The following is a 143,338-nucleotide window of genomic DNA, read 5'->3' on the forward strand; positions in this document are numbered from 1 at the left end:
GAGCTTGCACCTGAGACAGGGAGTTAGAAATAAAACCCAGGTGGACTCACGGAGCAGCTACTGATGGCCAGAAAAGCCAGGGCTGCTTTTGTAAACTGATGCAGATAAGCTGTAGGCAAGGCTAAACAGAAATCAGGAGGTTGTCACTGTGTTGTAGAATCATAGAATAGTTTGGGCTGGAAAGGACCTTCAGATCATTCAGTTCCAACCCCCTACCATGAGCGGGGACACCTCAGGTTATAACATGTTGCCCAAAGCTCTGTCCAGCCTGGCCTTGAACACTGCTGGGGATGGGGCATCTATCACTTCTTTGGCAGCCCGTTCCAGTGCCTCACTACCCTCACAGTCCTCAGCCTTGCTTCAAAGCTGGGGTTTTAAAGCATTTTCAAGTTTGAAGGAGAGATGCTTTTTTGCTGTGCCTTCAGGCCACTAAAGTCAGTTTTAGATAGCATTTGAACAAGCTCCAGTCCCGGTTCCACCTTCTCCCTGCAGCCCTCACTTTAAAAACATCTAGTTCCTAAATGGACAAAATCTGGGGAAGCTTCTCCTATTGTTTTGAAAGAAATCCGCAGGGAAAGGCCTTTCTCCAGATGTTTCTTACCTACACATTTACATTTCAGTGAAGAAACGAGTCTTGGCACCCGGACCATACACTGCAAACGAGGCTGCTGCTCTGAGTGTTCACTTGAAACCAAGCTTTGCTTTCAAGTTCGAGATGAGATGATTTTCTCTTCCTGCACACAGCTGCTGGCTGCTTCTTGAGCCATCTCAAGCACAACACATTTCCTTTGCTGGGAGAGGGCAATTTCCGCTTTTCAAAGCACTGAGACACTCCCTGCACCCCAGTGTCAGGGTTTAATCCCAGCCAGCAACTAAAAACCACACAGCCCCCCCCCCCCCATACAGCCTCTCAGAAGACCAAGAAATGTGCAATGCTAACTCATTGGGCCCCTCTGTATTTACTTGGGTGCTTTGTTCATTAACTGGAGGTGTCAAAACCTTCCTTTCCTCACCTGAGCAGGCAAGAGGACAGCACTAAACAGCAAACAGGAGCCCAGCTGCTGGTTTACTTCCCTCCTCGCTCCCCAGTTCTCAGTAAGTCAGCACCAGTGATTCCCACTGATTTTCCTCCGCTGCCATTAAGCCACAATGTATCATTAATATGGAATTAATAACTATGCAATTATGCACAACCATATAATTTATAATGATGGCATTTGTCATTAAAATGCCTTTTATTGTATATATGCAATAGAAGCACTTCAGAAATCTTAATAATGAGATTTCAGTCGCTAAAGGCAGCCATGAGCTTTTTCTGCAGCTCTGGAAAGTCCTTTGAAATCTATTCAAGGCAGTTAAAATCCAGTTTAGAGCTTCAGCACATTCAATGTGTAAAAATGCTGCCTATTAGCAAGCGCTTCCGGAAGCAACGTGTCTGAGCCTTATTGTTTCGCTCCTCAGACAGGAAAAGCATTGTGCTGCAGGCATCCTCAGCAGCTGCTCGAGCCAGCAAGATGCTGAGGTATGGCCTTCAGCAGCCCTGATTGCCCCAGGAATTTCTCCTAAGCTGCACTTGCTCTCCTAAATGCGAGTGAAAAGAAAGGAGGGGAGGGGCAAGAGAAAAAGAGAGGGGGGAAGGAAGGAAGGAAGAAAGGAAGAGAAGGGAAGAGAAGGAGGAAGAAAAGAGAAGGAGGAAGAAAGGAAGAGAATGGAAGAGAAAGAAGTAGAAAGGAAGAGAAGGGAAAAGAAGGGAAGAGGAAAAAAGGAAGAGGAGTAAAAAGAGAAGGGAAAAGAAGGGCAAAAATTAAAAAGAAGGAAAAAGAATAGAAGGGAAGAAAGGAAGAGAAGGGAAGACGAGGGAAAAGAATGGAAAAAGAAGGAAAGAAAAGGAACAAGAAGGGAAGGGAAGGGAAAGGAAGGGAAGGAAGAAAAAAAAGAAGAAAAGGGAAGAGAAGGAAAAAGAATGGAAAAGAAGGGAAGGGACAAGAAGAGAAGGGAAGAGAAGGAAAAAGAATGGAAAAGAAGGGACCAGAAGAGAAGGGAAATGAAGGGAAAGGAAAAGAAGGGAAAGGAATGGAAGGGAAGAGAGAAAAGGAAAAGCAGTTTAAGCTTTTAATTTTTATTTCATTACTTCTCCGCACATTTCTTCCCAGCTCTATCCCCTTGCACAGAAGCCCAACTTGCCTAATGTCTACACTAGTGGCAGAGGAGCAGAGCTGACCGCTGATGTTCAGCTCTTGGTACATTTCGGTTCATGTGGGGAGGAAAACAAACCCTCAGCCATTTCTGCTGCCTACATCTCATGCTCAGGGTGCAAGTGCTTGCTGGCCCAGCACAGCAGGGGACATCGGAGGGAAGAAGCAGCGCTGTGCCAGTCCCAGAGCAGCATCACTGCAGTGACACCACAAACGTAGACTCATTTCCAACCTGAGTTTCAGGGGCCTGGATTCAGGATCATCCATTTGGCCCTGGAAGCCTCCACAAGTGTAAAGAGATTTACTTTTGGTTTTAATGCAGCCTGTTACCTCTCTGTAGAAATAGCTTCTAGAGGTGTGCTCGAAGAAAACACTGCCCCAGGATCACTGTGAGCTGCCTCTGGTGTTCACCTTATGGTCTCAGTGGTTGGTTTCCTGTGGGATCATACAGATAGACAAGAAATGAGACAAGGCAGAGAGGAGAAACTACAGTGAATTATACGTGTTTTGCAGCTAGTTTATTCACAGCTGTAGGGCCTTACAGTCCAGTCTAGACAGCCTAGTCTATGATGTATTTGCTGTCTGGTGTGTATGGTACAGAACAAAGTAATTTTAAACTATTTGGGGTAAAATTAACAAACAGATGATTAAGAAAGAATCTTTTTTTTGGTATCAAGAATGAGACCTTCACCTAAATTGATGGAAGCTGGAGCCCTTTCTGTCATGCTGGAAACACAGGAGCATTAACCACATCCAATAGGACACCAAGGCTTTGGGCTACTCCACACCTCACTGGCACTGCTATAAGTTCACACTCCTTTGGAGTACGTATTTCAGCTGCTGTCGTGTATGCTTGATTATTACTGAGCTAGATACCAACAGCCCCCTCGCCTGTCTGCTTGCTGTGCTTACACTGAAGTCCTGCTGTGGTGACTGGCTCCCTGTGAACATTAGGTGCTACAGGCTGGGAGCTTCTTTTAGGGATACAACAGCCCACAGTGCTCACAGTGTTAAAAGCATACAGCCATTATCCTGGTTTATTCCCTTTCCCTCATTCAAAGTCCCTCCTCTTAGTTGTTCTCTTCTCTACTTAAGCCCACTGACAGGCGATGGATGATGCAGAGCACTTACATGTGTGATTGTTCTGTCCCTGTGAGCACATTATTGTGCTTCTTCCCCAAAGGATGTCAGGTACTGAACAACAACCACAGTTTTCACTTTATCAAGCCCTAGGACTCTGCAGAATCAGGTTGTTACAGGGCTTTTTCTAGACCAAGGGGAGTGCTTTGCAAGCCCAGACTGATGGGTCTGAACTGGGCATTCACTGGGCACAGGGGAGAATGTTGGTACCCAGGTGGGTGGGCATCTTCCCACTGCCACAACCTGTGCTTTCTGAAGCCCCCTTGGAAACCTTTCAGGGAGGCAAGAGGAAGAAGAACTCTTATGCCACAGTTTACTCATCCTGGAATGACAACCCCAGGAATTGTTGTGACTTAAAAAAAGAGCTTTGGTTAATCAGCTCTTAGAGGAAACAAAGCTCCCTTTAAATTTTGTCTGTTGAAATTGCAGTGGCACGTTCAGTCTATCACTGCTTCAGATTCCAGCTCTCCATCCAAAGAGCTTTCATGACTCATGCTTGCAGGAATGGCTATCACTGGGTAAACCCACACAATTCAGTGCAGAATTTACCATCTATCAGAACAGAATTAGATGACTGCATGACGTGTTTTTTGAACCCTGTATCTACTGCCCTCTCAACACATGTATTTCTTTCTTCTCTTCTTTGAGGAAACCATCTGAAATCCCTCAAGTGTAACTCGAGACAGACACACACACACAGGGGGGTGATATTGGTAAACCTCTTCTTCCACATTCTACCTGAAAATTAGGATTTATTTACTGTGCACATCTAATAAACTGATGTCTACAGCACTGGCATGAGTGCAGAAAGGTTGCCCTGTGCCAGTGTAATATATTACTACCTCTAGGATAGTACTTAGTGTTCAAACAGCCACACGGTTTGTTCTTTTAAAACATGTATCTGGGGACAAGAGATGAGCTCCAAGTGGGTTTGTGCCCAACCCCAGTGCTCCACAATAGCCTTCAGGTCACATGAAGCAGCAGGTTGGCAGAGGGGTGTGCAAGTGAACTCCCTCTTGGGCTCACTTGCTCACCAAGTGAGCTCCTGGGCTCACTCCCCTTGTTAAAAACCAGCTGAAACAGCATTTCATATGTACATAAACACAGCCAACCTGTAAACATCAGGGCTGGGGGAAGGGTTTTGCACCATTAGCAGCTCCCTGACACAGTATCACAAGGCACTGGGAGGGTTCAAGGTAAATGATGCTTTTCTCAGCAAAAGTCCTAAGCAGCACATCTCCACAGCAACCTCACATACAAAACCAGAGGATGATGCACTCAGAGCACAAGGGACCATTCACCAGTACCTGTTGTGCACATTAGAGCATGCACTGTGAACATGTGGTTTCCGGTTTGAGGTGCTGCAATTAGACCAGGGGAAGGCAAAGCAATGCATGTAGGCTCTGACCTCTCACTCTAGGTGTGTATTAAACAGATCACAGTTAGCATTCCAGTTATCTGTGAGTAAAATGGCCTGTAAGGCCTGTATCCCTGTCTTTTCCTGGTGGGAGGAGTACTTTCCATCAGCTTGCTGGACTTGGCCTGTATGTCACAGCATTCCACATTTCCCCCATTTTCAATGGAAGTGCAAGCTATTGCTACACGGATGTACAACTCTGAACAAAAGGCTTATTCAGTCTCCCGAGTTTTCCTTGGAGTCATTGGCAAATCACTAAGGTTCATCAGTGATACCCTCCCCACACCAGGCTCTCCACGGAGCATGCAAGTGCTCCCCTCTAGTGAAAACAGGGTTGTGGTACAGTGAGATTAGAACAGGGAGAGTGTGTGTGTGCAAGTGCAACCATGGACCAGAGGTTTGTGCCATTTTCCCTGCATCCAGCTGTGGCCTTGTCACGGCCTAGTTCAGATGTTATTCTTGGGCTTATGCTTTGCTTACCCATGTAAAACTGAGTCCAACAAACTAGGTGGTGGCCTTAAACATGCTGTGCAAAAGAAATCGTGAGGCTGGGGCACTTCTCATCACTGCTTTTTCTCCCTCCCCACCTTTGTTTGTGGGAAATAACTCACTCGCAGTGTAAAATCTGATGCCTCTAAGAGCAAAGACTGCATTTGCCATGGCACAGTGCTGCTGTGTTGTTAACTGTGTAACACTTCTTACGAGTTTGATAAACACTTGTGAGTTTAATAAACTGAAATGCAAAAATACTTCTCTACCCTTTAATATGAGTGATTTCAAGCTGTGGTAATACAAGGTCTCGGTTTTTATCTAATCTCAGCATTGAGAGATTTACTGTTGGCACATAGTCTAATTCCCAAGAGAGGCTGAGTAGCCTAGCAAAGATTGACTTTGTACTTATTGGATTCACCATTAACACAGAAAGCTGGGAAGGCTGTTTTGAAGGAACCAATTGGATACACACTTTGATAGGGAAACAGCATCCAGATCAGAGCACTGCGCTTTGAACAAGGAGCCGAATATTCATCTGCAGAGAGTTCAAAAACCCACCAACCCCTGGGACACCGAGGGAGCAGATCTCCTCAGAAGCTGCAGGTGATGCACAGAGAAGAAACTACAGTATAAACACACAAGCATACACTATTTGTGAAAGCCCAGGAGGCTCTGAGAGCCATGATGAGTAGGTTGTTGTGAACTCAATGCAATAAAGCCATCACAAAGCAACCTGGAGCCTGCTCTGACCTACATTGCTCTTATGAGCCCTGCTCCAGCTTCAGTCGTGTTCCGCAGGAGCGTACAGCCCTCGCCTCTCGCAGCAGCAGCAGCCGCCAAGGCGGCATCATTAGCAGGTTTGGCAGCCCACAGAGAAATAATTGCATGCATTATGAAGCAGCAACAGCAAAGACAAGCTCAGAAGGCAGCCCCATAATCGAATGTATAGATAAGAATGATAATAGCATACGGTGACTAGGAGGAAGATAACAAGCAGGTTATTGAAATGCGCTTTAAGGAGTAGAAGGTTCAACTCAGATAGGAGGGAATCGAACTGGCATCCCTTCTAATGCAAGTTCAGCCTCAGCTATAATCTGCACATTCAGGTTTAGGTCCAATTCAGACTACCAACAGGCACCCTTACACACAGCCATACCACCCCACTTTATGTGTGAAACTGAGCTGGATCACTTCAGATGTCAACCTCGTGAGACATACTTTAAATCTGAACTCATATAAAGTTCTGAAAATGCTCACAGCTGACTTTTTCTGAAGACCATTGTTTGTATTGCTGGGCAAAAGATGTAGGCATCATTCTGATTTAACCTTGGACCCAAGGGGCAGAATAAGAATGTTAAGTCTTGGTTACTGGGACATGTACTTTATAAGAGATTTTAGAAGTATTGATGGTCTTTGGAAAATGAAAAGTTTTAACATACTGGAAGTTACATATGAAAAGCCAGTAGCATCCCTTTAACATCATACCTGTGGCTTCATCCGCTGGATTTGGTAGCAAGTTGTGCATGTTTTGATTTTGGGGTGAGATACAGCATTTTGTGGTACATCCTGAAGCCCAATGGTTTTTGTTGTATCCCATTTACAATGGATATTTTTAGACAAGCATGTAGCAAACCAGCATCGACTTTCACAGTGCCTGCCTTAGAAAAGAAGAAAGGAAAATAGCAGTGTCTCTGTAGATGTTTTGGGTACAAATATGTCTATAGTCCTCTGTAGGTGTATGGTGATTTACTACTTGCTTTCCTCCTGTCCCCCAAAATAAGCAGCAAACACTTTGAATGTCATGTGTTTAATTCCAACAACCAGGGCAGGACCTTACCAGCAACAGGGCTTTTTCCCCTCCTCAGTATTGTGCAATTTAACAAATAAAATAAAATTTAAAAGATCTCTGGTTTGAGTTCAGTAAATTGGATAAAATCTAGATCCTCCCTTAGCAGCACATCTGGAAGCCATAGATGGAGTGTGGGACACTGGACATGTAGTAAATACACAACTAACCCTCATGTGGGCATGAGGGTTAACCCTCATCCAAGACTCCTACACTTATTCCTGCACCCAGGCTGCTGGGCTGGGTGAAGTCAGACCTTCTTCCACTGGACTTGGGTTAACAAGGACTTTACTACCAAAAGCAGAAGGCTTGGTGAATATGAAAACTGCCATTCAGGTTCAATGGGAGTTCACTCACCTAAGGCACTGGTTTAGGTTTCTGTGTGGAGCCAGACACAATGAGGAGTCAAGCCCTATTCAGAAGGAAAGGGATTTGCTGAGGAATTTGCTTTATTCAGCTGTTGCTCCCCCCTCAGGACAAGCTGGTGGCATCTGAAAGGTGGGGAGGAAATTGCTGGGGGGTGTGTGTTAGTTCCTTTATCTTGTGCTATGGCAGATAAAAGCCTTTGACAGGGCACATCACTTGCTGTCCCACAGCCTGGTTTCTGTGCTTCACATCTTTCCCTGCACACTGCCACAGCCCATTAACTTCACATGAGCACTGCAGTGGAGTGAGGGTTTTAAATAGTTGCAGTATGTTGTCAGGACTCAAACGATACAGCAAGAGTTAATATGTTGGATCATTTAGGTCAACATTACGATCTTTTGTGCCTTTTGCTATTCTGTTCTGAAACAGCCCACTGCAATATTCCCAAAGTGTAATACACTGTATCAGAGCATCAGTCCTGTTGAGTTGCCTCAATAAAACCCTCAGATTCTACTCAGGATCAAATTCTTCCTCTACTAAAATAGTCTGTGTTGTGCTGGGTTTATACTGTTGCAGCTCAGAAACACAACACGGACAAGTTTCATTTTTATAGCACCAAGATGATGTGCAATAGGTTTCACAAAGCTCCACCAGCTCTTTGCTGAATAGTTTCTCTATTGTTTCCTCCTGTAGAGAACAAGTTATGTGTAACTAATGGATCTTGCAGCTCCACAGATAAAAGGTAAATGGTATTTTTATGATGCCAATAGGTTCACTTGCCAAATTATTATGTGGTACAGCAGCAGGCCCAGCTACCTAACTTTGTCTTTCACTAATGTAATTGTAAAATAGATGTATATATTTTCTATGCTAATCTGAAGCACTGAACCCAAAGAGCATCTGTGCAAGTCTAGTATGCCAAGTTAAATTTTTCCCACTGGAAAAAGATGTCTTTCAGATTATCCCCTTTCTTCCCCCCCCCCCCCCCCCAATTGCTCAATTCTATGCAACACATTTAATGCCATTTTAGATAAAATACACAGCTTGAAACCAACCATCCAATCTGGGTCTTTAAAAGACATCAGTACCAAACTGCTTTCAATTACATGATAAAAGGAGCTATAAGGACTTTTAAGCTGCTAATACAACTGCTTCTCCTTTACCCCTGACATTGTGCACCAGGAGATAAGTTAACTGAATGGTCTTTTTACATTACCTCCGGAACAGTGAACCCCTTCTGTGTTTAAAAAGCAGATGTTGCTCCGTGTGAAATCAGATGACCCTGTATCTTCTCTGGTGGGGAGCTTTTAGGGAGAATAAAGGAGAGTTTTGCTTGTTTAGCTTAAATCACTGAACATTTGTCTAAAATGTAACTTCTTTCAGCAGTTAAAATAAGTGGAGACCCAACTGGTGAAATACAATTCCCTGCAATTGCACAGTATTTGATGGGTAATGTTAATTCCAGAGTGATTTGCATTACATCTGTTCTCTCTTCTAGCATCCTGTCAATGACTTAAATCAGCCTCCAAGAGGCTGCACATGTATGTATGAGCACAAGGGAAACATTTACATATGCAGATGGAAATGTGCTCAGTGTTTTGCTTGCACTGCTCCTTACTGAGAACATACTGCTTGCTTTGACAGCATCCCAGTGAAAAATACTGAGGTTACCTGGCCAGACTAGGCACACATATTTTTGTGGTTCAGCCACTTTTTGTCTGTGCCAGACCTCAAAGAAAGGCAACTTCAGTAGGGCTGAGATGTTCTAGGACTGACATTGATCTGAGGAAAGCAAATCCTTAAAGTAAATGAGGAAATCAAAATCAGTGAGTTTAGTCCATCATATTTAAAGCAAATAATTAAATTTATCAAGTAGATTACAGGGGAATTCCAGCAGAACAAACCCCAGGAGTGCCTCATCCAACCTCTGGCTCAAACCAGTGCCAGCTCTAAGGTCAAGTCTCTCACTCAGGGCTTTTAAATGTCCTTCATATGGCATTTTAAATAGCTCTATAAAACATGCTTTAGTGCCCAGCTAGCCCATCTATTGTCATTGAAAATGCTGCAGTTGTAAACCTTGCCAGCAGATGCCACTACAGTAAAGTCGTTACAAAATACAAAGAACCAAGATGAAGACCTTTTGTTCCTTGGTGCACCTTGGTCCCTTACCCAGCAGCTTCACAGAAACACTTAGTTCAGAAGCTGGTCATTGGAATAGAATCCCCCAAATCCTGCACCACCACCACCCAGGGGAATGAGTTTTCTTGGGGTTAGCACAGAAAGAAAGCCACAGCATTGAAAAGCATGATGCTTGATGCAAGCAGAAGGCTGAACATGGCAGATGCTGATCATGGCAGTTAACCCACCCTGGCAGATGCTGAGGCAGACAACGAGAGGCATGACAGAAACCTCAAGGAACAGCCACACTGCGAGCATCCTGCCTGCAGCTTGTGCTGCATGAATCCTTGGAGACCTGCCGATGATCATGCAGCCTGAAGCATCTCAGCTCCTTCATTACAGAAAGGCCTAGAAAAGGGCTCTGGTTTCAGTTTTGGATTTATGTTTTGTTTTTGTGATGTTTCACCATAAACTGCTGTTTGTTAATACAAGGAACATGGCTGTGCACAGGCATCAAAAAGCAGCAATCAGGAGGCACCAGAGCCACATCTTGGAATGTCAGGCTTCATCTCATCTAGAGTTATTTTCCTAGTCAGGTCTCTGCTTTGGCTCTCAGTCTCTGAACATCATTATGCTTTTCAGAGAAGAAAAGATCTGCACTAAGTAGTAATGGTAATAGACAATACATGTCTGTCCTTGAAGAGGCTGCGGAGAAGCGGTGGAAGAACCCATCTGCTTTTCTTGGCCTATGTCAGCTAGAGACAGTTCCTCAGTGATAGGGGAAGCCCAGCTGCAGAAACACTCCTGGCTGATGCCAGTTCAGCAGCCTGAGAAGCCTGATAAGGCTCAAAATGCTGTGCTGGGAATTGACAGTGGCAGCCTATGACTTATCCAAGAAGCAGGCTGGCACAGTGGCAGACATGCCACACCACACCCTGACCTCCCGCTGCTGTATGGGGATCTGGGCTGTTTGTTACATGAAACTGATGGTTACACAGGCGGCATAGAGAAGAGGGGAGAGAGACTGGGTAATGCTGTCTCATGTACTGGTAAGACAGGTTGAATGACACGGAGGCAAACCTTCAATTCACACAAGAGCAATTAAGGTATCACCACTTCTGAAGACAGCTCAGGTGAGCACAGAAAGGCAAGAAAATACATCTATAATGGCTTCATCTAGAAAGGGGGGCAGGAACAAAGGCAGACTTTTAAACAAAAAGCACAGCATCCACAAAGTGCCTGGACATCCTATAAGCTAAGGGAGCCCACCAGCTTCTGATAAAGATGGAGGGACACAGCAGGAAAGCATTCTCATCCCAGGAGAGACAGGGAAGTCTCCTCTGGGCTCTTGGGTTTCTCAGAAGGGAATTTCTCTGCTTAAGATGCCCCCAGGGAAAGAACCTTGTTTAATGAGTCTCTGCCTTTGTAATCTCACTGATCTTATGTTGGGTGATAGAAACCTACTTATGACAGCAGCCAAACCATCAGCTGTGCAGCAGTCAGGGAACTGGAGCAAACTTCTTTGGTGATAAGCCATACCCTAGGGGAATGAACCCTTCTTCTCCTGTTCCAAGTAGTGATTTCTTTCAGTCACACCTGGGAATAGAGGATGTCTCAGCACTGCTCCCGATGTACTCCTCTCTCTGTGGACAGAGCAGACTTGTAGGGAGATCATAGATGACATCTGTTCTGCAGCAGGGTGCTGAGGGTGCAGTAGCTCCCCAAAACACCCCGCTGTGTACCAGCACCAGTGTTCAGCTGAACGAATAGCATGAACCAGGCTCCCATCAGCAACTCTAACTTTACTAACTCCCAAAAGCCTTTTGCCCAACAAGCTTCACACTCCACCGGCCATGGGACAGTACCACTTGTACATCTTTATTCTGAACACATTGGTGAGATTAGCAGCTCTTCACAAGACCATTTTCTGTGAACTTAAATTACGTTTACAGCATATGAAGGTGTTGCCTCATGTCAGGAAATAACGTAATTCAGACCACAGAACCAAGATTTCCTTCTCCTTTTTTACTTGCAATTTTTAACAGCAGGTTTTTGGGTCTACTCTTTAAAATACAACAGTGTCAGTGTCAGGTTTGGGTTTTTTAGAAGGTAAAATGCCTTTTTTTACTGGTTGATTATTTGAAGGATGATTATTTTTGCCTTTCAAAAAATTCTACCTGAACATAACCCCAAGGCCTTTAAATAGAAACTTGTGTGTTTAGGAATAGGGACCTTATGCAGAAACACCTCCCAGTTGCCCATCTTGCTGAAGCTAGCGGAGCACAAACACAGGCACCCCCATTACAATTAATACCTCTGTTCCCACAGACCTTATTTTTTCCCCTTCATTGGCTCCAGCTATATTACATGTTTCCCATGACATAGCACAATATCGGGCATTGTATCCTGAGTGGAACCACCCTGTGATTTACTGCAGCTGCTGCCTTTGCTGGCTGATTTCACAGCAAATGGGTATTTCCTCATTAATATACAGCCATGTGAATAACACTCCAGTTTGGGCATTTTGAGGGTTATTTTATAGGTTTTTAGTTTTAAATTGCATTCTTGATTCTGGAATAAGTACTTGGAGGTTTGTACTACTGTGTCCTGAGGTTTGTCAGGTGTTTTTTCTACTTGTTTAGTAACAAAGAGCACTATGTCAAGCAGCCCAGTCCACATTGCCTGCTGCCTCCTCCACAACTGCAGACAGCTTTTCCATTCATTACAGCATCGCTGTTTTTGGATAGTAACTGAAGATGATCCTGATATGGCTGCAGGGAACCAACACACTAGTACATGATCACTAATAAAGCCTCAGTGAATTATGGTGAGGTGCAGACCTTCTAGAACCTAAACCTATTACTACCCACACCTCAGCAAAAGCTTGTGAAGTAGCTCAGATCTAGAGGCTCAGAACCACTCTTTGCATGAGGAAGCTCACCAGAAAACCCCTATCTCTGCTCTGTAGTGAGCAGAATGTGTCATCTGCTGCAGCCCTGAAAGCTCAGTAACTCCGAGATACTGAACTCTGGACTAGAGCACATAGAAACAAACAAATAAACAATCACTGGTTTCCCAAAGAAGTGGTAAATGCTCCATCCCTGGCAGTGCTTAAGGCCAGGTTGGGCAGAGCCTTGGGTGACATGGTCCAGTGTGAGGTGTCCCTGCCCATGGCAGGGTGGTTGGGACTAGATGATCTTAAGGTCCTTTCCAACCCAAACCATTCTAGGATTCTATGACTCTGAAGCTCTGGGGAGACCTTATACCAGTTTTCTAGGACCTAAAGGAGACTATAAGAAAGCTGGAGAGGGCTTTTTACAAGGGCATGTAGTGCCAAGACAAGGTGAATGGCTTTAAACTGACAGAAGGTAGGTTTGCCTTTTCTGAAGCTATTTTTAGAGTAAAAACACCCAAAGGAAGTTGCTTTTCAGTTTCTGAAGGGAACAATTCAATTAACAATTTAGTGATGCCTCAGCCACACTATAGGATATCCCCCCCAGAGGCTGAAACTATGATGAGTACCAAGCAAATCTATTTTGATTTTCATCACTGTTCTACACACAGAGTATTTACATCCTTTTGTTAAAAGCAAGCCATCACAGAGCAGAGACTTTTCTGGTTTCTGCCCTCTCTCAAGCACTTCCTTTACCTTTCTAAATCAATGTCCATTTCTAGAAAAAACCCTACACCTCTTACATTCATGCCAAATCATCAATATTTACTTCACAAAGAAAATGGGTATTTTGCTAACTCAAAATAGTGCCTCTTCTAATCAGGAAAGGATGGATGAGGAGGAAAAGTTAATCCATTATTCCCCAGAATATATTCCCTTGTAAGACAAGCTTCCTCCCTCCTCTCCCTTTCCAAAGCAACATACATTCAAGAGGAAAAACTGAAATTAGCAGGGGAAATCTATATGCAGTTCCTAAAGGACTATTTTTAAGTCACTGTTTGCAACACAGAATCTCATTCCAGCTGTGCTTCATCTTTACAGCACTGAGGTTTTCCTCTGGGAACACTAGTTTGGCAGTAACATCTAAAAAAAAAGGTACTCTGAGGTCACTCTAATTGGAGCATTTTCATTTATAGCCTTTTTAAAGCAGACATCAAGCCATTTCTGAATTTTAAGTGAGGAACTGCTCCATAGAAAGCTGTTTTCATTACCTATAGCCAATTTAGTTCTAACTGAACTCAGTAGCAGAGTTCAAATATCCCCCAACACTTGTATAGGCTGCAGCACCCTGTAACACTGGCTCCAGACTGCACCAGTTGATGATGCCAACTCCTTACTCAAAAAGGAGACCTTACTTGTCAGCAGTTGCTATTGATTTATTAAGGCTGTGTCTCAGTCATGTAACAAACTAATTTTAGTTTAGAAATATGGCCAAATGCCTTTTATTCTTTATTCTTTACTTTAGTAGCTATAATGTAGTCATATTACAATGTGCAATAACTATGTTACTAGGACACGGATAACAAGCACCACTGTACATTAAAAGCCATTCTAGCGCTTACAGATTGGAAGTAAGCAGTTAGAAATACTTTTGTCACGCTCTTGCACCCCTGACAGTGTTAGAAGCAGGATTCCCAATCTCCAGTAAAAACATTTCCTGTAATTCAAGTTGTATTTTACTGGTTACATATTTTTCATAGATGCATAAAAAGTGCTGGGCAGTATTTATTAGATTGTATAGTAACTGCTTTGTGGCAGTGACAGGTTCCCCTAGTTCCACATCCAGGAGACATTTATGAGCATGGCTGCACTCACCCTTTCCTCAGGGCTATGTGTCAGCTACTGGAGCTGGTTCTGCAGCATCTCAGGTGCTATGGAGGGTCAAACTGGTTTCACAGTACAGTACTGGGGAGAAAGTGCAAAATAGCAGATAATTTACCTTCAACACAGTAGTATTTCATTAGTTCTAGACATTTTCTTCCCTGCGGGCATCAGCCTACACTGTACACTTGAGAACTCCCTCACACCTTCTCTTCCTATGCTCACTTCCTTGCTAGCGCTTTATGTTTTTCTCTGCCTGTGTCAGCAGCTTGCGGACCAGCTCCTGGAGGCTCTGCAAAGGAAACCAGGATGCAGTTCAGCACGTTGAATGGTGTAGTTAGCATACATAACTTTATTGCTGAGTTGAGAGCTGTTCAGAGAGGAGGTAGGGACTTCAACTGGCTAATGGTAAAAAATTACACTTTAATTTAAGGTGGAAAATATGGGATGACGATGGGAGATCACTTCCAACTCTACCATGCTTGAACAGTTGAAGAGACCTGCAGTTGTGAACAGAAGGGAAAATGTCCCACCAACAGCAGCTCTAAAATAGGCTGGGAAGGGAGGAGAAGGTGGTCCAGAGAACTGAACAATGACAGGATGAAGCATCTCAACAGAGAAAACGATCAGCTTGCAGCTGAAAGATGCAGCAGGCAGAGCAGCAGTACAGCTGATCTGCAGTAGCTGCTCCCTGTCTTTGCCATTTAACAGTTTTATCAAGGTGGGACGCCAGAAAAATACCACTAAAATCCAGGACACCAAACTCTATAAAATAAACATTAGAAAATGCATTTATACAAATTATTTGAGAGCTCAACAGGGATCCATTTATAAAATGGAAGTAATTTTACAAAGCTTCTTGCCTTTCAGCATCATTGTGACAAACAGCTCCATGACGAACAGAGCTGCCGATTACCAGGCAACATGCAGACACTAGTGCTGTGACTTTACGGTTTTGCTGAGCTTTCCCAACATGCAGAAGTACACCTCTTCTTCCACACCTTGGACAATTAGGCTAAATTCTATTTCACATTTGTTTTAAGAATATAAAACTAAATCAACTTGATTACATTTCCTGATATAACAATTTCAACTGTCTTTAGTGACTACCTCCAAGGAATTAAATATGCATGTAACACCTGTCAGACCTTCATATGGGCTGACTTAAAGATACTTCTTTCGAGTATCTTTACATAAATTACATATGTCAAAATACATGTATTTATGTATTCTGACAGTTAATACTTCTCTCTCCATTAAGACTTTCCTAGATAGCATGTAACTGAACATCAAATAATCTTCAGTGCTTTCATACCCTTAAATGGCCCCCAGAGACAAGTGATTTCAGTGAACTTCAGTCCATTCTTCAAGTACTTTGCACTGGCCCCAGTTCCACTGAAACCACCAACTCCTTCCCTTTTCACCTGCTATCAACACCTCCCAGTGACAGCCTACACAGCCAGAATTTAATTCCCCAAGAACTATTAGTCTCAGGTAAAAAGCCAGTTTGGGAAACTTTCTCCTTGCTTCCCATCAGCCCGATCTTGTTCACCTATGGAAAACAGAGGGAATATTCTCTTGATTTTGCAAGCTTTGCATGATTAGTTGTAAGAGACACTCTGGCAAGTAATACTTAGCACTGGAACTGAGCCTCATGTTAAGTGCTGATAATCACCAGTTTGCTCAACTGCAGATCACTGTCCTGCTTTTGTAATTCTCCACTTTAAAAAGCAGGTGCATCTCTTGTCACTGATACAGCAGGGAAGTGCAGCTTTCACGATGCTAAATCAGGTACTCTCAATACTCTGCTGTAAGACAAATTAAGCAAGTCCTCAGTGCACAGAGAGCTATATTAATCTTTCATGGTAGTTTTTCTTTATTACCAATACTGAAAATGTCATGAACGTAAAAGCAGCAAAAGTTGGATTAACTGCAACTGGTTTTCCCCCCAGCCTTTTCCTCTCCCTCCCAAATTCTCTGCGGACAGAGACCAAAATGTATATGGTGTGAGAATATAAATCACGTCATACGTTTAAAATTGATTTTAATGTGCGTATAGCAGTTACCGTTCATAAATGTTACACAGTCCCTGCAATTACATCCGTTGTAAGGTAAGTCTTCACTTTAATGACTGCGATCATTCCTTACTCCTTGATCTCACTCCTCCTTTCTGGTTTTGCATCAGAAGATTCAGCAAAGATTTCAGGGATTCAAGCAGTAAACCTTAGAGAGTCTTCTACGGAGCTCCAGAAATAAATGGTGGCAACATGTATATATTGCAATTTTATTTCATTCGCTCAAACAAAACGTTAGCATGTAAGAAATTTAAAATGACACAATATGATAAAAATAGCAGAGAATGAACTGAGAAACTAAAAAGAAGGTAAACCTAAGTGTATGAAAAGTCAACATTCATTAGTGATCATCTTCAGTCTTTGATTGACACTTGGTGCTCGTTAACTTTCGAAAACAATGAACTGGAAATCATTATGACTATCGGAAGAGATTTCAGCACCAGCACTAAGAGTTTTACATTCAGTTGGTTTGCAGTTGACTTGGTAGCCACTTGTCTATAGTGCAGGTTTATCACAGGTCAGATCACAGTGTTGAGGAAAGCAACGCCTTCCTGGCATTAGAAAGGATCCCTTAAACTGCCCTCAGCTTAAGACATCCAGTGTACAAAAGCACAGAACCACCACAATATGGTTTTTAAAGAACTCAGCAGCAAGCAAAATAACCTCAGCTTCTGCAGTTCATTTTCAATACTGAAATCTCTGGAAACGGTGCAACTGTCAGTAGGACAGGAAATGTCTACAGTAATCTTTAATTCAATCCAATTTCCTGGAAAGAACCAATTCGGCGTTTGGGATTACAGAAAGTGTGTATGTAGAAGCAGCACGAAAGACATTATCTGTTCCTTTTTCTTTTAAACAGAAATCATGTTAATTGTAGACCAAGGCACAAAACGTTTAGTGCATAAGCCAGTTCCTTGCACAATCTAGTAGTTCAGCCTTTAGTTTTGGACCACTTTATACCCATTCACACTATTCCACTATGCTACTCCTGAACTCTCCTAGAAACAAATCAAACATGATTTCTGACAACGGTAAACATCCTCAATGCACAAAAAGTCCGCATAAAACAAAAACTTACATCAACAAAGATGAAAATGCCTCCTCTTGTTTTGAGAAAAACAGTACTTGACAAGCTTACTACAGAGTTGGTTTCTAATGCCTTCAATAAATGCATGCAGGAAAATGTTTTTGTCTATTTCCACTGGAGTCTTCTCTTAGAATTTGAACCTTCAGAAACAGGAAATGTTTGAATTGTAGAAAAATTTCTCATCAAAGCCTTTCCAAAGCTCTAAGTGCTGTTTTGCTTTGGTGTTCAGCACTTAAGACAGTATGTCACTGAAAGCATTGGTCTTATGAATGGAGCTGCATATAACTTTTAAGCTGAAACATTATTCTCCAAAAGTTGTAAATAAACTTCTCTTTTGGACCAGCACAGACCCCAAAGCAAACGTGGCACTGTTAACGGCTCAGGAAAACTGACAGTGCAAAGGAAAAAGGGAAGATTTTGATCCATGTTCTTTGTCTGAAGCACTACAGATCCAATTCATGGAATTTCTATTCCACTGAATTGTATCACATTAAAGAAATTAAAAAATTAAAGTTTACCAGCATAAAGTCTGAAAACCCTGTGAAACCAGAAGATACCATCTCCCCTAATAGCGATTCTCAAATTGCTGACTGAAACCAACAGCATACAGTTGCTATTTGTTTCAGAGGCTGGGTTGTGTGGAGCTGTGGGGTCTTTTGTTGGTTTTGGATTTTTTGGAAGGAGGGTGGCAGATAAATGAGGAGGAGAAGGGGACATTTGCTGTGACGTGATGCTCTGTCATTCTAAGGTAACTAACTGCTGCCCTGTTCCATTAAACACCCAAACGAGGATTCTCAGAAAAGAGTGAAGCAGAGGGTCATGGTAAAAAGGTAAAGGACAACGCACTTACACAGGGGCATCCTCAGTAAAGTCAGATGCTTACACATTTGTTCTCTCACCGAGAAATGAGTTCGGTTCACATGGGAGTTTAAGAACCATTATGGAAGTATTACTGAATTTCAAATAGAAAACTGAAAAAGATACAAAAGGATTAAGTACCTGGTTCCATTAACATGGTTACTGATAAAAGTAGTGTTTTCCCTCATTATTACACATGCATGTAAGATGAAGAAAAAGTGTAGAAAGTAATAAAAATGTGTCACCTTCCCCCTCCCTCATCCCACATCTTTCTGGGCATAAATTAAGCCTTACAAATGAAAAGGCTACTCTGTGACATGCAATTTTTCTTTTAATTAAAAAGCTGGCTGTGTTGTGTTACATTACAAAAATGTCCACATGCATAAATCTAAAAAAAGCCCCAAAATCTACCGTAAATCTACAACATACTAATGATTTACATTTGACTGCTGATTCGCATTATGTCGAAGTCTTAGATTTGGTAAAGCATCGTAACAATGTAGGAAGGCATCTACATCTTTAAACTCTGGACTGTATTTGCTTTTTTTCATTTTCCTATAAAACTGCATGAAGGCTAACTAGAGAGGCTTCCTATCATAAAATTCCCAAATCTTGATACGTCATCACTGTCTAGGTCATTCACTTACAAGTATTGCCCTTTAAAAGCACGCATTTCTAATTGTTCCATGTTTCGTGAACTGAACTTCTACACATCTGATCTTGTAAATTATGCATGGAAGTATCAGATATGATAGGAAGACAAACCTGAGATACATTTGAAACACAACAGTATAACTTGCTAACTCCTTCATTAACAAAGAAAACCTCTCTGAAAAGCCTTCCCATGCTTTTCCCTGTTTTTGTTTTTGTCTTAACAACAAATTCTGAAACATGTGCAACTTTATCTTGACATGAGTAGACTTCAAAGCACTGTGATCTTGTCTGATAGGTGTAGGAATTTCTGCATAATCATTACAGTAACGTTAAGAGTCTTTTCCACCCTGCTGTAAAGGTCAGAAAAAAGCTGCAAACTAGGAGGGGAATAGCATATCACCCGAGTGATGTGTCTGAAGCTTTCAGAATAGGTTGTTTTCTCCCTCCTTCCAAGTGTCTGTCTGTCTCCGTTTTCTTCTAACAGTTCACAAAACGTAGTCAGTTTTATACCAAGTTAAAGAGTCACATCGGCTTAGTACTAGTCTTTCTATGCAGTATTCGACTTGCTGAGTTCCTGCCTGATAGCTAAAGAGAGAGAGAGACAAGAGAGAGAAGTTAACACATCAAATATTCGAAATTAAAGCAGAAAGCCAGGGTACACAACTGACCTCTTAAAGAAAGCTCACCCCTCTCCAAAAGTCTTACAATGTGAATAACCTATATGTAAGATAGCTTCATGTGGCTTCAGACATCTGGTATTTTACCAGCAGTGGTATCAGTTTAATATCCCTTTTTCTTTTTCTCTTCAATACTTTTAGGACTTTCCACAAAGGAACCAAAAATGCTCACCAAGGCAGTAAGTCACACACAGAGTTTTATTTCCTTCTTCATTGGTGGACCTTCTAAGGTCATACTTTCTCAATGATATCTCTCAACTACAGAGGACTACTTACGAAAATACGTTCTGTTAAATTAAAAATGAAAATAGTGAGAATTCTTTGACTCTTATGTTACAGGCCAAAGAAAACTGGAAGCTGGAAGCACAATCCTAGTCTGAGTATCACCAGTTTTGAAATACGCACCTCAGAAGCTCTGGTTTATTTAAAACTAACCCACCTACCACTACATGATACTAAAGATAACTGCAAATCACTCGAAATATAGCACCCCTCCAACTGCTTTTAAAAGAAACTGGTATCAACGTTCTATTCAGACTCAACATGCAGGAGAGAAAATACAAAACAAAGTCAGTCAGAACTGGGCTGGCACAAAGTATGCCACCAGAAGAAGCACACAGCTACTTTTACCAGTACATTATTCTCAGGCTAGAAACACATTACACTGATGTTATTGTATACCTGTAGTTAATTACTCTAAGACTGAACACCAGCAGCAAACAGATGGATACCTACCATCAATGAGTTCTTCCTTTAATTTCGTTAACTCCTTCCTCATTTCATCTAGAATGTCCTATGGTGTCAGAACATAAATAGATCAGTTTTTCAACACAAACAGCCTAGTTTTGCCACCTGTCATTTTCAGCACAGACGAATATGAAATTATTCCAACCATTAATCCTTCTGAAATGCATTATCCACCCTTTAGCTTCCAAGTTAATCCCCAAAACCTAAAGCATCCCTAAAACACTCTTACTGCTGGTACAGCGAAAAAAAAACTTTCTGGAGAAGTCCTATAAATTGATTCCTCTACAACTTATATATACTGAGGTTAGACTTTTGCACTAATGTAAGTGCTAATAAAAGTAGGAAAAATAATAATTGGCACATCCCTTTAAAATAAAAGCTAGAACTGCTCCTGAGGGCTTGTTGTTTGCTAGTTTGCTTGGTTGTTTAGGTAGAAAGAGGACAAGGAAAGATTTTCCAGGCAAATCAGTTTCCTCGTTCTAGCTATAGTATCAACAGCATGATATCAGCACATTTGTGCGTGACATTGTAAAAGCAGGAATCAGCATCTGTGAGAAGGTGATGGGGCTGTGTAAGTCACCATCCTACAGTTACAGCTCCTAACAATACTGAAACATGTCTGGGGACAAATAATGACTAATAATTACTAAATCATTATTTAAGACTGGAACTAGTTAGCAAAACAGTTAAAAAGTGGTATTAGACAGCTACAAGTTCTTATACCCAAGTTCTCTATTCAAAACATTATATACATACCTGCTTCAATCTGTCATAATCTAGACCTTCTGTCTGTACTCCATTGGCACTGGGTTGCCCCGCTGGTGTAGATTTTGGTCTGCAGTACAAAAACACAACCTTGAATTACTTATCACTCTTTATTACAGGATACATAGGACTTCCTCATCAAACTTGCTAACATGTGTTCACCAAAACCATAGTAAAGAATCAGAATAAAAAATTCATGTTGGGAGTGGGAAGGTGGGAAAATCAAGCAGACCCAAAATACCACACAGAATAGAAAGCAACAACCAAGAATATTTTCCACACACTGGAACTAATACCATAAGAGTTATTAGTTCAAAACAAGAACTTTTCAAGTGGCAGACAGATTTCACTGACAGTGGTTTCTGATTTTTTTCATAATGGGCATGAAAAGCTGAATGCCTTCAAATGTCAAATACTTTCCCTTCTCCCTTTTCAGCTGCTTACTCATTTCAAAAGAGGCCCTCTCAAAGAAACACTCCCACTAATGACTACATGTTGGTGCTGGAACTGTATGAATGCTGTGGAATCATCCTGGCAGATTTTCAACATTTGACAAAACAGGGCTGAGCAACCTTATCTAACTCTCTTCCAACCTAAACTATTCCATCACTTGCTTTCTAAAGCTACTGAAGGCAAATACTGTAACAGCAAGCTTGTTTTATAAGATAATACTTGAGAAGTCACATTCAGTGTTTGCTTACATAAAACTCTCTTAAGACATCAAAAATGTGCTTAGCAAGATCAACTTGTATTTTTAACACACATTACAGAAGAAGCAGATTTCCTGTCTTCTCACTTCTCTTTTCTGAACCCCTCTCTTTATACACGGCGTAACTCAGACTCATGTACTTACTACACTTCCACAGGGCCTTGCATACCTATAGCTATTAGCAGAGACAGAATCTAGATGCTAACAGTAGAAATGGTTCTCCAAAGCAGGAGTGGGTGGGTGGACAGGTGGATGGATGGATGGAGTGGGACAAAGGGAGGAATGCTCTGCTATTCTTAACTGCTTTTTATATCTTGGTTAGCATTCTCTCTCCACTGCCCTGTAAAATGTTAAATAAAAAAGAAGCTGTTGATAAAAATTGCTGACTGCTCACGCCAGGAGGTTTCCCCAGTGTTTAGAATTATCACACTATGATAATGTTAAGGAAGGGAAATGTATTCGTAGGCTAAACTAGGTCCTATTTTCTTGTCCTCGTATGTGACATCACTGAACAAAAAGCCTGGCCTAAACTCAAGTGTCTCACTTCAAAATTCTTACATAGGAGGAATTCATTAGTGTATTTTCTGGATTTGTTACCTGAAAGTATAACCTAAATAATTACAATGGAAGGTGGCCAGGAACAAAAAAAGACAAATCAGCAGGAAAAGCACAGTTCTGTGCTTTATCTTTGCTCAAATATACAGTATGAAACAATCTTCTTTCAGAATAAAGCAGAGTGTATTAGGGACACAAGCAGCATACCCATTGCTTTAATATTTCCATTTATGTATTTTAATTTAGCTAACAAACTGTGCTCTCAGAAAAAAAAGGATAGTGAACCTATATATATAGAGAGGCTTCTTTTTACAAAATCACTACTTGCAACTTTCATGCATCTTCTCTTACAATACAGCAGCTCATCCATGGAGAAATTGTCCTATTACACTTTGTTCAGTACCAGGTAAATGAGCCTCATACTGGATTGTCTGGATGACTTTTAGGACTCCAAATGCAACTCCCAACAGAAAAGGGCATCCACACCAAAATGTCATTTTGCTACTAAAGAACCTGCTCAATTTTGTGCTTTCCATCAGGTACTTTTACATTTTATAGGTTCCCAGTGTGAAAAATGCTAAGAAACAACATGGGACACAAGAGTTGCCTATTTTGCCTCCCCCTAACCTATAACAACATATGCCTGTGTCACTGAAGAGCCTGTCACATTCAAAAGATTCATTAAATCCTTCATAGCTACCAAGTAATCCTGGTGACAGGACATTTTAAACTGGTACACCCGAGCCCGTTCATCTTTTCAAAAGGCAGTAACTCCAGTGTAGGTGGTAGAAACCTCTCGACGACCTTTTTAATGCTTCACGATTATTTTTGTGCTCTTGAGTCAGTTATGTCAAGCCTAGTGGCACCCACTTAGAAAAAAACTGTAGTTAACCACACAAAACAGTCAGCAAAAGGGATTGTATTAACTATCCCTTTGCTGCTGAGCTTTGCATCAAAGCAGAGAGGTACAGGAACATCCTGTGCTGTTCTACCAGCTCAGTTCTTCACCTGGGGTCAAAATACTCAATTGCTACAACTGTTTAGATGTAAGCTCCAAGAGAGAAATCACTAACATTATTATTGCTTGAAACACACCAAAGTGAAATACGTGATCTACTGAGGAAGACAGAAGGTGAAAGGTTCAGTAACTTGGACAGTGGAAGAAATCAGAAAATAGAATACACCTCACAACCACCAGAAACTCTACAGTGTGTGCTAATGCTATGAAGACAAACCACAGTTTAGGATCTTTTACAAAACTCTTTAGATATCATCAGAGCTTAGTTCATTATGAAAGAATTCCTTGCTCAAAAACATTCATCGAGATGAGGTCTTTGGCAATTGCTGCTGCATCATGTGTCTCATATTAAAAGTGTTACTTGCAGTTTACCCCTCAAACTGAACACTGACTCCAAGCAGAATGGCATGAGTTCTTCCACTTCTCCGTATATAGTTCCTGATCATTTGCATTGACTATCGTTTCATTCCTGTACATGATGATATTACAGCATTTACCCAACAAGACCAAAAAAAAGAATCAGTGAACTCCCAAATGCAACCCCTGGCAACTGAAAACAGGCACCTACTACTTGCCTTAATGGGAAGAACCCAAACAAGAATATACTTCAGTATTGTAATAAAATTACTTATGACTTTAATATTTTAATGAGATGACTTTAAAGAAAAGGTCTCCACAGACAGAGTGCTTAAAAACACCTCAAATGTTTCTTTCGCTTCACGTCTTTAGAATAAAAAGACAGCTCTACCAATCATACACTACATATTCCTGCTACCTGTTAAAAATCTCAACTGGAAAGTCTCTTCATAAACTCTATGATTCAGTCTTAAGAATGCATTCCATTTTTGCTTTCCAAAATGCAAGACATTCTTCATTCAAATATGAAAGGCCATCATTTGTAAACTAGATAATTTCTAATCTCAGGCAAATGTAGCTGTCATCCCCCAAGAATTATCCTATTTTTCCTTCTTCAATTTGCTCAGAAGAAAGATCAATGGTGAATGCATTTGCTGATATGGAAAACATTAACTATTGAAATTTAGTGAGTAAAACACCCCAACCATTTGATGCTAAGATGGCTAAAGAGCTCTCCCTTGTGGTTTTTCATAGCATTGCCTAACAGGACAGTAAGGCAACCTCCACAGTCCAGAAAACACCTTATATCAAGCATGCAAGATAAGATTTTTATTCATGCCAACATGCAGAATACACCACCCAAGATAAGTAGCTAAAGGGGAACTTTTCATACAAAAGATTAAGTAGTCACCACAATGAGTGCCTTCATGGAAAACAAAGCTGGAATTTGACTCAGTAATTCTGAGGAGCTCCAACACATTTACCTGTGGAAAGCTCTTAAAACCTGAAGGCTTTTAAGACTGCCACTACAGACAGTGAGATAGAGATCCACAGCTTAAAATACACACAATGTTAATCCTAACTTGTGGATATATTCCCAGCAGAAACACTTGATTTCCCTTTTCAATTATTTTGGGTTTTTTTCCCCCATGTTTATCTTTACTTAATTTGTGAAAAGCAGATGTGAAAACCCACCTGGAAATATATTTGCTATTCCTGTGAATGGTTCACTGAATCCTGGAATATTGAACAGGATTATGCATTTTTTGCAGGTGGCAACTGCCAGAAAACCAGTAGCTACTATAAATTCACAGCTAGTTCCTAATCCATCTCAATTTGCCTTTGACATAATCTGCTTTTAACCAGTCCAAAAATGGGCTCAACTGGACAAACAAAACGTGATGAGGAACCTGGTGGTGCATGTGGTGATTACCAATCCATGTAGAAAAAGTCCAACCCTGAACTGGTCAAAATAGTTATTACAAAGTCCCAAATCCCAACAGGATGATACCTGTTTAATGAATCATAGAACCTGTTTTCAGAAGCAAGCAGATTTTTCCACGGAGATTCCCGTCTATGAAGGGGAGAAACACTACCTTAACAAGCTATAATAGGTCTTAATTTGGTTCAGTTCTAGCACCTTAAATGCCATGGAGTTTCACCAGTTGTGTTCCAAGAATGTTTCAGGAAATACTAAGAGCACATCGCTTAAGTCTTTTCAAAGTCTGCTCCAAGAAAAAGGCCTGATTTTAAACATGACACTAACTTATAAATACTCAGAACATTCATTCTGAATAACAACTCCTTCATTGTCTACCTGTTTGGAAGCTCTGAAAAGTTTGCTTATTCACCAGTTTCTGAGGTATGCTTTGTTTAATCCCTGTAAATGACTCACTCTGTAGAGGTCAGAAGTAAGTTTTTGAGCCTTACCAGGCGAAAGATATCCCCTTCTGGGGAAGAAGGTATTATTAGTGTTTCAAACAGCTGCACCCTTTGATTAACTCACTGAAACAAAGCCACTTAAACAAGCTGCTTGCCGAGATAAACATGGTAACTGTGGAAAATTAACTAAAATGCAAGGATATTCAAGAGAAACTTCCACTAATACATTTTCTTCCTCCCTCTATGAAACATTCCTCATCCTGGCAAACTACCAACACTAACTAGAAAACTGTACCAGCAGTCGTAGAATACATGCTATGGGACCTTCCTGTATGTTGTGACAGCACTGGAAAATAATACTGATATTCAATAAACATGGAATTCTTATTTTGGAAGTACTTTTAGAGTATACACCCAGTGAGGCTCTCCTCAAGCTGAATTCTATCAGTATCTTCCATTGGATGACTGAAGATAAAAGTTTAATGGAGAGATCATCTCAATACATCAAGAGAAGTCTCCAAACTCCTCTGTACTCCTGTTCTCTTCTAGGTCAGAAAACATATTTAAATGGACCATAGTGACCTCTGAATTTCACCAGCTGAAACAAGATCAATGAAATGGGATGCATAAAAGAGTTGTAAGAAGGCTCCAGCTGTAGGGACAGGTAGAATAAAGACTTTTGGGCACCCAAAACTCCCCCAGAATAGTCTGCTATGGAGAGCTGCCCTACTTATGAATCCCTTCACTTTCGTTACTTCACTTTTTATCCATAGGGTATCTATAGCCAAAGGGCCAGGTCAGCAACTGTCTTAAACACTGTGAAATCTAAAATGCTCTTTAGAATTCCTTACACAAATTATTTCTGCAACAAGTACCCCCTCAATGCCATGTATCAAGACCTTGATCTCCTTAAGAAAAAAGAGACCTTGGTTAAAGGAGTTAGATCTAGTGGGGGTGTGGGGAAGAATATAGGGGGAAGTTAGGCCTAAAAGTAAAGCAATATTTTGTTACACTGACAATATAGCAGGATGTACATCACTACCAATGTCACCTGCAAAACACGCAACCAGAATCAAGGCTGGAGACATTTTAAACTCCTTGATTTAAACTGAAAGACAGACAAGGATACTGGTATAGGCTGAGAGTGTTTAGTGTGTTACAGAACTGACAACCTGGATGGTAACCTCAATCACAAGTAATGCCACTTAAGAGAACAATTAATTTTTCTTCTGTAGTCACCAAATCTTGTGTATCTGTTTCCAGCAGGCCTGACTTTTAGGGAGAATTCAAGTAACTTCAAACACAGCATTCTCGATTTTAGCGTGCTTTCTTGATTTCTCAAGAGCATCAGGTAATTTTGTCAGGTTATCAGAAATCAGAATCCTTTAACCTCTGTACACAGACTGTATATGAACTCTAAAATGGACCACAAACCTTCTTAATGTAAATGGCAATCAAATACACCTCAAAAAACAATTTAGAAAAAGCTAAGGCAGCCATTCCACTCCTGCATTACTGAAATGCCTACCAAAATACCCAGTGCCTACCAAAGTTCCAGCTGACAAATTACCAAAGACTGGTTAATGCACTGAGGGATGTACAATATTTCCACCCTTCTTTAGGATGGACTCCTTTGGATTGGTATGAGACAGCTACTGAAAATTGTCACAGGATCAAATCTTACCAAGATGGCTTAAATATCTTGATAACCGTTCTATGACCAGCACGGAAAAAAAAAGGAGATACACTACTGAACATACAAATCACAGCACTGAATTTGGTGACTTTTGGTGAATTACAGACTTTAAAAATTAAAGACATAGAAAGAATTAAACATTGCTGTAGGCAAACACACACCTTAATTGAAGATATACACCAGCAATTGTTAAAAAATGTTTCTGGGTTTTACTTTGGACTTTACTGTCAAATATTTTGCTTACTAGAATTCTCCAAAAGCAACTCTTTATTCCTAATTAGAACTGACAAAAGCAGTTTCACAGAAGTAATTTTAACCCCATACATTTTGCTTTTCGTACTATTAAGGCAATTTTTACTATTTTAGTCAAGTAGCTTTAGCAGCATGAGCAACAACAGCAAGCATAAGGAAAAGACAGCTGGCACAAAAGGGAGTACCTGGAGATAACAGGCGACTTGCTTCCATTCACTGTATTTGTCCTTTCCCAAGGCTTTCTTGTTAGTTCTGGAAAACACAGTGACAAGGTTAAAAATGGTCCTTTTCTATTTGCGGTGCAATTTATGTGAAGAAACTTCAAGTACCTGGCATCTTAAATCAGATTTTGTGGGGTCCTGTTTTGGTTTTGGGTTTTGTTACCACACTGCATTAGTTCTTTCATATTAAGCTATCACCTGTTGTATTTATATTCTTTTTAGTCATGCTACCATTTATGTTGTGATGGCATCCTGAAGTCTTGCTTTTGTTCTAGACATTATAAATGCTATTTAATTCTTAATCCAACTGGGAGCATGTCTGCCTGTGCTTTATGCATCCGACTGTTTCAGTTGTGAAACATGGAATTCTGGAACTATAAGCAAATAGTCAACTTCAAACACTGGGGACGGTACTATTAAAGGCCAGAAAAAGAAAGCTTTGAGTGTCACCTGAGTCCTTGTAACACAAGTGTTTACAGTATGAACACATAGGCATGCTGACAACACAGCCTGACCAACTATAGAATTGGAGAGATACAAGCTTTCCCTACTGACTGCAGCAGAAGTGTTGCCTACACACTTCCAAACTCTGCCACAAGCATACCTCAGCAGAGGAATCATGATAAAAGAATTTCTATCCCATGCACTTACATTCATTTAGAAAGGGCACCTGCATGTGAGGGAATCTTTTACTTAAGAAGCTGAAGAGACAACTTTTTCTGTCTGACTCTGATAGTCTTGTGTGTCTGCCCTGAAGGACACAAGCTACTGTCCCAACTTGTGTCCTGCAATGACTGAAACAACTTGCTTTCACATTCACTACCAACTGCTTTGTGTGCAGCAGACCCATAGCTTCAACACAGGAGGACCCTATACCGAGTGCAGTGTTGCAGTGGATGTTCTTTTTATCCATCATCTTATGAAATACTTCTGAACCAGGACCTGTTCTAAAGCAAAATACCAGGCTGCAATCATAGGAGAGGAGGCAGGGTCAAAAATTCAGCCGAGCTGACTGAGATTTGTCATTAGGTTTTAACATTATAGAATCACACAGTCGACAAACCTGTGGTACTTACCAGGTGTGCTTGTTGAAGAAACCTTAGAAGTTGAAGACTCTGATTCTTCCTGATTAAAAGGGAGGTTAAAGGGAGAACAGAGAGGGGAGGAAGAGAGAAAAAAAACCCACTTTGGATTAAACAGATTAATCTCAACTGTTTAAATATTTAACTTTTTAGATTTAAATGGTTCTGTTCAGTTTTATGTAGAAAATGTGCAAGCACTAGGCACTTCACAAGATAGTGCTTATGTAAAAAGATGTATGATAAAGTATAAATAAACTCATGTACACCACCAGCATCTCTCTCATAATCTAGTACTGAATAATGTGAAGTAGGTAGAATTTCTCAACTCACAGTTTTATCTTCTTTCTGCTCTGGTTCTGTTGATCCCTTTTCAGCAATTCTTCTCCTATAAGCAGAGACAAAAAGTTACCGAGATCATCTTGGCTTTAAGATGGAAGAATGTTGTTTAGTGTAATTAAAGACACAGTGTAATTAAAGACATATACAGCTCGATAGCTAGGGTAACTGAAAATCAGTGTTTAGAAAAAGTGCTTTCAAAATACTTTCAAAGGCAAAGCGCTCCTGCCAAAGTGACTGTGCAAGTCTGTATCCCCTCTCCATCTGCTAAACAAAGACTTACACAGAAGTATTCGATTACACTCAAGTAAAAATGGCTATTCATAAAACATTATCAACTTCACAAAGCAACCACACGAGCAAGCCAATGTTCGTTTGATCTTTAGCCAACTGCAAAGAGGCACCCAAAATCCTACCTCTTGGAATGACTAAGCAGCTGGAGCACAGCAGAAACAGCTCCTTACCTCCTGGCCAGCAGGGCACTCATTTCTTCCATCAATCCACTGCCTCCCAAGGGAAGTGGTCCATTTCCACGGCCACTATCTGTTTTAGATGAAGCAGAGCCTCCTCCTCCTCCACTTGAACTGGAGGAGTCTTCACCCTTCATAATACACAAAATAACAGCAGATGTGCAAATAAAAGGATAGCTGAATTAATGAAAGAAGCGAAGTTCACATACAAGAAAGAAACAACTGCATAAAGGATGTGATGGGCTGGTAGTACATCCTGTAATACTTTTTTAATAACGAAGCAAGCCTGCCCCAAAAGTGTTAATACTGTTATTCATCTTGAACAAAACTTACAAACAGCTCAGGAAGACAGGACTTAGAGACAAGAACTGGAGAAAGAAACAAGAGTTGTACTTACCCGTGAGACTTTCCTAAGTTTGGCTCCAGCGAGTGCAGCTGCTAGTCCAGTTAAAGGGCGATTTTCTTCAGACACGAATCCCACTGAAAATCCAGAGGCAGGAAGAGGGGGAGCAGGAGGTGGAAGGGGAACAGAAGGAGCTTGGCTAGGAAGTGGAGGAGGTGGTGGCGGCGGTGGTGGAGGCCCCGAAGGTGGAAGTGGAGGTGGTGGTGGTGGGCCAGGAGGAGGTGGGGCTGCTACTGAAGACTGAGCTGGGCCAGGGGGCAGGGGTGGTGGGGGAGGAGGTGCAGGTGGTCCTTGGACAACACCTAGTATCAAAGAGAAAACACGTAGACTGTATTAAGGACTTAGAAAAGAACGGTCTTATTTCCATTGAAAGACTGGTTCTTTTGCTCAGTGTATGAGACTGTATGTATACTGGTAAGGGTCCTTTTTATAGGCAAGGAAACACTGCAAGTTTCAGCAGGAGAGAAGTATTCTTATTAAACACATTGAAAATATGACAGAGTTATGCTATGAGAGAACAGACAGCTTCAGAGACATTTACATACAAAACCCCTCCAGTCAGGTTCTGTGCTGCAACCAAGAAGAATCTTACACTGGGAAACAGGCAAAGCTTTTTATAAAGAGTCAAGTAAGGCACGAGCATCGTACTGCGTAGGAACAATCTGTGTGTTCAAATGGTGCTAACACAGAGTGACTTCTGATTCTACTAACAGGCATTTAACACTCCACCCAAACATCTGAACCCCGGAACAGTCTGAGTTCCAACATGTTCTAAGCTCTATAAAAATCTTTCCTATAAAGAACATTCCAGGAATCAAGTTTAATAATTTAATAGAAATGCTAATTAGTGAGTTAGAAGACTGACATGTTTTAAGCTGATGGGAACACGCTCTTCTATTATTTATCTCTGATTCCTTTGAGACTTTAAATTTGCATTGATATGTGATACAAAATGTGTTTTGAAGAAACACTATTCTGATGATCCCTGTGTTATTATTATAGGAACAGTTTAAGAAATTGTGACTAAGAAAGCAGCCCCACACATCCTCCCCCTGCCTTGCCCAAACTGCCATAAGCTACTAAAAATGCTGAGCAACTACCTTAAGCCATGTCTACAGGCAGAAATATCACACGTAAGTCTTCCTGGTTTCCTACCCTGCTGACCATAGTGTAAATTTAAAAGCCCTTTATGCTCTCTTGGTGTCACCCAGCATCCAAGTGCTGAGTGACTCTTTTATTCCATGCTACATGTGAGGCCAGTCACCCTATTTCTACTCCATCTCAGAGTAGCTCACACCTTCATTTAAGACAAGAGGGTATAAACAGGATCTATTCTGCATGGCTCATGTGTGATGAAGCCATTGTCTGCTCATCTCCCAGGAGCTTCTCTGCCCATGGTTTTAGCTGAGCTACTGCAGACCTATGGATAAAGGCCTAAATCTATTCATATAAAAGCAGTATTCAGGTAAACAAAGACATTTACATCCATGTAAAACACATTTCTATCGTATCAGTAGAGTGCCCATTAAGACTGTCACCTTCAGCTACACTGGTAGAATACTACAGGAGACCTGTTTTCATATATATATATACATGCATAAAGCCATGTATCAAAATATGACCACTATCCAGAAAGAAATTCTGTTGGTGTCACATACTGATTCCTAAATTTGAAACTACCTGGAGTATCAAAGTGGTTTAGATTACTCCTCACTTAAGGCCATTCACATCTCCAAAGCTGCACATATGCTTTTCCATGCTGGCTGCCATCAGGAAATGAATGATGATTATTATTATTAGCCTGTTAACACCATGTTCCAAATAAACCAACAGTGCAAGATTTACCAAGCAAGTACTTGACAAGCTCTGCTCTTGTTGAATGCTCAAGAAATCAGAATTTTACTCATGACAGGCCACAAAACACCGGCTCTTTTCCACAGAGTGTTAAAGTGTCCCTTACCCCATCTTCCAAATGGTATTTCATTGTGGTATTAAGATCACTGCAACTTTGGAGCCATTGTATTAATTCTTCGGGGCAGTTACAGGCTTTGATACCAACTGGTTTCGACTGCATTCCTGATTAGTGCATTAGTAGCAATAACAGAAAGCCTTACCCTGCTGGGTCGTAGGTTCAATCGGCTGAGAGGCTGCCTGCAAGACTGGCTCAGAAGCAGAGGAGTCTCCCAGCACAGAGTTTAGAGAGTTCTCAACAGAGGCAGGGGTAGCTGCAGAGGGAGAAGGGAGAACACTAGGCTTGGATGAGGGAGTCGAGGCATTCGGGGAGTTGGGAGAAGGAGAAGCTTGAGGTCCAGAGAGTGACAGAGGCGGAAAGGAAGGCAGTGGGGGGGGGAGGAGGCGGCGGAGGCGGCGTTGGACCTGAGGTAGAAGGTGAAGGAACCGGATAAGCCAGGTTTTCAGGAAGCCCGTTAGGAGCCGTGGGAGACGTGGACATTTGGGTCACTGGATTAGAAGCCGACACTGGGAGGACGGGTCTCGGACCAGCAGCTTTGCCTGGTGGACTGCTTATCATTACTGGAGGAGATGGGGGAAGTGGGGCAAAACTGGGTGCGGACCAGGCAACAGGCTTTGTATTTGGAGGCAAAGTCGCCACGGCATTGACAGGTGAAGGGGGCCGAGAACTTTTGTTCAGTGGACGAGGAACTGTAGCGTAATGGGGGAGAACAGGGTGGAAAGCTGAGCCTAAAGATGTAGCAAAACGTGATGCAGAGTGCCTTAGAGGCGGTGTAGGGGGAGTGGAAGTCGGTGGTGCAGAAGTCACTACAGCGTACTCCGGTGTGGCCTCTGACATTGGTGCTGAGACTGCTTTTGCATATGATGGAGGAGGTGCTGAAGGAGGCTGGCAACTGGAGTATTCAGGAAGTGGAGTGCTATACGGGGAGTTGTCGAAAGATGGAGCTGGACAGAAGATGGAAAGCAGCAGCAAAGGCAGGATAAAAAAGGGAGAAAGAGAAAAAGGGAGCTAATGAAGCAACAAAACCAGCATTCAAACAAAATGTATAAATGTAGACTACAGTTAGTACCAGAGGATTAGGCACAAGTGAAAATACTGTTAGGAAAGTTTCACATATTATCAACAGCTGCTTGTAAGTTTTACCAACTATTTTTGTGCCAACATTTGAATTTACAAGTATGTTCTAAAATAAGATTTCTCAAATCCCATCTGTGAGATGGATTAGGCATAGGGTTGATTAATGAGTCTTTTATCAGCTTTTATCTTCTTGTTTGGTTGCAAACTGCAAGCAAGTGTAGTGATCTTAACATCTGTTACAACTCCACTAACAAAACTCATACCATAGGCAGCAAGTATCATCTTTCTCTTCCCCAGAAAAAGCTCCATCGCAAACTTGAAAGTACTGGGAATAAAAATACCAATAAAATCCTCTGCTTTAAAGTGACAGCTCTTACAGTGTTCCTTGATTCCTACTATGAGCTGACTTATGTAAATTGAGTTTGTTACTGAAGAACAACCGAATGCTTGACTAATGTTCCATTATACTACCAAAATGCGAAGGCTTTCAGCTATCACGATACATTTCCACAGGCAGTGCATTATCTTATCTACAAACACATACAATACACTTCACTGAAGTGTTACTACAACACTGAATTAAACAAGACTTCATACTGAAATGGATTTCTTGCACTATTACTTTGCCTTATATAGTTACATACCTTCTACATTAATACACTCAACCTGATATGTTTAAGGAAGGTTTCCCCCCACTTCCCCCCCAGATGATGTAATGAGAATACATCTTGTTGAATAGAGCAAACAATGATACGGTATTTAGCAACTCATCATATTTTAACCTATGTTGGAGGCACCCAATGTGATTCAAGCACTTCAAGCGATCAGACTATGGCAATGGAGGGAGCAAGCAGCGCAAATAATTTTATTTCAGAGCTAATGGAAAATTATGACAGGAAAGCCAAAGCTCTTGGACTTCTTGCCATAGAAAAAGGAAGCAATTTCAGCAAACAGAAGCCTGGAATACTGACTGCTGTTACACAGCTGTACTCACTGCCCTTTGTTGCTTCTCTCCCAACTCCATCACCCAAACACATAAAGAGTAGTCTGGTACTCAAATACACTTGGTTTTGAAAAGTCTTACCAGCATTTGAAATTCTTCTCTCTCTTTCCCATTCCAACTGTTCCCTTTCCAACTGTTCTTGCCGTTCTCTTTCTTGCCTTTCCCGTTCAAGTCGTTCAAGTCTCTCTCGATCCTGCCTTTCCTTCTCTTGTCTCTCCCTTTCTAGGCGCTCTTGCCGTTCCCTTTCTTGCCGTTCTCTCTCCAGTTGCTCCTGTTCTAGGCGCTCTCTTTCAAGTCTTTCCCTTTCTAGCCTCTCTCTCTCCAGCCTCTCCCGTTCCATTCGTTCACGATCCAGCCTCTCCCGTTCCAGCTCCTTCTGCCTCTGTTGCTCTTGCAACTGTCTACAATTGTGGAAAAAAGGGAAAAAGACTAAGCTGCAAAGCGAAAATCAGTATCAAGCAACTGTTAGAGGACAAGAGATAAACTAATCAACAGTCCTTGCACCAGCAAGAACACACGCACAGCATTTGTACCTACATAAAACTCCACATGTCATTTTTCTGAGCTAGATAATAGCTTTATTATGTCTACAGTAACAAGAATCATATATCCAATTTCCTCTTAACTAATTTAACATTGAGAGACAGCTTTCAAGAGATAAGACTAGAAAGCTGCTGTTGCTAATTTACTAACTGATACAATCTTCCCACTTTGGGATGTGGAGTTATATTTGTTCTTTGCACAGTATTTTATACTGTGAAGCAGTGAATAAAAGTACAGTGAAACAGCAGTAATACAAATACTTCTTAGACAAAAACAGCCCCAAACAAATAAAGTTTTTCAGATAGTGAACTAGTTTTATAGAAATTTTATAGAAGCATCAAAATGCACACATCTGTCTCCACTTGCACAATACTACATGCACATACAACTTAATCAGAATCAAGGCAAGAAGAACACCCTGAAGGCAGGGGAAAACTGGACATGGTCAGAAAAAGATCCTGGGTACAGCAGCCAAGGAAACCCTACAGGGAGCTGTCAGGGTTTCCAGCTCATGGGAGTCTTTGCAAAGGAAAGCAGATAGTGGGAAGCTGTGGAGAAGAGGAAAACAAGTAAAAGCAAGGCAGAGGAAACAAAGAACTTCCTATAAGTAAGAAGAAATTGTGCAAAATTTGCTGCCAAAGCCACCAGTTTGACTGAAAGAAAGGACTTTCCTGAGAAAACTTCCCTTTGGAACAGGCTGCCCAGAGAAGCTGTGGCTGTCCCATCCCTGGCAGTGTTCAAGGTGAGGTTGGATGGGGCTTGGAGCAACCTGTTCTAGTGGAAGGTGTCCCTGGCCACGGCAGGGGGCTGGAACTGGGTAAGTTTTAAGGTCGCTTCCAATCCAATGAAAATACAGTGAGAAAAGCTGTAAACAACCCTTTTGTGTCTTTTCCTCACTTGTTTTATATTTTGTTCAGGTTGTTTGGAGGGTGTAAATTAAGTTTAAAAGAGATACATGTATCTAGTAACCTAAAATAACAGCTTTTTGATTTCCAAAGCTTCTTCATCTCTTGGGAGAGCTTACTATCAAAACAAGAATTAGGCACATCCTCCTCAAAGCCGTGGCCAGTACATTCCTGTCAGAACATATAACTGAAAATGCTGTTAGTTTTTATCCCCTGAGTTGTTCTTTTCCAAAAAAGCCCCAATAAGCTGAAAACCAAAAGTCTGTATATTAAGCATGGCAGGAAAAAATGGCTGCAAGCTTTAAGATGAAAACTGAAGATAGCTTCTCAACAAAGTACAGCCAGCTTTTAAGTACAGAGCAAAAAGGAGACCTAAATTTTAACACCATGAACTACTAGGTATGTGTTTTGTATAGAATGCCAATAGGTAATCTTATTTGGAAAGGTCATCGGTAACTCTATACTATATGCTTAGAACCACATAAAACTGAAGTCTAAAAATCAAGGGGACTACAGCTATTTCACTCTTATTCATGCCCAGAAAATACTGGCAGAACCAGAAACCCCATCCCATGCACTGTTAAATACTGAAGTCCATCCTCTTTCAGACCAATGGTTTTCCTTCATAAACAATGTTGGAATTTCAAAATCACTATAAGAAATTAAGTTCCAGTTATGTACAGCAGAAGTACTTTTCCTTACTGAACTTGTTAGCCAACATCTTAAGCAGCAGCAAAATAGCTCTGCTTTAATATCACTTCTTCCCTCAGCTCCTGCTCTCCCATACAATAAAGCTGTAACATCAGTCACTAAGAAATTAGGGTTGACATTCAGCTTGTTAAATTCTTGGTTTTTAGCCTCAGAAGTCCACTAAGAAGTCTGGTAAATGACTGACACAAATTTGGAACCAGTAGAGGATTGGTACGAGTTTTAAGACAATACAGTATAAGCCACAGAAATTTAAGCTCCAAAAGATGTATTAAAAGTATTTTTGGCATTACGTTTTTGCTTGCTCTGTAAAACTAAAAAGTTTTTACTATGTGCCCTTTCCCCCTTGGATAAAATCTATTATTAGAGGAAAGCAGCGTTTTCATCCTGGCTAACTTCAGCTTGGTCATCTTTGGCTCTTTTTTTGTAACGGGGAGGTGGATGTACATATGTTTGTAGCTAAATGGCTATTCAGAGCAGGAGTCAATATTTACAGACTCCAAAGCAGCTTTATTTTGTTCCCTCATTTTCATTTATTTACCAGAAATTAGTATATTCTACTTAAAAATGTACACACTGTTAAACCTAAAAATAAATGTAGATAAGGCGTGAGGTCATAAACAATCTATGTCATATTTAGTTTATAAAAAACTAGAAGGTATCAATCTTCAAAGTTTAACAACACATCAAGCAGATGTCAGGTATTTAAATTTTCCTTTTCTTAAATTCTTCATCTCTTTACAGAAATAGGAACTCAATATAGGTCACTTCTCACATAAGAGGAGCGTCACCAAGGCAGTTCTGCAATAAGCCATACCAAGAGCTGTGCCATTTCATATTTTCATAAGCAATGTGGAAAAGAAACAGCAAGGTGCTCTTGAGTAAGCTTCTTAATATTAGGTTATTTAGGACAGCAAGGATGACGGGCTGATTATGAAGAACTACTAATGTATCCCTAATTCTAAGTGACTGGGCAACAAAATTACCAAATAAAACTCAACTGAGATATTAACTGATACGGGGAAGAGAGGGAGAATCTGCTAAATTCATATCTAAAATGTTCGACTTTGAGTCCAGGAATGAGATATTAGTGTTAAGATGGGCAGCTCTATGACCACACCCACTCATCAACATTTTCTGTTCAAAAACATAAACCAGATGCTACACATTAGGAAAGGATTACAGAGCAGTATAGAAGATACCATCATCTGCTTCATGAATGCCACATCTCTGTTCCCACCTCAGAAGGAGAAAGAGGCAGAATTGAAAAAGCTCAAAGAGCAGCAACACTGTGATCAAATGTACCAAACAGTTTCCATTTCAAATAACTAAAGAAGCTGGAACCCTGGATTCTGAAAAAGACAACTGGAGGCCTAGAAAATACTGAGTAATGAGGACATTGTAATACAACAGCTGGGAGGGAAGATTTGATGCAACTAATAAGGGCAAAGCTGAAAAGAAGAGAGCATCTCTGCACATCAGGCAGATGAACTATGGAAATCCTTGCAAAAGCAATTCAAAGAGGAGAAAAAGCCCACATGGAAAAAAACTAAAACAAAAAAAGCGAGCCACAGAAGGTCATTTAGGAAATAGAAACTGCATCAGGCACAAGAAGTAGTTGAACCAAAAATAGCCATGGGATGGAAGAGTACCAGAGGGATGTATTCAAGGTGTTTGCCCTGGCTGAGAAGGGTTTCATTTAAGGCTTTTCTGACTATGGAGAAGGGTAAGTGCACATGTGTGTATGTATGTACTATACACAGGACAGGTGGGGATGTGAGTCTCCATAGAGCATGTAATTACATACAATTTTGATTTAGGCATGTATTTTATGCAATTACAGCATAATTGCAGATGCAGTTTGAACTGACTAGTTATCCCAGCATGTTATAATACATTCCTGAAGCTTACCTGGGTATTTTCTCCTCTTCAGAGAGTTATGAAGATACACAGTGCCCACATGTCATAGCAAAATGTACCTAAGTGGTTTAAACCTTTAAACTTGAGCTGAAGTAAAACATTTCAGTCAGGAACCCATGCCATCAAACTGCACTGGCTGTCTACTAAGATAAAGATGGGATAAAGTGGGATAACCACTGTCCTGAATAAGAAGCTCTCGTTATTAAATAAATCTTGAGTAACCCCTCAGTATCTAACTTTTTTTTTAAAGAATATTTGTCTTCAGTTTCTTCAGGAAATAAAGGAATGAAACCAGAATTTGAAATGTACAAGTAAGAGCTATGAGCAAAACAAGCACTTCGCTTATGATACAAAAGCTCTACCAAGAGAGGGCAGCAAAATACCTTGCAAACATTTCTTACATAAAATTCCCATGCAGTAAAACATAAAATGAAATACATCACAGCTGAGAATAATTTTAAGCTTATTCTCATTATATATTGCTGAAGCATATATATAATATATATTGAAAAGCAAATCAAACAAAACCCACCACTACCCTCAAACCAAACCTGTACCTCACAACCCACTACATTTTAAAAGTCTTTTTAAACAATTTTCATAAACCTTTCAAATAGAACAAAACCACAAGTGGCACAGGTCAAAAGATCAGTATGTCCATAATGCAATCAAGTTGCTTTAACACAACTTAATGAGCAAGGCTGAATTTCATTAAGCTCGAGATCTTTCTTAGTTTACAAGTGTTATAGTTGTAGCTTAGAAGATTAAGAACTCATTTTGCTTATTAAAGAGAAGAGAGAACAAATCTGTTTGCATCAAATCTCCCCAGGTTTGTTTAGTTAGCACTAGATAATGTGGTTTTAAAGTTTTGTCAGAGATCTGAATTATATTATGCAAAAGCATTAGTAGATTATGAAGAGTCACTACACAACAATTAAAGCATTTCTGAACTCTCAGGACTTTGCTAGTTCTAAAGCATGGCAATCTTCAAGAACATCATGAAAGCAATACATGAAAATCCTTCAGCCTTACAAAGCATGGTATAGCTACTAAGACAACATCTGAAAAAGCTAAAAAGGTACTACAAATGCCCCAGAAAGCCATCTTGTAACAAACTGCTCATGATGCTAAGGCAAAGTGATTCTGATTATTTTAATTGCTAGGATCTAAGAGCTAATTTACACTGAATAGCTGAGATTGCTATAAAACTGTACAGCACAATCATATACAAGGTTCTGTTACATATGGGTTTAGATTCAAATAGCCAACTTCAGAATTTCAGAACAGCTGCTAGCTTTATCACATATCCTATTCATGAAAGTTCCTTTTTGGATTTTCATTAGTTTCATGCCAAAAGCATCTTTGGAAACTTCACTTTGGGGTGTTTGGGGAGGAGAGGTTCTTGAAAAATGTTTATTTATTTATTTATTGGTGGTGTTGTTTTTAAATAAGTTTACTTTGACATTGCGACAGCTTTTAAAATTATCTTTCCTCTTGCCCTTACACTTTTATTCAGTTAAGGAGCTACAAGGAGGTATTGTCAGAAGATGAAGAAAGAATCATATTTAGAACAGTAACTTGTGACTTTTAACTCTATCACCTTTAATCCTGCAGTTCTCTGGTCAGCCAAGAATCAGGAACATGACTACATTCTTGAAATAACACAAGGGGAAGTGAGCACAGTTACATACACACAGTGTGTATCCCTGCTGAAAAAAGCCCCAAACCCTCTATTCCATGCTGGTGAAAGTGTTCAGGATTTCCCCTACACCCTAAGTGCAAAACAGAATTGCAGTTAATTTACACAGGTACACATAAAGTCTTCCTAGTTTGTTCTGAATCAGACCATAAAAGGAAATAAGAAGTGCTACTGTCTTTCCTCTTGATGTTGTATGAAATAAGCTGATACCACACGTACACCAAGGTATTATGCCTTTAGCAGGTAACATCACTACATTCAACAACTAGTGTGTGTCATCATCAACTAGGAATTTGTCCCAGGTTAATACTATCCATTATCTTTAAGCCTGTATTGGAGGCAGTGGGTGGGAAACAGGTGGCTGTTTTTGCTTCTGCTCCTAGAGATGAATGACTGACAAGAGATCCTCTGGTCCTTCTGCTAAAAACTCAATCAAAAGAATTGAAGCCTCAATCAATTCTATCAAAATACAGCCATTACCACATGGGGTGAAGGGAAGACAAGAGATCTCAACTAGATCAAGAAACTTCAGTGTTTACTGGTAAAACAGTATTCTGTATCAGAGCAGACATAACAGCCAGAGAGAATCCATCCTTTTCTGGAACACTTCTCACATTTAAGCCTGTATCTTCTTGGTCACCAGCAGAAGAGTTACTGCAAGTGTCTCAAACAGTTTGTGTCCTGACATCAGAGAAAGTATGCCTAGACATTAAGTGACTCTCATGGTATCAAAAAACAGAGCTGCTGTCACCAGGGCACCAACATCAAAATCCTACATGTAACAAATCTATTGCTGAAACAGTTTGTGATAGCAAATAGCTGTCTGCTCTGGCAGGCCACCTTGTTTCCTCAACTGGAAGCTTTCCTGTACATTCACATAAATCCTTAGGATTCTAACACTAGCTTGCTTTGCTCTTGGATGCAAGATCAAGCCTTTATATTTTTTCTCCTAAAAAGATGACAGGAAACTGCACCAAGACAGCCATATATCAACCTAGGTAACAGAATTCTGCCACAAACCCAAAATGCTTCTTGTCACAAAGCCAGATACATTAAACCAGAGGTATTTCCATGAACAATACCAACAAAAGCATCTTTGTATCATATCCAAATTCAAAAGGCACTGAGCTGGTAGACATTCCAAGATAACAGAAACCGGTTTGAAGTATTTCATTTCAAAACTCACTGTAGAAAACTAAGGTCCAAGACAAAGCCAGCAGAAAACAAAATGTCTTGAGGAACAGACCTGACTGAAGTAATTGCTGCCCTGAGTGAAGAGGTCAGCTCCAGGCAGATAATACACAGTATATGACAGCTGTTAGTCATCATTTATGAACACACTCATTTCATAGCCCACTGTTTCCTGGCTGAAAACCTGGTGTCAAAGCAGGGCATCAAATCAGTCAGAAAAATCAATAGGAGCAGTCCTGTTTTCTTTGCTTAAAGTTACAAGGATGGGGGAAAAAATACCACTAATGAGTGTAATGAAAGAGGACACCAAAAACCATCACTTGAGCCACTAAAAAAAAAACAAACATGGAATTAAAAATCATCAAACAGGGGAGATTTGCAGGTCTGTGTCCCACACTGGTTTCTGCTGCTTTTGATAATGGTTTCTTGCTTGTGATGCTACCTATTCTAAAACAAATGTGGCATCACAGACATAATGGTGACACCCAAAAGGCAGCATGAATGTTGCTAGACTACTGCTATCTTAAAATGTTGGAGTAATATTCTGCACTAACTATTCTGAATGTTACCATTAAGACATTCTGTATAAGAAACCAAATGTGATTATACAAAAGGATTCAACAAATGTATGAATCTTCCCTTCTGTGTGTCATTAGTTGGGTTTTTTTTGGTTTTAATTCATGTTTTATAACCCAACAAGAAATCTAGGAATAACGCTTCTATGTCAAAGTTCTAAAGTTAAGCATGTAATATCAACTATAACTGAACCTAGACTCATCAATCCAAACCAATGAGTTTGGATTGATGAGTCTGAAGTTTTCAAACTGTGTTGCTGATCTAGCCATTAAACTTATGCTTACTAATTAAATAAATATTAAAATACATTTAACCATTAAAATATGTTCACCAGTTTAAAAATTTGCGTTGCAATGACCAGCCTTCAGGGCTGTTCCAAGCTCTTGCACCAGCTCCTCTAACCCTGCCTCAATCTATGGAGCAATAAGCAAGACAGTGATGTTTGGAGTTTTATTCTAAAATGCAGAAAGCCCCAGCATGTGGGCACAGATAGCATTATCTAATACAACAGTCACTACTTACTAGAATACATCTCACATGATGGCTGTCCTCCTCCCACCACTGAGTCACTGCAACAAACAGAGCAGCTGCCTGCAAACAGGCTACACAATGAGTAGCTGAGTAAGAGGCACCAGCACCAGATGCAGGGTGACCTCAGCTCCATCTGAGCATGCTGTCTTCTACACAAGAGCAGCTACCTCGTGATTGCAAGGATCCGCACGCATGCTATGGACATCAATTTAATTGGATACAGTCAACCTGCTTTATTCCCTGTTAAAATAACTTATAGGAAAAAATGGAAAAGTTCTTTAGTATGCTATTTGGAACTTAGCTGCTAGTTTAATAGCTTAATCTGGTCATCTTTGCACAAGTTCAGAAAAAGAAAAGATGTGTCCTTGGTGGCTTTTCAGATTTGCAGGAACTTATCTCAATAATAAAAACTGACTGTCAACATGAAACTTCCTTTTCCATCTTTACTATTTATTCATCATGCCAAAATTCAGCATTTACCACAGAGCTCACTCCCCTGTATGGTCACATAAACCTACTGTATACGTACCTCAAGGCCTACACTTCAATGCTTATGTATCATGGAATGAACCACCACCCCCCCCTGTTTTGTAATTCATTTACAAGGAGAAGATATAACCTAAATCATAACAATACAGACTGCAAATTTCCATCAAGAATCTTCATGACTAAAAAGTACACTCGATGCACCAATAACATCAGCAGAAGCAATCGATATTTAACTTCTCTGCATCTTCCTTAGCTCTCTCAGTTGCATGAGCTTCACTTCCTGCTTATCAAGTTTGCTTAAATGTTAGACAGTCCAGACAGCTTCTACCTGAACATACTGCACATTGTTTCAGAGAAACCCAGACAAGAGGCAGTCAGCTTGATAAAATGAGCAAGAAAAAGATACTTTGACGATCTGCAAAGTTTGACTGTTCAAAGGCAAGTGAGTTTGTGCATATGCTCTGGAACTGACAGTTGCAGTTTCAACAGTGGTGGATCTCTAGTTCTTTAAACAGTAGTGAAACATGAGACTGTTTCGAATTATGTCTTTAAAACAAAATATATCAAAGTACAGTTTACACCTAATTTAATGCAAAATTATGAAGGCATTTAACTGACCTTATGATTTTGAAACACTAAGCAAACCTCAAAGTCATTATAGCTATTTCCAGTGTCCAAGTAGCTTTCCCCCGACTGACAGATCACTACTACATGTAACACTTCCACTGCCAATTTGATTTTTCCCATACACTAGTATTAAGACAATCTGAAAACTAGTATATGCTCTACAGGTTAACAGTTTTTTCCCTGAGAAATGTCTAAAACCAGGACACTTGTTATATATTATTTCTCATTCCTTTTTATCATGAAAATCTGCAACATCACCCAACTCCTCCTGTTCTCCTTTGTACTCATGCATCTCAACTCGCATCAGCAGCAAGGACTTGCTTTGGTCAACAAAACACCAAATAAAACTTGACTGCTCCCAGTCCCAATGAGAACTGCCTGTTCTTACGCTTCTCACACTTCCACAGCCACCCTCCCCTCTTCCACCCTAACTAGGAAACTCCTTCTTGGTATCTGTCAACTGCAATACTGAAGCCAAAGGAACATCTCATGAACAGGCTTTCTGCTTTTGCAAATTATTCTTTTCTTCAGAAGTAGTTCTAAAGCTTTTCACATTACCAAAGTCAAGCTAACAGGCTTTCATTTCCTTGATCAAAAGCGATTTAAGGTCTAGCAGTAAGCCTCCATGTTATAAGCTCAAAATGCATTAGTTGGAAATAAGAAAATTAAGAACTAGGTTTCATCAGTCAAGCAAAAACTTGTAACCAGCCACACAACGAAGATGTGAAGAGGTAACTATAAACCTAAAGGTTATTAGATCTAAGAATTCTAACAAACAAAGGGATCTATTAATACTCTTTGATCAAACCTCATTAAGCCTAGTTTTCCTCACCTTGATCTTTCAGTATATTATGTAAACTGAACAGAACACTTGAACTTTTCCAGCAGAAGCCAGATTGCAGGAAGTCATCCGTGCACATAAAGGTTTAGAAAACCCCAAGAATCTCAATAATAGAAAAATTTACTTTCACTGGTAGCTCCCTCTCAGTGGTATATTTGAGTGAGTATGGTCAGGACAGAATTTACAACAGGGAGCCACAATAACTAAAACTATGCCAAAAAGTGCAAGTTTTTAATCCTAATACCGCTGTTTGCATTAAACAGAAAAAAACCTACAGGACTGAGAATTTTGCATAAGGGGTAGGATTTCAGAGCAATTTTGTCAATGTAGTCAGAAGACTGCTTAATGAAAGAGTGCTCTTTCTCAGTCTGCTAAACATGTCAATGGTAGCCAACATCTACGTCTGTTCACTACTGTAACCAGACAGCAGCCATTACTCCTCCATATAGCCAGTTATTAAGTCTCTGAGTGCTAGACTTGACAGCACTAAGGAAAACTTTTCTGTGAACTGGAAGAACCTGTGAATGGAAACAAAATGAGAACCACTAAAAAAATATTATAATAGAAGTCTGTTTTCCAGAAAATATGAGGGCAAGGAAGAAGTCTTTCAGATGAGATTAACAATACTGACTCATGGGTCTTTCTGCTTTTGCCTCCCTTTGTCTCCCATCTTAGTATGCAATGCAGAGGCTGGAAAGATCCAAATGGCTGCAGGGTGTCCCATGAAAGTACCTCAGCAAGCTCAACTTGAAAATTAACTAAAAGTCACTAAACTATCAACTCAATTTGAAAGATTGAGCTGCTGGAAACCCACTAAAGGCACTAAATCCTCCTTTGATTCCATCTAAACCAAGTCTCTGGTTTACGCCCATTTTGTAATGTGCACAGCACACAATACAATCATATGACAGTATTCTATAGACCACTCCAATACCCTAAACCAAAAAGACAACTACTGTATCATATTCATATGCCTATCTCAGATTAGAACTGTTCGTTTAGTTATAATGTAATCAATCCATATGCCTTTAAAGCAAGCCTACTTCCTCAAAATAAGCTGTTGGATAAATGACACAATTTCAAAAGCAAAGAAAACAGTACATCAACAGTGCTAGGGAAAGGTCACGGGTTGTGGGAAATCGGTAGAAACCAAGCTACCAGGGACAGAAAGTGACAGGCAACCTTTCCTTCCTTAAAATTATTATAGTTACATTGCCATTGAACTGGGGGGATGCAGGGTTTTCTCTTTCAGTATTTCCACACATTTCCAAGAGTTCAGGAACTACAGATGTAATAAATGATTCATGGGGGGGAAATTTCTTTACTGTAATTAAAAATTAAGATTAGCAAAATCTCAGAAAAAATACTTTTAATCTGTAAAATAAAAAGCATTCCTTTAAGTCTATCAGTAACTAAGAAATTGCTACCCATGACAGCCTCTGAACTTGCACTATCTACAAATAAGAAACCTTCCAAAAGATGTTACAAAACCCACACCATATCAATACTACTTTCTAGCACAGTCACACACCAAGTTTTCTTTAACAGTATCATCCCAATCCATGAAATAAACTAAAACTGCAGGCAACCTTAAAGCATTTAATGATTACAAACCCCACTAATATTCCACTGTTGCATTTTGTGAACTTCTAACATTTTGGAGCACTTACGATAGAAGTCGGTCAAGTTTTGGTCCATTGCGTCCCTGAAGGACAGCAGGTGGCTTGTATACCTTCATTATCCTTACAATCTATGGGCTTTCTCTGTTTCTGGTGTTCTTGGTCTCTTTATTTATGAAGCAGTGATGATTTTGAAGTTATTTATAACCATTAACTCATTAAATTCCCAAGTGTCATATTAGATACCAACCCAGTGACTCATATTCCTGACAATATATTTATCACGGCTGGAAGGTAAATTTACATGCACGAGTAGCACACACAGGCATGCCATGAACTAATCTTATATTTTAAAATGGTATTTGACATTAAGTAACTCAAGTTATTAACCAATACGTATATGTCAACTGAAGTCGGCTCATTATCAAACAGATCAGTGGAATTGGTAAACACTGCCTGAACACCGCTGTGACAAGATGAAAAATAGCTCATATAACAAAATTTCCCTTCATTTTTTGAGGATTAAAAATGGGAGCTGAAGTGTTTTAAAGCTGGTTATTACTGCATTTAAAACGTGTGCAAGCTAAGGAAAATCACAGTTATCTCCAAATACTCCCTGAGAAGGAAAGCATACTCTATGTATGTTAAGATTTATTAGAAGACAGCAACAAAGTTATGAATTCACTAGAAAACATTATTTCAATAAGCACCTATGTGTAATCTTGGCCTTATAAAAACCTCAGTGGTTAAGATTGCACATCTGGTCCTAGTGGCTTTACAGATTGTCTCACTGCACAGAAAGCAATGTAAATATTCAAGTAACAAGCTCTGCAGCAAAATAAACACAGTGCTTTAGCACTTCCAAAATATCTAAACCCTTTCTAAACTAAAGAAAAATCTCTGGACCAAAATACAGATTTTTGTCGGCTATGACATAATTTAGTTCTTTAGTTCCCAATTTCCCCAAGATTCCTGAACACCAGTTATAAAAGTGAAGGAAAACATCGGATCAGTTGAAGAGCTCTCTTTAATATGCCATTCTACACTCGTTATTCCTTGAGCAAAACATTTCTGAGGAAATGTTTCTATTTGTGCCTAGGAAAACCCTGAAGCTACAAGCTACATAATTTAACTTCGAAATCCATCCTGCTCTGAGGAGAGAGCTGGACTAGATGACCCCCATGGACTTCTTTTCCAGCTGTAACTTTGTATGTGAGCAGTTTTTTGTTATCAGACTTAGAGTAATTCCAGAAAATGTCTTCCTGAACTTGACATAGGAGTCAGTCAGACACTACTGAATCCAGGTACACTTAAGGGGAGAGATGAGACCAGCACTTAAAGACTATTATCCAAGCCAGCCACATCTTAAGCAAAACCTGACCTTTCAGACATTTCATGAGCAATAGACTTAGCAAAGCCTGCCTTTCTACTGATCTATCACAAATCCCATGTTTCTTCCTACACAGTAACATTTATTCCCTTCTCTTGCATTCCCTGTAGTCCTACCGCTCCCCACAGCATTCAGTTCTGCCCACGCTGCCCTTACTCTTTACTGAGAATGGAAATGTCACTTGTAAGCACGTTAAAAGTTATACCTAAACCTTTCCTTCCCAACTGTTTACTACTCTCTACATTATGGTAGTAAGATTATTGTTATTACTGTATGAAAGCTGAAAGACAGCTACTACCGAAGAGAAGTTCCAGCTTCGAGTTAACTGAACTCTATTGTAATCATACAGCTACGGCAGTAAAGAGACCAGAGAAGCATTTGTGAATTGTTTTAACAAAATTGTGCATTCTACTTAGGCTTAATGACACAACAGCAACAGGCTTTCCACAGACAATTGGGCTAGCAACATGAGTAAACACTCATTCCAGCTGTCGATCCATTTTTAGGGGAAAATCAAATCAGAACCAGGACCAGACTTCAGTGAGGATACTGTATTATACAAAAACAAGTAGAGCACACTGATGAAATGAGGAAGTGAAGCTGTAAGAATGCCATCTGATAATATGTCCTTTACACACAAAAACTTGAGACTTGCAGAGCTCTTAATATGTGGCAGCACTTTCTGCTGAAGAAATGTCTATCTAAAATACTTTCCTCTGAAACACTGCTGAGAAGTATTCAGCATTATAAATGTCAATTAATACAGCCTTCTACAGGAACAGACGGGAAATAAAAATATTAAAAAGCCACTACTGTAGAACAGAAAAGAATATCAAAAGAAAAAAAAGCTTTTTAAAAGCCTGTCAAAAGAAGTGACATAAAAGACCTTTAACATGACAGCAGACTTGCACGTAAACACATCAAACAGACAGCTTTGTAATGAGCTTCTTGCTGTTTGTTTTTAAACAAGGCAACTTTCAGATAAAGCAACCCCTGCTCAGATTTAAGAACATACTGCAGAAAAGAGACGGACAAGTATGACCTATTTGATGTCAAAACTTTGTTCAACACCTATGGCTAGTTTATCAGATCTACATTAGGAATTACTTCCCAGTTACCTGTTTCTGCTCACCTTTACATAAACAAACTAAATATCAACACAAGCTAAGTATCAAAATAGGCAACATTTCAGTGCCATTTAGACCAATATGTTATTTTTTCCAGTTACCACTGAAATCTATGAAATGCATTTATACCATCAATCTGAACCATCTCCTATTTACTCAAGGATCCTGTTCCCTGCATCTGTACTGCATGCGACCTAAATCACTCCCAGCATCCCTTCTGTAAGGGAACAGCTAATCTCCTGGGAGTATTTCGAAGGTAAAACAATCCAGGATTGCACCACAGGCAGTATGCTTGAGACAGCCCAAGGACTTGCTGTTTTCACTAACCCAGTCTCATAACACTATCCTAGAAGTCTTTCCCATCTCATACACCAGACACTCAACCTATAGCACTAATCCACACTGCCATGCAACCAAAGTGGGAATATGACAACTAAAAAAGGTTGTTCCCAGGACTTGGGCACATGACTAATACATAGCAACTATTAAAAGGAGCTGATAAAACCCCTGTATGTTAAAAACGCTATGGGTCTGAAAGATACTCCACAGAGTATGGGACAGGGTACAGTGGCTTCACACTGAAGGGAACAGCTTAGCTGGGAGGAATGTCAACTAGTCGAGGGAACATGGTCTGTGCCCGGAGGGCAGCACAGATACAACCACTACTGCTACAGCTGAAAATTAAACTAGTAAAAGGTTACACAAATTCATACACTAAAAGCAGAAAATGAAGGTTTCTTTGCTAAAGAACTAATATAGTATAAGGACAAACAAGCTTTCCAATGCAATGTTTGATCTAATGCATTCACATTCAGGAAGAAAAACTGTCATTCTCCATGATGATTTAATTCTCTACTTCTAAAGGTTAAAAACTTCCTTCCATGCTTGCTGCTTTCTTCTTTATGAGCATGTGTCAAAAACTGAAGGCACAACAGGCACTGAAAAATTAATTAGCAGTGAAATCTTCCAAGGCTTCCCATATGATCTTCAACTCTTTCATTACAGGCTAATAGCAACTGAATTGTTTGGATGGGTAGAGAACACAAACAGGGGATCTAGTAAAAGTTTTTACATAGGAAAGCTGCACTGCTGAAAACTGAGTGCATAAAAACGCTGCCCTAATGCAAGGAAGTAATTGCAAGTCCTTGACATTTATTTCTCCTCATCATTGAGGAGTTAGTACATTCTTTACTTGAACAGCTGTTCACATATAATACCATACCTCCTCTGGATTTCCAATTCTTCTTGTGATGGACCATTTTGTACTTGAGAAGGAAGCTGTGAATTCTGTCGAGGCAATGTAGGACCTAAAAGTCAAGACAGACCAGAAATTAATGACTTGAACTTTCAGTATGCAAAAAGGCACAAAAATCAAGGAAAAAGGCCAGCCACCACATGACATTATAAGAACCATTTACTTCTGCTTTTTAAGCCAAACAAGCTCAACAACATAATACAGCAACTAAAAACTGCAACAAATGTTACCTTATATATTTGCAGAATGGATTTATTTCACACAGATGGAAAGGTTTCACAGAAATGCAAAATAAGCTTTATATATGATGGAACTTGACAAAAGCTTTGAAAAGCACCCAAAGGCTGAGATTTTCTTGAAACAATGAACAAGTACTCTTGGAGGAACAGAAAAGGCTAAAAAAATTAACACACTCACCTAAATAGAACACTGGAAATAGGGAAGGAATAGTAAAAATAAGAAAAGAAGAACAGGAGAAAAAACATCAGAAGCTTAGATAAAGTATGTTTCTACAGGTCAAACTTTTAACTCAGATTTTAGCTTGTCTACTTGGATCAAATACCTTCCTTTTTGCATAGGTAAGTATTGTGTCCAAAGGAACAGAAGCATAACATGAATGTAACAAACTGCATTCTGAAAAGCATGAGAAATGCTAGAGTGAAGGAAGGACATGCAAATTCACCTTTGACTTTTACTGATGAGCAATTCTCAATCATACATCTTTCAAAAATGATATATGCTAGATCGTCTAAAACTAAAGAGGCTTTTTCATTTTCCTCACAAATGCATTTACAGCACAAAACTATTTTAAAGGATGAAAAAGTGTGGAATGGAATACATTAGACCATGAATGGTTTCTGTAAAAATGGGCAGTAAACCAGGATATTAATATTTAGACTATAGCTACACTGAAGATTTTGTAATTTATAAGCAAACAAAATTAAAACCAACAAAAACATATCAAGTAATTTCTTGTCGAGATTTCATGAAACTGCTTAGAGTGATGGAGCTGAAATGAGATCCCCACACACACACCTCAAATATCAAACTATAAAATGTCTTTGCCATTTGAACTTGTTAAAGTCATCCAAAACCATGAAGAGACCATGTGTGAAATACTGAGACATCAAGGACAGGCGATCTGCCTCAGATTCAGGAAACAAGTGCCCTGTTCAAAGGCTATACAAAAGCATTTACTCAGAACAGCATAGCATGACCACTGTGGTCATGAAGACAATGAATGCTGAAAATTAAATGAGGTGTAAAGTATCTACTGCACCCTACGGGTTAAAAGTCATCTAAGAACTTACTTCTAGAAGAAGATAAAAGTAGGAATTGTACTACAGGGTTTGTACATATTCCTTACGCAGTCTTTTCACCAGGCATTAGGTCCTTATACTGAAGTACACAATGCTGCCCTGCATGAGCTACTTTTACTTGGAGTACCTCCAAGAGATACCTACAGATACAAATCAAGATTATTTTTTTAGTGCAGAAGATTTAACTGCATTGATAATCGTTAATTTATCAGTAAGCAGAAACATCTGTCATATTGCTCATCTGGAAATCACTTCTGCTTTAAAACTTGCACAGTCTCACATCCTCCTCTGTCATATCTCCTGCATGACAGGTGGAAGGCTTTTATGCCCACTAAGCCATGACTGCAGCTCCCAGGCAGCTGGGCTATTTGCTGTCTGCACCATGCTGCAGCCTTTCATGGACTTTCAGAAGTAGACGCAACCCAGCAGCAGCTGTGTTGCTGCTTAAAGGTGCTATATACCACTACTGCTTGCCACATCTAATATCCTCCCTTCCCTGAGATCTGCTGCATGAAACAAAAGAACAAAAAGAAATGGTGATACTGTAACCATTTACCAACTGGAACTATTTGGTACTGAAAATACAGTAGAAATGAAAACACCAAACTTCCATGCATTTAATCTTTAGGAGTTTAACTGTGTTTTTTGAAGAAGGCATTATCACGCTGCTGTAGCTGAGTGTGGACCACCACTCTGCAACCTTCCTACCAGTGTCCATCCAACTCTTTCTTTTGGTAGCTCCACCAGAAACCAACCATCTAGCTTTATTTGCACTGGCTATTCCAGTGAGCCCACCTATCAGAGATATTGTTCCTGTAGCCTCAAGATTCATTCTAGAGCACTGTATGTTAGAAAACCATGCGTCTGTGGAACACAACAGACACAAGCCAAGCTAGCATAACCTGGCCAACCTACTCCAGGGAGATATGTGCTCTTTCTATAGCTATACCTGCAAAAGAGCTGAACAGTCACCTGCTAACAATTAACATGGTGGTTTGAGTAATTCTCATGTATTTTTGCCATAAGGAAATGCAACCTGAGCATACCAAAGGCTTTCAAGAAGGAAAAAATCAGCTACCAAGTAATTAGGGGTGTTCTCTGACAAATTCCTCTCTGCAAGCATAGATTCTAAGCAGCATGTTAACAGATATTGGCAAGCTAAAGGTACACATCAGGTGGAAAAGTATGGTTTTTCTTATAATATATATTACAGCAAGCCAGGACCACCACTTCGCTGCTAAAATACAACTGTCTGGCTAGTGGAACAGATGGTATAATAAATAAGAAGAGGTAGCTAATAAAAAAGCTCTGAGGCTTTTGAACACTTCAAGATACTTCAGAAACATCAGCCCCCAAAAGAAATATTCACTGAATCCCCAAGAGAAATATTCACAGATACTGCCTGGAAAAAAAGTCTGATCCTCCTACAGGATCACTTTATCTTCAGAGACCAGTACAAGCCAAGTAGGAGAGGAGGCTGAATGGTCTATTCATTCTGAGTTTTAAGGAAAACCTAACATCTTTCTTTTTCTAAAGAAAGCACAGATGGTGCACTCCGCAGCACACACTGACAGACAGAGGATATAATTTCATACTAATTTGTTCAGCAGCCATTCCAGTTTCAACGCTTTCTGCTTTTCAGCTTATTCTCACCTTTGCATCATCCTTCCTCTACGACAGTTCAGGCAACTGTTAGTGAGAGATGGGCTGGAAATCAATGCATTAAAAATCCCACAGAAAAAAACCTGCAGGAAGTGTTTTCACCAGCTAAATCAGAACCAGTTCTGGCTCTTCACACAGTCACACAGACAGCTATGCTGGCACAGCTCAGAGAATGACATCAGACTGCTGGGGGTTGCTTGAACCAAATTAAGCATCCCCAGCATCACCTTTTTAAACCACAACCAGAGTTGTAGTTTATCAAACTCGGTAGCTTAATTTTCACCTCCAATTGAGTTCTTACCTTTGTATCTCCATTCAAGAGGTGAATTAATTCCAGTTGTACAAACCTATGAAAGTATTATTAGAAAGCTGGAGATGGAAAGATACAGCTTCTCCTCCCTTGATGCCTTTTGGTTCATCAGTTTCTTCCATCTTCCAATTACATTACCTGCTTTGCAGTTTCACACAAAACTCTACAACCCTACTTCTTTTCATGTCAGTTGCCTTATGTTAGCACCTGGCTGATAACGAAGATGTCACATTCCTGTGAAGTAACAGCCCTGAAAAGCCCCAAGTATCAACTGTTTAGGATTGGAACAATACAGGTACTACAAGTCACACAATGAGCAACAACCTGTATCTTCATTTGGCTGGACAGGCTTGCCTGGCAGCTGGTAATGTAAGGAAAAGTGTTTTTTTTGAGGGACTGCTGGTAATCAGATCACCTCCCTCAGAACTGCACGTGCCTTATGGTTCAAGAAGGACAAAACACACATAAACCCCCCCACTCCTGCAATCACTGTCTGCTCACGAGTACAGCATCAGAAAACAAAATCTACTGCCTTTAGGAAAAGTTGATCAACTGTCACACAAGAATCTTAGTTTGAGGTGAAGATCTCCATTCTTCCCCCAGAGAAACAGTTTATAGAAACCACTCAGTAATTAAGAATTCCCACTCTTTCATTTCTCAGTATGCCAGTGCCAAAACTAAGCAACAATTTCAATTACACAGTTTGATATTCAAATCAAAGTATGACTGACTATTCAAAGGAAGAATTGACTGAAAGCAGACAGCAAGTTAATTTATACAGGCATATATAAATGGGTATAAAGATAAGTGTACTGACTAATTATAACCTTTAGAAATTATTTTCATTGAGGACAGTTTGAGTACACCTACTAAGCAAAGAACACACCCCAAGCAAGAGTTCAAAACCACAGCAAAAGAGATTTATTTCTGTTATAGAATATAATAACTTTAAAAAAAAGTGGTTTACTAAATGCTTTAATGTTTTCTGAATGAATGGAAGGCAGGATTTTTCAGAGATCTATGCTAGGAATAAGAAAAATGATTATGCTGAAGTAACCTCTCACTTGTCTCTGGTTCCTTCTCCTGCTCAGATGCTGTCCTGCTCTAGGATATGACAGAACAAAGTCTGAGGAGACTCATTCTGCCTTCCGCAGAAGCAAAAAGTCACCACTCCTCAAGACCTAGATTTCTGTTATACACTGATATGTAAGACCAGAATGGTCAAAAGCCAGGGAATTAACAAGTGCTAAAGCTAGTCTCCAGTACTTCTATATGGATAAATCACCTTCCAGCTAAGACTTTTCTTCCCTTCCAATACTCACTTCCATCATAGACAGCTTTTCTGTTTTCCAAGTCCCTTCAGCTGAGTTAATTTACTCATCCCTTCGATTTATTTTACCAGAGTGGTATAACTATGTTGCATATTCTATGCTGAAAGTAAATGCTTTTCACTGCACTTCACAAGCACTTTTGCTACCTCATGAAGGTAACAAAAGGGGACAAGAATAACAAATATATTCATTAAGATACATTTGAATGGAAGCAGAGCCAAGCCTCCTATCAATGCCAGCACACCCTCTTACCATCGCTCACAGAGCCTTGGAAACAGTGCTGATAACCTGGGTGGCAGCTTGGCTCAGCCCAAACTTGCTGGGTGATCCCAAGCAAGCCTGTGGCTTTTCTCTCCACTGTCCTTTTATGGAGAGGGAGATAAGAGACAAAGCTTCAGCAGCAGAATACTACAGTTGTTTAATGAAACTACAACATCACAATCTTAAAATAGCGAGTATGATAAGTTAACTGTATCAATGCTATCTACTGCAGGATATTTATTACTTTTTTCTTCTCCAATTCTGCCAAAATTTCTTTAAATAGCAATTTTATACATGGTGATGGTCACTGCTTGCATAATTCTACAGAAATGAGCCTACCAAAGCTCTATTTTCACAATTATGTTTACAATTTCACACCACCAACCTGTTCCCAAAAGCCAGCAGATTTAATACAGCTACATCTACTGATATTTTTAAGACAACAGTATGAACTCTCAAAAGAAAAATGTATTAATATTTTTTTGTGGATAAACAATGCTTTATCCACAAAGTGAGTGTACTTCTACATAGAAGTGTGCCACGTGGTTAAGGCCAACTACCAAATTCTAATGAAATTCTTTAGGTTGCCCACCCAAACTTTAATGCTTTCACCTGATAGAACACCATTAATTCTGAAGAACCACACAAGCATCCATTAAGAGCAAGTATAACTCTGAAAATTTAGCAATCTCTCCCTTCACTTCCAAATAAAACAACTGACACTGATGATGCTTTCAATAATCTTACATGTAATTAAAATGTAATGGAAGAATTTTGCTCAATAAACAGTTAAAACTTCTTTTAGGTCATTATTTTGTCATATACATCAGGATTAGTTAACCAGAATTAGATGATTTCTTTAATTATCACACATTTAAAAGGCAAAGAAAAAGCTTGCTAGCAAAAATAGAGATTCTATCCAACCTCTGACAACACTGGTAATAATACCACATCATGTTTACTCCCATTCTGACAGGGAATGCTGACAGCCTGCTCCAGAGGCCTGCCAAAAGTATAGGTATAGCATAATTACTTCATTGCAGTAGAATAACTTTTCCCCACAAAACAAGTTTTAGCATGATGTGAACCACAACAGTATGAGAAGAACTGTCCGAGATCCCCTTCAGACCTGCAGATACATTTCTCTTTTCATTCCCCTTTAACATCTACATATACTCCAATTAGGCAACCCCAATTTTTGTTTCAATTTGCATTTCCCAAAGATACTAAATTATTCAGTCTATGATAGGAGTAAGTGCATTCCCCTCCCAGCAAGGATTTAATGAACTATCTTTTCTGTAAGAGAAAGGACCACACATCAATATGCAGCTGTGGAAAAAGCAAGCATCTTTCCCCTATAAAGGTTTGATTATTTTAGAACTGGACAACCTAACTTCTAGGTTTAGTAATAATTTCAAAGCACTTTAACCTCAAGGGGTTTTTTTTTTCCAAGATTAGAATAACAAAACCTTTGTTTCTTTTTCCTCTTCCTCATTTTCCTATGAATGAAAATGTCATCCAAGGCAATACTAGAAATGCTTCACTGAAGCTGTTTCTATCCTTGCCTTTATATCCAGAATGCCCAAAATCTTGTCAAGAACTAACACATAACTGTTAAAGATCAGTACAAAAATAATCAGGAATTTTACATATATGTGTTCTACTGAAAAAGAATGAGAATAGGCTTATTTACAGCTGCATAATATCCTTAATTTTTTATTTTGTCTTAGTAAGGCTTCCCTGAGACTGAAGACACATGCCACAAAAACCAACCCTAATTCCAGCTGAACTAAAAGGTACTTTCTGCAGCAAAACAGAGTATGATGCCCCTTAGTTCCCCTCATCTCCCAGTGCACACTTCCCTTACTTGCTCTTTTTCCTTCAAAGGAATAATCTATTTCCTCACACATCCGAGAATCTTTTCAGCCACTTTCATTGAGGTTTTTTCCTCATTCCAGAGTCACCCTGATTACAACACTGAGCTCTCCTTGATGCAGACGTGCAAATTTTCTCTGTGCTGCAATGCAAAACCTTTGAGAAAGCAGTCATCTTTACTCTAGACCACTAAGACCAGTTATTGAGCATCTGACCATGCTGCACACAACCTCAAAGCTAGAAATCCTCTTCAAGTGACCTCTTAAACTGATGACACATACTTGTCATTTGATGAAGGTGTAACTCTTGACCACCTCAGACAATTACTTCATGCAACGAGTAAGTCTTCTGAGCTTTTCCCAGAAACAAATTTTGGTTCATTTGTAACATATCTCTTAAATAATATAGAGGAGGAACTTGTAGGATTAGTAATCTACCTTAACATTCCAGGAGAAAGTGTAGTCCTGCATAGTCTTTCTCTTCTGGATTTGCAGATGGCCTACAATCTGCTTGACCAGCCAGCAGGAAAATAGAGTCTGGGTGAAGAGCTACTAGGCTAAGGCAATCATTTAAACCAGAACAGAGTGAAGACACTTGGACTTTCACATTTATTTCAATAAACAGAATTCAAGCATAAGAGAAATCAGGGACAGTCAGTTGGGCTTGTTCAGACTGGAGAAGAGAAGGCTCTGGGGAGACCTTAGAGCAGCTTCCAGTGCTTGAAGGGGCTGACAAGAAACCTGAAGAGGGACTTTTTACAAGGGCCTGTTGTGACAGGACAAGGGGGAATGGCTTTGAAATGAAAGAGGGGAGATTTAGATCAGACATTAGGAAGAAATTCTTCCCTGTGAGGGAGGTGAGGCGCTGACACAGGTTGCCCAGAGAAACTGTGGCTGCCCCATCCCTGGCAGTGTTCAAAGCCAGGTTGGATGGGGCTTTGAGCAGGGTATTGGGATTAGGTGATCTTGAAGGTCCCTTCCGACCCAAACCATTCTGTGATTCTATGAGACGATAAATGACATTTTCACTGACAAGGCAGCCATCCCTTCAGAGCCCTTTGAGACAAACCTGGATTGGGTTTCAATAAGAAAATTGCCAGTTGCAGTAAAGCCTGTTACCGTGCGTTCTCAACTCATCAGAAGGACAAAATACCCATCACTGGGTGCTCAGTGGGACAGGCACCCAGCGGCTTCGCCTCTGCTCTGCAGATCCACTAGAGGGAGATCCTAAATTAAACAACCTCAAGACACACAGGAGCCAGCAGAACAGCTGAGGGTGCCAACTGCCACCAAAGATCAATGGCATTGCTCAAATTCATGCAAGAGCAGGCCACCCTATCATTTTATATATAACAAAAAAAGCGCAAGAGAGCTGTAAGGAACAGCTGACTTGCAAACCGAAAGGATGCTCACAAAATAATATTCCTCAGAAGTCGTTTAGATTTCTGTGAACCTTTGCACAGAGTTTCAAATTCATCTGCAGCTTTATGAATTTCTGAGCAGTTATGCTCAGCTAACATTAAAGCTGCTTGCTTTTTATTAATAAAATATAACATAAAATAACCAAGCTAATAAAAGAAATTGCCCAAAATGAGAAAACACAGCAGAAAATAAGGACACTGCAAGAACCAAACTTTAATTGTAAGCAATTCTAGAGTAAAGGGAAGTCATCCTATAGGTTTTCTTTATTCTGAGCTGGAGATTCTATATGCTGTTTTAGATACAGTAGGAAACACAGCAATTCACATAAATTATTAGAGACAAGTTGTTCTCTTCAGGTACAGATTTTTGAAGCAGTATCAGCAGAATACCAATGAGAAATAAATGTGTTAGAAATGTTTTTAAGAGTCTAGTGGATAAACTGGAAGAAACAAAACTATCAATATGTAACATGCTGATCGTCACGTATTAGCACAAATTCCTTTCATAACATATAACCCCCCAACACCATCTCAAAAAAGGATAACTGAGGGTGTTGAAATCCATCTCCTGAAGTGAAAAGCTAATATCAGAGCCTCAAAGCCAATGAACTGTCTGAATAAATATTCAGCTATATCAGTGATGCCAGGGGGAGAAAAATTATCACCAAGGATTCATTTCTAGCCGCACTTTCAGGAAGTTATATTAACCACAGAGAAAAGAAATGCATTAAACTTTGAGCAAGGAATCTAATTTGCTTCCAAACTACAAACTACTTAGCATCCTATTTCCATTATTAAGGCAGGTATGTTCAGAAAGATACTTGATGGTTTTTACATCTTACACTGATACACGTCAGAAATATATGTAGATACAAGCAATATATATAAGATCATAAACTGACAAACCTCCCAGCTGATAAAATTTCAGGACACTTTTTGATAGTTTCCTAACACAGATGCATTATAAACATTTACCTTTAAACATTGTCTGGAAATGGTAATGGGCTTTCAAAGCAATTCTACATACATAATCAGGATTTTTCTTCACAAGCAGCAGTGCAACACTACTCGTCTTCAGACACTGAAGTGACAGCAGTAACATTAAGCTTTAGCTGTATGGTTAGACAGGGCTTGGAGCAATCTGGTCTAATAGAAGATGTTCCTGCCCATGGCAGGGAGTTGGAAATAGATGAGATTTAAGATCCCTTCCAATCCAAACCATTCTATGATCTTATGATCCTGATGGAAGCTGGAGCACCTCTATATCTGTTATGTATCTGAAATAGGTAAGTAATAGCTAATCTTTAACCTTTCTTGGCTGACTGAAATTATAGAAGGACAGTTATCTCCTCCTATGCCAATGGTGTCCACCATTAGTTTCTGATGCAGCTAACATGCATTTTGACTTGTACTGATTACTACCAAGTCAAATCACAAGAAGGAGAAACAAATTGACTAATTTATATTCAGGAAACATGAGGGTCAACATCAGTTGCTCTCAAACATAATTATGCAACTTATATCATGTCCTTGTCAGACCTACATCTCAAAGCCATAAAGAACAAGCCAGACAGACTACAGCACTGTATCCAGCAACCTGGACATGGTATTAGTCGTACTTAACTGAATCAAACACAAATCCACCTGAAAATGAAACCTCTCCACAATCATTAGAGATTAATTGGCAATAAACCAAATGATGCAGACAAACTCAAACTGAAGGGCCATTTCAGAGGTCAGTGAAGAGACTACTGGTAGAGTCATTTGGAGGAATTCACAGCTTGGGATGAGCAGAGGACTGAATTCTAAGTACAATCACTTTTGGACACAGCTCCCCTTCCCTCACCATTGAAGAAATTACTGAAGTGATGCAACAGGAACAAGAGTTCTTTGCACTGAGTTGTTTGAATGATGTTTTGTATAACTAAAGTTACAGCTAAAAAATAACTAAAATGATTTTAGTTTTATCCAAGTCTTTGCAAACTGAAACTGCATCTTAGCTCAATACATTTTCTGCTACTGAAGAATCTAACAACATAGCCGTTAGCCCATATACAGTTTGCATAACGCAGCAAGAGAACGAGTAATTAGGCAAATCACAGTAATCCATGAAATGAAGAGACAGACACACTGGCTAATTAGAAAATGAGCACTGTCATGCCTGCCTGTGCCATTTCAGCCTTCTGGTAGCTCAGTGTTAGTGATAGGGGAAGGAGTTAAACTAAATGATGAAAATAAATATATGCATATATACACGCAGTTGTTTTACAATTGAGTTAACCCTGAGGGAAAGGAGAACTGAGGGATTTAGAAGAGATAATATCCAAGCAAGAGGTAGGAGAACGGGATACACAGCTAGATTATTTTAGCTGGCAAAAAGAAAGTTTTACCTCTAGCTACCCTTTCTACTTTGGCCTTATATGCTACATAACAGCATAAGCAATGCAGAATATATCATCCTTGGTCTTGAACACTTAGTTTCAAATGTTAAGTCTGGAAAAAACTGTCAGAATGAAAAGCAGCTTGAAAAGTCACCCTTTTTTGCTGAGAGACGGCCCTGGTAAGGTCATCTACAACCTCTTTTCTTCACAAGAGAAAACTGGCACAGAAGTACTATCTCTTGTTACACAATCTTTAAAGTTTAATGAGGACAAAAGAATTCATTTGGTTACCAGAACACTAAAGTCTCTTTCAGACTTTTAAAATAAAACCTTCCTCTCTGTGTCTCAGTGTTATACTGATCTATTTGCTGTACAGCCTCTGTAGAATATATTACAAATACAACCTGAAGACTGAAGCCACTAATGTCTCCACCAGTGTTTTAAACTCTCTATGCCACCCTGCTCTCCAAATTGACAGACCTGTTGTCTAGATTATGTGTTCATCTGAATGTTACCCACCCCCCAGATCCAAGGTCTCCAAGCTAGAAAACTCTTGTATGGTAAGGACTGCCAAAGAAAGTGACTTGAATTCCCAGGTTTGGAGGAAAAAAACCCTAGAGTGTTTATAAAAAATTGGTGGTCAATGAAAAGTGAAAATACCAATACACATTAAGAATGCCTCTAGAAATCCCCAAAAGTACCTTGATTAAGAGGTATGCACTTCTTGGTCAGGAGTTTTGGTGTTGTTTCCTTAAATAAAAGGCAAAACCAGCAGCTTTCTCCATGCAATAGATAATACGACACCCAATTTACTCATTAGGAATCCCATTTACATGGATGGCAGTCAAGCTGAGATTCACTATTACAAAGCATTAACTAGGTAGACAAAACTCCCAAATAATTAAAATGGTTAGAGGCTGAATCATGATTAGAAACAACTTATTGACTTCTATGCATAAATATTTGAATGTTTTCCATCAGTATTTGAACAATCTTGTAAAAAAAGAAAAAGCTCAGAGACTCTTACCAGCTTCCTGTGAATTTAATACTTCTAAGGCATGCATCATGGCACTTGCGAAGACATTGGCATCTTCTTTGCTGCCAAAATTCAGACCATACACCTGCCTAGCGTCACGCCACTGGTGGAAGGTCTGTGTAGCCTGATTGTACTTCAGCCCTTTCGGAATGGCACAATTTATTACCACCTAGAAACATTAAAAAATAAAAAGTGACTTATGTTTAAAGTTGCTTTTTCACCACAAGTTTCAGCTTCATGCAGATTTTATTACTTAACCATGTGGGTTAATTCAAGACCCATAATCTGTAGAAACACAATGCTGAGGCACATAACTATTTAAATTTTCATTCCAATGCCACATGAAATCAGTGATGAGAATACACAAGGGGACTAATGAGATATTTTCTATCAACTGCGTAGCTTAAGCATTCTCATTTCTAAAGATGCAGTGATGTTTCATAACAGTAATGTAGTAATATCAACAGTTCTGGCTTTTAATAGCAGAGTACTTGATGTGAATATGCATCTGGATCTCAGAAATGCATCAGCTTTTTATTTTCTACATTAGTTTCACAGAGTACTTGTTAGAACCATTTTTTTTTAACCAAGTTATCACCTTCACTCTGTGGCTGCTGCACTCCTTAGCTTGCAGTGCTTTCAGCAGCAGTTCATGGGGACTTATACTATGCATCACAAGGTATCATTTTGCCAGATCGTTATGGCTCACACAAAAGGTGATAAATTCTAGCTAGTAGAACAACCACTTATTACAAGCCATCCACTAAGAGGATCCCATTGCACTTGGACAACTATATCCTCTAACCTTTTTCCACTGAATAATGGGAGGAAAAAAGCATGTTTCTTCTCAGATGAATTCACAGAGACCATTTATTACTTCAAATAAGTGTTTAATGATGTCGCGGTTTAACCCCAGCCAGCAACTAAGCACCGCGCAGCCGCTCATTCACTCTTCCCCAGTGGGATGAGGGAGAGAATCAGAAGAGTAAAGTGAGAAAACTCGTGGGTTGAGATAAAGGGTTTTTAATATGTAATGCAGAAGCCATGCACACAAGCAAAACAAGGAATTCATTCACCATTCCCCATTAGCAGGCATGTGTTCAGGCACTCCAGGACAGCAGGGCTTCATCACACAGAATGGTTACTTGGGAGGACAAATGCCATCACTCTGAACATCTCCCCCCTTCCTCCTCCTTCTTCCCCCAACTTCATATGCTGGGCATGATGCCATATGGTCTGGAATATGCATTTGGTCAGTTGGGGTCAGCTGTCCCAGCTGTGTCTCCTCCCAACTCCTTGTGCACTCCCAGTCTGCTCACTGGTGGGATGGTGTGAGGAGCAGAAAGGGCCTTGACTCTGTAAGCACTGCTCAGCAGTAACTAAAACATCCTGTGTTATTAACACTGTTTTCAGCACAATTCAAAACATAGCCGCATACTAGCTACTATGAAGAAAATTAACTCCATCCCAGCCAAAACGATCAGTGTATCCTTCACGTCTATGATAAATGACCATGAACAGACCAAAAGAACTGGTTTTAAATGCTGGGAAAGAGGGAAACAGATACAGAAGCTTTACTCAAACAAAAGGAGTAGACTTTTAACCCCACCACAAGTTATCACCAGGCAAAGCATATTTCAAGACACAGGCCTAAGTTTGCCATTTAATCAAGATGTAACAACTTCATCAAGGAAATTTAGATGTAATCCTTGTAGTTCCCTTCTCAATCTCTTGAAGTGGTAGATGATGAGCACTACCGAATGTCAGAGGTTTTTTGAATTAAATGACCTGGGGAAATGAGGTATCATGCATCCAACTTTTCATAAAGAGCTACAAGAGAACTGCTGGTACCTATATAGACTGCAGTTACCAGGGAAGAAGAAAAGATTTTAGGTTGCCACTTTACCTTAAAAATAAATCAGATGTCCTGCCCTCACCACTAGCCTTTATATTTATCTGTAGGAAGGAATGGTAAAAGAGTGCACAAGGACTTTTGCCTTGGAGGTATGTAAAGTGCTTAGTTTATGGGGGAAAAACCGTAATACAGTTTTGCTACTTCAGTTTAAAAGAAAATTGTTTCTTATTTACAGTTCCCATAATTTTACTCTAGATGCACTTCTTAGCGTTAAAAATAATCACAAAAATAGCTTACTATTCCTATTCCAAACTGCTTACCTGATGATCCTGAATCTTCCTGCCCACAACTCTGAATGTGTTGTTGCCTGTGTGATGATATATATGAACTCTGCTGAATCCAGTTGATCCACCAGCTGGTACCCATTTCTTATTGGCATCATCATAGACCATTACAGCAGCCCGTGCTTGGCAGATACTCTGTTCACTGTTAAAATACAAGCATTTTGGAGTAGAACATAAGATTACTTATGGCAAATCATTATCTTTTTGGTTACCTTTTGCTTTTTAAACTCAAAATGTTAAAGCAATGCTCCTTGCTGAAACATCCACCTTTCTAAATACATAGCACCAGTAGCACTTTGTCATTTTGCTTAAAGGTGTTCAGTCTGAAACGCTGTGGTGAAGACAAACAGGACAAACTATTACTAAGAGATCAAGAAGTGATTTACTTTCAATTTTTTTTTGCACTTCTCCCCCCTACAGGGTTTTCCCCCTCCTTTCTGCTCACCACCCACCATAAATTTTAATTAAATGCCATAACCATGCAAAAGTTTACTGCAAAGACTGAATTACAAAGAATCTGGAGCTGCACTGGCTCCATATGACTTCTACAAGAAATGAGGATTGGAAGGCCACTTGCTCATCTTAACATACATAGAAGGAAACACACACACAGGATAAAGTTCAGCACAAAAAAAAATCACCTGCTCATAAATTAAATGCCCTTTTGGTTTGACATATCTTACAATTGTAAAAATGTCTTTCTTACAATTACTGGAAAGTACAATTCCATTAAGAAACTGCTATCAGTAGCTAATTCTGATTATTATGGCAGTCATCTGGAAGCTATTGTACAGCCTAAAGTTAAAAGGGACCATATCACGAATGTCATCAAACTAGAAACACAAGAAAGCATGATGTACCATAAACACACTATTTATTAGGAGAGGGTGAGAGGGTGATACTACACAAATTGTCTTTATGGGAAATGTCCAGATGCAGACAGGAAATAAAAATAGAAAGGAATTATTTCTTATCAGTAAGGCAAATTCTCTGAACATACCACTCCAGTACATCCAACATTATAGAAAGCACATGATGCCTGGCTTGCTAGGAATGTGGCCTGCCGTTTGGAAAACAGAAGGATGAAGAGACATGCATTCTTCATAAATTACTAAAGTAGTGAAATATCCCTTCATACTTTATAAAGGAGGGAGAACACAACTATCCCCAGTCTTTCTTGCTTGGTTTTTCTTTTGGTGGGTTTTTATTGTTTGGTTGTTTGGTTTTGGGGGGTGTTGTGTTTGTTGTTTTTTTAACAAGACTGTGCTGAATTTCCTAGTATATGATTTCCATCTGACACACAAAACCTCAGCACTGTATCCAGCTGTTTTGCTAGCTTTCAGTACTGACATTGTTGAGAAAACATAGCCTCAATTTCTATCACACTTTCCACAGCACTCCAAGTTGGAAAAGCACTCGACACTGGGATGCTTTTCAAGACTGGGGGAGAAGAGAGAATACTGAGATTATGTCTCCTATGTGTACAAGAGAATCAATATTTCCAATTTTAAAAGGCATATTTGTAGCCTCATTGCCTATTCAATGACTAGATCAGAATGGGATAACATCCTCTAATTAAACCACCTTTTTCTAGCCAGAATTTAGTTCAATGTATGGATAGTAAAATTATAATACACATATACAGAGTGCTTCTTTTCTAAGCATAGTTTACATTTTAGACCAAAAGGACCACATCTAATCCAAAAAGAAAGATTGGATACAAAGTAAATAAAGTTATTGATAAGTTTCAGGTGTTTCACAGTCCCACTAAAAACATGCCACAGGTACATAAAGTCCTCTCATCTGAGGACAATGCAAGAATTGACTGAATTTCTTTGATTTGGAAGTATTTTGGCACACTCAGTCTTAGAAGTTCAAACCTAGAAACAATGTGTTCACAAAGTACACAACAAACAGTAGTGTTTTTTCTGAAATTCATAATAGTATTACAAGAAACTTGGAAAATTTCTGAACCCAAACCAAGTTTTGGCTGCATCTGAAGTTGGGTGAATCACAGGCATGATGAACTATAGGCGACAGGACCTAGATACGGATTTGGAAGCAGCACCACGTGGTTTGCAGAGTTCTTGCCAAAAAAATAACTTTATCTCAATCATGTGTCAGACAAATTAAAACAGAAATCATTTAGATTCTATTAAAAATTGAGGTTATGAGTATAAGCTAATATGTTCCAATTACAATGAAGGTAGAATCAGAGTGTGATGGAGTAATGGTACGGTGATCAGAAGACTTAATTAGTATGACAAACCATCAAAGTTCAGATGTTCTTATTCAGAGCGTTCTCACTCTTTGCCCTGACAAGGTCCTTCCATAGGCTTCTTACAGAGGTTTTTACATTATATTATTTAACATAACAAGAAAAAAACACCTACTCATTTTAGAACTGTTCAGTATTCAAGCGGCATAATTCATATGCACAAATAAGTTGACCTTGAGTAGAGTTTCTAGCTTTTCTTCAACAACTGTTAAACTATTTTTAGTTCCACTTCTCGGGCTATGCCTTATAACTGGAAATATTACACAAGTCAAGATCTCAAATACTTCATGCTCCATTTAAAATAAAAGAATTTTCTTAATGGCAGGGGATTACTCTTTGTCATATAAAAATGTAAGATGATTCACATCCTTTAAAAAATGACAAATACAAACAATTTCCAGTTGACCTATTCAATCACTACACAATAAGCCTTTTGCCTTCACTTCACACAAATCCTATAACTAAAATTTTAATGTTCCGGGTCTATAATTTTCATATCCAGGTACCAATCTGGAGGTGACACACTCCCCTCCTGCCAACAGTTTCCACCACCCATCACTTTGCTTATCAGAATGGAGCGGCAAGGCAGAAAAATGAAGCTACCCCTGTCAGAAACAAATTAAAACACACAGTGTGCTAGCCTTGTCCCAGGGTTCAATAACTGCACATTACTAGATGTAGGGGAGATTAATTCAATCTCTTTCTCGCAGGCAAAAGTTCTGCACTCTAAAGTTACTACATTTTCTTTTGAAGACAAGCATGGAGGCATGAGCCTTAGCAAGGAAGAATTTTTAGGTCTGTTCTACAATGTCCATTTGATAGTTTAATATTTGAATATAACATATTACAGCAAATAAATACTAAACTTTGTGGTGTCTAATTCTCAAAGAAATCACTTTTTAAACAAGATGCATACCCGAACTTCAAAGGGCTATAGCAAATCAAAAATCCATGCTGTTAGCTCATGACTATCTTTGACAGATCTAACAAAAACCAAAGTTTAGTTTTCTTTCCATGATCCATCTTTTCCTAGGAAAATACTAAATATAACATACAGACTGTTACTAGAACCTGAGCCAATGCCCTTCATATTCTCCTACAAATATAAATTTAAACTTCAGTTCAAAGGAACAAGAGCAGAATGAATCAGAACAGCATCATTTATTATATTTCTTCCTTTTTATCTTACTACATTTTCCTGCTGTACTTTTAACAGGAAACAGGTCTTCACTGATCTCAGTGTTTATACATGAGCTCTTCACAGTCTACAGGGTTTTCTGTAACACACGTCCTTAGACTGCAGGAACTGTGAGATGCCAGGATGACTTGCTTCATTCACTGCACCAGAATCACTTTGGTCTGGTCACAAAGACCCTTTTTATAGACAGATTACTTTAACACTGGTGGGAAATAAACAAATTGTCTACAGTCGTGTTGCAAAAGAAAAGAATAAAGGATGTTCATTTATTTGCTGTGTCATTAGGCCTTCAAAAGCAGCCTACAGGGTTTACTTGCCTAACTACAGATTTTCCTTTTTCTGATGTACCATACAAGTATAATGGTTCCAGAAACATTACGCTTGGATTAACCTGTACTTTCCCAACACAAGAACTCATTAGGGGATGCAGCAGAACAAGTGAAGGGATCCATCTCAAGCTTCAAATGCTACTGCCAAAATGTACAGCTGCTCAAAGAACTGATTGCTAACTTACTGGGGCAGTGGGCTGGGGAACTAGAGTGACAATCTATATATTAACTAAGAAAGATTAAGAAATTGTCTGTTCCCAAGAAAATTTACTGAACTAAGTATATGAAATCATATGCTATATATATCCTGTAAAATAGAAAATTGATAAAAGGCAACATTTATGCAAAACAGTGCTTGACACTTAGGAAACAAAGCATACAAGGTCTCTTCCTAAAGTGTAAAGCTTGACAAATAGTTGGATAAATATATGCCAGGTAGAGTTCTTCTCTTGACAAAGATTTAAGGTTCTTATTATTAAAGCCAACCATTATTCTGGTTAAGTCCACCTACAGCAATACCATATAAAGCCAAATACAGGGTGGCTGGTTTTTATTTGGGGTAGAAGAGTGGGGAGAGGTCTGGCACTCAAAAGGCTCAGACAAAAAAAACACAGTAGTAATGAATCATAAGATTATTCTTATGGGAGAATATACTTTCCTCCTCCAGTGATGAGATCATATGGAAAGCTCAAAAACCATAGCAAACTGAACCCTAACAGACACCATTCTTTTGCCCAGATGGAATGTGTTCATTCTTTCCCATCCCAAGTTCTTAAGCAAAATGCACCATGACACCAATGCACAGTCTGCTGACCTAAGCCTTTTTACTACTCTTCCCAAAAAAGTAGATGCTTGGATTTCCTCTCTCAAGAGCTAAAATGAATAAACAGACTTAAATAATCGAACTCATATGGAAAACAGCACAATTGCAGTCACCAAAAAGATCATTTAAATATACTAACAAGAGTGAGGAAAAGCTGCGATTGCTCCAATTCTCAATCTTTAGTATTTTTGTCAGTGATGTAACAGTGAGGTTTTTGGAAAATCCTATCCCTTTACCACTTCTTCTGGTGATTCAGGGGTTTTTTGCTATGTTCTCAATTTACAGAAACATAACAACATGTTCTTCAGTGTGCAGTCTTTGTGGAAGGAATGGAAGGAGACGCTGATTCATCAAACGCCTGTTGAAGCTTTTCAAACCATGTGGCACAAAGCTAGAAAGAAACTCCAAATGCTTCCAGTACTAACATCTTAAAATACACATTTTCAATAAGCAGCTGAATGCTGGTCCAGATATTAAGTTTTGTATCTTGGCAGTGGTGCTTTGTAAGATGGTTTTCCCTGCTTCATCCTGAAGCCTGACTGGCACGTCACAATGAAAATGTGCGTTCTCTATTTTGCTGTTAAAAAAGCAAACAACAAAACACCCTACAACATAATAGAAAGTAGTGGTGCAGTACACAGTAACTAAACCAGACACTGCAGACAAAAGCCATGTATTCTAAGCTGCTTATATGGCTTAACTCAATAGTTAAGCTACTTGCTAACACCTGAAAGCTAACATTAAAATGTTCCCAATACCTTCAAATATCTCTCCACATTATGGTCTGCTGAGAATCAGATTGAACTCAACTTGCATAGATTAGGATTTACTTTTGGGAGTAGGGGTTTGGATTTGAGGGTGGGGGAAGAATAAACTTTGAGTCACTTCAGTTTCCAACTCCTAATCCACTGCTTTAATTTTACTCATTTTTTGAACTTAAGCCAAAAAGCAAATCTCAGAGGAAGCTGAGGATAACAATTACCATCTCCTCCTGCCAACTACACCAGCATCCAAGCCATCAACAGGGCATCGTGAAAAAATATAATCCATTTATTATCCATTTGTGCTCAGCAAAGGTTAACATAGCTCTAACAATAAATTCATGGTCTCTGTAACTCATCCTCAGTTAAAAGGTAAGAAATTCAACTTTTTCTGCACTACTAAAACATAGCTGAAATGCTGCTGCGAGGAAACATCACATGCTCAGTACAGCAGGAGTTATGTGGTGTTATGCTACCTGCACACAACTTCAAATGATGGGCCTTACCCACTCCAAAAATTTCAGCTAGTACAGAATTCATTTACTGTTCAGGTTTTAGAATAAGCCTAAATTGGAACCAGCTCATTTATCTGACTGGCTTTCATGCAGATTCTTCTTCAGATGCTATAAGCCCCAGAGGACAAGAGCAGTTGTTGATTTCTTCTAGCAGGTGAAACTACAAACAAGAGCTGCTGTTCAACCAGGAGGTGAATGTGAAGGGAGCAGTTACAAATTGCTTCACTAACAGCTCTCTTGCTAATGAGTTAGTACTTGCCTGTGCCTAGAAAACTTTTGATTGATAACAAATTCATTCATCTCTCCCACTTTTTTTTGTCTCTGATAACCGAGAGATTCATTCATCTCTCCCACTTTTTCTTCTCATGAATTACTCTGAATATAGATTAGCTGCAACAGAGAGCAGAGGGAAATCCTACACAGGAAAGTTCCAGTTAGAAATAAAACTACAAATGCACCTTGAGAAGCAAGGAAAACTGAATCTAAACACTGGGATTAATAGCTGGCAAAGGAAAGGTGCTTTGCTTTTGGCACTGAATTCTGCAACACTCCATTCCAGAGTTTCAGTCTTACACAGTTTATTGAAAACTTTCTTTGCTCAATGAGTACCTTCCATTGGAAGAAAACTGCTTTTCATCTCATGTCCAAAAGCATTTAATATTAATTTAAGAGCAATCTGTTCTTGGAGCAAGTGAAATTCACAGAATAAATTTCTATTGTCTACAACTCTGCAGCTGTAGCTTGTTCTGTAACAGCAGGTGAATATCAAACAGATGAAGGAAATCATTGCAGGACACTCAGCCAGAAAAAGAAATATCCTTTAAGACAACACCTTGATGTCAAATGAAAGTCCACTTTCCACACAGAATTCCTAATTTATAGCCCCAGCATTTTCTTTTAACATTGTTTCATGGTCCATATTTAACATGAGAGTATTTCATACAATAGATGATGTCATTTCGACCTGGCAATTCAATAGTATCTCCAGGTTTGTTATATGCAGATGATTATACTTATGGGAGAATATACCATATTATACCATACACAAAATTCACTCATTCCCTCAAAGGGAATCAGGGATATCCAAGAGAGAACATGATGACAGTCAAATCAAGGAAAAGCCACACTACAGTGATGAACCTTAATAAAATGAAAGGATTGATAGGAATTAATAACAACAGACTGAAACCCATGGATATTTAATAGTATGAAACTACTTATATTAATGATGGCTAACCATATATGTAATATGCAATAATATAATAGCAATTGTTATTACATATTATTATCCTTATGTGACTTAACCATATTTAGTTACAAACTCCATCCTAAACTTAGATTCCTAAATACTCTCTGAAGTGAACCTTCCAATATTCATCTCAAACTGAAGATGGTAACAAAATACTTAGAGCATGTAGACATTTCAGGCACTGAACTATTTAACCAGCACAAGCCATCACTTTTCAAATCTTAAACTAATGAGACTGAATGATAACCCAAACTCAGGTATCAATTTTCAAACAGGAACAGAAACTAAAGTTGTATAATACACAAAGGGGTGGGGTTTAAGCAATTATTTCAGTGGACAAAAGGAACAACTGCCTTGCTTTACAAAAAGGAAGAATCAAATTCCTAACTTTTATCATCCATAGAACAAATTGCTTTCTACAAAACCAGAGATGCTCAAAACTGACCTAGAAAAACCAATCCAATTCACGACTTCATTGCCATCACTTAATTTTTCATAGGTTACCTGCTAACCTTTTTTAACCTTTACTTGTCTGTACTACTGTACTACCCAGATATTTATCTATTTCTGTGTTTAAGAGGAACAGCTCTTCACAGCTTGCACTTCAGGTTCACGGTTTTCCTTTAAACCAGTTTGGATTAGAAAAAAGCAGCACTAGAGTGTTGTACATGTCCAGAAAGCATTCTCAGCCTGGGAAAAGACAATACTTTGGGTGCTTAAAACAAAATGTAAGATTTTAAATCCCAGTGAAGAATTCACTTTGTCAAAACTTTACCATCAAACAAATACCAGGTTTACGTAAAATTTCAAGTTATGAGATAGAGAAGTAAGAGCTTTGATATACTGGAATTTTATACACACAATTTGGTCCTTGCCTTGTATGCAAATCTAGTGATAACTTCATGGATATACTTTGTTAAAAGTCTTCATTATTTAGCTTTGAGATAAGACGTTCAATGAAACAACCAACAAGTAACAAAAGCAGTATTTTCCCATTTTATCCTAAAATTTTCCAGATTTTTCATCTCATAAAGAATCATTAATATTTTTTTCAAAAAATGTTTCCAACAGACGTTTTGAGAAAAAAATATCATAACTACACAGAGACTATTTCATTATAATACATTTGCACTGGTGGGGCAGAATTTTTCTAGCCACTACTTTTATACTGGTAAAATAGTCTTACATTTAGACTCCACAGAACCATGAAATAAGATAATTCAGTTTACTTCCTCCACACACACATCCATACTTTTGTTTTCTTTTATCCTTTTACACAGGGTGTTCTCTTAGACATAGCATTTTTGGTTGTTTATCTGAATATTTTCCCTGAACACAGTTGCATTGTTGTAATCAAATCCATTTTTCCACTGATTCACCAAACATATTTCTCCTGGCCATTTACTATTTTACTTATACTGAAAAGGTTATGCAGGATCTATGCAGCAATTTAAATAGATGACATTTCCTCAATGCAGATGTGATAGGGTGACATTGCATGCCAAAGGTTTTGCCACAGTAAGGCTAATGCTGTCTGGAGAGTGATTCTACTGAGCAGTAGAACAGGAGCAGAAGATTTCTAACATGACTTTCATCCATCTCAAGGCAGATTTTAACCAAAATTAAGTTCCCTGGTTTGCCTATCTTTTTGATAAACTAATAGAAAACAAGCTCTCCAGCACAATCTGGGAACTGTAAACACCAGGTTACACTGAACAAAGCTAACAGTCATAAAATCAATACCTTTAAATCTATCATGATTGTTCCTATTCAGCAAAAGTTCAAATCTTTAAACCTACAGGTCTTAAAGACCAGAGCCAAAAGCTACCTAGATCCACTGCTTCTTCCCTACAAATGGGCTATTTTTGACAGTTTGTCGCTTTTCTTGCTATGATTCCATGAAGCTGAACACAGTCATAACTGTGGAAAGCCTTTTTCAGTGGGCATGAAAAACAACATCTTCAGCAGCTAGACTGACAGTTGATGATTTCCTGTGAGAAACCACTTAACATACATTTCCTACCTTCTATACATATTTTAACAGAAAGTGACCTTATTATGTTATTTCTTAAGCTTTTGACACACGGTATAAATCACAGCTTTCAGAGGCCAGATTCCCCAGGCAATCTGAGCTCCTGAACAGACACTGCAACAGAATCCATCACTGCATTACCATTACTGCAGATCATGTAACTCATTTTACTTTCAGATAAAGAATGCCCAGGTTCTCTGGAATAGCAAGATAGTAGCATTTTTACATTACCTATTTGATATAATGGCTGCCTCTGATGTAGAGAGCTGTGTAAGGGGAACCTGGCTGATCTCTGATTGAGCCATTATGGCCCCAGTGTTAATATGCGAATATGCAATTCATAGTTCATTACAAGTTTCTTTTAAGAGTCTTTCTAAAAACCTCATCTAAAATATGAAAGTAAAAAAAATCATATTTTGTTAATTGAGAACTCGCTTTTAAGACGTCAAGTTGACATCAGCAGGAGTTAATCAAGGAAAACGTGGGTCTACTGCAGAAACAAGACAGGTTATCTAGCAGCAAAGGACACAGAAAAGGCTCCATTTGCCTTGGTGTCTATTGGCAAGCTCTGTTCTCAGACTTCCCAGGTCTGTGTGAGTACTGGAATACTACCTGCAGCAAAGGAAAATGAAGTTAGGGGCCTCAGTTAGATAAAATGGATATAGAGTCTACTGAATTGAATAGTGTGCACCCAACAAGGGTGGAGGTAGCTACATGTTAACATCATTACTGGTGAATTTCTCAATACCAGCTCTTGATACTGTTTAATGTCCTTGTTAATGACCAGAAAAATGGGATGCAACTTTAGCAAGCCTGTGATGGCTTTTCCTAAATTGGGATAAACTGATACGCTGGACAGCAGAGCTGCCTTTCAGAGGTGTATCAGCAGGCTGGAGAAATCAGCTGAACATAAACCTTAAGAAACTTGAGGGCTGGAGCAACACCTGGGACAAAACAATCACCAAGCTGTAGAAGGTGATTATTCTTCTCTACTGAGACCACATCTGGTCTTTGTGCCTATCATTTGAGACCAGTTTTAGGCTCCCCAGTAGAAATAAAGCCTTTGACAAATTGGAGTAAATCAAACAGAAAACCATTAAGGGGGGTAGAGAAAAGATGCATGAGGAGAGGCTGAGACAGCTGTGTTTGTTCAGTCTTAAGCTAAGACAGGAACATAACTGCTACTATCAACTACTCAATGGGTCATTAACACAGAATACAGTCAGGATCTTCTCAAAAGCACCATAAAGAAGGATGAGAGGTAATGATCAAAAGTTGCAGAAAAGGAACTTCCAACCAGGTAAGAATTTGCACTAAAAGACCAGTGAAGCACTGAGACAGGCTGCCCTGGGGAGCTGTGGAATCTTTACCATCCAAATTCAGCTGGAAAAGGTCCAAAGCAACCCAACTTAACAGGATAGCCTGTTCCAAGCAGGGGGCTGGAGCAAGTGAACTCAGCACTCTCTCACCTTGACTAAGTCATTCTATGGCTCTAGAAAAAAACAAAATACCTTTGAGAAGATCCCACTGAATAGCAGACATATATTAAATACCGTATTTATGACAATAATTGCCTTAGTACCCCATTTTATTGGAATATTCTTCCCCCAAATTAACAACGTGCATTTCGCACTATTTTTGTCCTCATGCAAGCTTTCCGTTTTCACATCTGTGCTACCTGCTGCAGCCACCTCACTCTTTCACCTCCCCTCTCCCATATTCCTTCTTCCCTATTTTATGCTTTCTTGCTCCAGCAATTGCCTTACTTCACTCTCTCCACAGCCCTTGGTTAACATGACCTGACTTCTCAAATCCCCTAATCCCAGAGGTGCCATTCTCACTCTTCCAGGTGAGATCACCTCTCCTCATATAACCAAACCCACCAACTCCTGCTCCACACCAGTGCCATTGCCTCCCAATCTCACCCATGTCCATCTCATCACACACAACCTCCATCCACTACCAACTAGTAGCACCTATGCTGCTTTCTGAACCTAGCCACTCATTGCAGCACACCTTACAGGCTGCATGGAGACCCACACTTCCTTTGCATGAAGAAGGTATTCAGTAAAGAGGTGCTTCTCCCTGATTTAGAAATAATGGACAAGAAAAGGCCCAGTTTGAAATACAGTATTCTTTTTCTGTATGCTTCAAGCACACACCTAATTTATGGCCTGCCAGAAAGAACTGTAAAAATTGTCAGGTTTTACTAGGCTGTGTTTTCACACAGAAGCAGCTCACAGGGCACAGAATATATCATTAAGTTCACAAGAAAGCCACAGAAGAACTCAAAACTGAACTTATACTAGCCTTATAAATAGCAGTTTCTTTGACACAGCAGTCAATATTTACTAAACACTGCAGAAGAAAGGTGTCAGCATCTCTTTTTACAATGCTGAGATACTGAAAAGTGATGTTCTTATGACTATGACAAAGATTCTTCCTTAAGACTATTAGTATTTTCTGAATAGATTTTAAAGGTAGAAGAAAAAACAACCAGAGTAATAAACTATTTGTTTCAGTAACCAGAGAATAACATTAATAGGCAACTACAAAGCCAGAAGCATCCATTGTGTTACTAATCTTAGCGTTCTGAAAGGCACACCATACCTAGTACAGTACTGTTTTCTTCCTGTTCTTCACAAAAAGACAAAGCAACATCTCAATTTTCTCAAATCAATATTGAAATACTTTCTGTTCCCTAAAATAAATGTACTCCTCAAGGCTTAATCTGTGCTATGTTTATTCTACTCCAGCTTGATGTTCTTTAGAAAGCAATGTATATATCTTCAAGTGTGTGCAAGAGGCAACAATTTTCTCTGCTTGAAAGACTTAAGACAAGTAAGTTTCTTAACCTGGCACTTTACCAAAGCAGCTTAGTAAACTGCTCCAAGATTCATGCCAATTCCTTATCTCACACGGATACAAACATGTATTTTCAATACACACACTTCCTGTTTTTAGATTTGATATCAAATATGCACCAAAAAACACCTTTAAAACCCCAGGACATGTTAAGAAAAAAAGAATAACTGATAATACTAAGTTATCAAGTCATAGAATTCTCCTAATTAGGAAAAAATTAGGCCAAAATTCATGTTAAACAATCCTACAATTTTCAGTAATTCTTTTTTGGACAACAAAAAAGTGAAAAACATTGTGGTAAAATTACCTATAATTGGTCAATGAGACACAACCAGGCAGCCTTTTGTGCAATAAGCCTTATTCCTCACATGCTTTCCTCCCAGCAAAGCACACAAGGCTCGATTCATGGATTTCTGCCATCTCTTACCAAGTCTGTACTATAAAGTACTTCACATATAAAAACACCTCTTGACAACCTTGTCGTTATTTCTGAGGGCTCCAGGATAAGGTAAAGTTCTGGGCCTTATTCAAGCAACTCTAAACAAGTGAATTCTTCAGTAACCCAATACCAGACATGGTGTAGTAAACAGTGATCTGTAAAACCCACTACAGCTACAAGTGCTCCCTTGTATGGGAAGATCTAATGAACATTCTCATGTTGTATATTCAGTACAGACATTTGTGATCACCTGTAAAACAAAGGAATACCACATTTCCATTTACATCTGTACAGTAGTGCTCTACTCCCTTCCAAGCACATGTTTCCACATAGAAATTCTACCCCAATTCAAAAAGAGGCCGTTATCCTCAAGTTGACACAACCTGGAAGCATCCTGCTTCCACTTCAGTTATGGTTTATTTACATTTGCCTTTGAACATAGTCAAAGTTATCACCTGTATTAAAATATGAATTCAACTTTCATGCCAAACTACTGCATTTACTCAGCAAATAGCACGTTTTTCTTTTACTCTTCTCTTCTTTGATCCAAATTACTTTTTGGCAAGTCTAACTCAGCCTTATTCAGAACAACTCTGGTTTCTTTCCCACACCATTCAATCCTAAAATACCACTTTTTAAACAAGTGATTACCTTCTCACTTCTCCTAATCCCTACTTACTAGGAATAGCCTCTTGAAGTGGTTACTCACATAGCTATTTCAGAAGCCCTTCTTCCAAGCTGGACTTCAAGTCAGTCAAGATCTTGGAAGAATGTTAGAATGGGTTGTGTTGGAAGCCTCTAACTTGAAGAAAGACCTGATTCCACCCCACACACATCCCATTTCCTCACTTTTCCCAGCACTTTTTACTAGTCTACTTCCCCCAAGGTACTTAAGCTTGTCTTTAAAATCTAGTCCCTTATGTAGAAACCCACTCTCATACACTCTTCTATTAAATGCAGTTTAAATTAACATGTAATCATTCAGACCTATGATCACATTTTATACAGTGCTACTTAACAGCAAAAAAAGACCTGCATTTCCCAAAGTGCGTAGTTTGGTTTCATCCACTAATGGTTTTGATGAAAAGGTGATTTGATCTGAAAATTCTACCACTGTCCTATAGTAGCTATGTTACCATAAGAAAATCCTTTCTTCGGGAGCTGGTGGAGGGATTCAGATGATTCCATCCTCTACTGTATGTGCTGCTACAATTCTGACAGAAAGGAACAGGTTATTTTTACATCAGTGAGGATGTAAGCAAAAGGCTTGAAGAGTTCTGCTCTTTCTATCCAAACTAGTAGCCAAACAGCACAAGCTGAAATATGCAAATCAATGCTAGAATTCATTGCAAAAGCATTCTGAGTGTTGGTGACCCACTTTGATCACCAACAGATGACTGCAGTAACTAATTCAATCTAATTAATAATTAACATTTGTGCATTCACTACATCTGATGCTCTGGCCTAGAAAAAGGGATGATCTAGATGCATCACCACCCATTGAGTAGAGCTGTGATTTCCTCATAATGTCAGCTATTTCATGCATCTCTTGCAATAAAAATTAAGCAGCTAGCGTGAAGTGGCAGTAAGCACACGGCTCTTGAACTGAAGTGTATCAATGCAGATGTGTGCTCAAAACACTTGTTTGAAGAGGTTTTATCCATGCAGAGTAGCTAGCATAAATGGGCATTTGAATGGCATCCCGTAACAAGAACTATTTTCCAGCTCATCTTGCCTTGCTGAAATAGGTCTATTATCAAAACTCTACAAAAAAGCTTACCTTGTGGAAAAAACAAAACAAATTACACAAAGAGCAGTCTTTCTCCAGAGCAGACAACACACATACAAGAATGACTAAATTATGATGCTAGTTCATAAAAGTTATTGATCAACATCTTTATCATGACATTACATACTGTTTTTCCAGACAGCAGCCCTTCTAGTATTTCAAACCTCTTGGCAATGTAATTATTGTCTGAGATTACAATACTTTTTTTTCTCCCATTTCAGGATGTTTTGTTTGATAGCTTCTTTAATGTTGTCATTGAGATCTGCCTTCACACCAGAAAACGTGACCAAGTTAAACAGTGAGAAACTGTGCTTGCCTTTGTTTCCTGGTCTCAATTCCTAGGCAGTTCTCCCCAGATGTTCTCTCTGCTTTGCAGATGCTCACGTTTTGAGACAAAGCCTGAATTTTAAGACTGGAAAGTCACTTCTGTTTCACAGTAACTTCAATTTTAAATATGCTAATCTGTTAAACACATTACCCAGAGAGGTGGTGGATGCACCATCCCTGGAGACATTCAAGGCCACGCTGGATGTGGTTCTGGGCAACCTGATCTAGTTGAGTATGTCCCTGCTCACTGCAAGTGGGTTGGACTGGATGAGCTTTGAAGGTCCTTTCCAACCCTTATTATTCTATGATTCTATGATTTCCAGTAATAGGGACATAATCAACGTCCACCTGAAGGACTTCTGTTCCATTACAATACCACCTACCTCTATCCCCTAGAAGAAACTGCATCACACTACTGGTAACAGCAGCAAAAGGAGACTGCATTTCCCAAGAAGTCAAATTAATTTTAAAGAACTCCTAGACATGACTATTCATACCTTACTGAAGTATATCTGCATGAACAAGCACAAATGATTATTCAACAAATCCAGACTTCCACATGTGAATTTCTTTTTGTATTTGGGTACAGGATTTGACTCCAGAGTGAGCTAAATCTACAGAAAACATTACTCGAAGGAAAAAAGCCTATAGTTATTTACATTTTTATCTTATATTGTATACATAATGCACTATATAAAAACCAAAATCCATTGCACAAGGCGTTTAGACGCAATTACATTACCAGCATTATTCAGAAAGTCCCTGAAAGTTCTGACAACAGTATTTTTTCCTTTTAGAGCAGGGAGAAAAGTAGTTGCTGGCTTCCTTTAATAGAAAAACAGGAAAATAAGGTTTTCAAAACAGCAATAAGATTTAAAAAACCCTGATCTGGTAAGAGTGCATTTACTACATTGCTATCAAATCTGGAAGAGGCATTTACATAAATTTCTAATATTGGTTATAATCAGATGTCAATTATTCTATCTCTTCCTTTTTAAGAAGTGTAACTCACTTTACCTTATCTCACTTTACCTTATCTCACATTGAAAGCCCAAGTACTAACACTGGAAGTAGCACATAGGTTACTACTACTTTGGACTTAATTCTGCTAATCCTTTCTTTCCTAAGTTTCTTCAGTGAATCATTACATAAGCAAACACTTCCCACTGAATTGAAAGTATAAATTCAGTATAGCATACACCCATACAAATACCCAAACAGAACAGCAGCTCTAGCTAATAACGCTTTTATTCTGAGGTTTTATTATTGAAAGTATTAAAATACATCAGTGGCATAAAAAAGGTAGAGACTTATAATAATCATTATGTTCCAACTGCAAAAAAAAAAACCAACAAATCATCTGTAAGCTCCAACTGGAAAAAGAATATTTAAAAGTATAATTATGTATCCCTTGATTATTTGTGCTAACAGATTATTTAGTGGATAATGCAAAGGTGACTTGAAGAACAATTTTGTTCACACTGGAAAATTAAGACTCCTTATCAGCATATCCATTGTTTAGGTTTGTGCTAACTGCAAGTGCCAGAGAGCTTTATCTGACCAGAGACTTTCGCTGGTTCAGCTAATCCAGCAGTAACTATTGGAAAATGCTATTTTGAAGTATAAAAGCAGCATAATCCAGCTGGCATCCCATGGGTCTCTTTCATTGTACAAGATGGCTGTTATAGAGCTAGAAATTTAACATGGCTTTCATTATTCTAGAGCAACAGTCCAACCATTGCACTATCTTTCCTCTCCAGCTCCAACTGCATTTTAGAAACCACCTTTTCCAGGCAATCTTGGGTTATTTTAATCAACATTTTAATTTATCATGTTACTATGATAATCATTTAAGTGTTAAAATACCTTAAAGCTTTAATGGCATGGGACAAAGTTCTGCTATTTACAGCATTTACTGCTAAGCTGGGTTTTTCCAATGTCATCACACCCTTCTAATAGGTACACTCTGTAGTTTAATTTTTAAACCACACAGGGAGTGTCTTGCATCTTCCTTCTTAACAGCAGCTTTGGGAATTCTACTCTCTAACCAGAACCTTCAGGTTCTGCTTAAAAAAAAAAGAGCTTTCAGGCAGTTCTTGGGCTTTCATTTGGGTTGGCTTAGGCTTGGGGTGTGTTTGTTTTTTAACAGAAGCTGTAGACATATACTACTATGCTATGGTGCACACATCAGTTTGATAACACCAGCTACATAGAATCATAGAATAGTTAGGGTTGGAAAGGACCTTAAGATCATCTAGTTCCAAGCCCCTTGCCATAGGCAGGGACACCTCACACTAAACCTTATCACCCAAGGCTCTGTTCAACCTGGCAGGGTTGTCAACACTGCCAGGGATGGAGCACTCACAACCTCCCTGGGCAACCCATTCCAGTGCCTCACCACCCTAACAGGAAAGAATTTCTTCCTTATACCCAATCTAAACTTCCCCTGTTTAAGTTTTAACCCATTACCCCTTGTCCTATCACTACAGTCCCTAATGAAGAGTCCCTCCCCAGCATCCCTGTAGGCCCCCTTCAGATACTGGAAGGCTGCTATGAGGTCTCCACGCAGCCTTCTCTTCTCCAGGCTGAACAGCCCCAACTTTCTCAGTCTGTCTTCATATGGGAGGTGCTCCAGCCCCTGATCATCCTTGTGGCCTCCTCTGGACTTGTTCCAACAGTTCCATGTCCTTTTTATGTTGAGGACACCAGAACTGCACACAATACTCCAAGTGAGGTCTCACAAGAGCAGAGTAGAGGGGCAGGATCACCTCCTTCGACCTGCTGGTCATGCTCCTTTTGATGCAGCCCAGGATATGGTTGGTTTTCTGGGCTGCAAGTGTGCACTGAAGCCGGTTCATGTTCAGTTTCTCATTGACCAACACCCCCAAGTCCTTCTCTGCAGGGCTGCTCTGAACCTCTTCTCTTAACAAAACTTAGTTATCTTCTGTTGTTACTTGCCCCACAAAAGCATTTCTTTAAAAAAGCACTTCTTTAAAGTAAGCAATGCACAAGACAAGGGGCTTAACACGTTATCGCATTTTCAGTCTAGCTAAGCATTCATATTCTGGAATATGGTATCTGATCAACTGCAAACCTCAGGTAAGCAAACAAGAACAGGCAGACTACACCACCAACCTTTAATATGTATTTTGTAGGAGACATGGAGAAAAGAGAAGTTTTATTATCAGTTTTATGCCATATGTGGGTATGACAACGGGTATGACAACAGGCGAAGGAAGTTGCGGCTGTTTAGCATGGAGAAGAGAAGCTGCATGGAGACCTCATAGCAGCCTTCCAGTACCTGAAGGGGGCCTACAGGGATGGTGGCGAGGGACTATTCATTAGGGACTGTAGTGATAGGGCAACAGGTAACAGGTTAAAACTTAAACAGGGGAAGTTCAGCTCAGATATAAGGAAGAAGTCCTTTACTGTGAAGGTGGTGAGGCACTGGAACAGGCTGCCCAAAGTAGTAAATCCATGGCAGTGTTCAAAGCCAGGCTGGAGCTAGATGATCTTAAGGTTCTTTCCAACCCTAACAATGCTATGATTCTAAATGCTATAACCACAGTTCAGTTAGCTGGTCCCCGATACAGTATAATCAATTTTCCCTTTGTGCATATTCAGTTGTCCAAATCCACATTTAAAAAACATGTGATAAAAGGTAACAATAAAAATTTGCTTCCTGTAACATGAAACAAAGTCAACATAACTCAGTTTACCCTTGTGCATGTATAAAAGGAAAAGGTTCAAGAAAACCCTAACAAGCTTCTTATAGACTTCAGAAAATCATATACTTTAAACTTATTTCCACTGTGACCTTTTTTCCCCCCGTATCAGCAAATTAGTTGTGTTTCTTTGTTTTTAAAAGTGATCATTATCTTTGAAAGCAAAAAGGTAAACTGCTTGTTCTCCCTTCTCCTATGTACAAAGGACAGCATTCACTGCATCTATGCAGTACATCCAAGAGCTGTGAGTCATTTGTTTTGGAAAAAAAGCTCCCAAAGGCTATCAAGCAAGACTGTTGAGATAAAGCCCTTCAAGACTATCATCAGGGTTTCCCAGACACTACGTGTCCCAGTAAGTGCAGACTAATCACATTTTGTCAGACTGCACACTACTTCTGAACCCATCTACCAGCATGCCAGTGAGGATAATGTAAGCACGAACTATTAGAAGCACATGCTACTCCATGCAGCAATTCCGTTTCTGTATCCTCACCCAAGCCGCCTCAAGGAGTGCCTCACAGCCTTTTACAAAGCTAAAATTAAGACAAATGGACTCATACAGTGCAAAACACAAGTAGGGGGGACACAAGGTGCTGACTGCCAGCAAGGAGTGAATGAAGCAGAAAGCTACAGGAAAGCTGTTGGAGACTGTAGGATGAAAGAAGCCCCAGCAAACTGGCTAGCTACCCCCACTGAATAATCCAAAGCTCTGGTTTGGTTTAGAAACCAGTTACTTCAGCTTTTATTCCAGCAATCAAAGGCTGCCAGTGACCTAAGCAGTCTAATCAAACCCAGGCCTTGTTAAAAACAGTAGTCTGAATGTCAGTAGCTGTTTTCCTTTCAGTAGCTGTTTTCCTTATGGTACTCGGTCAGACTAACAGCATCATCTGCACTCAAACCAGGACACAAAGTTTATTTAAAACTAGATATGTCAACACAGCTCCTTCCACCAAACACTAGGCAGTGTTCTTTAACAACTTGTAGTTGCTAAATTGAGGCATGCACAGATGTTCACAGGAGCAAGAATTCCCACCCCCCCCCAAAAAAACAACACAAAAAATGCCCCAAACTTCACTAGTCACTTTAAAGAAAAATCCCATTACCTCTTCCTGCCTAACAATGGACTGAAAAGTAGTCAACACATGTGAAGTGAACATTCAAAGCAACTGGAAAAGTCTGGGTATGGGCCAAATACATGCTAGTCACAATGCCTCACAAAATACAGTGTACAGGGGGATCCACCACGAGCACCAATGTTTCCTTCACCTCAACAGCTGGAGAAACAACTATAAAAAGTCTTCTAAGGGGGGGAGCAACATCCTGAAGCAGAACTGCTGTCAGGTAAATATGTTCACTTTATGGAGCAGACTCATGAAAATACAAATTAAGTCTTTTATATGGCACAATAAGCCAATAGGGAATACCTGTATTAAGAGTTTAAAAAAAAAATGAATGTATTGGTTCCAGTAGCTAAAGGGGCTGACAAGAAAGCTTGAGAGGGACTTTTGACAAGGGCCTGTAGTGACAGGGCAAGAGGGAATGGCTTTAACTTGACACAGGAGATTTAGATTAGACATTAGGAAGAAATTCTTCCCTGTGAGGGTGCGGAGACCCTGCAACAGGTTGGCCAGAGGCGCTGTGTACCCAGCATTCATACTGTAAGGGTCTAGAGATGTTAACACTGACCTAGCCAGAACTATTCAAACAGTGTCATTACTGCCAAGACCAAGAACTTCCTGTTGAGCTCAGCAAGTTTACCACAAAGTAGGATGACATGCTCATAAAAACCTAGACTGCCAGTTACTTGAAGAATGTAAGATTTAGCACTTTACAACCTTTTCTGTGACAAATCTAGTGATAAGTAACTTGCCGTGAAAAAGAATCAGAGAACCACAGAATGGCTGGGGTTGGAAGGGGCCTTAAAGCTTAAAGCCACAGGCAGGGACACCTTCCACTAGACCAGGTTGCTCTTAAGCCCATCCAGCCTGACCTTGAATACTTAAAATAATGAATGCGGAAAACAAAAGTTGTACCTGCTAGTGGTTATTTGGGAACTGTTTGTAATAATCTGGCTCAAGTAACACAGGCACGTACACGACTACACACAAAGTACCACCCTGCTACCAGGAAGGACAAGAGATCACATAGAGACAGGCATCACCTTTCATCATTACCCACCCTACTCTGGGTGTGGGGAAATAAACAAGAGACAAGAAAATAAAAAGGAAAGAAAAAAGCACTGCACACTAAGTATATGGTTTTGATAACTAAAACATCCCTGTGTTGTTAGCAAAATGGAGGTAGATGTAAAACTTAAAGGGAAAAGTAAGTTTAATTACCTTTCCAAAAACATGAGCACAAAGTAGTATGCTTTGGACTGACAAACAACTTAGGAAGGCAGAAGTGCATCAAAAAGTCACAGGAGTTAGAAAATAAAAGAGCCAACGATTCAACACAGAGACAAAAACCTGGGAATGTACTAACGACATCCTTAATAAACAAGAATGGTAACAGGAAAATTCCCCTAACAGTACCAGCAGTGAAATACTAGAACAGGCTGTTTGGAACTATTGTGAAACCTCATGCAAGGTCCTGAAAAAGTCAGAGATGTCAAGATAAGTTTATTTGATTCTTGCTGCTCAACTTGGTCTTTTAGGAGTGTCTCTGTGTATAGGGCAGCCCTTGAGCCTTTCAACCATGGGAGCACACATGCAGACACATGTGGGGTGGGACAGAACCCTATTGTACAAAGGACCTCACTGCACAGAGGACCCAGGGAAGCAATGTAAGTCAATGCCATCACCACCCCAGGGCATTCAGCTCACATATATCTGCTATGGATGAACCCTGCCACAGAGCAGACTGATGCCGGCTCTATGCAAACTGAGGTCAAGATCCAGCAGAGTTACTAACTGTATTGCTGCACTCCGCAGGTGCTGGGGTTTATCATTTCAGATCAGCAGGCTGCTGTTTCAGAAGGTATGGAGTAAGAATCCATCAGCCAAATGAATCCAGCTCAGATGTTCCCAGACCATGGCTCCGGTCCCATGTCTGAGAAACACCCAAGAAGCATGCATAACTTCATTAGGGTCCGAAGCTACAGCTCAACTAATTTGCAATTACAGCACCAGCTGGTGGCCCAAGACAAGGTGCTGTGTCATATGAGCCTCTGCATCACAGCTCTCAGTATCCGTGGCAGTAAAAAACATGGATGCCAGGAATATCCCAACTTCCTTTGACACTCAAGACAAAGTTACATGTAAGAAATCAACTGAGCAAGGATCTAAACACTTGCACTTATGTTGGTAATTTAGGGAATTCTCAAAAACCACAAATGGCATTCAGAATACCTCATCAACACTAGCTAGAGACAGCTTTATAACCTTACAAGTGTTCTGGCTGGGGTTTTTCACCCTCCTCTAATTCATTTGTATTTGACTTATCTGCCTGGGATAAATAGCCCCTCAAACACTGGTGTCTAGAAATGCTCCTAGCAAATTACAAGCTGGCACCTGATTAATTCTGAGTCCTAAGGTAACAAATTACAGTATGAGCTCTGTATGGCTACAGCAGAATGTTCTTGCCTCCTTAGACACTCCACTGCCACAGGATACACAAAGACTTTCAAGGCTGTTAAAAAAAAAAAATCAATCTGTCCTCCCCAAAAAATAGGACAGTACTTGCATCATTGTTTCCCATATGCTGATGGAGAGCCTAGTTTTATATTTTCAGGGTGAAAAAGCAGTGGAGACAATTGTTTTCATTACAAATGCTAGCACATGTAGAGATAAGTTCTCTGGTGGGCAAGAAATAGAACTCCTTCCTTTACACTACTGTTCTGAGAAGCAGGAGATACTCCACACAGTGCTATAATATATCATAGCAGCCCTCCAGTATCTGAAGGTGGCTTATGAGGATGCTGGGGAGGGACAAGGAGTAATGGGTTCACACTTAAACGGAGGAAGTTTAGATTGGATATAAGGAGGAATTTCTTTACTGTAAGGGTGATGCGGCACTGTAATGGGTTGCCCAGGGAAGTTGTGAATGCTCCATCCCTGGTGATGTTCAAGACCAGGTTGGACAGAGCCTTGGATGATGTGGTTTAGTGTGAGATGTTCCTGCCCATAGCAGGGGGGTTGGAACTGGTCCTTTCCAACCCTAACTACATTATGATTCTATGGCCCTCACAAATGATGGGAGATTGGGAAATGAGCAGAGTGAGGTTGAATAATCAGTGTCAAGAGTTACCTGGTTATTTCCAGAACCCGTTAGCTTTTAGCAGTATTTTTCCTTAAAAGGAAACAGTCACTAAATGGAACAGCCTCTTACTTGCAGTTCCCAACAATTTTCAATACAGTAAACCTGGTAAACTGGGGTTTAGTATTATTCTACTGAAGTTTCAGTTGTTTCAGATTATAAAAGTACCTGATAAAACTCATTCTATTGTGGTTACTCAAATGATTCCAGCTGATAAGAAAATGCAAGTTTTTCCCTCAAACAGTCTGGATCTTTATCTGCTTCCTTTAAAAGTTCTGGGGTACAGATGGCTCCAAAAGTCCTGAGCATGTACAGCTTCTCTTCATGGTATAATGTAACATCGGCTTTGCTACCAAAATGCTCAGAACACTCTGCTATACTTGGGTTGTTGTAGAAACCCAAGGATGTTCACCAGCACAAACACCTACAATTGCAACCTACAATTGCAACTATGGCAGTTTACTCCTGCCTGCAGCACCGATGCAGAAGCATATAAGCATTAGCTTCTCAGATGCTGCAGCCCATATGCAAGTCTAATTTTACTTCAGTTATCAATAACTTCAGATGCTTATCCACTAGCTGCCACTACTACTATAGCAGTAAGTAACAAATGCTTGAGCAATCAATCTTATCAATGTCCCTGAGAAACCCCATCAGCTCTCCTCTGTAATCCTACAGCATTTGGATATATTCTAACACCCTGGGACAAAACTCTGATAATTGTATTCAAGCAACTGACTGCTGAAGGTTGAACAACTATTAACTAGCTGTTCATAAATGTTCAAGCATTTTGTGTTTGTGGTATTTGATGTAGGCTCTGAAATCTGCTGTTCATTCTCCAAAGCTCAAGCCACTGTGAATGACCTTCCATGCCAGGTGGAGAAATATGTATAAAGGATGAAAAGGAAATGGAGCATCTTTTTTCCTGCTTTTTGTAGTAGACTGGTCTGAATAGAACACAAGTGTGTAGGAAATGGATGCTCTCTGTCCCAGGATTGGGTTGGTGCAATCTATGCTTCTCTTTTGAATGCAAAGTCACATTTGTAGAAATACTGGGTAATGGAGGCTTAGACAGATCTAAAACTGGCATATATCAGCAATATTTGCAGTCATCAAGATACACACAGCAAATTTATGGTTCCTTCAAAGTTTTGACTTCAGGATATGTGAAGAGAGAGTGTACATTTTAAACAAACTGAGTCCAAAAACCCTGTCAGATGTCAGACAAGGTCTGTCTGTGGAGTGCCTGCTCAAATTCCTGTTCTGTGCATGTCATTTGACTCAAAGTGCAATCTGAAAGACAACAGGTCCATGTTTCTCACATACTAATACTTAGGTTGGATCTGTTCATACTGTCTGAGTTTGCATGGCCATAGCTGTAATGGAAAAAAACTTCTCTTTAAATTAAGAAAATAAAGAAAACTCTTCCTAAATTTTTAGAAGTACTTCAAATACTTTGGTATCAGAACACCATTTATTATTCTAAAGCAGTCTCCAGTCTTAAAAAAATATACAAGTTTTGCAGGAAAAAAGCCCTGTCTTACAAAGCCCCACATTCTTGATTCTAAGGCTATTTAAAGTAACTTTCCATAAATTCCTATACCTTAAACAAAGAGTTGCACTCATTTTCCTGATGTCTCTGAAGCCTCTTTAAGATCAGAAGCCAAAGCATTGAGTTCTATCACAGTACCACATTCCACGTAGTTTGAAGTGGTGTCTACTTAAATAGTGAGTTACTGCAGAATCCACTGAACCCTTTGCCTAACAGCAAGGCCACGCAGCCTGGGTGTGCCAGCACTGGAGTGAAAGCTGCTGCCAAACCCCTTCTTGGTTGACAACAACCCTGCGAACAACTGAGAACGCTTATAAAGGAGAATTTCAGTACGCCAGCACTTCCTCTGAAGAGGAAACCATAGCAGTAAATGCGCATGTACTGCGATGATTAGTACTGCAGTCTAGGTTTAGTTTACCTGATGTACCACAGATTTAATTCACTTGAAATCTCTATACTTACATCTTACTAACAGTCCCATCATTTTTATTGAAGAAATATTTCTTCTTGCTTAACACTTTTTGTTCAGTGTGTTTTCTCTACACCACTGAAGAATCGCAACAGCCAAGAAACGCTTTCCTCTGAAGGATTTATGGTGCAACAACAGCCAGAATCATGTCCACCCTTCATCAATATTCAATTTTGGGTACTTCAGTGATAAAACCCAAACCAAATGATTCAATTACAGTAGCAAGTTGCTATAAAAGGAATTGCATTACCAATTTGTTATCATAATTTCAGTAGGAATTCTGATTTATTGCAGTATTTTTTGTACTTTTATTTGTGTTATGGTATTATATATGCCTCTAAAGACAATCTGAGAGCTCAAGCACCTCTCCTATGAAGATGGGCTGAAAAGGCTGGGCTTGTTCAGCCTGAAGAAAAGACTCTGGGGAGACCTTAGAGGAGTTTCCAGTGCTTGATGGGGTCAACAAGAAACCTGGAGAGGAACTTACAAGGACATGCAGAGACAGGACAAGGGGGAACAGGTTTAAGCCAAAAGAGGGGAGATTTAGATTAGATATAAGGAAAAAATTCTTCCCTGTGAGGGTGCTGAGGCTCTGGCACAGAGTGCCCAGAGAAGCTGTGGCTGCCCTGTCCCTGGCAGTGTTCAAGGCCAGGTCAGATGGGGCTTGGAGCAACCTGGTCTAGTGGAAGGTGCCTCTGCCTGCGGCAAGGGGTTGGAACTGGTTGAGCTTTAAGGTCTCTTCTAATCCAAACCCTTCTGTGAGTCTATGAAAACAATTACCAGGAAAAACATTTGTAGCACATTCATTTATTTCAAAATAAAAAAACCCAGAACACCTTTTCAGTTGAGTTTTATTCCTCAGGACACAAAAAAGCATGTGAAAAGAAGTCACATTCAAGACACCCAAGTGCACTCTAATTTTTGCAGAGGGCTGTCTGCAAAAATACTGCAGAGAAACAAACCAGTTAAAAACAAAGTTTTAATTGGATCAATGTGATTATTCTCTAAATTTACAACAGCTTTGAAAGTAAACAAAAGGCAGAGGTTTTATGTATTAAAAATTATTCACCTCAAATTGAAGTTCTAGGCAAGTTATAAAGGTACCTTATTGTGGTTAAGCATATATTCTCACTAGGTGCTACCCCTTTGTAATTCTTACATACAAGACAAGAAAGGCCTTTTCTGCACAATTCACTGTTCTAAAGCATCCAAAAGAACCCAAGTTTGGCCTAAATTGAAATTACATAACCTCCATTTCTTTCAAGGGGAGCTTTACAAGTGTAAATAAGGACACCTTTTCGTCCTGACATAGAAACTTAATTGAATTTTCTTACACACAGCTACGATCATTCTTTACAGCTCGCAACTCAGACAAAAAAAGGGAGTTTTGCCGTAAGTAAATATACCTTCTGACTGCAGCCTTGAACACTGACTTCTTTTAAACAGCATTTCAGATGCCCCAGAATAAATCAGGAAGTGTTACTCATCAGTTTCTTGCTTGTACTTCAACATTAGACTGTTAACCACTTCAATATCCAAAGTTCATCTTCCATTACTGAAGGACTACTCTTGTTCATGATAATAGAGGATATAACAGACAAATTTAAGCCCAAAACCTGCATTAGTGTCAGATTAAGACTTAAAACATCCAGAAATGTTTGTTAAAATTCCCAGAGTAATCCAGACCTTCGTGGTATACAAACTATGTCATCCCTCAAATACAAGCAACAAGAATGGAGTAGTCAGCATACAACTTAAGGAGTGATTTTGAGCATTTCACTAGATTTTAACTGTGGTATTATAGAGGGTGGGCTTTTTTTTCCAGGCAATGAATACTTACACTGAAAACCTCAAGTGTCAAGTAAAACACTTTCATCAAAGTCACACTATACAGAGTGCTGTTACCATAACTATCTTCTGAGGTCACCATGTTTTCTCCAGTTTGGTTTTACAACTCTCATAACACGGAGATAGAGGAAAGGAATGTGGAAGAGTCAACTGATACTACTGCACCATAAAAAACCTCCTGACTTTTCTCCTGGCATAGACTGGTTCTGTGACCTTAAGGTTGAAAGATGATCTAGTATTAAAATTTCTGCATTACAGGTACTGATTGCTCTGTATCATAGGATTCCTACTTATGTTTTCTGCAGTTTGTTCTCAACACAGCTACCTAGGTTAAAGAAAAGAAAGCTAAGCAAAACTATACTGACCTGTACTACAAGTAACTAACAAGGTACAGCAGGAGGACACTGACCTGAAGCAACAGATGCAAGGAAGCCCTGATCTTGCATAATGTAAATCATACACAGGAGCTGAACAAGTTTCAAGCTCTTCCCTCCAGCCATAAATATTATGCAACATGTACTGCCTCTGTGCTACACACACAAAGAATACTTTTACAGAGATGGTTTCATAAAAATATTACGAATTGCTAGAGCAATCACAAAAGTAACCTGTCACAAAACTGTCAAAATGTTTAAAAAGAGCTTTCCTTACTTGTGCAGACCTTTATTTGCTAGAAGGAAAAAAATTGGAAGGTGCTGTTTGGGTAACCTGAACTACTTAAGCCACATATCCACTTAATCCACACTGAGCAAAATTAACAATGCCCTTTTGGACTTACAGTAGCACATGTAACATGACTGTTCATCCTTTTCATTTCACCTGCAAAGAAATATATTCACCGTACTGCACTGCATACCATAAACCAGACTGCTTAACAGAAGCCGAATTCACAACGAGGGGGGAAAAAGTAAAGCCAGTTGCCAAATTCCTACCACCCAAAAGGTTAAGAAGTTACATATAAAGAGGGGGAATTTCTGGACGTTGTTGCTACAGGAAGTTACAGAGACAGATAAGATCAGAAGGCTAAAAAGGGATTAGAAGAATTCACGGCAACAGGTTCTTAAAAAAAGAAAATAATAAAAGGAATCAACAGGCATGTTCCAAAATACCTTGAATCAGACAATGGAGTCTAGGGTGCCAGCGGAGGGGGAGAAGGGATCAGTAGGTGGCTGCAACTAGTTTCTTCCAAGCAGCTTAGAATCATAGGATCACAGAATGGTTTGGGTTGAAGGGACCTTAAGGCTCATCCAGCTCCACCCCCTGCCATGGGCAGGGACACCTTCCACTAGACCAGGTTGCTCCAAGTCCCCTCCAAGCTAGGCTTGAACACTGCCAGGCATGGGGCAGCCACAGTTTCTCTGGGCACCCTGTGCCAGCGCCTCAGCACTGTGATAACTTCTCCTATTGCTACTCTCCAAGACATAGCGTGGGACTAGATCAGATACTGGTCTGCCTCATAGGATACTGCTCATTTTTAATGCTACTCTAAATTGAAATCTCTCTAATTGTCACAAAACTTAACTCCTTCCATGGGCAGGGAATCCTACCACTCTCAAATTTGTCTTAAATTATACATCCGGTTTTCTTTGTTTTGTTACCAAGGCAGTTAAATCTAAGATAGGAAGCAAAGTCTTTTTAGATTAAGAGTCCCTTTCTATTGTTTTAAGTAGTCAGAAGGAAGTCCCAGTTTAAATACAGAGCCACACTGCTTGGAGATTAACAAGGGAAATCTTTGGAAGCTTTCTTTTCAATCTGACATTAATTTTAGCTATAGCAGCTTTCAAACTTATTTTCACAATTTCATAGGTAATGTGATGCTCCACTACTTGTTATATCTTTTATTTCATAACAAACCAATCAACCTAAATCAAGGCCCAAAACACCCTGTTCTCTAACCATCAGGTAACATCAGATGAGCATTGCTACATGCATCTCTAATAACATGTTATCAGATGTAACAAGACAGACCACACGCTGAAGTACAATGCAGACTGAGACTGAATTTGAGACAAACGGATCTGAGAAGAGTTTGGTATCCAAATTTTACACTGAAGAAAAAGAGACCATGATCTCTACTGCAACAGGCAACAGGAAAGAAGCACGTATATGTGGGTTAGTGACACTGTTGTATTTAAAGGCTAGATGTGAGCAGTGTTATCCCCATCACTATCACACACACAAACAAACACTTTCAGTGGTAAGGTATTATCCAGTAAAAACACTTCCAAGAGGCTCTAAAGAGGAAAGCAGAACACAGTGTATTTTATAGGCTTCTACAGATACACTCCCTGCAGTCTTTTTAAGAATTTAAAAGCAAAACCAACCACATTAAGTTATGGTCTCCCACATCTCAGCTCCCCCACAGCTACTAAAAGGATGGGAAGCCTGCCAATGCTATCACCACCTTTAACTACTCAAGACCCATGCAGCAGTGCAGCAGGTCTGGCTAGACAATGTCAAAAGAGAAAAACAACTCCTGCTCTTGCTTCAGCTGGAGAGCTAACAATAGATGCAGTGCATTCCACGGATCAAATAGAGCTGCAAATAATCCCAGCATTTTTCACCACGGGCACACAGAGTGCACAGGCTGTCACTGAAGGTCTCCCTAAAATGGGGAACTACAAGGGGAAGTCTTAGGGCTTCTCTGGACTGCAGACAAGTTTAAAAGTGGCTTTTTAAGTTATAATCTCTGAAGATGATCTTAAGCAAACAGAATCCTAAGCAGTTTGAGCTGACCAAGCCTTGCCTAAACTGCAGGTCAAGATATTCTAAGCTGGGAAACAAAAGCTCCCATCTTAGACAAAAACCTGTTTTACAACCAGGACATACCAAAAAACCCTTGAAAAATGCAAACTAATTTTAAGATTAATAGTTCATGTGAAGCTTGTCCAGTTAATCCCAAACACAGGGAAAAATACTGAAGATCTTTATCAGAACTAAACTGCATTTTTAAATAGTTTTAATCAGCACTACCAAAAATGTTTGAACATTACTATTTTTATTATTAACTTCAGAGTTTTTGAGAGTAACAGCAAAAAGCATTTCTACCATTTTAGACAGGAAAATACTATTCTGCTTCTAATTTCCACAAACCATAGTTTTAGCAAGCACTAAGACATTGCTCATCAGCATTTACTGATAAATCAGATAAGCTTCATAAATAACATTTACTTTGACCATAATTAAGTTCCAAAACCCTGAACTGAGATATGCTATTGAGGTAAAACATAGAAAACAAGGTGAATGGCCATAGGCATTAACACAAGTTTGAAAACTCCATTACCAATCAAGTTTCTTTATCCTATTAAATTCTTTGGTAGCAGCTCCACCACCTCTGGGTTACAATCCCAAGCTCCACAGAGGGCCTTCTTTATGTTCTGCTGGTCATCCCATCTACAGGTATCTGTATCCTCTCAGTAATCATCTGGAAAGTGCACTTGGAAGGTTGAGCTAACAGCAAGACATGGATTGCCAAGTGAAGAGAGTAAGAGTTGGTTTCATTGAGAACTTCACAAAGAGGTTTACAATTCAAGTACCTATTTCAGGTTTTCATTTGTGCCTTTCCTGGCCCCGCTAGTTAAGATGTACAGGAGGGAATGAAAAGCAGCCCTTCTTTTTATGAAAGGAACATGATGCTACTAAGAAAAATGGTCACTTACCTCATGCCTCTGGATTTTACTTAATAGAGTAAGTTAAATTCTTTCAGTACAGGCATTCACTAGTGCTGGATAAAAAGACTGGACACTCTCCCCACTCCCATTCCCCTATTGATCTGTTCTTCTGCATTTCCTATGAAGAGTTTTAAGCCTAACATCCAATAGGGAGACAAGCAGCATGAAGTTACTCACTTAAACCTAAAGATACTCAGCAGTATACAGTACATTAAAGGAACTCCCCGAAAAGACTGTAACTACAAGCAGTAGCTTGTTGTAACACAGAAGGAAAGAAGAATGAATCCCAGAATCATAGAATGGTTTGGGCTAGAAAGGACCTTAAGATCATTTAGTGTGACTTAAAAGTCACAAATATTCTATATTCTAATGTATTAGACTTCCTTGAAGGTTTTTAAACAGTCTAGATTCGTGTTACAACATTCTGATGAAAACCTGGAGTTTCTCCCCAAAATCAGGGCAAGTGCAAGCATTTTAGATTCAGTACAGAACTTGGCTACGATTCACTGCAGCAAACAACAGCCTGGATCAAACTGAAAAGGTTTTAATCAGTCAGGTACCATGGGCAAGGAAAGGATTATATTGCAGTTGTGTAACTATAAACAAGACAAAACTTTATGGTAAAAAGAGGGTTATTCCTGCAAAACCAACCTCCTCTCCTCTTTTAGGTTATTATCAGTAGGCTGTAACCCAGCATCTTACCTTACGAACTGTTACACCCTACTTGGATCCCAAGAGGGTAACACTTCTAGCTGCGACATGCTGAACATTACCACAGAATTGCACTCTATGCTTCACTCTCTTCCCTGCAACACTATTAGTGATGCCAGCAACAGATTGCTCCATGCTGCTTTTTACAAAGCTCATGTTTCCAACCGTGTAAAAATTTGCAAGCTTCAGTGATGACAGATGACTTTTTTGGTCTAGTTTGTGTCTGCATTTACTAGAGACTCTTTCTCAATGAGAAAACCCTGAATGTCATAGCTACAACCCTCTGTTTTCAGAACACTGCAGTTGTCAGGCTTACAATGAACAGACTCCATTCCAAGCAGAGGAGAGAGCAAAATTTTCCCTGCAATTACTACCACTGTATTTTCAGGTAGTGTTCAGAACCTCAGACCATGGAGGGATGTCATTCAGCCTGGCAGAAGCCTGTAGCCTCCCTGACATCATTTTTCCATAGAGCCTCCTAAGATATGGCCAGAGACCATGCACAGTTATTTGGAAAACCTGTTCCTCACTGTTTAGAGGATACTACAACACTCCCCTCCTTAATAACCAGGCCTGCATCTGCCATGCAGCCAGAACACACAGAAGTGACCTGTTTTACCATTCATTATAGAACAGTCATATCTAAACAGTAAAAGGAGTCACCTAAGTGAACTGTCCCATTGTATAAGACAGGTGACTACTACCTGTCCTTCAATTATATGGAAAAGGAGAGATCAGCATACACCAATTGAAAGCATCTTCAGAAAAAAGCCATGGTCTAGCCCACACAGAACATGAGAACAATTAGCTAAGTGTCAAGGATCTTCCTAGTTCTACCATAAAAACTGACAGCAAAATATTGATGTATCTTAGTTCGCATGGAGTTAGCAACTCTGATTAAGCCCAATATGAGCAGAACATAGATTCCTTGAGTTAGTGTTCCTCTCTGTTATGCACACACTGCTGTAATCACAGTTTCAGTGTCCTTCACTGCATGCTCTACCAGCAGAACAAGAACTACCAAGAGTTACACTCATTTTAGGTAGTACATGTGGTTTAGAAAGCACCTGTTGCAAATCTGCACCTTATTTCAAATATCACAGCACATTATGTTTGGCTTATTATTTCAATTCTAGAAGAATAGAGAAATTACACTGTAATGCAATAAAGAAAAATAGTCTTCAGTTTAAAAAGTACAAAAGTTAAGAACAACTACATTCTGATTGCTGATTTCTGAGAGGAAGGAGTGACTTAGAGTTGTAAAACCATTAAAAAGTCCTACTTGTAAACTTACTCTCACCTCTCCTTCCTTTTTTCTCTGACTACCTCCAACTGAGGAGTAAATGAACAGCTAGCAGGTTTCTTCATTATTCAATGTTCAGTGAGTGATCTTTTCTGGACATTAATCAAAACTTGTTCTGAATGGCAAATTCAGAAGTTATTTGTTGTTTAAGCACAGTGCCATAAAATACAGCACAAGAACTTCAAACTTGCACACATTTCTTTATAAGAAATTAGTAAAAGTTGGAAATTAAAGGAGAAACAGATGAGAAGTTGTCTCCTCCATTGGAGAACTGAAGCATAATAACCAATATATCTAGTCTCCTGATGCTGATTTCTTAATCCAAGACTATCTAAAGCACTCTGTCTTCAGTGGCCATATAATGTTCTCTGTGCTTTAAAGGATTAAGGTATATGCTGAGTAATTTAATGTTTTGACAGATCAGGCCCACAGCCTTAAGTTAGCCAGTAAGAAGACAAGTCAGGACACCACTAATGCACATCCCTGACAACTCTGAACAACTCAACCAGCAGCTAAGGACAGAAACCCTTTAAAAAATAAAAAGCAGACAGTTCTTGCAGAAAACGCTGAGCTGGGACCATAAAATCCTCTTCAAGCAGTTCCCTACTTCATTCATTACAGACCTTCCAACCTCTGCAACAAAGAAAACCTAAAACAAAACAAAGCAGCCTTCAAACCACAATCTTCTTTCTGCAAACCAGAATCCAGCCTTTATTGTATGGGAGGCATATAATTCACATGCTTCAACATCCTTCATACAGAATTCTGCATATAGTGTACGCATACAGGTATTAATGACCAAGAGCTGGTAGCTGTGAAAGAGCACACACACATAAAGAATGTATTCATTTATTTTCTACAGCTAAACAGAACTTTGGACTAGCTGTATCAAATCTATGGATAAAACCAATTCAATTTCAGTTTTGGGAAGGAAATGATGGATATGAAAAGCCACTCCATTATACCATGAAGAAAAAACAGTACAAACCCCTCAAAGTAGAAGAAAAGATGGGAGGGAACAAAAGGAGAAAAGTATTTCAAAGAGTGTTTGCTCCTAGCTGTTAATTTTTGCTCTTCATCTTTTGCCTCTCCATCCCAAAGTTGTACCAGAAAATTTCTAAGCAGATTTTCTTTTACCCTGGACACTGTCAGCAAAATCATCGCTGTTAGCTGACCTGGAGAAAAAAAGGAGAGGATGGGCTACATGACAACAGAAACTAAAAGGTTCCTCTTAACTTCCACATTACAGTGGATTTAGGGTCCAATTAAAAAAAAGTGTAAGGATAGTTTAAACACAGGAGGATAAAATATATTTATTAGTATTTTTGAGCATTTAAATTCTAAATGCTCTTTGTCCTACAGCCAGTGTTTTTAGAACACCCCTTTTCTACTTTGAGTTCCTTGAAGATTTACCCAATAGCCTACCAACACTTACATACCAAATTTCCCAACTGCTTGTGCATATTCTAGAGCTTCTCCATTCTACACATTACAATAAGCTGATTCCATTAGTTACAGATAAAATTGTTGGCTTCGCCATCAAGTTACGTTCTGCCCCCCTCCTCAGGAAGAGGAGGCAGTTTTACAAATTCCTACTCTTTCCTGTGCCAAAAGATACCAATAAAAGAAGCCACCCCAGCACTGAAAGCCACAGGCAGCATTTTCATTCTCACCAAACAGTTCTGCAACAGAAGCAAAGATTCATCTACCCAAGCCAGAAAGCTAAAAGCCCCCAAGCATCCCCATTCACATCTTTAAATCATTTCTATGTAACAAAGTGTTCAAGTTTGATCTCACCAAATATAGAATGGCATAAGAATCAGGTTCTTCTTTGTGTACACAATGTTTTTCATTGGGTCTGCTTGAGAACAGGCATGCAATGCTTTGGCATCGAGCTCTGTATTAAGCAGCAGACTACAAGAAAGAGAATGGTATTATTTAAGGCTGCTTGCTCCTTTAACGACGCTTTGTTTATCAGAGGCATACCCCTTGGCAAAGCCTTCAAGAAAACACGAGAAGTGTTCTGAATCTTTCCTATCTTCATTTTGACTCTTCCTTTTGACTTCTGCTTTATTAATAAGCCACACACAAGCAAATTTACAAAACATTAAAAACCCAGTGACTTACAAATCTGCTTCAGGTCGACAATTTAAAATGCAATGTTCAACAATGGCGTATTTCAGTTCTAAGAGCAGAAAAAGTGAGAGTATTTGACCTGCTAGTTTTAGTACCTGACTTTGTTTCAGTTTAGATTTTGTAAGCTGGCTTTCAAAATCCACAACATTTGGAGAACTGCTTAAAAAAAGATGGATCATTATATAGGATAAACGTCACAGCACGTAAGACAATGCATGCGTTTCATTCTTAAAAGCACAGTATTAAAAATCCTCAGCTTTCAAGTTTCTGTATTTCAGTCATCGCTATCGCATGACAGCCTTTGAAGCAAAGATCAAATTAACATCCTTCTAGCTCTCAAATGTTATTTTTGCATTCTTTTCCTCTACAGAAGTCTAACTAGATTACAAAATAATGCCTTACCAGATGTTGTTATTTGTCCATTACTTAATTACTGGTCCCAGAGCCATAGAACACACCCTAAACATTTATTCCACAATCCATCTAGAGCGAATGTAGAGTTTGGATGCTGAGATTGGTCGGGTTTAGCACTGGGGGGAGCGGGGGAGGTAGGGAGGGGAGGTGTCAAGATATTCAAAGTCAATTCTAATCATTAAAAATTAAATGGGTATTTTAGTTTAAAGATCCATATACAGCCATCTGCATTAAAACTTTCCCTGCATCACATTTAAAGGTTTTCAGAATTCACAGCCTGAGATTTTTCCCCACACAAGGATTTTCTCCCTTTTGAAGCCTTAACATGCTGCTTGACAATTCCATCCAACCCCGGGGAAGATCACTACCACCCCTTTTTGTCTGGTTGGAAGCCCGATTGTGTTGCACAGGTATCCCATCCACTCGAAAACAAAGAAAGGCTCTGCAAGTCCACTGACGTCACTGCAGCTCCAGCGAGCACCAGAATAGCAACTCCAATGTACACTTCATACTACAGTCCTTCAGGAAGCCAGAACCGTACCCTCCTGTTACAGTATAAGATGAACGTGCAGAGAGATGTGCCGGGAATACAAATTTAATATATCCTGTACTAAGTGACATTCTGTTTGTTGCATAGCAACAAGAATCTACTGCAGGAAAACAATATGGAACTTTCTTTTTTTTTTCCCCCTTGCCAAGCTACAATTAACCCCAGTCTTCCCGAGAAACAGAACCCACAGCATAAACACTGCCCTCCTCACCAGTCTAACCAAAGGTGCCATGTCCAACACTCTCTGGTTTACATCAAATGGATTCTGTACATTTCAATGGTGGTAGGATATCGTGGTGCTGAGAGAAAATCCACTGATACAGTGCTTACAGCCAGCAACGTTTTAATTCTATAGTAATGCCCAAGAAAAAGTTCTTAGATGCATAAAATTTCCATTCAGAAGTGTGGAATGCTTTAATCATTTTATACAAGATCTTTGTCATACTATGTGACAACGTTAAAGGTCTTATTCTGGAAGAAAAGCCTACAGCTTTATTTCTAACTGCTTTTGCTTTGTTATATGTGTTTGTTTGTGGGCTGGTTTTGTTTCCCAAAAAAGAAATGAATTTAAATTAGCATCAACCCAAACTACTTTGAATTTAAGATCTGTCCTGAATCTTGAAGCTAAACTATGTGTGGACATATGACCTGTGTTCCTCTTTGTGAAAGAGAGAGGTTTTGGTAAGACAGTATGAATTGCATAAAATCTCTCCCTTTCCCTGAAGAACAGGAATATTATGATCACCTAACTGATTAGGAAATGGATACTTTGATACATCATCAGTTACATGAAAATATGCAATACTAAATGTAGAGAATCCTCACTCAGGTTTTTATTTCTTTGGTTTTCATTCTTAAACCTTCCCAAACAAGACCATGGTAAACTCCCTGAGTTACAACCAAAATACCTAATGCCTGAGCTTTGGGGTCAGTCCACTCCCTACACCCACCCCAACCACACACATGCTTGAAGACAGGGAGCTGCGTTCAGTTCAGTAGGAAAACAAAATACAAGGCGTTGAACACTGAGGTTGCCACTGTGTAAATCACCATATCTGAAAGCATTCCTAAGAGTTACATTAATAGCTCAGTCCTCAGCCTAACATCACTGACAAAATATGTGCAATTTACTTAGAACAAGTTGAGGAACAAAGTTATGAAAGAATTACTATAATAAGGCCCAGATAACATAAAGCACACCATGAATGAACAAGCTTACAAACACTTCCCCATTTAAAACAGCTAAGGATTTCTCATGCCATACAGGCAATTCTCTCCCTCTTTATTCACACTAGTGAGGCACGGAACAGACTAGATAGAAATCAGATACCTGATCAGAGGTGAAGATTGTACATCGACTGTGGGGAATCCTAAACAAGTGAACAGCTTTGTACAGAGGCAGCACACAGAGGTTAAGCGTGTGTACCAGGAGCAGTGTTTCCTTTCTATTGCAGGGAGGAGTGCCAGAGGAGAGGTTGCTTGGTTTGCACCCATCTACCCTAAGAAAAGGACACACATGAATTGGAGGCAAGATATTCAGAGTATTTAGAACTGGCTTAACTGTACACTCTTCTATCCTGTGATGACTAACCAGGGACTTCAACAGGACAAAAATAAAATCCTACTATTGAGTATTATTAAGCATTAGTCATGTCTAGATGCAACCGTTGCAATGCAATCCACTTTTATCTGCATCTTATGCATTTACTACACTAGTGACCAAGACCACATCCCCACAAAAACACCGCAGTTGGGCTCCTCAAACCAGGCACTCCAAGCATTCATTTTTTTCCCAGTGATTCCCAATAGTCAGATTCTCCAAAGGAAAATACACCTTCCCACAGGAACAGTAACATTTGAGAAGTATTTTCAGTAGTTTACTTTCTGGTATTTTCCTCTGCAAAGCAATCTCCACTTCCTTTATGCAGGCATCACCTTTGCAGAGTAATGGAAAAATAAATGGCAATTTAAATAGTATCTTATGGCTGCTTAGGTGATTGTTTCAAAGCACCTAATTCCTTATTGTTTGAACTAACAATTATATCAAATATTGTTGCTTCATCAGACACCAAAACTATGAGCTAAAACATACAGCCACATTTACCTGTATCCAAAACATGTCTGTAACAATCCACACAGTACTGAATCTCCACATGGTGTCTCCAAAGAATTGAGTAACTTTCCAAGGAACTCAACACTTGAATGTCTGAAAGCTTGCCCAGGTCCTACTCCCCACCAATGCAGTAGCTGATCTAATAAAAGATATTGCCTCTCCTCATAAAACCTTTGTCGTGTTTATATCCTTAGACCAACACAGCTACAGCAACAGTATTCCTAACCCAGAATGCAACCTCTGTGCTTATCTTACTGCCATCCCTTTGTGGATTTAGCTACTGCTGGGAACAGTGGCAATTACAAGAACATAGAATCGATTCATCAGTGAATAAGGAATGTACAGAAAAGATATACAGGAATACCCTTGGGTTTAAAGTCACCTTTACAGCATGCCAAACCAAGAAGTCCACGATGTACTGTTCTTCCAACTTCACGAAACAAATACTGAAAGATATTGCCAAAATACAAGATGAGGTCCCTGAACTCAGCAGCACAGAATTCTTCACCACACAACTTGGTTGTAATGCTGGATGTAAAGTTCAGCAGTAATAATTTTGAGAGTAATTCATATATGATTGCTTACTGAGCTGATCACTAAACTAAAGGTGACTAGAATCATTACACCATACTGGGGAAACTAGAAAAATGGTACTATGATAATCCTTGAGATTACAGCACAACATATTTAGGATACAAAATCTGTTTACTTCTTTTATGTATTTGATGCTTTGGTCTTCTGCCTCAATCTCAAGTCAAAATTTTCATCTGAAAACCTATTACTGCATTTCCACTCAGTAGCTAAAAACCCAACAAGAGCAGTGAAGCGCTACAAACCCTCCTTCTCAATTACTCTCCAAAACACATAACACTGAAGAAGTAGCTAAGTACTGGATTCAACTTCTGCTCAAGTTTATTAGCAACAACTTACTACTTGAGTGTTCTAGCCATTCCTCTGCTCTTCCTTCTACTCATTAGACATGGCTCTCCTGCTGGCTTTCCAAGATGAACCTATCTCCTCAGCTACCTCTTGGTCAGAAGAGTGTGGGACTGGGGATGCCTTTCATATCTTCACTAACCCCTCAAACAGGATGCACTAACCAAGAGAAGCGTAGTGGCTACCATACGCAGCAACTATTGTCTTCATACTCAGTTTAGACCAGATGGTTCATATCTTACTGGAAAGGCAGTCCTGTGTTCAAAGTATGTTTCATATACATACATCCATCGAATGGAGACACAAAGTATCAGCCACTTCCTGCACCATCTTCCTGTTCTACTCAGGCCAAAGTGATTCTGCTAAACACATCAGTGCACAATAATAAAATAAAGCCATAGCTTCTTGAGTTTGGACTATATTTAAGATTCTATCAAAGCAGTACTCTGAAGCAGAAAAAAAAGTACTTCTAAATGTAATTTCTCATGAAAGTTAGTATTTTTGATAGAGTAGTACATAACTACAATCAGACTACACCTGCTTTAAGTAAAATGTCCAGTGATTAGGTGCTTATATATATAAATACTGAGCTTAAGCGCTGATCATTTTCATAGCAGTGCTGTCATTCACTACTTTGATTTATTATCTCTGCCATAATTAGATTCATTTGGATTAGATTTCACCATTTTGGCAGTCTGGCCGCACCATCTATTTCAGATAACAGATAACAATGTTTCTTCTTCAGCTGTGAAGTCCATTTAATTTAATCCACAGTAGCTCATTGCAGTCTTCTGAAAATGGGCTTTGTAAATGTTATCAAGAACACAGTACAAGTTTTCTAATAAAGCTTTACTGCGTTCAATTTTAAGTATAAATCCAACAAGTTAGGAAAAAAATCTGTTCCATTAACTTAGCCTGAGTACTTTTACAGAAGAATCGGCATTATTTAATGGGCTGAGGTTTGCCAAACAATCATATACTTCCCTCAACTATCAACAAGAGTTTAATACAGGAGAGGAAGTAAAAGGTGTAGACATCACCATGCACTGTTTATAAAAGACTAAAAGCTTTTGAAAGAACTCAAAGAAGGGGAAGGAAATTTTCATAGTACCGGAAAACATACAGAGAAAACAAGTTTTCAAAACATGTAGCAGTGTACATGGTTCATAATAATGCACTACTGACCTGAACATCTACAGTAACTAAACTCCTGCTAGCCTAGGCTTGGAAGCTTGGTACCCAAAAAAGTTCTATCTAATAAAAGCTATTTCAAGAGCTAGTGATTTTAAGCAGCAACACTACCAGGTTCAAGGCCCAGATTTACTCAGAGCATATGCTTAAGTCAGACTTGCAAAGCCAACCAGAAAGCTGAATGGAACCTAAAAATACCAACCGCCTCTTTCCACCAATGCCAGTAAAAATACCACTAATACAGTGGTATTGAAAGTTCTGTTGAAAATACATGAACTACAACTGAATCCTAATCATCTTCCCATTTAGTATTTGCATTTGCAATCCCACACAATAAGGAAAATATGTAACTGCAACGGAAGTCTCCACAAAACATTCAATTCTAGTAGATATGACCACATATGAAGATGTATACTGATGTATATAACTGAAATATAAAAGCATTTACCAGTAGCCAGATAAGGCCACAATAAAACATTCCCTTAACCACATACTCTTCAAAGTGTTTCAGTTCAATATCTGGTACTATGGTATGGTAACCTGCAACAAAGTGACAGCAGTCAGTAGCCTGAAAAAAACATTAAATAATGAACTATTGTTAATGAAATTGCTTTAAGAAGAATGACACATACATAGGAATTGATTTCTTCTTCAAAGAAGAATTAAAATATTTCTCTATTGCTATAAAACTGCAGCTAAAACATAAGAGGGGCTTTTACCTTTACCAATGGTTTCTATTGTTCTTTTACTGTTCTGCTAATTTCCAGGGTTTAAAATGTTTTCTCTTTTAAACTAGGCAGCTAGTACACTCGCAACACACAACCATCGCAGCTTCTTTATAGAGTTTGCAACAAGAACAGATTACTTCGCAACCTGACTCAGGAAACAGAAAAGGAGTTTCAAATTCGTGAAGAATAATGAAAGAATGAGAGAACATTTGAAACAAAATCCTTCCCAAACTTGTCTGTGGTGCAAACCAGGAGTTTAGACAGTTATTTCTGGGCAGCACACCAGTCCCGCAAAGCAGCGTTTCTGCATCACCCTCTGGAGTAGAGTCAGTTTCCACTTCTGTCCCCCAGACTTCAGCAGATGTCAGCACCTTTCTTTACCATAATTTAAAAAAAACAAACAAACAAAAAAAAAACCCAACAAAAAGCAAAAACAAAAACTAGAAGAAAAAAAACCACAAGACCAATGTATACACTTAGTAAAGCAGCATATTAATTTTGCACTAAACTGAGTTTATATTGTTATTCTTTATATAAGCCAACCTCACCAGGAGAACTTTCAATGTGCGAAACTAAGAGAATCATAGAATGGTTTGGGTTGGAAAAGACCTTAAGATCATCTAGTCCCAACCCCCCTGCCATGGGCAAGGATGCCTCACTCTAAACCATGTCACCCAAGGCTCTGTCCAACCTGGCCTTGAACACTGCCAGGGATGGAGCATTCACCACTTCTTTGGGAAACCAGTGCCAACGCCTCACCACCCTCGCAGTAAACATTATTTTTTGCCTGAATATTGTCTGTGTTTTCATGAGCCCTGACTAAAGATTACTCAGACAGCAAGAGCATCTTACTTCAACTCCTTACATTACCTTGAACACTGATTCCCAAAACATGTTTATTACCAGCAGTTCAACTGGAAAGACTAATCCAAAACAGACTGACACCACATTGTCACTATCATTTGGTTAGTAAGCCCAGAAACATGCCACATTATCTCCCAAGGAGCAGTTCCATAAGCTGCCCATAAGTGTCTACAGGACTACTACATTAAGAGCAGCACATGCAGAACACTGTCAAAAGGTGGTAAGCATGATTTTTGCATTCTGTTTTGGAATTTCTTAAACGTTAGTTGTGAAACAGCTCCAGCAAAGGACACTTGTAATAAGTGATAATAGGGGAGAGGCTTATCAATTATTAGAACAATTAATTGGGAATATCTGAAATAAAACTCAACCTTTTTTCTAAAAACTGTACTCGTACAGAGCATTTTAATGTAAGGCAAAACTACTTCAGACTCAGTTACTTAGACACACATTTCTATTTCTCAGATTAAAAAATTCTGAAAGATAGTGCAGCCTTTCTAAATGAGGGAAAAGATTCTCTATGTTACTCAAAAACAACAAAAGCTATACACAAACCTCTTTCTTTTCCAGGTTTGCAGAACACATGGGAAATTGGGGCAGGAAGGGACAGTAGGGACATAACACTGGCTCTTCATCTGGCAGGTTTAAACACTGACAGATACAGAAGTGCCTTTGCTCCCTATTAATCCCAAGAGAGATGCCAACAGCCCAAGAACACAAGATAGTTTTATATCAGCTCAAGGACTGGTGGGAAAGGCAGGCATGGGGTGGGGGAGTGAGGTAGTTACCATGCAAAAGTACTTAAATATATTGAAGCTGCTCAACAAGGCTTGTGTGACTTCTGTCTCTGCTACATTTACTTTTAGCTACTCTTAAAAGTCAACTTTTTTTTTACTCATATATATAGAAAGCACATATCTTCTGCTTCCCCTCAACACTACAGCACTCTTAAAACCTAAACATGTCTGGATGTTTAGAGAGCTGGCACATGTATTCCTACACTGCTGAGTAGAAGCAGGCATGAACTGTCAAGAGCAGTTCTAGATGAAAGGTCAAAGCAAAGAAGGGAATAATATCTGTTTCACAAAATACATTTGCTTTTGAGTAATGAAAGCAAATGACTCTGTCCACAGAGTCAATAATCTACTTCTATAATAGTTCTGCATGAAATACACCAGCATGGCAAGAAAGCAGTCCTCAGTAGGAATTATTTCCAATCACATGCCTAAGGCAGCACTGAGATACGTCACTCGGGGTGTAAGTGTTCTAGCAAAGCATCCACTGAAACAGGTGCTGGAAGAATAATTCCTCTCCTTTTTATGGAAGCGTGGAAAAAAGGCTTTTACACTGCAGCGGTCTGAAGTAGGACGTTACTTCACCCGGGCTTGTTTTCTGACCTCCAACAACAAACACCATGAAGCCCTGAATCAGAGACAAGAAAAAAACTACCACATCCCCTTCCAGAGAGCATTCCTGAATTATACACACTCCCAGACTGTTTCTAATTTTTAGAGGCTGACAACAGAATTGCTAAGATGGTCATAAATAGCTGTTTCTAAACCAACTCTCTTCTGATTCCCGCACCCTCCATTCACACAGTCATCTTTTAAAGACTTATACTTTTACTATCAAAATAATTCACTAAACTATCCAGAGACCTGGAGGGCAAAACACTTGTCAGGTTCCGTACCAGGTGGGCAGAAACAACCCCTCCATAAATTACTTATAACAGTCACAAATAAAGTGCTAGCTAAAGGCTGCACTTCTATCAGACAGATGACTCAGTCCATCTGTTAATTTACTTAAGAACAAGCAAAGTAACCTGAATTCTTGTATGCACCTGAAAAAAAAAACAACAAACCCAACCCTGCCTACACCACCTATTTTACTCTTGAGATATGAGCAATTTTAGGAATTGTACTGGTTGCAGTTATGTGTCTCCAGTCTAATTTAACTGCCTGCTTACATTTCAACATTATGTCAAATATTTCTCACCTAAATTAAGCTTTCTCCTTCAAATACAGTATTGAAACCAAAGGAAAGGCACAACTCCAAAGCATAACCCTACATATTGCTGTACACAGTAACTTAATGCCACGGTTGAAATTAATGGCTTTGCTACTCTGGTATTTTACCACCTTAAATAACTGCAGTTATTGCAAGAGACCAAACTATACTGTTGTCACTAATAACACAACACTCTTGTATACCCACTTTTCTGAAAACCCCGGGAACTGTGTGTGGGTTCCTTTAAGAATTCCTAGCCCTAATAAACATACATGTTTTGTTACTTCTGCCATGCACGTTCACTCCTGAATTAAAGACATAAAAGCTCAGTGAGTATGGTATCAGATTTCTTAGCATAATGTTTAAAATGTAATGAAGGCTCACTAACCCAGGCACAAAATACACTGACTTTTAGATGATAACATGCTTTACCTTCTGAAACAACATACTGGAGCAGAAAAGCTGGTGAATGTAAGCAAGTAGTAATTTTAATATGGTTTAGAGGCCACATATTTAGCTATTTTTTTAATATGAAAACACAAGTGAGGTTATGACATGATTTTCTAAAGAAGGCAGAATCTATAGTAATTTATCTAAACACAGAATGAACATTCACACGTATGACACATATACTTGCCTGCTGCAAACACAAACGAATATACCAGGCTCTGGAAAGACTAGAATTTAAAATCTTTAAAACCACTGTTTCTTTCCCAGTTCCTGCAACTTGGGTAATGAAATCAGCCTAAGCAGTCTGCGTTCTGACTAGCACACTAATGAAAAACAATTCTTTCCCACACAAAGACATAGATGTAGTAATCCCAAGAGAAGGCTGTACAGCTTGATTAAAAAAAAGAAGTCCGTATCTTGGAAAGCTCATTTATTTTTATTGGAGTTAGCATATAAAATGAGCTAGATACCAAAAAAATAACAATTAAAGATAATTCAGTTAACCTTCACTGTAGAACCCCAGCTCTAGCAGCAGTTCTGCTCATCAGCTTCCGTGATACTGATTTCAACATATGCTTCAATACAAGTCTGTTCACACATGTTGTGATGGGAAGTTACGATACTCCTAGAACTGGGGCACCAAATTGTGCTGTTACATTCTCCCCCACCACCACATCCCAGGCAGCTAGTAAATGGAAACCTCACTGAATATGTCTACTCCTATGATGAAATAAGTGCATTCAGGAAGCTACATCAAGAGCAGTTCTGACTTACTCAGCTAACCAAAATACAATAGGAGCAACAGGTGTTCACAGGAATCAACCCTTTACCGAGAGCTGGACAGAGATACACACACAAGCCCTATTCAAGCTGGCACTTGAACCAAGTAACTTCATACTCAGGCTAGACCATTGGAGACTTAATATTCAAAGTTGATCAGCAACCTAAAACCCCTAACAGATGGTACTCAAACAGCATATAATTTTAATTTGAATACAAAACAGGGTTCTGCAAGAATTCTGCTGATGCTTGTGTTTTACTGAATCACTGATTATCTTACAAGAAGATAACGCTCTTTACAATTATGTTTAATTTTACCTGACATAAGGAAAACCAGTTTGCCCTTTGGTTAACTGACCCCAACAAGATGCAAGATCTTAGCATGAAATCAGAGTTAGTTCAAGCTTGTGATGGCTGAAGAACAGGTTTTCACACATGTATGGGTTAAAGTAAGGGAGAGAAAGTGAGGGGTTGTTGGGGCTTTTTTCCTGCAGCCCATCTATTTCTTTTTTGCATTCGCTGAAGCACCAACTGCATACCTACCTGCAGAGCAGCAAACTGCAGAATGCAGTTTATGCATTCCAGGAGACCATCAGTAGTGTGTCAAAAGTACAGTTTTCATATTAACTGCTAAGATTTACCACCACCAGCAAATAGAGGAGCTATATATATGAAACACAGGTCACTTGTCCCAGCCACCTTGTCAATTCTCCCCCATCACAACTTGCCTTGACCAGCAAATGTATATTAAAGACACTGCCGAACAAAATACAGCATGAAGCTATTGTTTAAACATGTTTCAGAGCTATACCGTCAATCGTAGTCTAAACAAGCCCAAAGAGAGAGCGTGCAGTGAAAGCTTGCCATTGTCCTGGAGTCAGACCAACTAAACAAAACGGAGTCAATTTAATAGTGCCTCCACAGAGAGAAAATACTTCTTTAACCACATCATTTTCTTAGCCTGTGTAGTTTAATTGGTACAGTTTGCTGCTTTATTCAAAACGCTTGGAGCTTCCAAATGCTTCAAGCATTCTCCAAGTTAGGTTTCTTTGAGATACCCGATGACCAGTTGGAGCGACCATTCAACCTGCAAGTACATTCTCCTCTTCACACGGCACTCATGAGTGTCATAGCACATTCATTTGCCTATATTTACTAACTGCTTCAAGTCAGCTATTCCAACATCTAAATAAGCAACCTAAGGGTAGGTTCAACCTAGACACTTTCCTGTTATGCTGGTTAAGAGGAATATTTGTGCTCTCTCCAAGCTGGCAGAAGTCCTAGCACACGTACAGTTACATCAGTGAAAGAGCAGTCTTGCTAGTACAGCTTACTTCCCTCAGTATCACCCGCAAAAGAAAAGTACTTTTCGTCAATAAAAGGCAAATTTATAGGGGGCTTCTCAAAACGTTTATGCCAACTCTTGCTGGATTAACAGCACTCGTTCTGTTAAAGACTGTCAAGATAACAAAAACAACCCACCTCTGCTTAAAGGATCTGATCCCTGAGTTTTCCAAGTTGTAACTTTTTATTCACAGGGTACCTGACTTCTACACGAGCAGCATGAGTAAGTGAAAATAAATTATCACAAGACAAAACAAAGCTTAAAATAATGCGGGACATAAATACCTACAGTTAACAAAGAAAACTAGAGGGAAATACAGGAATGCAGTTCTAAACAAAACAGCAGGGAGGCTGTCCCCATGCCTCCTGCTGCAATGCTCCCCTTTCCACTGATAATGCACACACAGCGGGCAGGGGAACCCTTAAACAAAAAAAATGTAATTAGGATATTACTGCAATTTACAGAGAATTCTCATGGCTCATCATTTTTATGCAGCGGAGGAATTTGATGATTTTCACCGCGCAAATCTTGCCCACCTATACTCTAAAGGACCTCACGACTTACAGTCATCTTTAAGACAAAGAAGGTTCAAATCCAACTGCAAGGCACAGAGTATCTGGGGTGGGGGGGCGCGGAGGAGGAAGAGTAACTCGGCTCCCCAGTTGTCTGACTGAGGGACAGGCCTACAGGGAAGCACAACGTCCCCCAACAGACCGGCCAGCGCTCGGGCTACCGAGCCGCATTTCTCACCGGGTCCTGCACCAAGCCAGAACGAAGATTACAGGCACAGAGCAGGCACTAAAAAGAGCTGGGAGGAGAGGGGAAGGACGGCCCGGGGAGGCAGAAAATCGCCTTCAAATGAATGAGCCGGCCGGGAGCGGGAGTCCCCGGCGGGAAGGCGGGCAGGGAGGCACCTACCTCCCTCCTGCTGCTGCTCCCCGGCCCCAGCCGCGTCCACCTCAGTGTTTACATCCCGAAACCTCCAAAGGCGACACTTTCCCGGCTGCCGAGAGGGGGATCCCCCCCACCCGCCGGACGCCTCTTTTATTGATTACCCAAGGAAAAGCCCCGCCGCCGCAGCTGCTGCAATGCAACACGCGCCCGTTAAGGCGGAGGGGAAGGGGAAAACAACCACTACCGGCAGAGAAAGAAAGAACCCAGGCGGCGGGGGCTCGGTGCGCACCAGCCCGCAGGGACCCACCGGAGCGGGGCCGCCCCCCGCACCCTCCCCGGCCCGGGCCCCGCTGCCGCCCCCCGAGCGCAACTTCGCCGCCGCCGCCGCGGGGGACGGGGACGGCGGGGCCGCCCTTCCCCCACCCGCCGCTAACAATGGGCCCCTCCCCCACCGCGGGGCTCCCCTCAGCGCTGCCCCCTCCCCTCCGCCGGACGGGCCCCCCCTCAGCACGCCCCGGTTCAGGGCTGCGGGCCGGTAGAGGCGGGGGGCACGGAGCACACACGTACACACACATATACACACACACCCCCCCCAGGCTCCCCACCGGCACGCCCGCTCCGGGGCCGGCCCCTCACCTCATGGTGCTGCCCGGGCTCGGGGAGCCGCTCCCGCTTCCCTCGGTCGCTCACGTTCCGTCCCCGGCTCGGCTCGTCGGGCGCTCCGCAGGGGCCGGCGCGTCAACCGGTCAGCGAGACCCGCGGCTGCCGGCACCTCCCCGCCCGTCTCCACCGCTCCCTCCGCCGCCGGGCCGGGCCACACCACCGCGGGGAGCCGGGGGGTGGGAGGGGACGAGAGAGGTGGGGGAAAGGGGCGGGGAGGAGCGAACCAACGCGCGGTGAAGGGCGGGGGGGGGAGGAGGGAGGAAGAAGGAGGAGGAGGAGAAAGGGCGGGCGGGGGGAGCGCGGGGCAGGCCGGAGGCACCGGCGGGGCTGAGGGAGAGAGGGAGGGAGCGGCGATGGGCGGGAGGAAGGGGCGGGCCGTGGAGGCCTCGCCCCCCCCGCCGCGCTGCCGCCCTCCTGCCGGCTCGGGAGGTGAATGGGGCTCGGTGGGGCCGGGCCGAGTACCGGACGGGCTGGCCTCAGGTGAGGCGGTGGCTCCCCGGGAGGTGCTGTTCAGTCCGGCCTCCGGAGGAGCTCCCCCCTGCCCCGTGCCATTGTCCTGCGGGCTGGGGGACAGGCGGGGCACGGCTCGGCTCCGCGGAGAGGACCTGCTGCCGGCCGGGTAAAGCGGATCCGGGCCCGCCCCGAATGGGCCCCTCCGGGCGGCCCTGCCGTGACCTGTAGCGGAGAGCAGCGTCCCGGAGCTCGGGGGCTTCGGGCTCTCTGAGGCCGGTTGTGAACAGCCCGTCAGCAGACCCTTCCCCTCCGTTCCCCCTCCAGCACCGGGGTTCACCCGGGCAGCCGGCGCTAGGTACAGAGGTAACAGCGGGGTCTGTGCATAGGAAAGCAGTGCATAACGCCTCAGAGCGTGCGGCCCTTCCCATCGCCGCTCTGAGCCCTCGAAGGCTGTGGCCTAAGTAGGGCATGTTTTCAGGAATACAGGAATGCTACTTCAGCTTTGCACCTTCCCATAGCCCCTGTGCCTGTGCCACATACGGATTTATGCTTTGCTTTCAGTATTCCCAGTGAAACTGGCACATGGTACACGTAACTTCAACCCGGCTCGTGTTCAGCTCGTTTCTGTCACAAGCGGAATACCCATCCTCTTTCGTCTCCGTTAACACAAGTGATGAGCGACTATCTCTGCAATTTTGCATTCTGGTGCTTCTGCATCACTGGTTTCATTTTTCCCTAACAAATATCAGTGTTTCCTAGCATTTAGGTATTTAAAATGTATTGCACATAAGCGATAAATGTATATATGTATCTTTCTTATAAATTTCTAGACTTACATATAAAAAGGTAAAAAATTTAGAAAGACATATATCTTCTTTGTATATTTCTGATCTAGGTTTCACACATCTAGGGGATTTTACCATGAATCTCAGTTAAATCCTTTTTCTTGTATGGTATCAGAGGCAGGGTCATCCACTGTCAATTAATGGTGTCAATAACACAGTAAGAGGGGAGCTAGTCAATGAAAAAATGCCCAATTGTCAGAAAACACTGATTCAGGAGAAAGGACAGGCTCTGAAACTGAAGCTGATGAATAAGGTTAGTAAGAAAACGAACGTGTTTTTACTGGCAGGGGGATGATGTCAATGAAAATGTTGCAGCAGAGGTGAATCACAAAATGCAGATGAGTAATCAGAAGAAAAGCAGCATCGTAGCCTTAAAAGTAAAGCACGCACCTTTGACAACAATGTAAACGCAGCCTGACAAAGGGGAGAAAATGGAATCTGGTAAATAAATTTACCTTCAGTGCTTCCAGCAAATACTGAGGACTCCAGTGACTGACAGTGGACCTCAGTCCTTAAGGAGTCCTGAATTTTCCAGGATCTGAGCTTCCTATCACCAGAACATCCTCCAAATCAAAGGCTGGAAAAGGAGGCCATTCTGACAGTGAAAAGTAGCTTGAAGGCAGCCAAATATAAATTTTAAGACCTGTATCAAACTCGTATATCTATGTGCCTATATAGATATGTCTAAGATAGATGGCTAGTGGGTTTCAGCAGGTACATCAGTAGAAGGAATGGCAGAGACCATCAGAAAAAGGATTTTGTTCTAATATCCCTGTTGTTTTGTACCATGAAAAAATCAGGGTCAGGATACGACTGTTCTGGTAAAACTGATTGGTCATATTAGTCAAATCTAAAAGAGGTTTGACAGGTATATAAACCCCACTGAAAGTATGTCTGGGCTGCAAGCCTGCCTGAGAGGGAATTAAAATAGCCAGAAGCTGTTACTCCCACAAAATAACTATTATCGCTATTTGTGTTATATTACTTGGTGTTCTTCGCCAAATCAGATACGGTCATAGCTGGATTTCTCAAGACGTGCTCCGTGGTACAATAGAACTTGTCAAAATGCCAGAAGAATCATTTTGCATGCTGGCATCGCAGATGTCACCGAGTGCAAAGTCATTCTGGACGCTAGCTTAGTCAAAAATCCCATTGAATTAATCTGTAACAAAATACTAAATCTGCAGTAACTCATATTAGCAGTTACATGAGAAGCAGGGGAGCCAAAATGATGTAGGGCAGAAATCAATTATAAATGTTGAGTGCCTCTTTCTTTCCAGGTCAATTTAGCGATGTTATTGTTAAGAAATTAAAGTATTCTAGCAGAAGAATGAGTTGGTGTCATGTACATGTTTATGATACTGAATTATGCATTGAGAAATCTGTAATCTCCTGTTGCGGGCCTGCGGGTTCTTAAACTGGAATCGTTTGATGTGTCCAAGTCACTTGGTGCGATTCTGCTGTTATCTTTCTCGCTGACAGGATCCTCCAGCGGCACAGCATGGGTGTTAATGCCCTCTGCATCACCTCCCACTGCTCCCCCTTCTTCTGGAAATGACAAAACTAATGTGGCAGAAAGCCTTCGTAGCTGGTGGTGTCACACTAATAACCTGAGGTCCCTGACAACTTATGGGGCAGAACCACAGAACGAGTCTTCTAATCTGTGTTTGTGCCTTCCTTCTTTCAGATCAAGCAGCTCAGAATACCCCAAAGCCCCTTTGCATCCATCCCTCTTCCATTTTCTGCTGCTTGGCTGCAACCAGGGACTGGAATTGAGATGTTTCAAAAGGCTAAGCCAGCTCAGATTGAGCAGTATGGTGTGCCTCCTCTCCCAACAACCCAACTAATGAAGGCTTTCTGAATGCTACAAGAATGGCTCACCCAGGCATAAACCAGAAGAGAATGTGTTTCTGTTTAGTATCAGCCAGATGCAAGAGGCTTGGCAGGCTATTCCTTGAGCAAACCCAGCCGAGTCTGTCGCATCTCGTCTGCATGGATCACCCTTAATGCAGGGTCATGAGGAGGATGCATGACTAATGCTCTGGAGACATCTGGGAAATCCAAAAGCTTCAAAAAGCAGAGTAATTCTTCCTCTTGCAATGAGGTTCCCCCCATCTTCTCTGAAGCACTCCTGCTTTGCAGTCTTTGTTTCTTTGGAAAGCTTGTTTGTATTTAAGAGGAAGAAGTAGCTGAGATTTTTGTATGTCTTACTACAGTCAGTGTCCTAGGACAACAGCACTTACACAAGACCATGCTGTCCTTCTGTGATGATCTGTAAATAGCACAACACAGGATACACAGAGAGGTTTCTGGAGTGGGGGAAGTGGGTTTTTCTGATGGTTTGGGTTTTTTGAAGGGCGTTGTGTCTAGAATTTGTGTTTCAAATATGTAGGGAAAGACTTTTATTTCACTTGTTTGGATTATTTTCCATAGCACTAGTATACTAAGGAAATGCAATTTACTACATAGCAGAAGTGAGAGAATTGAAACAACAAAGCATGAGCTTTCCCTCTGGTAATAGTGAAGGGCTTTCCAAAAATGGTGAACTAAAAGAACATGGTTCTGACAGGTTCTGTTAGCATCTAAGACTATCAAAACAGAAGTGAATTAAGTAATTTAATATATTATTCTCATCAGTGACTACATTAATCTAATATATGAATACATCTTTTGCTCTGGATCAGACACTGAGCTGATGCCTGAGTCAATTCTGTGAGGTCATGGTTAGCTGAACAAGATGAGGTTCAGACTACTATATAGATAGTTAAAATATACTGGCTACTATAATTCTTCCTGGCCTCTTCTTTCTTTCCCTCACCCCCAAGTCACTTTCAATTTCAGGTTGCCATGAGTCAGCCGACTGCTGAAGTGTTGCACAGCAGACCATTAAAGGAGATGCTTTCAACCAAAAACTCTTTAGCTTTATTTTATTGATGAAGTCCTGCAGTATTTCTCAACCGTCTTCTGGGGAACAGGGAGTAAACAATCTCTAAAGTTCTTTAAGAATGCTAAAATAAACTGTTATTAGCATGACTCAGCAGATAAGGACAACAGTGGCCAACAAGGTCTTTTCCTAATGGAATAAGATTTGTCTTCTGTTGTAAAAACACAAAACAACATCACCAGAAAAGGAAGCAACTCTTTTGCTATCACAGACCTTTGACTCCTGAATGTGAAGCTGTGTCTTCCTACCAGCATATCCTGCTCCTTACTATACAAGTAAACAAACGATAGATGTTCCATCAAGCACCTTCAAAGCAGAATAGAAACAACAGCTGAAGCTTTCCACTGTGTGTCTTCCCACCAAGGCTCCTACCATGTCCCTTGTGCTGTCAAAAAGCATCAGCAAATCTAACCACAAGCCTCTGTAGATGTGACTCTGGAGTACGGTATGTGCCTTTCAATCTGTTCCCAGGAGACTCAAAGATTTAAGTGAAAATTCCTTGAATAAAAAGGAGTTGTTTTTCCCCCCACCTAGCTTTATCATTTAAAAGAATCTGTATTTTGCTGCAGGCTATTCAGTGAGGGCTGAAGTCTCTTTGTGTAACTGCTATCAGGTCTAAAACAATGCGTTGTATACTAAGTGTAAAACTGCTTTTCTGATGCTCTGATAAATTATGATTGTTGTTTTCACCCTTGTCTTTCACTCACCTCCACTCGGTTGCTGACTTTTGTGGTTTCTGAGATGACATGTTGATTTAGGACCACTGCAAGAGACCAACCTCATCTCTTACTTTCCATCTAATTTTACACTCTTATCCCCTAATGGTCTTATTTGCCACCACTCTGCATTCTTCTTATGCATTACCAATAAATTTATTTATTGTGTTCTTTGCTCTCCCTTGCTAATGTCTTAGAACAGATTGTACTCTGCTGCTTTATCTTATGCTGGAGGAAGGTCCAGGCACAAAGCTGGCTCAGGATTTGGTTAAGACTGTTTTGAGCCATCTTTTCTTACAACTCCAGATGACTTATGTTTCGAGTTCCTTAGCTACAGCCAAGGATTTGGGCCATTATTAATTGGTCATTATTAATAATTGTTAAGTGCCTAGAGTGCATTAAAAAAGGGCAGATTTCTTGCTCTTACATTAAAGAGGTATCTACACTGCAATCTCCCATATCTGAGCTAGCTTTAACACACTTACCTCAGTTAGCTGGTATTAGCTATCAGGTACATTCTAGCTGAAGCTGCCCTGAGCTCTGCAAGCAGCTGCTCATCTCACTCCTTGGCCCCAGCACCAGCAGAGATTTTACTTTAAAAGAGCATGTTCTCTGCACCGTACCCCTTCATCCCGTCCAAGTATAGGTAGAGAGGCACCAAAGGAGGTGGTGTAGCCTTTCAGTTGAAAGCCTGTACCAAATGTCACCAATTTAAAGCTACCTTGCACTTTGCAATTTGTCTTTCATGGACAAAAAAAAACCACAAACAACAAACGATTGCAAAGCATCTTGTGACATCCTAAGAATATTCTACTCTGACTCCATTGCAAATATATTCTGTCTTTTGACCGTCTTTCTCCTTTCTCTTCCCTTCTATTTTAGATGACTGACAACACGCTTACTATTGCTGGTTAGTTTCCATTCACTGCAAAGTTGGAATAACTTATGATGGAAGTACTGTCCCAGTTATAGATGAATGACAGCACTTTTACTATAGCTGGTTAGTTTCCACTGACTGCAAAGTTGGAATAACTTGCAGTAAAAATAATGTCCCGATTATAGATGAATGACAACACTTTTGCTATTGTGAGTGAACACCTGTGGACTGCAAAGCTGGAAGTAACTTACAATACAAATACTGTTCCAATAAAGGTAGAAGCTTAGTAAGATGATGCTAACCTCTTTAGTCCTTTCCAGCACTGCAGATTTTGCTTTCTGGCAATAGCTATAGCCAATTCCATAATTTGGATTTCAAATTTAGTAAGTGATAAATCATGCATGAGACCCAAAATATACAAAGCAGCACTTGCAAAAATATTCTTCCTTCAGTATTTTTGAGAGAACATCACAAAAATGTTTGCCAAATGAATTAACGTTTCTATAAAAAGATGCGAAGAAATGAGCTCTTAAGAAATTACAACACTAACACATGCCATTATTATTACTATAACTAGTTAGCAACAGTCTCAAAATTAAGATATACTCTATAAAAGAAATGAGAAGGAATTCCTTGCCATTGGCCCCAAGTCACATTACCAAGACTAGGGATCTGTATCTCAGCAGTAATCACTCTGCTCAGTATTTATTCTCCACTTCCTCTGTTAGTTCAGCTCCCATGTTTCACAAATGCCAGCCACATAAACAGTGATGGGTTTTCTCCTACTCCTGCCAGCCTCAGGCAGAACACAAGTGTCTCGTACCCTGTTTCCTATGTCACAGGGTTTTTCTGCACAACTCATACTGGTTGTTTGCCACTGACTGGCAGAGTTCAGGCAGGAATTTAGGCACCACAGTCAACCGACTGCTTTCCAAGCATTCCACTCATTAAGCAGTACTGCTGGAGAGTCTATGTTAAAAAATAAAGGTTCTCATAGAAATATAGCTTTTTCCAAATGCTTGCTGAATGCTGGGGTTTCTAAGGGGCTGGTAAGCAAGCATTGCTTTCCTGGAGAACATAGATAAATAGAGGTAGGAAAAGACCAATAAAGAAAGTTCCTCACTAGACTGTTTCCAGCGTTTTGTTTAATAAACAACCTTACACTATGTGAAATACATTTCACTGTCAGGAAGTTATTTGTAAACTTCCCTTGTTTCTCTTGGGCTTATTATGCTTAGATAAATTCTACCTTCCCTGTATTTTTCTCTTCTAAATAGCTGTAGATTTTATCCTGGGCTTCTTCGGATATCAGCTACCCCTAAAACATCAACTGCTCCATGTCCTTAAACAAGATTTTTCAGTGTTCCTGTAGTTCTGTTTCTTAAAAGCCTCCACTATCACTCTGTGGCTTTGTTCTAAGCTCCTTCCAATGATTCTAGTCCTGGGTGAAAAGTAATGCCTTTATTAAGTAGCAGCCAACTGCTCTTTGCTTCTGAATACGGAAACAGAAATCACGTTTCATGACATGGTTTTTATGAGGGTTGTTGTCACTCTGAAAGATTCTGTCCATTGATAATAAAACCCAGGTAGCTCCAGCTGTGTGAAGACAGACTGATTGACAACCCTCAGGGATGCTCAGACAATCATTGTATTTAATTGTCACAACTGGTTGAACTTTTCTAACCTGTTTGTGAGCAGAGGTTGCTTTGTGCAGCAGAATGTCTCTTACAACAATGAAGCATTCATTCTGCTGTGGCTACACCAGTGGGTGAAGGGGAAGTGCCAGCTTTGTAATGTTTGAAACTATTAGTATTGTCATCATTGGTACTATCATTACTATTATTATTTTTACTAAAACAACCATACAACAAGGATATTGGCATATCTGCAAAGAAATAAAAAGCCTTCCATCTCTTACCTGTTCATGGCTTAGAACCACCCTAAGCTAGTAGCAATTATAACCATTAGCATCTTATAGGTGTATTCATAAGATCATCGGTAATATGAGCTGATGTGATGGTAAGAGAACATATTCATACCAAAAATGCTGAAAAGATGAGAAGCCACAAGGATTAATGGGGGCTGGAGCACACCTCCTATGGAGACAGGCTGAGAGAATTAAGATTGTTCAGCCTGGAGAAGAGAAGGCTCCAGAAGACCTTACAACAGCCTACCAATACATAAAGAGGGCCTACAAGAAAGCTGAACAAGGACTTTTGACCAGAACATGTGGTGATAGGACAAGAGGGAATGGCTTTAAACTGAAAAAGGGGAGATTGAGATTAGACATTAGGCAGAAGTTCTTCCCTGTGAGGGTGCTGAGGCTCTGGCACAGGTTGCACAGAGAAACTGTGGTTGCCCCATCCCTGGCAGTGTTCAAGGCCAGGCTGGATGGGGCTTGGAGCAACCTGCTCCAGTGGAAGGTGTCCTTGCCCATGGAGTTTGGAACTGGATGAGCTTTAAGGTCTCTTCCAGCCCAAACCTTTCTATGATTCTATTAATCCTAGGGAGACTTCTGCATGAAGCAGGTCATATGAGGTGAAAGAGCATTACTAGAAGAGATGACTTCTAACCTGAACACAAGACTAAAAGCACTGCTTTTGAATCCTTTAAGAAGGTGTAAAAAAATTCACCCTAGTAAACAAATATTGGTTGCTCTCATATGTTAACTCAGAAAGAGGTGTTCTTGCCTCCTCTTACACAGAGATCACTGAGGAAAGCCCAAAGCAGTGGATGTTTTCAGGAAGATCAGCCTCATATAGACCACAGGAAGGTCTCGGACACAGGAGCTCTGCTTGAGCACAGCCCAGTCAATGAACTTACTCTACACAGCTCTTAATTTGTAATATTTTCAGGCAAATTCTGGAATAGGTCTTTTAACTGACAGAAATAAGCAAATTATCCTCATTATCTCTGCATTACAGGCTCACCCATGACAACGTAATGTGGGGGTTTATGCTACGCAAGTATCTGAGCATTTGCTTTCTGTGCGACCTGGACCTTTAGCACATGCAAATCAGATGAGACTCTGACCCACATAAAATGTGACCTTACAACAGGGCATTTCCTCTTCCCTTCGGCTTTAAACATAGCAGCTCATGTTTTCATTTTCATGAAGATCTTTTACATCAATTACATCTGAATTTTATGCTGTAATTAAGATCCCTTTGCACTGAAAAAGTGGTTCAAAATGCATTAATTAATTACATTAAATAAGCACACAAGAGACTGCCTCGCAGCTTTTGTTCCTCTAAGAATTTTGTGGAGTTGGCTGCAATTCATAGTATTACTCAGCTTCATAAGGGCTTCTCCTTCAAACGCTCTGACTTCCACCTTTTGCACATCTCACAGGTTTCTGTTAGTGTGCTCAAGTACCCACAAATCGGTTTCTGTTCCTGTATGTTCCTATATATGTGTGCTAAACCTTTTACAACAGGTTTTTCTCAAAAGCTATGAACTTTCCATAACCTAGTTTTCACCTCTCAAGTTCTGCAGATGTACTCTCCTGAGATGCTGACCTCACTTGTTTCGTGATCTCTTTCCAGCTACTGCATTCTTACAGTTCTAACTGTAAGAACCAGGGAAAGGCTTATCTAAGTGTGTTCAAAGGACTTAAGAGCAGGACATCCACAAGGCAATTAAAGAGTCATCTTACCTGTCCAGTGTTGCATCTTCATTGTCTCTTCTGCTCTTATTATGTAAGGAAACTCTTTGTTTAATGTTAGATTTATTATTACAGTTGTTAAATTGGGTAAGACTTTCAGATGGCTGCAGAAACTACAGAGTAATTGCACAGCAGTAGTCATTAGCAGGGGAAGACAGAAAGGAATCAGAGTCATCAGGGTTGGAAGGGACCTCTGGAGATCATCCAGTTCAACCCCTGCCAATGCAGAGCCACCTTGAGCAGGTTACACAGGAATGCATCCAGGCGGGTTTGGAGTGTTTCCAGAGAGGAAGACTCCACAACCTCCCTGGGCAGCCCATTCCAGTGCCCTGCCACATATTTAGCTGGGAACAGTGCTCTTCCAGAATTCATCAGAATGACAAGATTTCTGATAGATTTTTTTTGCCAGCATTTCACTTTACCATGGCTTTGTCCAAATGGGAAAATCATACAGAATTCTTCTTTGCTGGTTTCTGGTTTCATAGCACAATGGCAATAAACTATGAAGAATCCCAAACCAGATAATTTGCAAAGCTGACTGGGAATTTTTGTGCAAGAAAAGGGAAGAGTTAGAAGCTAGGATCATAATCCATGTTCAGAATACATGGCTAGTAGAGCTCACCCAAAAGGCTGGAGGGATAGACCTGCTAATGCTATGTACCATGCTCTCCCTCTGCACTGCCTGCTGAGCTCCTCTGTAATGGAAGGAAAGATATTGGCAGGCTTTGGTTTCATGCCTGTCATGACGATGACACTACCATACATTCCCTTCAGCATTGTATATGTCTTCCTTTACCTCTCAGCAGCAGCAGCAACATCAGTTACTCAACAGGAAATGTCTCAAAATAAGCTTTTCATTTGAGGAGTCTGCCAAAATGAAAACACTTTTAGAAATAGACAGCTGATCTCATAAACAGAAATAAATCTAAAATTAACTGAAACCAAAATCACATGTTTCCCCTCTAAGCCCCCAGCCGGGTCTCTGGTGTTGGGAATCTTAAGCTGTACTCTCCATTCTGGAGCTAAATTAGACTCATAGCCTGAAAACTAACCTCAGACTCAAACTTTGGTGGCGCAGCTTGAAATGATACGTTCTATACTTAGATATAAATGCACAACTTCAGATTCATCTGTACTCATAAGTTGTTTCCTAGAAACAAAATCTTATGATTTCAGTTCAATTAGATTGTGTATTTTAATTAATTCTCTTTCTCTGGAAGCAAATCATCAAATAGAAAAGGCATCTGCACTGTTCTAATTGACTTAACTAGAAATAATGAATATTTAGCCTTTGGGTTGATTGGACACCTGGATTATTTCTCACTGAGGAAAATAATACATCTCTCCACAAGCAAATTTTGGAGAGAGTGGTAATTTTATCAATAAGACATTAGGAAAAAAGTGGGCTAGAATTATACACATTTACTAGTTAGAACCTCTACTCCATCCACTGTTATGACATCACTCTGAAGACTGAAACAGCAACAGAGAAGGTGGGATCCAGTCCATGTATCCATGCAATAGACTATCTAGGAATCCTTCTGAATAAAATATACCCCAGGAATTGCATTTGCCCCATTTATTCCTTCTGACTGAAATATTCCTACTGAAACCTATTTCCTTTATTTTCCCAGAGAGAATAGGTTTACATTTTACTGAAAGGATAATACTATTGTTACACCTAGAAAGCAAGAAGCCCTTCCAGAAAAGAAGTATCTTTAACTATTTCTTACAGAATACAGACCATTTACTTTGTAAAATTCATCTCTTGCTCTTGGAATTTCATCTAGAAAATGCAAACCTCATAAATGATTCCCATAAGGATTCATTTAACAGGCTTCATTACGTGGAAAGGGCATAAAGCAACCGAAGCCCTAAAATGGCTGCTCGGAATTATGTTGTCCTGTGGCTGCTGGCATGATTTACAACTATGCTTTTTCTGCTCCTGTTTCTTTAGCTTAGTGATGAATTATAAATGAACAACTGGATCCTGGAATTCTTCTTCTACTTCAAAAGTAAAATTAACCTGATCAAGGTTTTTTCACATAGTAAGTCAATGAATTCCTTATAATGAAATGCCTTGTTTGGAGAAAAAGACCCCAAACCCATTCAGACCTTCCAGTTTTGCTCTTAAATGAAGAGTAAAAGAAAATTAGATCTAAAACCAGACCACACAATTACAGTCCAGGTAATTCTGTGGAACTCTGTGGACAAGCAGTTCACAATGTTTTGTATGAACAATTATTTAAGCAGCCAAAAGGCAGTGGGTATGCTTTGGTTTGGTTTGAAGGTACACGTGCAGTACATTTGTCTGCTGATGTATTTGATAGCACATGCAATCTGCAAAATCACCTTCAGTCTTCCTGACAATATGGATCTTTCTGTCTGCTTAACAGTTGTGGTCTGTATCTGTTATTCAATAATGTAGGCAAATGCTGCAATCCTGTCCCACAAATGAATCATAAATAATTACTGAGCATTTTTTGCTAACAGATGATGTGAGGCCCTGCCTCAGGGCCCTGCTGTCTGCCTCAATAATGGCAAAAAAGACTCAAAATAATACATAATAGCAGCGGGGGGGGGGGGGGGGGGGGGGCGGGCACTATTCAATACTAAAGACTTGAGAGAAGTTTGGATGAAGCCTTGGGTGACATGGTTTAGTGTGAGTTGTCCCTGACCATGGCAGGGGGGTTGGAACTGGATGATCTTAAGGTCTGTTCCAACCCTAACTATTCTATGATTCTATGATTGCTGTGATGGAAGAGGAGACACAACTGTGAAGTTCAAAGTCAAGGGGACATCAATGCTAAAAAGCCATCTAAGTTTTACTTTCATACTGGATGCAACCCCAAGACCTACAGTGGGGGAGAATCCCCTCCATGCATGTACAGCCCTTGCTGTACTTCTAGCTCTGTCACAGCTAAACCTAATACACATCTAGGTAGATTCTACTAAGCTGAGAGATGTCTTGTTCTCTGTGGTTGCAGTTCCCAGATGGGTGTTCAGATTGTCCCAGTGCCTTATCAAATGCCCTAGCATATGGCTGTGCCCATTGCTGTGGGCTAGTCCCAGGGCCAAGGGCACATAGGGAAAGCATCTGTGTGGGCCCTTCGCATCCTCTGACCCAAGCCACCAAAAGAGCTCTCGGGCCATCAACCACGTCCCTGGGGACACAGGGAAGGTTCTTCAGCTCTCTCTTTGTGTTATATGCCTGGATTAGGCTGATTTAGCCTTATTTTTTGTAAATAAGGCACCAGGATCTGCCAGCAACATTCCTCGACTGATCTCATAGGGATTATTTTTAGTAAGAACTGGTTTGCCCTGAAAGAAAGCTATTCTCTAAAAAAAGCTTTGTACACTTAAGACATATGGGACAGAAGGAAGCCTGCATCTAGCGTTACTTTTTTTTCAGTTGCCAGAAAAACCCTGAAATTGCCCTTTTTAGCAAACAGAAAAGATAAATGAGTTGGTTCTGAATCAAAAGTAATGGAGATGCCCCGTGCCTCCCTTGACAACCTTTCCTGAAGTCTCATTATCTCCCAGAACATGTGCACAACTCCTACCTCTTTTTATAAGGAAGTTACCCAGGTGTAATTCCACTGAAATAACAGTTGAGCAGCTGTAGTAGAGAGAGAGCTATTTCTGTCGCTTCTGTCACAAAAATGAACTGAAATAAATACTTTCCAGCACCAGCAACATCAGCCAGCCCTCCCTCCTGAGAAGCTTACAAGCACTGCAGGCGCTGCTTGGGGTCATCATGCTCTGCATTTTGCTGCACAGACTTAGTGAATGGCATGCATGATATGCTTACTAAGCTACTTTGGATAAACATGGAAAAAATGTAGTGGTGTAGTTGTCACGGACCAGAATGGTTTCATGTGCTGTGCGATTTGAAAGGAGATTCCTTTACTATGTGTCATTTACCTTTTATACATTGCTGTTGCTCGGTATTTCATAACCATTAATTCTTTGGATGCCCACAAGGAGATTGTTATATACATATATGCATAAAAAAAGAAGAACTGTGCATTCTTTTGTGATGTCACATTATAGTCCACAAACAGCTTTATTGCTCTTTACCATGTTTGGGAACAAAGGGAGCGGGATGCCAATGACGTATGTCTCACGTTAGAACAATTTCCTTTTCACACTTGGAAAACAGAGCTCCTCTCTTTTGCATACGTTTTATGTACACACATATAGCCTTGGGACGTCAGGAGCTGAGAAAGAAACCCTCTCTTATGTTTCCTATGTAAATCAGTGACAGTCTTGGTCATGTGCTAGATGAGAAATAAGCTGGTGAGGTGAAGTCAGTGAAAAACCGTCATGAGTTCATTTTTAACTTTGTTTCTTAAGCCATGATCCTGCAAGTCATAAGGATCTTTGAATAGATTGGGCTCTGTCGGGCATGAATTAACTATCAGCATAACCAATACAACAGCAGACAGCATCTTAAATCATAAACATCTTCAAGAAAAGAACTGTTTTGTGTCTCTTCAGCATATAGTACAAGAAGACATTGCTGGTGACTGCCATCCCTGGCACACCTATAATGCACACACTATGCTTCTGTTACTGTTAATTCACTAAATCAGTTGATGTAGGTGGGAATTCAGGGTAACACATGATCTGTTCCTCCCTCCCGCTCCTCCTGTGGTACTCCAAACTGCCTTCTCATGCCTCGGTGCCTCCCTTTCTGCCTGTGTGGTAATAATTTCTTCCTCCTAGGAAAGCTGAGAGACCGCAAAGGTGAACTGAGGTCTTGGGTTGCAATTTTCATATCTGTTTTGTAAAGTAGGTTGTGACATTATGGATAATAAAGATAAGGCTTCCTGTAGCTGAGGTGTTTTATGCTTTCCATTTAAGTCACTGTTTTCAAGCTGAATTACAGTATTACAATATTAGCAAGTACTAACTGTGACAGCTGGAAGTTACCATGCTGGGCATACACCTCATCTGAATACTTCTAGATAATTCAATCCAAACTGACCCAGGCAAGGGAGAAAGACATTGTTCTGCCTTAAAAACATCCTGTAGAAATCCTAGTCCATCCTTACTCTGAAGGAGAAAGCGATCACAAATGCTGGTATCTAGGGAGCACCTTTCACTGTTTGGCCAAACCTCTACAAAATGCTTTGCACTTATTCAGTCAAGAATGGGCAGAATCGGATCAAGTTTGGTATAACAGAGAGCTGGGTGGGAATGCAGGGAGAGCAGCGCTGTGACAAGGTATCTGGGGGTACCTGGAGAACCAGGGACTGACCTGTTGAGCTTGGAAGCAAGGGAGCCTTCAGAGGTGTGTTAAGAGATGACTCTGTGAAGTTATGTTGCTCCCAGGATCTGGAATAGAACCCAGCATTTCTGACTTGGGAGTATTTTTCTGGTTTTCCTACTGAGATCACTCAAAAAGTGGATGTCTTGTCTCCTTGCAGCCAGCACAGAGGATGATACTCTTCCATATAGCAACAGTTGTCCTTGGACCTCTCCTTCAATCTGTGGATCTGGAATTCCAGCATTTCTAATGTAACAAAGGGAACTACATGTAGTAAAGTGAAAGCATGTCAACCTCCCTTCCTTAAAAAGCTAATAAATTATTTTATATATACATGTGTGTGTGAATGTACGTGTGTGTATATATAAGTACACACATAACCTAGTTTGAAAGGAACTTGTAATGTCACTGCATTCAGAAAATAGGAAATACAAGAACTGGAGCTCAGCCACTGCTCATCTGCTGTGACCACTTCCATTTTTATACAGTCTTTATTTCTACCACCTCATGCAGACATTCCTCCGAGTCATCTGGTGCACAAGAATTGCTTCAACCTTTTATTATTAGCATTAGTAAGTATTTGTGTAGTGGAAGCCCCTAAGTTGTGTAAGCACAGAGGAAAGCCAGTCTCCTCACGGACAACTTTGCAATCTCAAGAATCTGGACTGTAATTCCATAGCTGGAACTTCTCACCGTGGTGCTCAAATTGAACTCAGCTTATCTCACTAGTCTTCTTTCTCTTCCTCCTTTTAGTTTTCCTTCATTCCTTAGGCTTTTATTTCTTTCATGCTTATTTGTTTCAAACTTTTCCTATAAAAATTAGAGCCTTCTGTATCTCCCCACACCTGGTTTCCTTCCCACCTCCTCTGTTTCTGTGCTTCTTTCCCACAGTTAGCTCAGTTTTTTCCTTCTTCATTTCTATTTCTCTTCCTTCACAAGGAATGAAGCAGGAGCCTGGATCTTGCATTATCTTTGTAACTGTTTGAACCTGTATTACGTCTTCAAACCACCTCTACAGTCACGAGAGTTAAAAATTGACTTATTTTTTTATTATTATTATTATGATAAAAAAACCTGGTTCCAGGAATCCTTCCAACTATGAAATCAGCCTGGTAACATTTGTCTGAGTTTGCTGACATCCTGAAGGAATGATCTCAGGAGGTGCATTCTCCTGGCTGAAAGGGCCAGCAGCAGCACATCACAGTCAGTCATTAGCCTGCCCACAGCTGATTAGTTTGGAGGTTGGAATGGTACAAGGGGAGAAAATGAAATACCCTGGGAGGGAGGAACTGGGAATGTCTGGAAGAAAGATGTGCGGGGGGGTGAAGGGTAAGGAGAAGAAAATCTGAAGAGGAAAAGGAGGAACTGAAGAGCCCAGAGGCAGCAGCAGCAGTAGCCTAGAGGAGAGATTTTCACAGTGTGATGAAGAACAGGAGAGTAAGTACTGATTAAATTTTAGTTACATCATTTTAATCTATGAACAAACCTCCTGGTGATATCAGTATGAGATCCAGTGATAACTGGAGAGATTATAATGAAATATGATACCCTGCCTCCTTTTCTCCTCAGCTCTGTTCGATCATCTTCCTTATCCATCCCTACTTTCCCTGCCTAGGCCTGCCCAGCTCCTATGGAAGTTAACAGGGACTTTGGCATTGGCTCCAGGAGCACACTGTGGATTGTAAACTGAGGCCAACTTTAGCAACATGCTCACAGGAGGGCCAGTTCCACATCAGGAAGCAGGGGATGTTTCACTGACAGTGTTAATGCATCGCAGAGCAATAAAACGACTGGGTTCTGGCATATTATGGAGCAACATGACAAAAACTGCAGAATCCACAACATTATCCTACCCACAGTTTTCCACTGGCCCTAATTATAGTTCTGTTGCTAAAGCTATATAATTTGATTTTCAACAGCACACCAAAAAGGCAGGAGCTCAGCAGTTCCCAGAGCAATTGCACAGTTTGCTAGACAAATGTATTTTGTGCAGGGTTAAGGTGAATAATGAATTAATAAATTACATGTCTAAATGTTGGGTTTCCAGTCAGGCTACGGGACAAGAACCAACATCAGTTAGTTAGAGCTGGCATGCCTGTATTTTCAGACTCCAAATGTTTAAAGTTGCTCTGGTAAGTAGTGGTACCACTTGGCCCTTATGCATATGACAATAAAAGCGTAAACCTTTTCCTGCTTATTGCCATTATTTGTCCCACTTGATTTTCTGTTGCTATTTTGAAAGCAATGTTATAACTTGGTGTCCATTGGTTGCTCATCCTCTCCCTTCCTGCTCTGACGGCCCAGCTGGTGGCAAAGCAGAACGACTGTCACTAGGACATGGTCTGACATTGGTGAGCCATTTCACAGATGATAATAACCTCATTAGGTGTTAACACAACCAGAGCTCATCCAGGCAGCACTGCAACTAACAACACACAGCTGAACATCTCACTTTCCTATTGCAAAGCCCCCAGCTCATCTAGTGGCTGTCTGTTTCTTCTCCTTTCTTATGAAATAAATCAGCAAAACACAGACTGTAGCTTGAAATGAGAGAAGAACATTTGTTAGAAAAGGAAGATGTCAAGTTGTAGCTCTCTGATAAATTATGATTTTACTCATCACGTGATTTCTTGTTTAGATCTGAAAGCACTTTGCCCTCCTCTTATTCCTACACACGTGTATTTTTATTTTGCTATTCAAGTCCCTAATCTCTTTCTTGCTTAATTTGCTGTTGGCACACAGTTGTGAGCTGATGCCTCCCCCACCACTGACAGACAAGTGTTGCTTTGGCAGCATCAAGATGCTGTGGCAGTGTCCTTCTAACAAAGGTTTCCACCTGATGGCCAAGTGCACAGTGGGAAGGAAGCCTGTGCTTCAACCTCCATAGGGGAATTGGTGCAAATCCAGTTTAAAACCTGGTTGAGGTGAAAGCAAGTAAAAAACCTGGATTTTCATAAAGAAACTGAGGTTTTACATGCTCTTTTCTGCCAGCCTTGCCCTGGAAGATAGCCTCCAGCAAAGCACCAGCTTGGAAAGCCTGGGGAAGCAACTTCTGTAGCTGCTGCAGCAAAATTCCCCAGAGCTCTCCTCTCACCATGGAGCAATGCTCTTGGCATTAGTGAGAATCAGCAATTGAAGTGAAAAGCGGCAAGGGACATGATTTCAGATTGCTGCTGATTTTGGTTTGCTTTCAAAGGCAGCATGATTCAAATTTGGATTCTAATTATCTGCCTTGTTTCTTAGTAGCAGGGCCTAAGTAATTCCCACTGGTGCTTTCCCAAAGATCAGAAGCAAAGCTGTCTCTAGAACGTACTTTTTCAGTTCCAAGCCAATCATACAACAACAGTGACCAAGATGAATCAGTTCATTCTGTGTTTAATAATAAAATAAACCCCCAAAATACCAATGAAATACCAATACTGTTGTTTGAGCTTGCACTCTGACCCTGGCGTACATTTGTCTGCTAAAGCACAGTGAGACCATATGATATTATAGAAACAAATAAACTACAATTAAACCAATATATTCAGGCAGATAAAACTAACAACGGGTTTACCACTGCTCAAAAATCATGTGCTCCATAGAAGACAATCTTTTGAAGGGTGGTATGTGTTAACATGATGCATTTCCATGCTTAGACTTTCAAAACCGCAAAATAGAGACATTTATAGGTACATGTTTCAAATTTAAAGTAATCTTTTTGGAAGGAGCAGACAATTTTTTCTGACACACTGAAGGGGAATAATGTTCATTGTTTATGCATTTGCTCAAGCAGTGGAATTTTACGTGGCTAAACTTCACTTCATCAGATGTATATCAGTTTAAATTAGCTCCAAATCCATCCCAACATTCATTTTTAGATCGCAGCCTTCAGAGAAACTGATTTATCAGGATGCCTAAACCCAGATGCACTACAAATAAGCCAGGAAAGACAAATAAGCCTCTTGGCAAAGAACAAATGAGCTGGGGGAAAAGGAATGTGAAAAAAGAAAGAGCTAAGGAAAAGTAAGGAAAAACCTGCCAGTGGGAGGAATGCAGAGTTTCAGATCCCGGGCACTATCCCCCTTGGATTTTTTCATGTTTCACCTTCCCTCCAGCCCCTCATTTTGGTTTGTATCTTTTTTCTCTTTTTTATCATTGCCTGCTGGACCACCTTCCCTGCTCTCATCCAGCAGCTCTTCATTTGCATTCCTTTTGAAACCACTTCTCTTTGACAAGCCTTATAAACCATTTACAGTGCATGAGTGAGAGCAGTTCAGAAGCACGAAAAAGCTTTGTGCATGGTCTGATCAATGGCAGCTGCCTCAATATGCTTTTAGCTCCCTGCAGATACAAAGACAACCAGAACAGGACCTTAAAATGAAAGGTAGTCAATAGCAGACCCCTTATCACCATTCCTTTGGGTATATCAGTTTGCTGATTCTGGAGCTGTGAAGACTTCGTGAAAGAGCATGAGTGCAGGAACATTGAAATGCTTATTTGCTACCAGTGGTGGCAAGAAACAGTAGCTAAGTGTTAAAATAACCACTCTTTAAGGAATTTGGGATTGAAGATAAAATCCTTCCAGTCTGAGACCAGGTCTCCTTAGCTGGGGAGCAGCACAAGAGAGAGAAATCCTTCTTCCTGTGGGAGCTTTCCTTTAATGGTGGCTAAAAAACCTGGTGTTACGTTAAAGATTTACCATACTTATCAGGTCTGACTCAGTTCTTATTCATTGCTATTTAAGAACACAGCAGAGATAGCTTGTTTTCTTTTCACCCTTGTACATGTAGCTTGGCTTGGGTAAAGGGTTAAATGAATGCAGAGAAGTTCATTCTCTTAGATCATGTACAAGATACAGTTTTACCAGGTAGCACTGACTACTATAAGTCAATGCAACATATATTACCATTATACTTTGTTCTTGATTTTGCTCCTTTTGTTTCCTATCAGACTCCCTGGAGGCCTTACTTTGTATTCATTCGCTTTCTCAAACGTCTTCCCAGATGCTCAAATCCCACTTCTGGTTTTGCAGTTTCTTTTACGTTTGTCTGGATCCCTTGTGCAGAGTCAGGACTTTACTGTTCCTTAGCTCAGCATTCTCCTGGCTGGACTCCAGCTCAGGTAATTATATCCAGGGCTCTCTCAAACTTCTCTCCCTAGCTGCATTTGCAGAAGTTATTCTTCCCTTTCTTTTCTGAACTGCTTTAGAGCATTGCAGATACTGAGAACTGATGGGATGTGTATTTCAGAGAGGCTGTGCATTATGCATTAGGGGTGAACCAACACCTTCCGCAGGGGGACTGAAAGTACTGTCACAGCTTCCTTTCCTTTTCATTTCAATGCTATTTTAAGCGGACAATTGTCACACAAAGTAGAAGCTGAAGGACAAAAATCTGGTCCAGATTAACCTGTGATTGCCATTTGAATGTAGAGACTTCTCCCTCTAATTTATTATTCTGAATCTAGCCTAGATTTGTTCAATAGCTGCTCAGTGGCTTATGTCACTTGAGCCGGCTGTCACAGGATGCTCACAAAAATAGATTTCTCATCTATTGGGAGACATATCAATACAGAGGCTAAAGAGAAAATGAGCATTGCTAGAGGTAAGGTTGGTACATCAGCCATGAGGCAAACTACACAGCAAAACCAATAGAAAACTTAATTATGCAATGCCTGTGTTCAACTGCTTGTTAACCAGCAGTTCTTTGGTACTGGTACTTATCCAATGCTAGGCCCAAGAGAACTCAGGGTATCCTGTCCAATTAAAAAGGAGTCAAATGGAATCACAAGGAGCCTGAAATATTTAAGAAAGAGAAAAAGCTTTTTTCTTCTTAGCTAATAAGTACAAACCATAAACTTAGGTAAATTACAGAAAGAAAAAGTAATACATATAAGAAGAAAAAAAAATAGAGAACAGCAATTCATCTACTTACTAGATGCTGCTCATTTCCTGCAGGATATGAGCATGAGAACTGGTTGTGAGTACTTATGCAAGCTCATCTAACTGCTCACTGCAGTGCAGTTCTTTCAGGGCAAAGAAATAGAGCTTCACACTTCAAATGAGTAAACTATAATCAGTTTTCACTCTCTCACCTAGGAGCAATTTGAGCTGTTGCTATCAGTTAGCAGAAGTTAGCTGTTCCCCAGTCTGGGAGAAGTGCTGCACTCAGGAAAATCTTGGGAAGACAAATGATTCAGGAGAGGTCTATGCTCACAGGAAGTTTAAGAAATGCTTTTCTAATCTAAACTTGAAGGCTTTATTTTTGCCATGGGCCATCTATCAGAGAAGGATTATCAGAGAGCAGACTCATCTACTTGTCCCTGCCTGGTATGGAGGTTGGACCAAACTACCTCTGGAGGTCCATTCCAGCCTGAATTATTCTGTGGCTATTCTCCAGCCTCCATAATAACCTATATCCAGAAAAAAGGCAGTCATGTACCACAAGGCAATCCTTCACAATAGGGAAATTCCTACTAAGGAAAACCAATAAAAGAATCATAGAATAATTGAACCATAATATAATTTGGGTTGTAAAGAACCTTCAAAGCTCAGCCAGTTTAACCCCCTGCAATGAGCAGGGACATCTTCAACTAGATCAGGTTGCTTAGAACCACATCCAGCCTGGCCTTGAATGTCTCCAGGAATGGTGCATCCATCACCTCTCTGGCAAACATCTATCATCTGATGCAAAAGTCACATAGACTAGGGAAGGGAAGGACCAGGAGTCTGTGGAAGTGTACATCTGGAAGTTTAAGTTAACAGTACTCTTCTGCAGAGCTAAGATAGCACAAGCCCCTGTGCAGTTTTGATGACAGGACTTGGCTAGTGTAAAAATAGCTGGCACCAGGTTCAGCTTGTTCCCCTTCTGCTAAGCAGTTCTGTCATGCAAAAAGAAATTGACCCCACTGTACTCAGTAACGTTTTTATCCTCCCTGCCCTGTAGTTCAGTGGTAAGTAAGAATCATAAATCCGTATTTAAAGGGCTGTTGACTGCTTTAGAACTTCAGCCATAAAGGAAATAAAGTCAGCACATAAGCATGTAGCCCTTGCACAGTTAAAGATGGTGTCTACTTCTGGGTATAACTAAAAGTATGGTTGACTAAGGAACCAAATAAAACTGTAATGCACTACTGTATGATTTATGTCACGTGGATGTTTTTGTAATCTTTGTAAGTAAGTGGAAACCAGGAATAGGTGCATATATTTGCACAAGACAAACAACAGGAACAAACTTACTTTAGGATTCCTACTGCAAGCAAAGCACTGGGGACAAGGAGACAAAGTATAATCAACATGCTTGAGCATTGGAATTTTTGTGAAGAAGGAATATTCACTCTATAATAAGTTGGATGGGGTTAGGTTGGACAGGACTTGGAACAACCTGCTCTAGTGGAAGGTGTCCCTGCCCATGGCAGGGGGTTGGAACTGGATGAGCTTTAAGGTCCCTTCCAACCCAAACCATTCTGTGATACTTTAATATTCACGTAGAAGGAATGCAATTGGCTTACATTATATCAGTTGAGATAAGTCTGATGATGATGCTACAACATAAATAGCTAATAAGAAATTAAACTTGTTGTGCTTGTCTATTTCCAAAAGAGGTGATATTAGAATGAAGCCAGTTCTACAGCTTTGTAAACTTCTTTTTTCTGTTTGAGCACTTTGAACCTCAAGCCAGTTTGGGGCCAGCCTAGCAGGCAAGTAAAGATTGCTTCATCATATCCAACTCAGGGTTTACTTGTTAATCATTATGGGTAAAGATGTTTAATGTCAGAAGAGCACCAGCCTAAACTTCCATAGTACCCATCACCCAAATATTTCGAGTGCTTTACAAATACTACTGGGTGAATCTGCATTGAACAGTGATGTGCAGCTTATCAAAGAGAAGCAAAGGCACTGCTATTACGGATCAAATTTTCTAGAGCACTGACAATCTCATTCTCTGCAGGGTCTTTAACACAGGGCAAGCTCACCCTGATAGAGCTCTTACCTTACTTTGGCCACTTAGTAAAGAGCCTCAGACTCTTAATATACCTTTCTGCAAATGCTGTAAGAAGCTCCTGTTCTCAAAATCCATTAAGACAGCTATGTATTTTCTTTTAAAAGTGCTGTCAGAGAAACAAGAAGAACTGCTACTTTACTAGAAAGTCCTTTTTGGCTGCATGATTGTGCACGTTTGTAGATGAGTGAAGATGTTCTGAGGCAAACTTAAAAAAGAATGTGGAAATAACCATTAGCAAGCCAGAGGTGCCTGTGAAGATCACAGAGGATGTAGAGAGGGATATTAAGAGAGTGCTGCGATTCAGCTGGGAAAGATCAAAAAGAGCCAGATAACAGTTAGGGGACATCAGAGTACCATGGAAGTTGCTGAGGATGTAGGGAAAGCCAGCATAGAGCTATGTGATATAAGGGAATTTGAATAAGATACGTGTGTCAAGAAAGGTCCCAGGGTGATAGAGAAAACTAGAGGAGACATCATGACACAGCTGTCTGAGAAAGCATCATAACGCTATGAGATGCAAGCCTCAGGATGACAATGAAAACCAGAGAATTGCTGGGGACACTAAGGACAGCCAGCTAACACAAGGGAATGTTACTGACTGCTATTGCATCAAGAAGGGCTACAGCTGCTGGGTATAACCACAAGGATATTTGAAATAATAAAGTCACCGTGTCCAGATATTACAGGGAATAATACATGCTGATGGAGATCAGGGACCAATGAACAAGCAACTAGAAATATAGCAAGAAAAAAAACATATTATATCATGGAAATTAAGGAAAAAAAAATCATTGCTAGAGAGCATGAGGGAGAATCTGAAGAATGTTTTCACCAGAAGCTCCCCAGCCTTAGGAACCTTCTTGGAGCAGCTGCTGAGCTTGAAGAAGGCTATAGCATGTTAGGGAATGAGAGAGCAACCGTGAGATGCCAGAAACAGTGAAGCAGATTGTGAGTTGAATGACAAATGTGTAAACTGCCGGTTGCTATAAAGGGCCATAGTGTCAGGAAATGTTGGAGCCTGCTGTTCTGCTTCTGGAGGCATTCAGGAAGAATGCAAGTAGAAAGAACATTGTATAGGTTGAATAGCATCAAGAAACATTGGAGAAGGCCATGAATACCTTAAAGCCTGTTCAGGGGGGATCCAGACGAGGCAGTGAATTACTAGAGTGGTTAGCAATGCAGACACATAGAAACCAAGGCAAGGCTGTGATCTCCCAATGGCCCAAGATAGCAGAAAAAAGCTCAAGAAAGAATGCAGATTGCCAGGGGGACTGAAGAACCCTGCATATAAACTAGGGACAACTGAAAAGCTGTGAGATTGGTCAGGAAGCACAGGGTAAGGTCATAGACTGAAACAACTCAGATGTCTGGTTTCACCATTTGACTAATAGAAGAAAGATGTGACCCAAGATAATCCTGCCTGCTTCTCCTTTGGAGTGCAGAACAGAATCCCTTTCAGTACTGTCTTCAAGCAATGAATGCTTCCTGCTGAACAACCAATGCCATGTATGGAAAACAGCTATCTATCCTATGTCATTGTATGTGTTTAAACTGGGCCTTGGAAACCACAGGAGGCTAGGAGAGGAAAATAATCTCTTTGGGAGAAGGGAAACTTTTTAAGGGCTAAGTGTGCTGACGCAGGGAGCCCCTTTCCCCTCACAGCAGTTACACAGCCCATAGATATCACTGGTCTTTCATCATGAGCTTAGAAAGCACTAATAGAGAAAAACAGCATGGAAAGTCTGTTTTATGCAACACCTAACCCCAGAGCACTGGTCCTAAACAGAGTAACATGGCCAATATGTTTATAATTCACCGTGCTGACTGGCTCTGGAGCGATGCCGTGCTGTAGCCTGGGCAGAGCAACAGCCTCAGCTCCTCTCTGGCAACCACAGTTTGCAGAAGAGACACTCTGCTTGAAACCTGCTCTTTGCTGCACATCTTCCCAGGGGAACTCTGACTGGCACCAGCAGTGCATCTTCTCCCTCCTCACACAGCTCAGCCTCAGGAGACCCATTCTGCAGCTTGTGTTTGGATGGGGAGGGTGGAGGTGAAGGAGATAAAGAGTTATTTTTCATAAGATCTGCTGCAGCAGACTGAAAACAGCCAGGTTTCCAACCTCTCCCCTTTGTTTGCCTTAAGGTCTCTCAATTTCTGTATCAGGCTCTGGTTCAGCTTCCATTAGCACTTCCTCATCAACATCGTTAACAATGGTTTCCTCGCTGAGGGTATCACTAGGATTATACTTACTGCCAGAATCCTCTGGCACAAAATCACTGTCTGAGTCAGAGCAGAGACATAATTAACCCTCATGGTACTTCTCTGAGGAATGAACTGAATACCTAATAAGATTTATGGGGCATCAAATTGATCCTGCTCCTAAGGAGAAAAGCATCCACTGGCTGATGTTAGCATTACCACTGAGGAGCGAGGAGGTTCCCGTGTCAACACATCTTCACCTCACCTGAATGTGGCCTGCATTACCTTAATTGTGTTATTACATGTCTAAACAGCAAACCACTTGTTTACTGCTCTGTCCCTGGATTAGATCATGGTTTCATTACCCAAAGAAAACTATCAGTGTCAATGGATTCTCAGCTTGTTTGAAACTGGTCAGGCTGGAGTCAGGCAGGGCAAGACTATCTCATTCAAAATTACCAGCATTCCATTTGCAAACACCCTTCAAACACTCCTGATCATATTCTCAATCTCTAGGACTAGATTTATGATTTAACCTACAACTCCAGAGGCTGAAATAGAACTGCTGGAAAATTTCCCTCACATACAGAGAAGAGTGTTGCCCCACAGAAGAGAAACAAGAGTCAAAAGGAGAAATAAGAGTCAAGACTGGTACAAACTTGCATGGGTTTGCTGTTTTCAACTCCAGAGACAAGAGCTTTACTTCCCTCCAAAAAGTAATCAGTCACTTCTGTGGCAGACATTTGCAAGCAAAGCTAATTAACTTCCTAGGTCCAGAAGGATCCCCTCCCAAAAGCTGATAATACGTCTCAGTGGGGTAGGAGAAGGATAGTATAGTCCTAGCTGGCTGGGAAGGATCTCTGGAGAAGTACATATCATACAGATTTCTGTCTGCAAAAACCAGTAGGCTGTTAGGATCTGGAAGCCTCAAAATCCTTTCACTTCTGCTGGGAATTCAGTTCAAAGCAGCTGCATCTAAATGTTGCATAGCAAGTGCTACGCTGGCAAATCTTTCTTATGATTCTTGGTTTTAAATCAACAAGAGTAAACTCTACAGAAAAGGAGGTAGCTGCAGGGCAGCCACATTTACCCTAACTGCTTAAAATAAAAGAGAAAACAAGCCTAAGGAAAAAAAAATAAGAGTATTTGAAATATGTATATGCAGACGCACTGCCCTGTCTCATTTCTTTGTGCTGCATAAGGGGCACACAGATGGGCTGAATCCTTATACAGAGAGATGTGGTACAGAGATTCCTTAGAAAACATGCTACCAAGATACTATTCCCGGTTCTTCTTTCTCTCAGCCAGGAGAGAGTAACAGGCAGGGAGAGGAGGAAGGAGGGTCAGCATCAGGCTGGGAATTGACTGAAGGCTCCTCATCTTTCTCCAAAGCCTATAATGATGAGAGCGCTATTTCCTCCTTCATTCAGATCCCTTGTGTATCTGTTTCTGGTATCTGTGTATCTGTGTATCTAGTATCTAAGCTTCCGCCTCTTCTGAAGGAAGGGGGAACTTCATTATTTATTCCTGAAGCAGCAAGATCACTTCAACGTTTGACTTACTTCATACACACAATAAAAAATATAACGAGATCAGTAAGAGTTGCTAATGGAGAGAGAAAAACACCTCAGGAAGAATGCAACTGTTAGGACACATTTCAAATCTTGTTAGTAGCTATCCTTTCAACATGAAGTCCCAGCCCTGGCATGTCATTTATAAAGATGTTCTCCCTGTCCCCTCTCCTACATGCCAACCTTTCATGTTTTTAATGTACTCCAAATCTTATGTAAACAGTAAGTTTACAGATTTGAGGTTAAAATTCCTCTGCAGACTCAAGCCGACTGAAGGGCCAGGTAAAAACTTGCAAGCTCCATGACAAGAACTGCAACAGCAGCAGCATGTTGGAAGGGAGGAATCCCTTCCCAGCACAGATCCCAGCTCTTATGTATGCTTTCTGTGGGCCTGCAAGCCAAATAGCTACACAAGCTCCGCACCAGACATCTAGAGAAAGAACATGTCATACTGTAACATCATACATAACACTATAACAGCATACTGTAGACATCAGAGGAACATGTGTGCTTGCAAGTTGTTTCCAAAACTGGCAATGCAAATGGTAGGAATGCTCATAGACACTAATCTGACCATAATTTAGACTTCTGCCTGCACCAACTCTTGACCAAGGGCAAAGGCTCAAACAGAAGAGCTTGAGGAGCCAGCAGCTCTGGCATCCTCTTCTGAGGGCATGGGACAAGTTGCTGATTCAGATCAACTCCCCCTGCTCAGCTTGTCCTACTTGTTGTGGAAATGACCACCTCTTCAGCTCTGCCTGCAGAGTGGCTTATGTGGACTCACCTGCTTTGGTCAACCTGAGCCAGAGCTCAAATGGAGGTTAGCTTAAATAGGAGGTTTCTGTTAACCCAGTTTGATTGGAGTGGGTTAAGGGGCACTCACACAAGCACCTCTGCAAACACATCATCAGAGGTCATTAATTCGTGGGAAAAGGCAATGACAAGTGCTGAGACTGCTAAATCAAGAGTCCATTTGAATGAGGCCATACAACTTCAGGGCCAGCATGGATTTACTCTGCAAACGGCAGAAGTCACTGTTTCCCACCAGCTGCACATTGCTGCTCTCACAACAGCACAGGAGGAAGAAGTGTGTTACTCTTTTACTTCATCAAGAAGTCAGCAGGGTTCACCCACAAGGAAGGTTCAAGCTTTAGCATTTCAGCAGACTAGGAACTGCTCACATCTTCCTCTCTGCAGGCTCATCTGACAGGGAGGTAATTTCCATCTGATCTGGGCTGAAACATGCAGTTTAGAATTAGAAGTCAACTTACTTAAAGGTATTGAAAGCCCTTCTGGCCTAGATGTAGTTATGGGGAAGGTATCACCGGAAGCATCTAATCTCACTTGCCTATTGTGGTGATTTGTACTCTTCAATTACATCAGCCATGGCAGCACTATGCACAGGTAAACCACCCTTAAGTCATGCCTATCAAATAAAAAGCGTTTCTATTTAAAGATTCATGTAAGAAATCAATGTGCTTCCAGTGTGTGCCAGCAGATGATCTAACTCCATCTTAAGCATGCTCAGAAACTTCACATGACAGTGATAGAAAATCTATGAGCAGTTAATGCTAACAGTTTCTGTCTGCTTCCAGAGAGCTTCAAACGCCAGTTCATGAGCTGGCTACCAGATGTGTTCTCCTTTTCCCTGAAGGCCATCATGAGGACTGCTATTTCATTCTCAAATCTCAACAGTCAATGACATGACAGTATAGAGTCTGCTCTCTAACATATGTCTCTTGCAAGACAGCACATTAATTTGAATATGTTATTATGCTGAAGGGACTAAACTGACCACTTAGCAGGGAGGGACGCATCTTTCTAGCTATCAAAAGCAAATAGCTTAAGCAGAATACTGTCAGAACAGCATCCAAAAATGAAAGGGCAGTTCCTATTAACACCATGCTGGCAACAGGGCAATATGCAGGGACAGCTCTCTTGCAGGTATAATGGCTATTGACATATACATATGTAAACTCCCTAACATACAGGAAGATTAGATTAGACCATATTAAAATACAGGGTTTTTTCCCTAATGGTTAAAGCAAACTAGGAAACAATGCTGCCTTGTGGAAGGTTATGGCTAAAATGTATGGCAAATGTGGATCATGGTGTGCCCAAGGCTGCAGGCTCCCCAGGGATGTGTTTGGAGTGTGTTTCTTTTCACAGGAGCAAGAGCACTGGGGAAAAGGAATGAGGATATTACCAGGTACCCAGGTCTCATCCTGACTTGAAGCTGTGATTTGACCAGGACAGGGTCCCAACCAGGAAAAGGCCCCAGAATTATGCTGTCCAAATGCAGCCTTTACTATCACAAACAGCATTTTAACAACAAAGTGACACGGATACTTCATTATCCTGTTAGGACAGTATGAGTCTGAATCACTCGATAAGATGCTTGTGTGCAAGAGAAATAGAAAATCAGCATTGATGTAATTAACTATGTATGGCTTAACCTGGCCAAACCATTAGCTGAGCTGTTTAATACATGAAACCCATAGAAAGGAGCCCTATGTTTTGTTCCTTTAGGAGCTGTGGAGTGAAAACCTGTGGCTCAGTTTGGCATGTTATAACCCATCCATAAGCATGAACTGCTTCTGACTGCAGCCTCAGTTCTCATGGGTACTGAGATTCAGAAGCCAGTGAGATGTCAAAGACCTCAGATCTTACTGTACTAAGGAGCTATCTGCATCTTTATGCACAAAAATACCCTTTCAAAGGAAAAAATAACCCCTTGTGATTGAAGTTTGCATCAGTACAAATCCCAAGCTGTTTTAGACCATACACACACCGGAATGGAATGTATAATCACCATGCTCATGCTTTCTCCTCAACTTTACTGAGGGCTGGGTTGAAGCTAGTTTGAAAGAAATTACTGTATCTCCTTCTTTAAGCATTAAGCATTCCTGGCAGAAATCCATGCTTTATAACTAATTCCTCATTAGCACTCCTTTAGACCTGTATAACTGCGCTGACTTTATGCTGCTCCTGGTCCAAGAAAAGGATTATCATCGCAGCACCAAAATCTGCCCTTAATTAAACTGCTACAGATACAGAAAATATCCACTGAAATAAATGGAACGGCTCTGGATCTACAGCAGCATAACCAAGATCAGAGTTTGTCTTATTGTTTCCCATCAAATCCATAATTCAGCATTATAATGCATAGTGCTCTACACAAACTTCTTTTAGCTGGCAAGACCAGCTTGTTTTACCCACCAGTAGTATGCCACGGTGGCAGACAACTATTTTAATGAATTTAATACCCTTTATCTGTATTCCTTATGAAGGAAAGAAAAATACATTTGCAAATAATATGGCACCTGCTTTAGCCTGAATAAAAACATGAATGTGAAGAACAGGAAACCAAATATCTCACCCTGAGTGATGCTGAGCAGCTGCAACTTCCATGAACCTTATATGAGTTGCAAGAACTCAAGATCTCTGTGGATGGTATTTTAGTATATAATGCAAGGTCTTTTTCTGCTCTTTTCTTTCAGTTTGTCATTTATGCAAAGGAAGACACTAGATAAAACACTAAAGAAATTACTGTGTGGAATCCAGATGCCTGAACACAACTATACAAAGCAGAACTTGCAGTGGCAATGCATGTAGAAGCTTGATCAAAGAGAGATCATTAATCATGTACACACAGGTTGGATGAGGGGAAAAGGCCTGAGGAAAAACCGCATGAAAAATCTTCATTGCACAGTAGTTACATTATTGCTTCATAGCTTTTTATGGCCTTAAACCCAAGCTAAAAAAGACATTATCTAAGGTGGTCTGGGGGATGCAGCAAGGATATACAAGGGGAGGCTGAGGAAAGGGTAGCTGAGGTTTTGCAGCATTCCAGATTTCACTTACAAGTGATGGAATGGCTGTTAAGATCACTGGAATGATTTCTTGCATGGAAGAAAGCAGGAACTCAAGAAAAGAAAGCAAGATAAGTATGTATGTTTTAGCAGAATTCTTCCTAACTACTAAATTATTATTGGCTGCATACCAGACACTCCACAGAGTGATAAACAACTGTTCATTTTATTTCACTAAACAAAAAGCCCATTGAAAGATTTCTACTATTACGGCATTCACTGGAACTCACTTGGAAAATACAGTTTTGGACATACATCAAATACAACTTTCAGCTGAATAACTGCAGTGGCCTAAGTTACTTTTCAAACATGTCAAGAAAATGTTCTGTTCTCCAGGCAAGAGGAGAACAACAGAGCGAAGCAGTGCACTAACTATAGGTATCAGACATTCCCCGAGGCTCAGAAATAGCTTCTCCTTTTAATTGCCAAGATTTCAGCAACTGGCCTTGTTTTCGGGAGAGCTGGAGGAGGGGCATGGTTTCACATACAGACCCCATTTTTGGTGGCAAGCCAGCAAAAACAGTAGGAATCCCCATATCCTGCCTTGCCACCAAAAAAGGTACATTTCCAACAGCTGTGTCAGCACACCAGTACATAGGGCCACACAGTAAACTGGAAAAACGAACCAATCTGGGTTAAAAAAAAAAGTGTTACTAAAAACGGTGATGCTTTTAATGTAAACACTGGTTTGATCCCAGTGCAGAGTTACAAACAGCTGTGGCAGCACAACCGTGGGGCCATGAGTGGCAGTGGTAACAGGGAAGATGAAATCCTTAAGACCTGCAGCCAGGAACAGGCTGTGCAGAACTGTGTATCAGGCTGTACACAAATGTCGCAGTGACACATCACATTTTCTTCAGAGGTAAAGCCAATTATGAAATCCCTCTCTATGCTCTTTGTCCTGGCTGCTGCAGTTCGTCACCTCCCAAGTTGTGCATATCTTAAACTGGATCACAGAAATTATCTGGGTTAAGGAAGAAGAAATACCAAAATGGGTTTGCTTTCTAATCTTGCTCTGTTGCATTAGCTCAGCTGCAGAAATTGTGAATTACAGGGCTAACGACTGACCACTGGCAAGCTCCTAAAACAGGTCTTGTGTCAAAAGAACCATAAGAGATCCTGAACATTTGAGTAAAAATCCAAATCCTATAAAAATAAATCAACCCTAAGGTGCTTCTGAGTGGACAGCCCCAAACTGGGGGCAGAAAATATCTGTGTCCAACTTTAAAACCCAGATCCAAATTTGGTGAGCAACGGTTCTGTGAAATGCTATGCTCCCCACACCTTCATTTTCATGTATTTACATCCCCCGTGTGTCTGTAAAACACTGCCAAAAGCAATTCTTGCCCTGCTGTTACAAACAGCTACCCGAAACCTAAGATAGTGAAAAAGCAGTCCCTCCCTGTTAGGTTCTGTGGATAGTTGTGTTAGGCTCTTTCAATACATCAACCACCTTTAATCAGAATCTGAAAGACATCTCTTGCATTTCTGATGCTTGGTTCTCACACTCAGCAGCTTCTAAACTCTGTGAGCAGTTCTGGAAATTAAAAACAAGAAAGCTTTAAGACTTTCCACTCTTCATAGCCTCCACTCATTGGTGCAAAGCCCTTTACCAGAATTGTTTAGACCAGGTTTGTAACACCCACAAGTCACAATGTATTAAAGTTTGGCAGTCTGGTTACCCCAGACTAAAGTTGATCCCCACAATAACAATTATTTGCTGCTTTACTGACTCAGGGAAACTCATTCTAGTTTTTCTCCCTTTACCTCCCATCAGCTTTTTCATTTCTATGCCATGTTTCTTCATTCCCCTTGCACCTATTGTCTTTTGCGGTCAGAAACCCTACGGCTACTATTTCCCCATGCTCCTACTGGAGACTTACACACAGACCTGCCCTCCTGTTCACTTGTTTGGCCACACCATTCAGGATTGCCCAGTTCAGTAAAGCTAACTCAAAGTTGTGAGTCACTGTCAGGAGCTGCTGGGCTTCCAGTGTCTCCCTGTGAAATGAGGGTTGCACTTTCTAGGTGTTTATTGTAATTGCAGTGGTTACACAAGCCGTGTAACATGGTCACAGCTCAGCACTGTGGCTGGCTACAACCATTGTGCAATGAAGGAATGGAAAACACAGGTTGCTTCAGGAAACTGGATTTTATAACGTAACAGGAGAAAGTGTGGATTTTATCTGTCATTTCTCTTTTGAAATGAATTTCAGTCAGTTTTATGGAAATGCATTGCACACATACACATATTTGAAAAGGAGTGTTCC

The 143,338-nt window shown here is 40.3% G+C and overlaps 1 protein-coding gene across 4 annotated transcripts; it reads right to left on the reverse strand.

The window, feature by feature from the left end:
- Positions 1-16,601: 16,601 nt before the first annotated feature.
- ENAH (ENAH actin regulator) lies at positions 16,602-110,836 on the reverse strand. Of its 4 annotated transcripts, XM_034060476.1 has the most exons (15): positions 110,644-110,836; positions 63,435-63,600; positions 61,251-61,428; positions 49,632-49,716; positions 34,325-34,644; positions 32,306-32,416; positions 30,186-30,493; positions 29,783-29,919; positions 29,313-29,367; positions 28,977-29,025; positions 27,865-27,931; positions 25,361-25,423; positions 21,203-21,281; positions 20,435-20,492; positions 16,602-19,607 (listed from the first exon to the last, which is right to left on the reverse strand). In XM_034060476.1, the coding sequence occupies exons 1-15, from the start codon at positions 110,646-110,648 to the stop codon at positions 19,570-19,572; spliced, it is 1,719 nt and encodes a 572-aa protein (XP_033916367.1). In that variant the 5' UTR covers positions 110,649-110,836; the 3' UTR covers positions 16,602-19,569. The 4 variants fall into 4 exon arrangements, with proteins under 4 accessions (XP_033916367.1, XP_033916370.1, XP_033916371.1 ...); XM_034060479.1 differs by lacking the exon at positions 32,306-32,416; XM_034060477.1 differs by lacking the exon at positions 25,361-25,423 and having other exon boundaries at positions 16,619-19,607.
- Positions 110,837-143,338: the final 32,502 nt, after the last annotated feature.

Source organism: Melopsittacus undulatus, chromosome 3 (assembly GCF_012275295.1).
Source record: "Melopsittacus undulatus isolate bMelUnd1 chromosome 3, bMelUnd1.mat.Z, whole genome shotgun sequence".
Classification (NCBI taxonomy): domain Eukaryota; kingdom Metazoa; phylum Chordata; class Aves; order Psittaciformes; family Psittaculidae; genus Melopsittacus; species Melopsittacus undulatus.

Coding starts and splice junctions, on each gene's coding strand:
- ENAH (XM_034060476.1), bottom strand. Junction 61,429..63,434: donor GGAAGATTCAGGATCATCAG/GTAAGCAGTTTG, acceptor TAATGTTTCTAG/GTGGTAATAAATTGTGCCAT. Junction 29,920..30,185: donor AACTTAGGAAAGTCTCACGG/GTAAGTACAACT, acceptor TGTATTATGAAG/GGTGAAGACTCCTCCAGTTC.